Genomic DNA, 144,179 nt, shown 5'->3' on the forward strand with positions numbered 1-144,179 from the left:
TTGGGCATTCCTGTTTCCTTGTCCAGGTGATGTGGATCATGGGTTGCCCAGTTCCCTTGTTCATCTTAACAACCCCACATTGCTTAAAGAAGTCTGCCAGATCATCAAGAGTCACGTTGTCATTTAAACCTTGCACATAAACTGCACTGTTGTCAGAGTCTTCATCAGGATCTACTGGGGGGGCCTTGATCAAGATCTGGTCCTTCATTCATGGGTCCACCAGTGTTATTGAAGCCGCCTCATTCTTCAGTACTGCCCATTCCACCCCATCCACCTCCCTGCCCACCTCTGCTCATGCCTCCATGATCAAATCCTCCTCTTCTCCTGCCCCGGTTACCAGGGCCATTGAGTATGCCTTTGAAGTGTGATTCATACCTCTGTTTTCACATGAAACATGGAACAGGAAAAAATGGAATGTCTGCTTCATAAGCACTCAGTAAATGTTTGCTGATAATGGAATTAAATGCATAAAGAGCCCTTTGCAAATTTTAATGTCTGATATAAGCAAGAGGCTGTACACTCTGATTTGCCCAGGAAAGCTTTGGTGTGGACCCGTTTTACTGGAACAATTATTTTACAGGTTCTTTTCCACTCTTAAATGTGTCCAGATTTCAAAGCACCTAATATGATGTAGTGTCATCATATGTGTGAGTGCTGGCAGATAATCAAGCAGGTGGCTTGGAGTAGCTTTGAACCCCTGGGAAGCAATTCCTAACAGTGTCCAGGATTTTATAATAAAATGAATGAGGATGAAGACCCAGTGGAGTAGGGGATCTGAGAACACTGGCAAAGATTGGAACTGTGACTATATTCATTATAACCTTGGTGATTTTGAATCTATTACTTAACTATCCTGAGATTTAGTTTCTTGGTACCTAAATTTAACAGTTTAAAGTTATTAATACCTTTCTCCTCATAAGAGCTTGTCAATTATTATCAATGCTAGGTAAATATTAGGAATTGGTCAGAATTAGATAACTATAAATTTTAGGTAAACAGATATCCCAATGCCAGAACATCGGGGAATTTTTAGGTCTCTGAAATTGGATGGGGCAAATTTTCACGTGTCTCTCTGTGCGTCCTCATATTGCAGAGAGAGACAGAGGAAGAGAGAGAAAAGAGAGGACAAGAGAGAAGAGTTGGGTGAGGAACAAACAATGTTTCTAATGTTACTGAATTAAGGAATTGATCCCCAGGGTTCAGGATCTGGGCCCCTGCAGATTCTCAGGGTGTGAAATTTCCTAGATGTAAACCTTTGTTCCCCTAGGCCTGTAACTGCCTGATCAAATGCCAACATCACTTTTCTCTTCTATTGAGTTCCTGCAGCTTGATATCAGAATTATCTGTTGGACTCATACTGCCAGGGCAGCTGGCTGGCACTGGTGCATGTTTCGGTGTGTGGGGTCTGATCTAAGCTTACTACATGTATCAACTTGTTTATTTCCTCCAGGACCCCATGACCAGGTAATAATAATATTATCATGTCATAGAAGAGGGGCGTAGGTCCACACTGAGACAGCTGCCAAGGCCACTCAGGTGAGGAACTGCTGAGTTAGAGATCCACCTCGAGTCTCCTGGCCTGCTCAGCTATCTGTAAAATGCTTATAATGTGTGGGCTACAAGAGGGAAGAGACTTAGGGAATCTAATTTTCTGTGAGATTCCCAGTTCTAAAAATAGTGTGTGGGATGCGGTTGAGTAAGTGAATAAATTTACACTGTCTCCCTTGAAGGAAACCTTGTTTGCATTGAAAATCTGATGACCTGTTTCCAGAATGAGGCAGACTGGAGAGTCAGACAGCAAAGTGTGAAGTTTTCCTGAATTTTAATACAGTCCCCGGAGAAAATAGCATGTGGCTATGATGTACATCTGGTGAGGAAAACCACCACATCTCATCTCTCACACAGCCTACTCACTTTTCTCCTTCTGTCCCCAAGAAAGAGAAAAACACCATGAACCAAAGCAGTTGTGTCCGAGTTCCTCCTCCTGGGGCTCCCCATCTGGCCAGAGCAGTGGGGCATCTTCTTCACCCTGTTCCTGGGCATGTACCTGACCACGGTGCTGGGGAACCTGCTCATCATCCTGCTCATCAGGCTGGACTCTTGCCTCCACACCCCCATGTACTTCTTCCTCAGTCACTTGGCCTTTTCTGATGTCTCTTTATCATCTGTCACTGTCCCTAAGATGCTCAGGAATATGAAGACTCAGCACTTATCCATCCTCTATGAGGGATGCATTTCTCAGATGTATTTTTTCTTACTTTTTGTATGTGTTGACAATTTTCTTCTTACAGTGATGGCCTATGACAGGTATGTGGCCATTTGCCACCCAATCCACTACTCTATCATCAAGAGGAAGGAGCCGTGTGTCTTACTGGCGGCTGGGTCCTGGTTCTTCTCTTGTGTACATGCCCTCTTGCATACCCTCCTCCTGTCCCACCTGTCCTTCTGTGCTGACAACACCATCCCCCACTACTTCTGTGAACTCACTGAACTCCTGAAGCTGACCTGCTCAGATACCTCCCTCAATGAGCTAGTTATCCTCGCTGAGGGGGAAGTGTTAACTCTCCTGCCTTTGAGTGCTATTTTGGGCTCTTATGTCTGCATTGGGGCCACTGTTCTAAGGGTCCCCTCCACTAAGAAGATCCGCAAAGTTCTGTCCACCTGTGGCTCTCACCTCTTCTTGGTGTTTTTGTACTATGGGACCCTTGCAATTATTTATTTCTTTCCTTCCTCAAACAATTCCCAAGTCAAGGATGTCATTGCTTCAGTTATGTATACAGTGGTGACACCTATGTTGAATCCCTTGTCTATAGCCTGAGGAATAAAGATATGCAATTGGCTCTGAGGATACTCTATAGAAAAGGGGTTACAGTTACCAAGTGATGTTTACGTACTCATGTTCTTAATTCTCCTAGAGATGCTTCTTGAGATAATTCCTTGAAAATTTGTGCAGGTGGCTGTAGTAGACTGCAAAAGTGGTCACAGTACTTTGCATCCCTTCCTTTTCTTTGTGGAATTTATTTCCCTACCTTTTGAATCTGAGCAGATCTTGTGACTTAATGTGACTGTAGCTTTGTAGTAATGATGCTATAATATTTCCAAGGTGAGGCAGAGTTTATTCCTGCTGCTCTTGGAACCAGAGACCACCAGCTAAGCCATCCTATGCTAGGCTGCACAGAGATGAGAGGGCACTTGGAGAACAAAGGTGCCCCTGCTAACAGCCAGCTTCCAGGTGACCTGGTCAGTGTCTGTGGGGGCATGAATGAGTCCCTGCTGAGATCAGCTGAACCTAGCCAAGACCAGATGCACTTTCTGGCTGAGCCCAGCCCAGGCTAAATTTCCATCTCATAGAATCATCATACCAACAAATGGTTAAAGTACTGAATCTTAGGATTATTAAGCACAAAGGCCAACTGATACAATTATTGCTCTTACCACTGGTTTGATCCAAATTTCCCTGATATCAATGGTCCCTCCCCTTTTTGTCACCTACCGGGATTGTGCTCTTTTTCCCATCATCTAGAACTCTCTGTCTTCAAAACACACAGGCTCATAGACACTCCATGATGGTCCTCAAATTCTTAGCTTTAGGCAGATCTCTTGTTCATACCATTCTCTTATAACCCTCACTTCTGTCAAGTGTAAGAGTCATACTTGTAAATATGCTGCCTCATCAATATGAAGAGAGATGAATGACTTATGATGTAAAAATACATGAGCTTCCTATTTTTTATGAAAGATTACATTAGCAATATGTCTCTTCTTAAATACTAATGATCAATAAATATATGAAAAATGTTCAACATCACTAGCAATTATAGAAATGCAAATTAAAACTACACTGAGATTTTTATCTCACTTTAGTCAGAATGGCAATTATGAAGAATACAAGTAACAATAAATGCTGATGAGGATTGCAAATTAGTGCAACCATTCTGGAAAGCAATATGGAGATTCCTCAGAAAACTTGGAATGGAACCACCATTTGACCCAGTTATCCCACTCCTCAGCATATACCCGAAGCACTTAAAATCAGCATACTATAGCAACACTGTTATATCAATGTTTATAATAGCTCAATTCACAATAGTTAAGATATGGAACCAATCTAGGTACCCTTCAACAAATGAGTGGAGCAAGAAAATGTGGTACATAAACACATGCAATATTACTTCACCATAAAGAATAATGAAGATATGGCATTTGAAGGTAAATGGGTGGAGCTGGAGAATATTATGCTCAGTGAAATAAGCCAATCCCCAAAAAACGAAAGCCGAATGTTCTCTCTGACATGTGAATGCTGACTCATAATAGTTGGAGGCAGGGAGGAAGGAAAGTGGGAGGGGCATAAGAAAGACAGTAGAAAGAATTGGACATAACATTCCTGTGTTCATATATGAATACATGACCAGTGTAACTCTACATTGTGTACAACCACAAGAATGGAAAGTTATACTCCAAGTATGTATGATATGTCAAAATACATTCTATTGCTTTGTATAACTAAAAAAACAAATTAAAAAAAAGGCTTTTCTTTTTGAAGAGAAGTGATTTTACATAGATTAGATTAATAGTGTGTTATTTTCTTACTCAAGGTACTGATACCAAGTTTAAAAGAATTCTCAATGTGATGTGGTACTTTTCTTTATTTAGAATAAAATTTCACAATTTAAAACTTAAATGAAGAGACTGGGAGGGGGCACTACTGAGGTTTATTTCTTTATCTGTTGGACAGCTTCATAGGTGTGTTTCTTTTGAGATTATTCACCAAATCGTGCATTTAGTGTATTGTTGATACTCTCTATTTAGTGTTGTTAATGAAAGTATGTTGTACTTCCATCAACAAGTATTTATTACTAATAAGACATCATTTGAATCCATCTTTGAGTTACCCATGTTACTCTCCTGTCTCCTCTCAGGAGGACATGACTATTTTGTATTTGGTGTTAAAGATTCTGGTGGTTTGTTTATTGCCCAGGGCCCCATCCTTGTGATTCATTTAATATTAATGTATTAGAGATCTCATTTCTGAATACAGACAACAGTGAGTTAGGACTTCAATGTATATGTTTTCTTGAGGAAGTGCCAGACACAGATGTTCAGTTAAGAAATGCATAGGCATATAATTCTTTATTTCTGTGTTTTGCTATATTATTGGAGTCTTGTTTTTTCTTTTGATATTATATTTTTTTATTTATCTATTTTGTGGCATAAAATTTCTACAATATTCTTTATGTAAAAATATCACGACTTCTTAGAACTTTCAGCAACTTACTGAGACCCTTTCTCAAAATAAAATATAAAAAGGACTGGGGATGATGCTCAGCAATAAAGCGCCCTTGGGTTCAATCCCTGATACGAAAGCAAATAAAACCAAACAAAAACCCCAACCAACCAAACAAACCCAAAACACCATAACTTGCTGAAATAATTTTCCATTTTTCTGCTATCACAATGTTGTTATGAAACTTCTTATTTATGTCTCCAGTAGAACATATAAAAGTCATCTTTTGGCCTTAAATCTTACACTGGAATTGTGGTTCAATTTCAACTAAACATAATGTCACAATATTTCTATATTGCAAGTGACTAAGATTTCAGACACAGCATCATCAGCAAAGAACACTCTCAAATTATTTTTTTCAATCTCTTGATATAAATTGATGTTTTGAGGTTTTAGTTACTCTCTGCTTGTTCCTGAGGTTGACCATCTTACCATCTTCTGATGTGATTATTAGCTCATTTGAGGTTCTTTTGTCTGAAAGCCTTGTTAATCTTATTTGCCTGCTTTTCAGCCTCTCTGTATGGATACATGGATCTAATTTACTATTAAATGATAAAGGGGCAAGATATGAATGGGAATGAGAAAGATGGGATAAACGTTGTGTGGAAGATGATAGAGATGAAGGTCCTCTAGGTATCCAGATCTGGGGAAGTAGTAATGTCAGTTGTTAATTGAAAGAGATATGTTTTCTTATATTGTTTCATCAGTTGAGGAATCTTGGGGGCGGTCATTGACATTTTTTAACTCCATGAATGCAGGGATGGGGGAAGTGACAATGAAGTTCTGGCTTGAGAAGGTAGGATCTGTCAATCCTTGATTTGTAGGAAACAGGCAGGTCCTCTGCAGCACTATCATCAAGGAAACAGATGGTTAACCATGACCCATCGGACCCAGAATCATTCGGGAGGTCTAAACTTATTGTAGGATTTCTTCACTCAATAGCAGCTTCATGTACAGGTTGATTTTTAATTGAACCAATTAATAACATTGATAAATATTCACAGATCTTCACCTTGAATAATTGAGCACATGATATTCATTGACTACCAGGTATTGAAGAAAGGGAGATGAAGATGTATGCAATGGATTTGGCATCATTTTTTTAAAGGGGTTGAGTGGAAATCATACTTTGAATGGTTATTTCATGATTTTGTGAATAACTTGCATCAGCAGATGCTGACAGCTCAGCTTTTAGGCAAAAGACTAAGATTTATAGAAGCTGTGTCGCATTCTCTGGGTCCAGGAATGACGACCAGTTATAAACTCCTGACTCTCTTGTGATGGGATTAGAATGTTTCTAGTGTTCTTGATTTAGCCTGGGGTCAGAAGCAAAAAAATGTTGTTATCAAACTCAAGTTCAAGCTTGGTTTATTATGGATTCTGAGTCACATTATTGCAATGTAAACAGAAGGCAAGAAGCTTTGTAGATCATCAAGTTCCTAATAGTTATTATCATTATTCCTTCAAGGGTGAATTCTCCTATGCCTGCTTCAACAAATAGCTCTTCTCCCAAGGGAGCCAAAGGCAACGAAGCAATTATATCCTGTTTGTCTTTAGTTGACCTGGGGATAGTGTGATTGACCCCCAGGGCATCTCCCTGGTTTGTCAACTTAGAACTCACTGTGACTTCTTGGGAGCTGTGAATAAACATATATTGGTATATCTATCTTGGATGGTTCTTAACTGCTGAGTCTTCTGCCTGTCACAAGGAACTTTGAGACCTACAGAGTTACCATCTGTTTCACGTATTTTGCACCTTCTAGAGAGAAATAGAAGGACCTTCCCAAGGCTTGTAGCTGAAGGTACTTGAGCTTATCATCTAAGGGGCCTTGTTAGATCAGGAGCATAAATTACATTAAATATAAGTTTATGTTTGTGTATGTGGTGTGTGCAGTGTGGTACTTCATGCCACACAATATGACAAATAGCTCCATGTAAAATAATTTATCTTGAACTGAGTATCTATCCAATTTTGAGAGAGTTGGATAAACCCAAATTTCCATGTTGAATTATTTTCTCAAACTGATCTAATTTTGAGATGTTAGAAAAATATGCCTCATTTTGTTTATCTTTAATCCATACTAAGTCTTGTTAGTATTTCTTTCAAATTTTAAACCAAATGTTTCTAATTTTATTCATCTCCACTGCCTTAATCCAGTTGTAAAATGATATTATTTTGTGTCTAAATTGTTGCCATGACTTCCTAGTCAGATTCTTGCTGACACTCTTACCTTTCTAGTCTGATTCTCTACCCGGAAAACTCAAGGTATTTAAACTTTCAGTCACATGTTTACTGAAGCATTTTCTAGGTTATACTTTGGCTTTGAGAATAGAATTGAAACTTTCCATGTGTCAGAGGCCTGACGTACTCGGGCTCCTCAAAAATTCTTCCACTCCATGCCCTTTGCAGGATGATATGCTCTTCAATTTCTCTGATCCTCCAATGCCCTAGCCCCGACCTCTCCAGCAACTTAAGGGGAGTGCTTGTATTTTAATCTTCAGGACAGACTTTTATGTTCAGAACACATAAGAAGCTGAACCTCACAGTGGATTAGACAAAGGGGGATGAAGAAAAGGGAGGGGGATGGGAATAGGAAAGAAAGTAGAATGAACTGGACATCACTTTCCTATGTTCATACGTGAGTACATCACAGTGAAACTCCACATCATGTACAACCACAAGAATGGGATTCTAATTAGAATAAGTTATACTCCCACATATATGTTTATGTATGAATACACTCTGCTGTCATATATATCTAAAAAGAACAAATAAAACATAAAAAATAAACTGGACCTCAGTACTCTAGTCTCTTGTATTGGGACAGTCTGTTAAAATTTATGATCTCAAGTTCGTATCATAAATCCTAGACTTCTCAAGTTGGTGCCTGGTCTCATCTGATGATTCTTCATGTTTCATGGTTTCTTCAAAAGATACTGTGTTGGTTCCTAGGTGAGCAAATAATAAACTTTGTCCAGACCATCCCTAGTGCATTTATATGGCAAAAAGGCTGAGATATTCAGGTTAAAATGCACGTACATGGTTTGAAACCTTGATTTTATTTTGTAATAGACCCAGTAATTTCTCATTCTTTTCCATTTCCATCTCTTTTTTGTCTCCAGCAAAAGAGAACTTGAAGAGCATGAGGAGGGATAATCAGAGCAGTGTGTCCGAGTTCTTCCTCCTGGGGCTCCCCATCCAGCCAGAGCAGCAAGGCATGTACTACGCCCTGTTCCTGGGCATGTACCTGACCACGGTGCTGGGGAACCTGCTCATCATCCTGCTCATCAGGCTGGACTCTCGCCTGCACACCCCCATGTACTTCTTCCTCAGCCACTTGGCCCTCACCGACATCTCTTTCTCCTCAGTCACGGCTCCAAAGATGCTCATGAACATGCTGACGCAGACTCAATCCATCTCCTATGCTGGATGCCTCTCCCAGTCATTTTTTTTCTTATTGTTTGGGGGTCTTGACAGCTTCCTTCTGACCTCAATGGCCTATGACAGGTATGTGGCCATCTGTCACCCCCTGCACTACACCACCATCATAAGCCAGAGCCTCTGTTTCCTGCTAGTGGTTGTGTCCTGGGTCTTGTCTTCTGCTGGTGCCCTTGTGCACACCCTCCTCCTAGCCCGTCTCTCTTTCCTTAGAGGCAACACCCTTCACCACTTCTTCTGTGACCTCTCTGCCTTAGTGAAGCTGTCCAGCTCAGACACCACCATCAATCAGCTGGTCATCCTCACTGTAGGATTAGCGATTGTTACCCTGCCATTCATATGCATTCTGGTCTCCTATGGCCACATTGGGGCCAGTGTCCTGAGAAGACCCTCCCTCAAGGGCATCTGCAAAGCCTTGTCCACATGTGGCTCCCACCTGTCTGTGGTTTCTCTGTACTATGGAGCCATTATTGCACTCTACTTTGTCCCCTCATCCAATAACTCTAGTGACGAGGATGTCATTGTGTCTGTGTTTTACACTCTGGTCACCCCCATGCTGAATCCCTTCATCTACACTCTGAGGAATCGAGATATCAAAGGGGCTCTGAGAATTATTCTCAGCAGAGGCGCGTTGTCAGCGTGATGGGCATTGTTTCTTGTTAACTGTAAATGAGACCTCAGTCCTGCACAGGAATCCTTTCCTCTCTGAACTGGTGCTTTTAGTGAATCTTGATATGGCACTCATTGTCTTCTGCCTGTGTTTCACCTTGGATATAGTTTTCCTCTGTGTTTGATTGTCTTGGTCCTGAGAATTTTGGGATTTTTATTAGTGTATTATAGTTATACATAATATTGGGGTTTAATTTGACATAATTCTGGAAGCATGGAATATAATTTGCTCCATTTTAGGTCTCAGCACTTCCTCTTCTCTCCCCTCCCCCTCCCGCTCTTGCCCTCCTTTTATTCTACTGTTTTTTTCTTCCATTTATTCATTGTTTCTTTTCCTTTCTTCCTTTTTTTTGGGTACCAGGCATTAAACTTAGGAGCACTCGACCACTGAGCCACATCCCCAGCCCTACTTTTGTATTATATTTAGAGACAGGGTCTACACTGAGTTGTTTACTGCCTCGGTTCTTGCTGAGGCTGCCTTTGAACTCGTGATCCTCCTGTCTCAGCCTCCCTAGCCGCTGGGATTACAGGCGTGTGCCACCATGCCCGGGTCTTCCTTTTAAAATTAATTAATTATTTTTTTTTGTTTTTGGATATACATGACTGTAGGGTGTATTTTGACATATTATACATACATGGGGTGCAACCCATTACAATTCTGATCCCGTTCTCGTGGATGAACATGATGTGGAGTTACACAGGTCGTGCATTCATCATGAGTATATAAAAGTTACGTCGGATTCGTTCTACTGTCTTTCCTATTTCCATCCCCACTCCCTTCCCTTCATTCCCCTTTGTCTAATACACTGAACTTCTGTTTTTCTCCTCCTTACGGTCCCTTGTTAGGGGTTAGCAACCACATACCAGAGAGGACATTTGACCTTTGGTTTCTTGGGACTGACTTCTTTGACTTTGTTTCCATAATTGTTGCTTTAGAGATATACATAAAGGTGAAATCGACTTTGCTATATTCACGTAGGTACATAGTGTACATAATTTGGTCAATTGCATTTCACTGTTCCTCCATTTTCCCGTCCCTCATCTCTCCTGCTCTGTCCCTGTCTATTCCCCATTGATGTCCATTCTATTGTCATGATATTCCCCCATTTTTCCTGTTTATTCTACCTTCTGCAAATGAGAGAAAACATTTGGCTGTTGACTTTCTGAGTCTGGCTTATTTCACTTACTGATGTTCTCTAATTTCATCCATTTACCAACAAATGCCATAGTTTTATTCTTTTTGGCTGAGTAACACTCTGTTCTCTCTATATGCCACATTTTTTTTTTTTTTACCATTTGTCTGTTTTGTTTTGGGGCACCTGGACTTTTTCTATAGCTTGGCTATTGTAAATTGTGCTGCTCTAAACATTGATGTGCCTGTGTCACTATAATATTATGATTTTAATTCATTTGGACAAACACCAAGGAGTGGAATCACTGGTTTATACAGTGGTTTCATCTATAGTCTTTTGAGAAATGTCCATACTGCTTTCCAGAGTGGTTACATTAATTTACCATCCCATCAACAGTGCATGAGTGTACATTTTCCCTGCACATCCTTTCTAACTTATTATTTGTATTTGATAATTGACATTTTGACTGGAGTGAGATAAAATCTCAGTGTAGTTTTGGTTTGCATTTTCCTGATAACTTGAGATGTTAAACATTTTTTTCATATATTTGGTGACCAACCATTTGCATTTTTTTCTTTTGAGAAATATCTTTTTAGTTATTTTCCCCCATTTGTTAATTAGACTATTTGTTTCTTTTGGGTGTTACATTTTTTTTTGCATTCTGTATATAGTCTAGGTATTAATTTTCTGTTAGAGGAGTAAGCTGGCCAAGATTTTCTCCCATTTTGTAGGCTCTCTCTTAATGCTCTAAATTATTTCCTTTGCTGTGCAGAAGCCTTTGAATTCTTTTCCACTTATTTGTTCTTTTTTTTTTTTTTTTAAGTTTCTTCAGCCTTAGGGGTCATGTTAAAGGAGTCAGTCCCTGCACCACTATGTTGGAATGTTGAGCCTCTTCACCTCTCCCCACCGCCTCCCGCCCCCCCCCCCCCCCCGCAGTAATTGTGAAGTTTCTTGTCTCATGTTTAAATACTTGATTCACTATGAGTTGATATTTTGTGAGTTAAATGTAAGGGATCTAATTTCATTTTCTACATATGTATATCCATTTTCCTGGGAAGTTTTTGAAAACATATCTGTGCTACTGTATTTTCCTATTTTTTTTTTGTATTGATAAGGGTATTCCTGTTCATCAGAAAGTTAAAAAGTTTTAAAAATATTTAGGATTGAATCCGAGCTTACACATGCAAGTGTTGGACCATCGAGCTATCCCTGAAGCTCATTTTATTTTTTATTTTGAGACTGTGTCTTATTAAATTACCCAGACTGGCTTCCAGCTTGGAATCTCTTGCCTCAGCATCCCAGAGATTGGGAGTTCAGTGTGCCCCACTCTGTCTGGCTCAAACAGTTTAAAGTTTAATGTAGTTGCAGATTTTACTCTTTTTTTTTTTTTTTTTGATACTGCAAGCTGCCAAAGTAAAGCTTATTCCTCTCTCAGAATAAAAAGAAATTTTCTTTTGATAGATTCACGATTTTTATTTTTGTTTTAACTGTATGATAAATTTTGAATTTACTTGCTGGTAAGCTTAATTAGGAAACCTGTTTTCCTTTGTAACTTTAAAAATACATTTATTTAATTGGCTCATAATATTTTGTGTATTTATGGGGTTTCATGTGGTGTTTTGATACATTGAGTAATGTAAAAATTAAGGTAAGCATAATTGCTTTCTCAATTGTATATTTTTTTGTGGTGAGAACATTCAAAATCTCTTTCTGTAATTTTTTTGTGTATATAGGACATTACCATTATCTTTAATTACCCCACTGACCAGACTTATTTCTTCCATCTAACTTTGTGCTTATTGATCAACTGTTCTGCATCCCTCCTTTCCTCATATTCTCCCTAGTTGTTTATAATTTTTTATTAATTGTCCACATTTTATTTTTGTTTTATTAATTATAACTAGGAATACAACTTTTTCCCCTCAAAATCGGTAGGCCTGGTCACAAGTAAAAATAAAATGGCTTTCCATAAAGAACCAGGACAATGGCCAACACAGAATGGACACGGGTCTTAAGTAACAAACAGAAGCTGAACTGTAAGTCCTATGAACATATTTCTCAAACCTCAGTGATATTTTTCCCATTTTACTGGAAATTATATTTTCATCTTTATAAAAATATTGAAATATACACACAAACAGCATAAATGTATGCAGTTGAAATATATATGTGGATACATAATGTTGTACTGTGCATATAATGTATATGTGTTCAAATGTATGTGATATATGAACATTAAAATTTAAGATAATAATATTAAAAATTTATTTAATTATCTCTAAGCTTAAATGATAGAAAGCTAACAATATCATTGAAAAATCTTATAAACCCTCCTCAATTGTATCTGCATTTCCTTTGAAGGTACCCAGTACCTTGACTATTTTAAATTATTTCTTTACACTTATTTGAATCTTAACACTTTGGTAGTAATCCCTCAATTGTGTCCATTGTAGAACTACACATGAAAGAAATTGGACTGTATTTATTCTACTACATTTTGCTTTTATTGTCTTCTATTGCCATATAAAATTCATCTATGTATTTTCAACTTCCACTCTGACAATATAATGTACTTATCTGCTTGATATTCAGTGACCACTCCTCTACCCTCAGCATTTTACTACTATGAACAACAGAGCTATAAAGTATTCTTTGCATTTTTTTCTTTTGAGAAATATCTTTTTAGTTATTTTCCCCCGTTTGTTAATTAGACTATTTGTTTCTTTTGGGTGTTACATTTTTTTTTTTGCATTCTGTATATAGTCTAGGTATTAATTTTCTGTTAGAGGATTGCATATGCAATACATTTTATAAGCTGTATGTTGATATAGTATGGTTTACATATGTGGAATCCCTCAAAAGTTCATGTGAGACAATGCAAGATGTTCAGAGGTGAAATGATTAGATTATGAGAACTATAACCTAACTGGTGGATTAACACACTTGAATGGATAGTTGGGTGGTAACTGGAGGCAGGTAGGATGTGGCTGGAGGAACATTCCTTGGGGGTATATATTTTTCCGTGGTGAGCAGAGCTCTCTCTCTGCTGTTTGATTGCCATGTCTGGAGTGGATCTGCTGTTCTGCCTTACTTTGGGCCCAGAGCTATGCATCATTGACCATTGACTGAACCTCTGAAATCATGAGTCAAATTAAACTTTTCCTTCACATAGTTCTTCCTGTCAGGTCTTTTGGTCAAAAGCTGACTAAAACATAAGAATCTCTGGATTATTGGGCATGTTTATATCCAATATAACTATCACTGCCAAACTCTTCTAAAAAATAGTTACACTAAGAAGCCAATCTGAAAAGGCTACTATATACTATTTGATTCCAACTATACGACATCCTCAAAAATGCAATAGTATAGAGATAGGAAAATAATCAGTGGTTGCTAAGGGTTTGTGGTAAGCTAGAGGGATGAGTAGGTACAGCAAAAGGGATTTTGGGGACAGAAAAATCATTTGTATAATGCTGTAATTTTTAAAATATGTCTCCATGTTTTGTTAAAACCAAAAATAAAAACCAAAGAAACCACAACTATACAAGAAACATTAACCCTAGTGTAAATTATGGACTTTCATTAATTATAATATATCAATATTGTGAAAACTATATTATAACAATGCAAGACTCTTAAGAACTGAAAAATACTATTAAGCTAGTGGACCTGACAGATATCTATAGAGTATTTCATCCTTTGACAATGGAATTCACTTTCTTCTCAGTGGCACATGAAACCTTCTTTAAAATGGATCATATTTTAGGGTGCAGGACAAATCTTAGCATATAAAAATACAATTAAAATGGAGCTATTGCTACAGGTACTTCTGAAATACAGAGAATCATTTCAAATATTTTGAAAATTTATACTTCAAAAGCTAGAAACTCTTGAAGATATTGACCTGTTCCTAGAGACATATGACTTCCACAAATTGAACCATGAGGATATAGAAAATATAAACATATCAATATCAAATAATGAAATTGAAGCAGCCATTAAAAGTCTTCCATCAGAGGAAAAAACCCAGGACCAGATAGATTCTCAGTTGAATTATACCAGACCTTTAAAGAATAACTAGTGCCAATCCTCCTCAAATTATTTCATGAAATAGAAAAAAGGAAAAAAAATTGCCAAGAACATTCTATGAAGCCAATGTTCTCCCAATACCAAAATCAGACAAAGACACATCAAGGAAAATAAACTTCAGACTGATATCCCTGATGAACATAGATACAAAAAATCTTTAGTTAAAATATTGGCAAACAACATTCAAAAGCACATAAAGAAGACAGTATATATGATAAAATTGGTCTCATCCCAGGCATGCAAGGTTGGTTCAACATGCATAAATCAATAAACGTAATTCACCACATAAACAGAGTTAAGAGCAAGAATCACATGATCATCTAAATAGAAGCAGAAAAAACATATGACAAAGTACATTAATGTTTTAAACATTAGAGAAAGTAGGAATAGAAGAAACTTATCTCAAAATTGTAAAAGCTATATATTACAAACTCAAGAAACATCATACTGAGCAGAGAAAAATGGGAAGCATTTCATCTAAAAATCAGGCACAAGGCAAGAATGCCCATTCTCACTACTCCAACTTAGTATGGTCCTTGTAACTCTAGTCAAAGCAATGAGGGAAGAAAAGGAAATTAAAGGGACATAAATAGGAAAAGAAGAAGCCAAATTTTCTCTTTGCTGATGTGATATTTAACCAGAAGACTTCCAGAGCTGATACATTAATTTGGTGAAATAGCAGGATACAAGATCAACATACATAAGTCAATCACTTTGCTATATTTTCATAGTGAATCAGCTGAAAAAGAAACTAAGAACACTATCCCATTTACAATAATCTCCAAAAACACTTGGGAAAAAATCTAGCCAAGGAGGTAAAAGACCTCTACCATGAAAACTTTAGAACACTGAACAAAGAAATTGAATAAGACCTTAGAAAATGGAAAGAATTTCCATGTTCTTGGATAGGTGGAATCAATGTTATCAAAGTTGCCAAACTATTAGAAGTGTTACCAAAAGATTCAATGAAATCCCCATCAAAATCAATGACATCATTCACAGAACCAGAAAAAACAGTTTTAAAATTCAGTTGGAAAAATAATAGGCCCAGAATAGCCAAATTAATCCTGAGCAAGAAGAGCAATGTGGGCGGCATCATAACACCAGATCTCAAATAATACTACAGAGGTATAGTAACAAAACCAGCATGGTAGTGGCATCAAAACAGATATGAAGACCAATGGAATAGAACAGAAGCCACAGAGGCAAATCCAAATAGATATAGTCATCAGATATTAAATAAAGGTGCCAAATCATACATACATACAAATCATACATTGTTAAAAGGTAGCCTTTTAAACAAATGGAGAACTAGATACCAATATGTAGAAGATTAAAACTTCACCCCCATGTCTCACCTTGCACAAAAGTCAACCCAAAGTGAATCAATGACTTAGGAATTAGACCCAAAACTGAAACTGCTGGAAGAAAATATGTGTTCAACACTCTAACATATTGGCATAGGCATTAGCTTCCTTAACAAGACTTCTAAAATATAAGACAAACAATCAATAAGTGGGGCATCTTCAAATAAAAGGTGCTGAATGTTTTCTCTGATTTAAGGATGATGATTCATAATATGGTTGGGGGGGGGCATGGGAGGATTAGATGAACTCTAGTTAGGACAAAGGGGAGGGAGGGGAAGGGAGGGGGGATGGGGGTAGGAAAGATGGTGGAATGAGATGGACATCATTACCCTAAGTACATGTATGAAGACATGAATGGTGCGACTCTACTGTGTCTACAACCAGAGATATGAAAAATTGTGCTCTATATGTGTAATATTCTTCTGTCATATATAACAAATTAAAATTAAAAATGCAAAAAAATTACACTATTAACCAGGTACAGTGGCACACACATGTAGTTCCAGATATTTGGGAAGTGGAGATAAGACTGCTTGAACTCACAAGTTCAAGAACAGCTTGGGCAACATAGTAAGACACCATCTCAAAAAACAAAAAAATTACCACACTCACACACACACACACACACACACACAAAGATTCTGCATAACAAGGGAAACAATTAAGAACATGAAGAGAGAGCCTGCAGAAAGGGAGGAAGATCTTTGCCACCTATTCCTCAGGAGATTAATTAATATGCAGAATATATAAAGAACACAAAAAGCATCCAAAATACCACATTAAAATTAAAAAATGGGCAAAGGAGCTGGACAGAAATTTCTCAAAAGAAGGATTACAAATGGCCAAAAAATAGATGAAAAGATGTTCAACATCTCTAGAAACTCGGTAAATGCAAACTAAAACTAAGATTTCAGCTCATTACAATGAATGGCAATAATCAAGAACACAAACGATAATAAATATTGGTAAGGATGAGGGGAAAAATGTACACTCAGACGTTGCTGGTACTGCAAACTAGTACAGCCACTCTGGAAAGCAGTATGAGATTCCTCAAAAAACTAGGGATGGAACCACCATATGACCCAGCTATTCCAAGCCTTAGTATATATCCCAAATATCTAAAATTGGCAAACTATAATAATAATACATTCGCATCAATGTTTATAGGAGCACAATTCACTATAGCCAAGTTATGGAACCAGAACAGTTGCCTATCAACAGATGAATGATTAAAATATTGTGGTACCTATACACAAGGGTGTTTTACTTAGCCATAAAGAAGAATGAAATTATTGCTTTTGCTGGTCAATGATGGAACTGAAGAATATCACACAAGGTGAAATAAGCCAGATCCAGAATATCAAATGTCTTGAATTTTTTTCATATGTGAAGAGTATACCAAAATAAGGGGAAAAGGGAGGGGGAAATCCCAAGAAAACATTAGTGAGATCAGTGGAATATATGAAAGAATTTAGGGGGAGGGTAGAGGGATTGGAAAAGGATGGAATAGTGAAATGATTCTGACCAAATATTATAGTGTGTGTGTATGGATATATACCACAGTGAATTTCACCTTTTATATCTATAATTTTCTAATAAAAAATAAAACTATAATTAAATAGAAGAAAGACCAGGTGAGTAGAGGAAGGGGAATAGTGGGCAGAGGAAGGGAGGGAAAGAGGAAGAATTTGGCAGTGAAGTGGAGCAAGTTAAATTTCATGCATGTGTGATTATATCAAAACAAACCCCAAATTATATCTAACTATAATACATTAATTAAAAATAGTTCTATAGAATTGGACTACTCTGGATCTTATCTAGCAAAACCTAAAACTAAGCCTTGAAGATCAAGCTGAACCTCTAGTAAGTTAACTACACTCCATAATAAAATTCAACATTCTTAAGGAAAACAATAAAGTCCAGTCTTTTGCCATTGTATCATCTATGATATCAATGAAAAGAAACAGACACAAAAAGCCATGGGAAAATGTGACTTCAATGAAGAATCAAATTATTCAGAAAAAGATGCAGAGATTACACAGGTGTTACAATTAGTATCTGAAAATCGGAAAACAGCCATTACCAATATGTTTAATGCTTTAAAGGAAAAAATGAGCATTATAAGTGCTCAGATGGAGAAACTAAAAAGAGAATGGAAACTGCAAAAGAGAAAGAAATTCTAGAAGTCAATAATAGAACACATGAAAAGTGACTCAGAGGAAAATGTAACGAAAATAATTGTACAAGAATGAACATTGACCTGTGGTAAATAGCAATCATCTAACTTATGTCTAACTGGAGTTCAAGGATTAGAATAGAGAATTTGGGATTAGAACAAGATATCTGAAGAAATAAGACTGAAAATTACATATTTACCAGTAAAGTGAAACTCACAGGTTCAAGAAACTCAAGTACACATAATACCAAAGATGCTAAGATCCAAAGATAAAATCTCAAGTGCACAGAAAAAAAATTCATTATATACACAGAAAAGAATGTCAATCATGCTTGCTAACTCCCAGTCAGAATCATTACAGGTATGAAGGCAGCGGAATGACATTTTTATTGTTTAATTAGAAAATTTTTATATTTTACATTGACAGATAAAATTGTACTACAACCTGGCAAGAGATCTAGGTATCTCTAAAAACTTGTCTATTCTATGTCCGCTCCACTGCTCCGTTCCCTTGTGGACTGTCTTAGGATTGGATGCTTTTCTCTGAATCCCAGGAAAACAGATCAGGTGTGGAAGTCCCCCTTATTTTCCCTAGGGCACTGCCCTGAAGTGTGAAAGTTGTGTCTTTTCTCTATTCATCAGAGTCAACCTGTCTGCTGTCTGCGCGGGAGGGTGTTTGCCATCTGTGGAGGACCCTGAGGCACCACTTAGGTTGGGGGAGCAGCACTTAGTGCTGGGGTTGCTTGCCATCTAGTTGGCTTGGGGGTCTGCAAGTGAGGTGTCCTGCAGGGCTTGTGGGTGGGGCTCTTGGTGGAGTTCAGGAGCCAGTAATCAGGATCTGTGGGCAGGTGTTCTTCAGTTGTTCTGGTTGCCGTGGGCCTTTCCGCTTTTCCCTGATCCTAGCCGTCCCAAGCCTACTCATCGTACTGATCCCCTTGGTGTTCTGGGTGGAGCAATCTGGACAGGACCCCACACGGCTGGCAAAGCCAGACACTCACTCTGCTCTCACTTGAGAGAAACCACGAGCCAAAAGATTTCTCTAGGCTCTGAATTGTGCCACCGTGGGGGAGGGATGCCCTGGGTAAGTGGAAACGTCTTCTTATCCTCTTCAGTGCCTCTATATTTTGATTTTTTTTTCTCTAGTGGAGAGCTGGAATCCTTTAGCTGGACTCCGGGGTTTCCATAAAAGTATTCTTGTCCAAGGGTAGTTGATAAAATCAGTGTTTCTTTCTTTTTTCTTTCTTCTTTTTGGTGCTGGGGAGTGAACCCAGGGCCTTATGCACGTGAGGCAAGCACTCTACCAACTGAGCTATATCCCTAGCCCCAACTCAGTGTTTCTGTGGGGCTTTGAGGGCTAGAACCTTGTATTCTACTGCCTTGCTGATGTCATTCTCTTGAACTGTTATGAAAGTTCTGATTTACAAAATTACTTCCTTTAAAAAGTGAATTAGCTTATAGAGGTGTTGAATATTCTAGTTTTATTCTTTTTGAAAATCTTAAAAACATTTTTAAAAAATACATCTGTTGAGTCTATATGGCAGTCTTGTAAACAATGCTTGAAATTTTGAAAGCCAGGAGTAATGGAATGCTTTAGATTTCTTATGCTTGCATTTATATTTTTATGAAAATTATATTTCATGATCAATTAGAAGTGTTTTGGTGTTTGGAATGGCAACTTTTCAGCTTTACAATGGATTTCATCTGCATTCTTACTCAAGTCTTTTTAAAAACATTTTAATGATATATTAAGATGCTTTTGTCAACTTCTCAAGTAAGATATTCACTCAATATTTAAATTTAGCAATGAATAGAAAATCATATTATTATTAATTCCTAGTTAATTTATCACTTTATTTACCTCATGGCATTTTAAGATGACCAGTTGTAGGATTGGTTATTTGATTAATTTATCCTTAATGAATTAGTCTGGTTCTATGTAAATAAAGCAGTACAGAATCTCCTCTAGGAGAATCTTTAACTCATATTAGTTCATTTTTTTTTTCTGAATCAGAAGTTAAAGACAGTAAAATAAAACCCCTGAGAGCTAAGCACTGGCCTTTGGAGAGTCTTCTGGGGGCTTTCTGCCTGGCTGCGAGGGGGTGGGTTCCTGATGCCCTGCCTGTGTTTGGACCCATGACAGGCTGCCAGGGGAGGGTAGAAGGACAGACAAGCTACAGAACCTCTGACTGAGAGGTGCTTATAGGGTTTGGGGGAAGTAAATATGCCTTGGATTGTAGGCAATGTTGTATGTGGCAAAATCTGCAAGTGAGGGCTGGGAACTGGGCAAAATGTGGAGGAGAACATTGAAAAAGATTCTATGAAAATGGCCATTTCCTGAAAATTCTGAGAGAAGTCCAGGCAGTCACTCAGCCGATGGAGGTGTTGATTAGCGTTTATGAAAGAAAGGAGGAGTAAAGGGGGGTTGACTGATCTCCTGAAATTTGAATGACAAAATTTTGTTCAGTGAGGAGAGGTTAGGTCTTTCTTAAAAAAGAGAGATCCTTATTAAGCTCTGAAGAATTCATTATCAATTCAGTAACTCATTCATATCAAACCTGTATTAAAATAAATGATTTTAGAAATATTTTCCCACTCCTTTGTTTATACCCAAAGGACTTAAAATCAGCATACTACAGTAATGCATCCACGTCAATGTTCATAGAAGCTCAATTCACAATAGCTAAACTATGGAACCCACCTAGGTGTCCTTCAATAGATGAATGGATAAAGAAAATGTAGAATATGGACTACTCAATGGAATATTACTCAGCTTTAAGGTGTGATATCATGGCATTTGCCAGGAAATGGATAGACTTGGAGAATATCATGCTAAGTGAAACAAGCCAATCCCCAAATGACAAAGGCCAGATGTTTTCTCTAATACACAGATGCTAATTCTCAATAAGAATAGCATTACCTTAGATTAGGTAGAGGGAAGTGAAGGGAGGGGAGGAGAAGGGATGTGGGATAGGAAAGATAGTAGAATGAAACAGACATTTTACTGTATGTATATATGTGACTGCATGACCAATATGATTCTACAACATGTACACTCAGAAAATGAGAAATTATATCCCATCTGTGTATTATATAACAAAGTGTATAAATGCATTCTACTGTCATGTATAACTAATTAAAACAAAATAAAAAATTAAAGAGATAATGAGAAGGATAAATGGTATTTATTGTAAATTTCTTATGTGCTTTAGCATGAACTATTTCATTTAATCTTAATAACTTTATGTTGACAGTGTGATTATTATCTGCATTTTACAATTTATGAAGAAGGAAAGGTTACCTTGCAAGTCAGGGTTAAAAAAAGAAAAACAGTGACTAACACAGCTCAGATCCAGTTCTCTTTGAGGATTGAGTTCAAAGGCTCAGTGTTTTCCCTCTATAATCTCTTGGAAAAGACACATCTCTATATCCCATAGTCTCTCCTAAAAAAAAGAAGAGACCTACAGGGTGTACGTTAAAGCTGGATTTGTGCTCTCATAGTAGCAAGGAGTTTGCAGAAATCAGAATTTCTATACCTGGAACATAATGTGCTGCTTAGAGAAGCTGACTCCGGGCATTGGTTATATCAGTGTTGGGGGATATCTTAGACACTCTTTCTTTCTTTCTTTTTTAAATATTTATCTTTTGTAGTTGTAGATAGACACAATAACTTTATTTTATTTATTTATTTATGTGGTGCTGAGGATCGAACCCAGGGCCTTGCATGTTCGAGGCAAGCGCTCTACTGCTGAGTCACAACCCCAGCCCCTAGACACTCTTTCTTTCTGGCTAGAACTATGAACAGACAAAGAGGAGCTCAGGTGTCCCCCAAAGGCCCATGTGTTAAATGCTTGGTCCCAGGGTGGTGGCATTGGGAGGCAATGGAACCCTTAAGATGTAGGGCTTTTGGGGAAATTGCTAGGTCACTGGGGATGTGCTCTTGAAGGGGATAGTGAGACTCCAGGTCCTCTCTTTTCCTGACAAAGGGGTGAGCAGGTTTTGCTCTACCATGCATGCCTGCAATGAGGTACATGATGTACTGCCTTGACACAGGTCCAAAACAATGGGGACAGGGGATCATGGACCAAACTGGGAGAGAAAATAAACTCTTTGTCTTAATAAGGTGATTTTTCCCAGGCATTTTGATAAAGGAGTGGAAAGCTGACTAACACGGTGTCTCTGATATCTAGGACACGCTCTTAGGTGACTCTCAGGTGAGCAGCTCAATCCCTCCTGCACAGGCACCTCCCCAAGGCCTTGTAGCAATTGGAGGCAATTAATCTACTTTGATTCTCTCCTTAACCAGGAGCTTAGGGATTTTTCTGAGTCTTCTATGTGGTTGATAAAATGGTGTGTCCTGCCTATTGTCCTGAAGCCAAGGACAGCCATAGAAAGGTCAAATGCCCTGGGCTTACAGAGGTCTGCTCTTAACTTTTTTTGTTCTTGATGTCCTCAACAGAAGCTGAGGACTCAGAAAACTGGATTAGCAGGTGCCAGAGCTCACCAAGAGGTGGCAGAGGTCAGAGGGAGCTGGGAATCCTAATTGGGCAAAGTGTGCCTCTGGGTCTAGGGGTCTGCATATGTGTTCCACGTCATTCCATATGTATTTTTTGTATGGTATCTCTTTGCTTATCCAGTACAGGCATATCGACCTTGTCTTGGCAAACTTTGTGTGTATGTGTCTGTTGTGTTTTGTGTGTGTGTTGGCGTGATATAGAATTGATTTCCAGCCTTTTCTTCTAAGACCCAGAACATAACAATTTTAAGCAGGTTCACATTAAGCAAGGTAAATAATCTGTGTATGTGTTTTGGGATCTCTCAAGCAGGCTCTTTGATCTCAAATATTTGCCACACTCTCTTCCTGTAAGTCCCACATTTTCATATATAGACAAGAATCATAGGTAAGCAGATGAGATTGCAGAGTCTGAAGAAGTTAGATGTATTCTGCCATCGGGAGCAGAAGTCTTCTCTATTTGCTCATAACCAGCAATCTCTACTCAGTGATACAGGTGTGTGTGATCTTGCATTTTTGTCTATGAGTTATATGTATATGATTACATGTGTTTGAGATTACATGTATTTGTGTGTGTGTGTTTGCTGTTTTTTTTTTTTTTATTTGTAGGTAGTGTTTATGTGCTGGTGTCTGTGAGTGAAAAGGGCTCAAGTGCCTCACTGACTGACCACCTCCTTCTATTTGGGTATAGTAGTGGGGCTGGGAACTTCATTCTGCAAGCAGAGAGTGTAGGTGTGTGACTGTGTGTGTTTATGCCTAACAGGGAAGAGGCACATGTATGTCATTGTTTGCTCTTGTATGATTTTTATGTGATGTGTTTGATCTAGTGTTTTTTTTTTTTGTCTAGCATGTGTCCAACTGTGTGAGCCTGTACTCAGAGTGTGGTTTATACCCCCAATTTGTGATTTTTTTTATGTCTTGCTCATTGTATTATGTTTGTGTTAAGACCATGCAAGTGTTTGTGTGCAGTTTTGTTAGTTTATTTGTGTGATGTGTATCAAAACTTATGTGTTATTTGTGAGTTTGTTTTTATGTTTCAGTTACACACAGCTACTGCCCTTTCTTCAGGATCACTGTAGGTTACAGATAGTAAGAAATCACAAGTCAGCAATTAAAGTGTGTGCATGTTTGCGTGATGTGTAGGGGTGTGTGTGTGTGTGTGTGTGTGTGTGTGTGTGTTTCACATTTGTATTTTAGGGGCTTCTGTTTGATTCCTATGGACTCAAATATTTCCTTAATTGTCTTTCGACAGTCATGTCTCTGCATTGGGCAGGAGGCTCCTGTGAGTTTCCCCCACTGGGCATACATAACGGGTAAGAGCAACAATTACAGGAAGCCATACTTGGCCCTCTCCTCAGCCTGGTTCCTGAACATTTTTGTGATCTTGGGAAGTAACTTCAGGTGTCTGTAATTCAGATTCCTCACTAGTATGAGTGTTATGGTTTAGATATGAAGTATCCCCCCTCCAAAGCTCCTATGTGAGGCATTGCAAGAATGTTCAGAGGTGAGCTCATTACTTATAAGAGCTGTAACCTCATCAATGGACTCATCTACTGATACGGATAAACTGGGTGGTATTTGTAGGCAGGTGGGGTGTGACTGGAGGGAGTGGGTCCCTGAGGAGTGACTTGGGGCTTTACACTTTTGTCTGTGGTGAGTGGAGCTCTCTCTGTCTGCTTCTTGCCTGTCACATCCTGAGCTACTTTCTTCATCCTTCTTCCACGATGTTCTGCCTCACCTGGGTCCAGAGCTATGGGGTCCACCAACCATGGACCGAACTTCTGAAACCATGAGCCCCAATACACTGTTCCTTCTCTAAGTTCTTGTTGTTTTTGGTCACAGTGATGAAAAACCCGACTAATACAGTGAGGGTTTGATGTACCATTGGAGCTAGAATGGACAGACTTTTGATCCATGAATCAGTAAGTACGAGAAACAAACAGAAGTACAGCTAGATTTAAGAATTTTCCTACTAACTAGGCATTACTGTAATGTGATGGTCACGTTCACAGGCATTCCCCACATTGTCCACCTCCCAACAGAGACAAGAAGAGCATGAGGACCGAGAACCAGAGTAGCATGGCCGAGTTCCTCCTCCTGGGGCTCCCTATTCGACCAGAGCAGCGGGGCATGGTCTTCACCCTGTTCCTGGGCATGTACCTGACCACGGTGCTGGGGAACCTGCTCATCATCCTGCTCATCAGGCTGGACTCTCGCCTGCACACCCCCATGTACTTCTTCCTCAGCCACCTGGCCCTCTCTGACATTTCCCTTTCCTCTGTCACGGTTCCCCAAATGCTGGGGAATGTGCAGACCCAGCAACAATCTCTCCCCTATGAGGGGTGCATTTCTCAGATGTACTTTTTTGTTCTTTTTGGCTGTCTGGACAATCTCCTTCTTGCAGTGATGGCCTATGACAGGTATGTGGCCATCTGTCACCCACTGCACTACGCTGCTGTCATGAGGGAGGAGCTGTGCGTCTCATTAGTGGCCAGGTCCTGGTTCTTCTCCTGCGTCCATGCCCTGTTGCACACCCTCCTCTTGGTCCAGCTGTCCTTCTGTGCTAACCAGACCATCCCCCACTTCTTCTGTGACCTTACCGCCCTCCTGAAGCTGAGCTGCTCAGACATCTCCCTCAATGAGCTGGTCATCTTCACTGAGGGAGGAATGCTTTTCATCCTGCCTTTGAGTAGCATCCTGGGCTCTTACGTCCGAATAGGGATGACTGTCCTGAGGGTCCCCTCCACCAAGAGATTCTTGAAAACTTTTTCCACCTGTGGCTCCCATCTCTTTGTGGTGTCTTTATACTATGGGACACTTGCAGGTGTTTATTTTTTCTCTTCGTCACAGAACTCCAGTGACAAGGACATTATCTCTTCTATCATTTATACAGTAGTGACACCCATGTTGAACCCCTTCATCTACAGCCTGAGGAACAGAGACATAAAACAGGCCCTGGACATATTTGTTAGTAGGGCTAACTTCTTTAAGTGACAGTCACTAAATCCACTCACTTCAGTCATGAGCACAGAGAGATATTTCTTAGAATTCTGCTATCATTGACAATTCCATATATTTTTAGGGGGAGGGCGGTGTACTGGGGTTACATTCGTAGTTCTTTTTATTTTTTATTTTGAGACAGGGTCTCACTAAGTTACTCAGCCAGTCCTTTCTCTTGCTATTCTCCTGCCTCAGTCTCCCAAGTAGCAGGGATTACATGCAGGTGCCGCAGTGCCCAGCTTTCAACTCCATGTAGATTTAAAATAGTTCATATTATTTTATTATATACAATGCTTTTTTTTTTTTTTCAGTGCTGGTAATCAAACCTAGGGCTTGACTGATGCTAGGAAAGCCCTCTACCGTGAAGCTCTAGCCCCAGCCTGCAGTGTTCTTAATATATCAGCCAGATCCAGTTTGGTACTTGGGTTGTTAGGTCCCCTCTACCCTTAATTACTCTTTGCTTATTCATCATCTCATAAGATGTATGCAAAATCTTACACAAAACATCTTGCACCATTTTGATTGTGAATTTGTCCGTTTTGACTTTTGGAATTTTCTCGTTTGGCTTCTATAGATTTAAAACTATGTTACCGAGGACACATAGTTTTAGCATTATGATCTACTTCTGGTGCACTGGCTGTTTCAAGCAGTGTTGTGCTCAAGCAGGTTTGGATCTGGTTAAAGCTGATTGTGCATGTTTCTTCCCAGCTCCACACTCACATTATTTTGGTAGCTTAAAAGCGGCCATCATGGCAATAATTACCCCATGGAAGTTGGCAGATGCTGTAGACATTCATTATTCACTCAGCGGCACACCAGAGCATTTGTAATTAGAAGATGTTTCACTTCGTCTTTATAGATGACCCCTATGTAACATCTCATCTGCTTCTCATTTTAGTTTACCTGTACCAGCTCTTTCAAGGTTAATGATTGCCTGGTGTTTCTTTTCCATCTTTTTACTTTAAACTTTTCTACATCTTTTTCTTTGTGATATATTCATCGTAAACAGTGTAAAGCTGAGCTTTGCTCTTTTTGTGTACATGGACAGTTACTTTTTGGGGAATTCAATTCATAGTATTTATATTTAATGTAACCATGGTAACAGCTGGATTTGCTTTTCTATAGTACGCTCTTCTATTTGGGACATTTGTTTCTTATTTTCTCTCTTTCCCTCTTAGGTTAATCACACATTATTATTATTTTACTAATTTGGAGCATTTCTAAAAATTGCTACTTGCTTTCTATTTAAAACGTTTCCATTGAGGAATACTATACATGACATAAAATTTACCATTTTCACCATTTGAAATGCATAATTGGGTGACATTTAGTATGTTCATAATGTTCAGTCATCACCAGTCTCTCGTTCTCACATTCCCAAAGAACTGCATGTCCATTAGGCAATCATCTCAGTCCTTAGGAAATTCTAAACTCCAATGGCTTCATGGATTTGCTTATTCAGGATATTTCACATAAATTGAATTTTAAAATATGTGACCCTTGTGTCTGACTTCTTTTCACATAATGTTTGCAAGGTCCATCCATGCTGCAGCATGTGTCAGTACTTCATTCCTATTTTGGGGTGAATACTATTCCATTGTATGGATATACCACAGTTTATTTATCCATACATCCATTCATGGACATTTCATTATTTATACCCCTTGGCTATTGTTAATAAAGCTTCTATAAACATCAGGGTGCAAGTTTTCTTTTAAAAACTTTTTCAATTCTGTTCGATATATATCTAGGGGCAGAATTGCTTTTATTTAATTATTGACAAATAAGCTATTCAACAGCGAATGGAGCAATTTGTGTTCCAACCCACAATGTTTAAGTGCTCCAGTGTTTCTGTATCTTTGCCAATCTTGTGTTTTTAAAAAAAATTTTTGGTTTATTTTTATTTCCATTTTAGGAGATATGAAGTGGTATTTCTCTGTAATTTTGACTTGCTTTTTCCTAATGACTAATGATGCTGAGTATCTTCTATGTCCTTGTTGAACGTTTTTATGTTTTCATTGGAATAATGCCTGTTCATTTTCTTTACCAATTAAAATAATTTTTCTTTGTCTTTTGTTGTTGGACTATAAGTGTTCTTTATATATTCTGGATACTAGATTCTCATAAGACACATTATTTGCAAATATTTTCTCCCATCTGTGAATTGTTTCCACTTTCATGATACTGTCCTTTTATATTAAAATGTTTATGGGGGGCTGGGGCTGTAGCTCAGTGGCAGAGCGCTTGCCTAGCATGTGTGAGGCACAGAGTTTGATCCTCAGCACCACATAAATATAAATAAACAAAATAAAGGCATTCTGCCCGTCTACAATTACAAATTTTTTTTAAAAAAAGTTTAAAATTTTTATAAAGTCCAATTTTTAATTTTTGCGATTTATACTTTGTGTGTCATGTCATGTTCTAAACCATAAACAAATCCAAGGAAAGAAGATTCATTCCATGTTTTCTAAAAGTCTTATAGTTTAATTTCTTATATTTACATCTTTGGATCATTTTTGAGTTAAATTGGCATGTGGTGTGAAATAAGATTCAATTTTATTTTTTTTTTCCTTTGTGGATATGCAGTTATACCAGCACCATGTGTTGAAGAGACTATTCTTTCTCCATTGAATGGTCTTGGCACCCTATTGAAAATCAGTTGTGCACATGTATGGGTTTATTTCTGGACTCTCAAGTCCGGCAGCTCAATCTACATATCTGTCCTTGGGCCAGTGGCACACCATTTTTATGACCACAGTTTTGTAGCATGTTTAGAAATCAGGAAGTATGAGGCCTTTAAATTTGTTCTTATTTTTCAAGATTGTTTTGCCACAGAGGAAGAGTCTGGGGATGGAAGTATATGGGGGGTAAGAGCTGTGAAAATCTCCTGCACATTTCAGGGGTCTGGAAGTTCATGTGTATGCTCAGGGATAAACACATGCTTAGAATGATCGGAGGAGACCCTGTGCTTTCAGCTCTGGCCAATCTCTAGTATGCTTGCAAGCAGCAAGAATAAGGTAGAGTCATAGCTACCTAGATAAGCATGGAAAGAGTACACCCCAAGACAGAGAATCTGCAAGAAACAGGAAAGCTGTTTTCTTCTTTTTGGATCCAGGAAGCTAGGACATTTCTATTAAATCACTAGTTGATGACTAAGCTCACAGAACGTTTAGTGACCAGACACACACGAGAATACAGTCTTTATAAGAATAGTTTGTAAAAGTCACTAGTCAGGATTAGAAGATGGCGGAACAGTGAAGGAACAGCTGATCTGAGAGGTGGGTGACAGAATAAATGCTCTAAGACCCAGTATTATAAAGTCTAAGATCTGGAGAGACTGGAAGGTCAGTTACTGCAGTAGAAAACAAGCGCAGAGTTGGCTAACCCTGAACCTGCACCAGGGAGAGGAAAGGTGGGAGGGATCAGAAAACCACATGAGCTCACTCCTGTAGCAACATTTGGAAAAAATAAGACCAAATTAAAACATGACAGGACCAGTGGTGTCCTCAAAGCAAGTCAAACAGTTTAAAACCAAAGTGCGACTGGAAAGCCGGGCTGAGGTCCACAACCATTTTGGGGTGACCAGTCACCCTTTGGATCCACACTGCATCTTCCCACCTCCAGATAACAGACTAAACCAGACGGAGCACTCCTGCAGTGAGACCTCTTAAGCGTCCCTCTAGAAAGATCTTGTAGAGGAATCACTACTAGCCTAAAAAGGGGAGTGGGAGAAGCAGACCTGCCCCAGGAAGTGTGAGCCTAACCCAGCTCCACACAGCCTCCAGGGGAGCCAGGCAGAGATGGAGCAGATGCCTGCAATTCACTGTGGCAGGAAGCGAGAGCTCAGATCCAAGTGGGAGGGTAGCTTTGACCCCCATCAAGACCTCTGCTGCCAGTGAGGCTGGTGGAAGGCATAGCTGGGAATTTACCTTTTTCCTAAGAAGCCTCGCAGGACTCTCCCCATGATTGCAGATGCAGTTTTGTTGGGTATGTCCCAGAGGGAAGCTGCCTGGGACTCCAGCAGCACGTGGGGATGGTTCCCCAATTGTGGCAGTAGTTGGCGGAAGGCCAGGATAAGAAGTTGCCTGATTCCCAGAAAGCTTAAAGGGAAGGTCCCCCATTGTGACCATTGAGAGGTTGGTCAAGATGGAAAGTTGCTTGGGTCAGAGGCATCACAGGGAGCGACAGCATCCAGCCTGACCTGTGGCCACAGCTGGTGAGTGTTTGGGCACTGTTTGGACACTGGCTGGATGCTGCCTCAGTCACAGTTATTCCTCTGTCCCTGGGAGCTATGTGCCTGGGGTCAAGTTCAAAGCTGATAAGACTCTTGCACTGAGCCTCCTCAGCTGGCGCATTAACATAGCAGCTAGGCGTCCTGTGTCCTTGCACAGAAACATTACCAGGCAGCAGGTGCACCCCAGCCATGAAGTCATCAGAGATCCCCAAACTCAGTCACTGCTCTCCCATTCTTTGTCACTGCTCTTCACCACCCCATCTTAGGCTCAAGAGTGTAAAAGAGTGTGAAATTCCTTTGAGGAGAGACCACTGGGGTACCATGCTGTACGATGGAGCCCAGGATGTTGTTTCATCGTGCTCAGTCACCCGGGCATTCAGAGGGCTGCTTTAGCTGTGGTCCCTGGAGGCTTGGCTACTGATGGAGATGGTGGCAGACCTTGGTGACGATCACTTGGTGCTGGCTCTGTAGGTGCAGGTTTCTGGAGACAGGGGCTCATGGAGGTTTCCACTGAGATCTGAAAGGAAGGTCTGGAAGGCCAGGCAGCATGCAGCAGGGCTGGATTTCCTGAGGGTTGTCCCTGATAGGGTGATGCATGGCAATGTGAGAAGGGAGCCAGAGCAGCACTAGAGACCGCTGGGATTAAGAAATGCCAGTGATGTGGGACATCTGCTGAGAAAAGCTGAAGGAATTGAGCACAGAAAGCCAAGAGAGAGGCATGTGAGCTGCACCAGTAAAGTCATAGGGGCAGAGCTGCCCAGGCTCTTTGGAGAGAACCATGTCAGATGTTGAACATGGAGCTACAGAACTTATTTTCTCAGCTGTCTTTTGATCTTTCTTTGGTCCCATTCCTTCTTTCTATGCCCTTCAATAATCCTTTTGAAATGGAAATGTTTACGCCTTTCCTTTATATATTGGATTGCTTTTGGTTATTACAGGGGCTCACATTGAGAGTTTGCCTTGAGGCTCAGAGGAGACTTTGGAGTTAGAGTTTTGGGAAACGATAAAACTGTTAAGACTATTAGGACTCTTGGAAATAGACTAAATGAATTTTGCATTGTGAGATGTGCATGAACTTTTGGGAATCAGTGGCAGAGTTATGATTTAAATATGAGATTTACACAAAAGGCTCATGTGAGAGATAATGAAAGAAAGTTTAGAGGTGAAATTATTGGGTTATGAGAGTCTTATATATAATCAGTGCATTAGTACATTTGAATGAATTAACTGGATAACAACCTTAGGCAGGCTGGAGGCATGCCTTTGGGGTATATTTTGTCCCTGGTGAACTGAGCTTAGTCTCTCTCTGCTTCCTGAGTGCCTTGTCCTGAGCTGCTCTCATCCACCACATTCTTCTGACATGATGTTCTACCTTACCTTGGGCCCAGAGCAATGGGCATGGCTGTCTATGACTGAGGCCTCTGAAATCACGAGTGCCAAATTGACCTTTCCTCCTCCGAATTGTTCTTGTCAGGTCTTTTGGACACAGTGGTCAAACAGCTGACTAAAAACTAAAAAAGAAAAACTTAAATAAACAACCTGGTAATAGAACTCAAAGAACAAGAAAAGCAAGAACGAACCAAATTCCAAATTGGAAGAAGGAAATATCTAATAAAGATCAGTGCTGAAATAAAGAAAATAGAGAATAAAAAATACAAAATATTACCATAAATGAAGAGTTCATATTTTGAAAAGATAGACAAAATTGACAAAACCTCAGCTAGACTAATCAAGAAACAAATAGAGGACCCCAAATAAATAAAACCAGAGATGATAAAGAAAATACTACAGCAGATACCACAGAAACACAAAGGATCACTAGGGACTATTATGGAACAATTGTGAAATTTAGAAGAAATGGAGAAAATTCTGGCTATGTACAACCTACCAAAAATTGAACCTGAGGACATAGAAAACCTCAACAGATTAAAAAAATGCATAATAAGGTCAGATTGGTAATAAGAAAATCTTTCAACAAAGAAAAGCCCAAGACTGAATGTCTACACTGCTGAGTTTTACACAATTTGAAGAAATAGCATCATTTTTTCTCAAGTGATTCCAATTATTAAAAGAGAGGGAACCCTTCCAAACTTTTTTTTTACGAGTCCAGCATTTTCATCATCAGAATGAAGAATAAAAATCATGATCATCTCAACAGATGCATAAAAATTTTATAAAATCACATCACTTTATGATAAAAACTCAAAAAATCATATGCAGAACAACACAATAAAAATTATTTATGACAAACCAACAGTATATACCATTTTGAATAAGGAAAAGTTGAAATTTTTTCTACTATTATGAGAAAGATAAGGATGTTTACTATTCCTCTCCAATACAGTGTTGGAAGCCTTAGCCAAAGCAATAAGACAAGAGAAAGAAATAAAGAACATTCAAATAGGAAAGGAAGAGGTCAAATTATCCTTGTTTGAAGATGACATGATTTATGTAAAAAAAACCTTACAGATTCCATAAATAAAACTGTTAGAACTGATAAATAATTCAGTAAGCTTATAGGACACCAAATCAACAAACACAAATCAGCTGTTTTTCTGTATACCACAAACAAAATTATTGAGAATGAAATCAAGAAAGCAATCCCATTCACAATAGCTATGAAAAACGTGGAACAGAATTCCTAGGAATCAATTTGACCATGGCAGTGAATAATATCTACAACAAAAATTACAAAACACTGATGAAAATATTTGAAGCGAACACCACAAAATGTTGACATTCAATGATGATGGACTAGAAGAATTAATATTACTAAAACATTTATTTATCAAAAGCAGTCCACAGATTCAATGTAATCCCAGTCAATATACCAGTGGTAGTCTTCATATAAATAGAAAAACACTCCTAAATTTGTATGGAACTACAAAACACTCATAATGGTCAATGTAAAGCTGAGCTGAAAGAACAAAGCTGGAGGTATCCCGATACTTGATTTAAAAACTTATTACAAAGCTATAGTGATGACAACAGTAGGTTACTTGAATAAAAAAGTGAACACATAGACCAATGATGCAGATTTCAGGGCCCCAAAATAAACCAAATGGAAATATCTTTCCCAACGTCCAAACTAATGGACCCCAGTGGTTTGGCATTTTCTTACCTACCCAGATTAAATATGCACATACATATACATCTTTATTTCTCTGTTCTATTATAGTGTTGGTATCATTTTTCATCTTATTATTAACTTTCTTTAATTCATATATTATGTGGGGTAAAATTTCCACAATATTCCTTATGTAAAAATACCTCAACTCTTTTTGTAATTATTTTTCCTGCTATCATGAACAATATTGCTATGAACCTGCTTATTTACATCTTCAGTAGGACATATGCAGATCATATTTTGGTTATAAAACTGGTAGTGAAATTGGATGGTCAATGGCAATGCACATTTTAAACTTTAAATCATGTTACAAAAATTCTCTATTACATGTGACTAATATTTCCAGTTATACACCATTGTCATCAGAGTATCCTCCAACTTAACTTTTTCAAACTCTTGATATAAATTGAATTTATTGAGGATTTAATTTAACTTTCTGATTATTATTATTATTATTATTATTATTATTATTATTATTATTTTGATCATACTGGTAATTGAACACAGGGGTGCATTACCACTGAGCTAAGTCCCTGGACTTTTTAAATTTTTATTTTGAGACAGTATCTGGCTGAGTTGCCCAGGCTGGCCTTGTACATTTAAATATCCTTCTATAGCCTCCAGAATTTCTGGGATTACGGTTGTGAGCCACTGCACCCAGCAAGGCTGATCATCTACTTAAGTGCTTATCATCCCATTTGATCTTTTGCCAGAAATCCTTTTCAATTTTATGTGCCTGCTTTTCAATTTTTTTTTCTGCACACATATGGTAGTGTAGTTTACTATTAAATAATAAGCTGTTAAAGGGGGCAAGATAGAAATTGGAATGAGAAAGATGGGATAAAGTTGGTGTGAAAGATGATACAGATGAAGGTCCTCTAGGTATCTAGAATCAGGGGAAGCAGTAATGTCAGTTGTTAGTTGAAAAAGCTCTTTTTCCTCACATTGTTTAATCAGATGAAAAATTATGCAGAGTCATTGCTTTTCTGTTGTATATCTTTATGAATGCAAGGAAGGGGAGGGGACAATGACATTCTGGAGTGAGAAGGAAGGAAGTATTATCAACCCTTGACTTTTAGGAAACGATAGGTCCAAAGGATCATTATCATTCAGGCAATAAATGGTCAACTATGACCCATAAGACCCAGTACCATTCCAGAGGTCTAAATCTCTTATAGGATTTCTTTATTCAAATAGCAGTTCCATGTAAGGGTTTATTTCTAACATAAGCCGAACTAACTTACTTTTTAATTTGTTCTTTGTTTTAATATTTAATTTTTAGTTATAATAATATCTTTATTTTATTTTTAGGTGGTGCTGAGGATTGAACCCAGAGCCTCATGCATGGTAGATGAGTGCTCTACCTCTGAGCCACAACCCTAGCCCCTTATTTGTCCTTTTAAAGCTAAACTAATTAATAACAAATACTCATACATCTTCACCTTGGATAATGAGCATAAGATGTTCAATGTTTGTGAAGCAATGAAGATGCATGCAATGGATTTGGAATCATTTTTGTGGGGGGTTGAGTGAAATCATACATTGAGTGGCTATTTTATGGTTTTGCAAGTAACTTGCATCAGCAGAATGTTGACAACTCAGCTTTTGGGTAAGAGACCAAGATTTGTAGGAACTGTATTGCATTCCCTGGGTCCAGGAATGATGATGAATTATAAGCTCCTGACTCTTGTTCAGAGAGTAATGGGATTAGAGTGTTTCTAGTGTTCTTGATTTAGCATGGGGTCAGAAGCAAAAAACTTTGTTATCAAATTCAAGTTCAAGCTTGGTTTGTTATGGATTCTGAACCACATTTTCCCAATTAAACAGAAGGTAAGAAGCGTTGTGAGTCACATTATCATTATTCCTCCAAGAGTGAGCTCTCTTATGCTGATTCAACAAGTAATTCTTCTCCCAAGGGGGCCAAAGGCAAAAAAGCAATTATATCCTCTCTGTGTTTAGTTGACCTGGGGATAATGTGATTGACCCCCAGGGCATCTCCATGGTTTTGTTTGACAGCTTAGAATTCACTCTGATTTCTCTGGATCTGTGAAAAAAATGTTTTCAGATATGCATCTTGAATGTTTTTAAACTTGTAAGTCTCTTTCCTGTCACAGTGGAACTCTGAGATTTGTAGAGTTTAACCACCTGTTTCATTGCATTTTGTGCCTGCTAGAGAAAAATGGAAGAACCTTCTCCTGGCTCATAGCTGAAGGAACTCTGCTTACCATCTAAGGAACTTTGTCAGAGCTGAAGTAGAATTTATATTAAAATTTTGATTATGGGTGTTTGTGTGTGTATGTTTGTTTCTCTCATGTGCTATTGATCCCTAGATCCTACCACACTCACCCCATACTGTGACAAATAGCTCCATGTACAGAAACTCATATTGAACTGCTAAGAGCCAAGTATATGATGCATGGCATTTTTGGTTGAAAGGTGACGCCAGCTAGCCATTGAGATGATATGATTATGTTAAGATTTGCATTCATATGGATATTGGACTCCTGCTGTTCACCTAGGCTGGCTACGGGACTCCTGGAGAGTTCCCATTGGTTGGGGAAGTACAGTAGGAGGGAGTTCCGGGGGAGGAGCTCGCTCGGCGGTCCGAGAGGAGGCCGCGTGGGTGGAAAAAATCTTCCCGGGCGGTACCGGACATTGGCGGCAGTTTCAAAAAATAAACTTTGTTCCTGCTTGAGTGGCTCGTGATTTTGTGCCCAGCCAGACTGCGGCAACTGGTGGCCCGCACGGGGAACGCCTGAAGTTTGGAGGTGAGTAAAATTGCTCGCCCCTGAGGGAAGGCAACAAAATGGGTGACCATTTCAAAAAACAATGTGTTCTCGTTTTGATTTATCTTGTTTTTGTTTCAAGCTGCCTATCCCTAGAATTTTCTCAGGCAAACTGGGAAAATTGGTTGGCTCAAGGTTTGAAGTTGTTCGGCCCTGAGAAAGAGAAAATTGATACAACTATTCTTTGTTCGGTTTTTGTTTCATTCTGTTTCGGTTTTGTTTTATGCTATCTTATTGGGTTGCGTTACCTTTATAGTAGATTAGAAACTAGTAAAAAACAAACCGAAAGACTGTTAAGTAAATTGTTAGAGGTCCAGACTATGGTAGAAAACATGTTAGGTCAAGCGAAAGAGAAGGTCTCTCAAGCTAGTCAGACAGAGGAAGATTTGAAGAAAGAAAGCTTAGAGGAAAAACAACCATCAGGCGGGGAATTACAACAGGAGGCTGCTACTAACCCCGTTCTATCACCAGAGGGCGTAATTCAACCAACAGCTCCATCTACAGCTGAGCGGCCCTCAACTCCCGTAGTTGATGGACGGAATCCTGAGGCAGGACCCCAAAGATTAGCATGCCCTGTACTTGAGCAGGCAGGAGGGCAACGAATTCACCGTGCTTTAGATTTCAAAACAGTGAAGCAATTAAAGGAGGCTGTAACAACCTACGGGCCGCAAGCACCCTTCACTGTGAGCATGGTCGAATCCATTACCAACTTAGACATGACGCCAGCAGATTGGGCTAACATGTGTCGATCTGTGCTAAATGGAGGACAATATTTGTTATGGAAGGTTGCCAATGAGGAATTTTGCATGGAGACAGCTAGGCGAAATGCAACAGCCGGTTACCCTCAAAGAAATCTAGAGATGTTATTAGGAAAAGGACCTTATGAGGGTCAACGGCAACAAATTGAATATGATCCTGGCGTATACGCACAAATTGCTGCAGACGCAGTTAGGGCATGGAAAACTTTACAGGGGCATGGAGATTTACAAGGACAATTATCTAAGGTAATACAAGGAGCTAATGAACCTTACGCTGAATTTGTAGATAGGCTTATTCAGACAGCATCTAGAGTATTTGGAGATACATAACAGGCAATGCCATTTATAAAACAACTGGCTTATGACCAAGCAAATCGTTGCTGCAGAGAGGTCATCAGACCATGGAAACATGAAGATTTAAACACATATATTAAATTATGTAGAGACATTAATGAACAAGGGCAAGTCTTAGCAGCAGTACAACAGGCTTTAGATGCCAGGCCAAAAACATGCTATAATTGTGATCAAACAGGACATTTTAAAAGGAGTTGCCCCATAGGAGGAGGGTTTAACAAGGCTAGGTATCAAAGGAATAGAATACCGGGTATTTGCCCACGATGCCGTAGAGGGAAACATTGGGCTAATGAATGCCGTTCTCAAACCACCATAGAAGGTATTCCGTTATCAAAAAATAGACAAGGACCAAGTGTTTACCCACGATATCGTGGAGAAAGACATCAGGCTCCATTGCCAAAAAACGGACTGGAGGGCCCAATGCTCCGGGGCCCAAAACCACAAATATACGGGGCAGTGGAGGAACCCAGCAACACCATCAAGGTAGTGCCCAGGACGCATTATCCATTAAATCCCTCATCAGACAAACTAGAGGGAGCGCAGGGTTGGACATCTGCGCCTCTGCCAGAGCAGTACTAACTCCAGAGATGGGAGTTCAAATCATTCCCACAGGAGTAAAAGGACCTCTTCCCCAAGGAACAGTAGGCTTATTATTGGGACGCAGTTCTTCAACACTAAAAGGACTTATGATAAGTCCTGGGGTAATTGATCCCGATTATGAAGGTGAAATAAAAATTATAGCTAGTTCTCCAAGAGGTATATCAGTAATTTCACCAGGAGATAGAATAGCACAGTTATTAATAATACCCAGCCTACATGATAAATTTTCCAGTAGTACTGTAGAAAGAGGTTCCAGGGGATTAGGCTCCACAGGTGTAGATTGGGCTATGCTGTCTTTAAATCTAGATTCTCGCCCAATGCTAAAACTAAATATTCAAGGACATGACTTTAATGGGCTACTTGATACAGGTGCAGACCTTAGCATAATATCTCGTCAAGAATGGCCAAAACACTGGCCATTACAACAAGCCACTCAAACGCTTCGAGGCCTAGGAGTGGCAACTAATCCCCATAGAAGTGCAATGGTATTAGATTGGAAGGATCCTGAAGGATGTGAAGGAACTATACAGCCCTATGTATTGGATCATCTTCCTATAAATTTATGGGGACGAGATGTCCTAGATCAATTAGGTTTGACATTAACAAATAACATCAATCCTAATGCGCCCACTACTAGAGCTAGACAAGGCTTTAGGAAAGAAGAAAGATTAAGAGAACAAGAACAAGGTATGACAGCACCAATTCAAATAGATCAAAAAACAAATAGACATGGATTGGGTTTTCAGAAAGGGCCACTGAGACAATCAAAATTACTTGGAAATCAAAAAGACCAGTGTGGGTTCCTCAGTGGCCCCTGACTAAAGAAAAGATACAAATAGCCCATGACCTGGTCAAACAACAATTAGCGGAGGGACATATACAACCTTCCGTATCTCCCCATAATACTCCCATTTTTGTCATTAAAAAGAAATCTGGTAAATGGAGATTGTTACAAGATTTAAGAGCCATTAATAATGAGATGGTTATTATGGGACCTGCTCAATCAGGGATTCCCCAATTGTCTGCTTTACCAAAAACCTGGTATGTTTTAGCTATAGATATTAAAGATTGTTTTTTTTCAATTCCAATTCATCCCGAGGATAGTCCACATTTTGCATTTACTATCCCTGCACTAAATCATGAAGGTCCTGATCAGAGATATGAATGGAAAGTACTCCCTCAAGGGATGGCTAATAGTCCAACTATGTGTCAAATTTATGTTAACAAAGCAATCCAGCCACTTAGAAATCAAAATCCTGAACTACAAATATTTCACTATATGGATGATGTGTTATTGGCACATAAAGATAAAAACACATTGCTAGAATGTTATGCCACACTTACAAATTTATTAAAAAATTATAATCTAGAGATAGCAATAGATAAAGTACAATTAAATCTTCCAATTAATTATTTAGGGGTTTTATTATCCTCAACCATGGTCTGTCCACCCAAAATTCAAATACGAGTAGATCAACTCAAATCACTTAACGACTTTCAAAAGTTATTAGGAGACATAAATTGTATAAGGCCTTATCTAGGCATACCAACAGGAGAGTTGGGACCTTTATTTGATATTCTAAAAGGTCCATCAGATCCAAATTCACCCCGCATGTTGACGCCTGAAGCAAGAAAGGCATTAAAAATCATTGAAACATATATGGAAAATATGCATTTGGATAGAATTGATATAAGTTTGCCTTTATTATTTATTGTACTGCCAACAAAAAATATTCCTACAGGAGTATTCTGGCAAGAAGGTCCATTATTGTGGATACATTTATCTTATTCTCCTAACACTATTCTTACTAGGTATCCTGAGGCTGTAGGACAATTAATACTCAAAGGAATAAAAGCAGCCAAGGGAGTGTTTGGGATTTCTCCCAATAAAATTATTACTCCATATACTATAGATCAAATTGATGAGTTAGCTAATGAGTTAAATACTTGGGCAATAATCATGTGTAAATCTAATGTTTCATTTGATAATCACTTACCGTCTAATCCTTTGTTGTCTTTTTGGTCTAAACATCCTGTAGTTTTTCCAAAGATGACAAAAAAACCCCCTATCATGAATGCTCCAAATATATTCACTGATGGGTCAAATAATGGTACAGCAGCAGTAGTTACCCCTGATCAAACTTTTACATTTTTAGTACCCAAACAATCAGCTCAAAAGGTAGAGCTTAATGCAGTATTACAAGCTTTTATGATGTGTAAAAATTCTGTATTTAATTTATTTTCTGATAGTCAGTATGTAGTTAATGCTATAGTATCCCTTGAAGATGCTGGTAGGATTTCCCCTTCTTCTACTGTTTTCTCTTTGTTTTCTACTATACAAAGTCTAATCTGGGACAGAAAAGATCCATTCTTTATAGGACATATCAGGGCACATACAGGATTGCCTGGAGCCCTTAGTTTGGGCAATGAGTTAGCAGATAAAACTACACATGACATACATATTTTCTCCACAATAGAAGAAGCTATAAATTTTCATAAAAGGTTCCATGTCAATGCTAATACTTTACAAAAGCGTTTTAAAATAACTAAAGAACAAGCCCGACATATAATAAAACAATGTCAAAATTGTGTGACATTTTTACCACAAGTTAATCTTGGAGTCAATCCTAGAGGACTGATACCTAACCATATTTGGCAGATGGACGTCACACACTTGCCAGAATTTGGAAAATTAAAATATTTACATGTTACAGTTGATACTTCTTCCGGATTTCTGATGGGCTCCCTTCATGCTGGAGAAAAAACTAAAGATGTTATAGCTCATTGCTTACAAAATTTTGCCACTGTGGGCGTTCCAAAACAGTTAAAAACCGATAATGGTCCTGGTTATACGTCCACCTCTTTTAAACAATTTTGCTCATCATTTGGCATTACTCACATAACAGGAATTCCATACAATCCACAAGGACAAGGCATAGTTGAAAGAGCTCATCAAACTATTAAAATGTACTTATTGAAACAAAAGGAGGGAATTGGAAAGGGGTATATATCCCCCAAAGATAAACTTAAAATAACCCTTTTTACTCTAAACTTTTTAAATTTGGATTCATCAGGGCTTAGTGCTGCGGAAAGACATTTGTATCCAAAAAATGTACATAAGCCTAAGGTACTTTGGAAAGATATTCTAACAGGACAATGGAAAGGTCCTGACCCAGTGATAGTCTGGAGTCGGGGCTCTGTTTGTGTTTTTCCACAGGAAGAACAGCAGCCGATTTGGATTCCAGAAAGACTAACTAAAACATCTCCTACAGATCAAAAGGAAGATGATTCCACTCAAATCCATAACAGCTGATATCCAGATCTCCAGCTTGGCTATTCTTACATCTGTGACAGTGATTAACCAGGATGTTTTTTTCAATATCTATTTTATTATTGCTTTTTCCCACATCATAAAGTTCTATTTTATTTTTGAGCTCATACAGACCTAGGTTAATGTTTTTTCTGATCAGTTTTATATTTTGACTGTGGAGTTTTTGAACATTGCAATGGAGATTCACCTAGGTAAAGCTACAAGGCCTTTACTATTGTCTTATGTGTTATATGTTATGTGTGCACACTTCTGTTTTGTGTTGTATGTCTGTATGTGCGTATGTCCATATTTCACATATGAGGGGCGCTCATGCACATGGATCCAAAAAAAAAAAAATTTTTTTTATTATTCACGTGATTTTAATAGTTTAATTTAATTTGGGTAAACAGCTGTTGAGGATTGTTCTAATATATGAACAAATAGAAGGTTAACAAATCTGTTTGTTTACTTTCACCTTTCCTTTTCATTATATTTAATAATTCTGTTCAGGATAATGTAAATTGTTCTAAATATTGTTTTCTTAGTACCTGTTGAAATGTTACATATTTTTTTTTTTAGCATCATTGTCAAAATTCCTATTTTCATCCCAGTGCCGGTGAAGACAAAGATAAAACCAAACTACAACTTCTTTGAGAGTTATCACAACAAACCGTGTAAGCTGATACATCAATGATTTATAACTCAACAAGTAATGCTCAATCAATGAGTCGATTTATTTTGGAAGGATATGGACATATTGATAGATTCCTCTGCTTTGAACTGCTTACAGAACTTGCCTGGACTATGTATCACTTGTATGCTTTATTTTGGGAGGATATGGACATATTGATAGATTCCTCTACTTTGAACTGTTTACAGAACTTGCCTGGACTATGTATCACTTGTATGCTTTGTGATCTATTTGTTGATGCAGAGAATTATGGTAGTGCTAGCGTATCTTTGCTGATGTGTCACCAGTGATGTAATTTTTCCTAGGAGCCGTTAATTGACTTGGTGTCATGACATTTCTGTATCCTCCTCCCTTCTACTAGTGATGGTCTAATTTTGGGGGCCAACAGAGGTGAGGTAAAGAACCTCATCCCCCCACCAGCACCAAGGCCAATTTTGGGGGCCAACAGAGGTGAGGCAAAGAACCTCACCCCCCCACTGGTACATAGGCCTATCCACAAGTATGGCTATATGCTGGACCGGTAGTCAGTGACGGGTATGATCCAATTGCAGTGGTATCAACCTAAGACAGGAGGCTGACGCCTAAAAGTCAGTTTTCCGATGACGGGTAAGAACCATATGTTGAATTGGACAAACCTAACAGGCACGGTCCCTAGCCAGATTGCTTGTTACTTAAACAGAAGGGGGGAGATGCTAAGAGCCAAGTATATGATGCATGGCATTTTTGGTTGAAAGGTGACGCCAGCTAGCCATTGAGATGATATGATTATGTTAAGATTTGCATTCATATGGATATTGGACTCCTGCTGTTCACCTAGGCTGGCTACGGGACTCCTGGAGAGTTCCCATTGGTTGGGGAAGTACAGTAGGAGGGAGTTCCGGGGGAGGAGCTCGCTCGGCGGTCCGAGAGGAGGCCGCGTGGGTGGAAAAAATCTTCCCGGGCGGTACCGGACATTGGCGGCAGTTTCAAAAAATAAACTTTGTTCCTGCTTGAGTGGCTCGTGATTTTGTGCCCAGCCAGACTGCGGCATTGAACTGAATATCTCTCTGAATTTTGAGAGGATAGGGAAAAACCTTATTTCCATGTTGAATTATTTTCTCAAATGGATTCTGTGTCGAATTTTGAGAAGATATGAGACAAAAATGCCTCCTTTTGTTTAATCTCCATTATGTATTTTTGGGATTTATTCCAAATTTTATACCAAATATCTGTAATTTTATTCATCTCCTCTGCCACAATCCAAGTGTGACAAGTACTATTTGTATCTAATCTGCTGTCATAACCTCCTATTTGTATCCTGCCGACTCTCTTGCCTTGCTGAAATCTGTTCCTGTAGTTAGACAGGAAGTTACTTAAAACTTTCAGTCATATGTTGGCTCAGTCTTCTCTTGGTTATACCTTTATTTTGAGAATAGAGTTGAAACTTTCGATTCTATTGTGTCAGAAAAGGTCTTACATACTCAGGCTCCTCAATAATTCTCCAACTCCATGTCCTTCCCAGGATGATCATGCTATTCGATTTCTCTGTCCCTCAGGTACCCTGGTCCTGTCCTCTCCTAACATCTAACTAGACTTCACACATTTCAATCTTCATTTCACAGATTTTTATATCCAGGACTCCTTTTGAAGAACACATAAGAAACTGCTTCCTCAGAATCCTAGTCTCATGTAATATGACATTCTACCAAAATTGTGAATATAGAAGCCTTAATACCCTAATCTCAGATTTGTATTATAACTTCTGGGTTTCTCAAGTTGGCACCTGGTCTCATCTGATGATCATTCATGTTTCATGGTTTCTCCAAAATATACTGTGTTGGTTCCTAGGTAGACAAATAACTAGCTTTGTCCAGACCTTCCCTAGCATATTACTGTGGCAAAAAGCTTGAGATGTTCCAGTTAAAAAACACCTACTGACTAGTACAAAACCCTGATTTTTATTTTGTAATAGTCTCAAGGACTTCTCCTTCTTTATCATTTCTGTGTCTTTTTTTTCATCTCCAGCAAAAGAGAAATTGAAGAACACGAGGAGGGACAATCAGAGCAGTGTGTCCGAGTTCCTCCTCCTGGGGCTCCCCATCCAGCCAGAGCAGCAAGGCATGTACTACGCCCTGTTCCTGGGCATGTACCTGACCACGGTGCTGGGGAACCTGCTCATCATCCTGCTCATCAGGCTGGACTCTCGCCTGCACACCCCCATGTACTTCTTCCTCAGCCACTTGGCCCTCACCGACATCTCTTTCTCCTCAGTCACGGCTCCAAAGATGCTCATGAACATGCTGACGCAGACTCAATCCATCTCCTATGCTGGGTGCATTCCCCGGGCATATTTTTTCTTAATTTTTGTGGATCTTGACAGCTTCCTTCCTGACCTCAATGGCCTATGACAGGTATGTGGCCTGTCATCTTCACTACACCAGAATGATGAGACAGAACCTCTATTTCCTGTTAGTGGTTGTGTCCTGGGTCTTGTCCTTTGCCATTGCCCTTCTGCACACCCTCCTCCTAGCCCGTCTCTCTTTTCTTGGAGGCAACACTCTGCCCCACTTCTTCTGTGATCTCTCTGCCTTACTCAAGCTGTCCAGCTCTGACACCACCATCAATCAGCTGGTCATCCTCATTGTAGGATTAGCAATTGTTACCCTGCCACTCCTGTGCATTCTGGTCTCTTATGGCCACATTGAGGCCAGTGTCCTGAGAAGACCCTCCATCAAGGGCATCTGCAAAGCCTTGTCCACATGTGGCTCCCACCTCTCTGTGGTTTCTCTGTACTATGGAGCCATTATTGCACTCTACTTTGTCCCCTCATCCAATAACTCTAATGACGACGATGTCATTGTGTCTCTGTTGTACACTATGGACACCCTCATGCTGAATTCCTTTATCTACAGTTTGAGGAATTGGGATATGAAAGGAGCTCTGAGAAATGTCCTGAGGAGAGGAACATTTTCAGCATGATGTGCTTTGCATTTCCTATAACTGGAAATGAGACCTCAGTCCTGCACATACATCTTTTCCTCTCTGACTTGATGTTTTTGGTCAATCTCAATATGGCAACATTTTTCAGATTATGTTTCACCTTGGATATAGGTTTTCTTTGTCTTGATCTTGAGAGACTTTGAAAAGGCTTTTGCAACATGCTTGTACTCCTGTCTTCTCCTTATTCTTTATTATTTAAATTATTTATTTATTTTATAAGGTATCCCTTATAAAAATAAGGGTTCAACATTATTTCATCAGCCAGTCAACATTTTCTTTTGCTGTACTCTGATTGAACCCAGGAGTTTGCACGTGTGAGACAAGTCTTCTACCAGTGAGCTATACCTGAAGATCATTTTATTATTTTTATTTTGAAACTATGCCTTCCCATTTTACCCAGGCTGGAATCTCTTACCTCAGCCTCCTGAGGTGTTGGTATATTATAGGTGTGCACCACTGTGTCTGAATCAAACAATTTCAAGTTTAATGTAATTGCAGATTTTAATCCCCATTTTTTTGATAGTGCAAAGTTTTCAAAGCAAAGCTTTTCCCCCCAAGATGACAAGACTTTTTCTTTTGATAGATTCATGATGGTTTAAATTTTGTATTTAAATTTGAATTTACTTGTTGGTAAGCTTAATCAGAAAACTTGTTTTCCTTCACTTGTCACTTCTTTTTTTCTTTTTCTTTTTTAATTTATTGGTTCTTGGTTATACATGATGGCAAAATTCATTTTGATATCATTTTACAAGCATGGGATATATTGAATATATCTTAAATTCCATTCTTATAAAGAGACATGGTGGGGATTCACCGTGTTGTTTTCATATATGAGCATGGGAAAATTATGTCAGTATATGTTTGTTTTTATTGGCCCAGAATATTGATGTATTTACAGAGTTCCATGTGATGTTTTGATAAATGTGTACATTGTGTAATGTACAAATTAAGATAAGTATATTTATTTTTCTCGATTGTCTTCTTTTTGTGTTAAAAACATTTAAAACTCCTCTGGTAACTGTTTTCAAATGTACAGTATATCATCTTTACCTTTAATCACCTACAACCAGATAACACCAGACTTTTTTCTTCTTTAATGCCCACTGGCCAACCTTTTTCTGTCTCTCTCCCCCACTTCCCTCATAGTCTCCCCAGTTTTTTATAATTTCTTATTCATTGTCCTCTTTTTTTTTTTTAAATTCATTGTTTGTAGTGGTGGCAGCTAGGGATACAACATTTTTCTCCTGAATGAGAAGGTTTTCCATACAGGATCAGGACAAAGACCCAGACAGAATGGATCAGGCCTCAAAAGGCCAACAGAAAAATAGCAGGAGCCCTTTAAGTCCTAGGACTATTTTTCAAATATTTGTAATGTTTTTCCCCAATCTACAGAAAACTGTATTTTCATCTTCATAAAAGCATTGAGATGTAGAAACAAAATAACATAAACATATACAGTTGAAATACATGTGTGGATACACAATGTGATACTGTGCAGCACAGCACAATGTGACGAGAGAAGTGACCCTAACCTCCTGGGACCTGGGCAGCCCATCAAGGAGCTCTGCTGTCTTCTCTCCAAACCTCAAACTGCCAGCCTCAGGTAACTGCTGCAGTGTGGCTCCAGTCCATTTCCCCTTACCAGGGGAAGATGAATCTTGGGCACCTTCTTCCACTGCACATGACTCCACACCACATATGACAGGATCAGCTAAGAATAGTATTCTTAAAGAAAATAAGGATAACATTTTCTTAAGAGTGACACCTCCTTTCCTGGGCATCATTTCTCATTATCACATCTCTTTTCATCTGCCACACCTCCCCACCCCCACCTCTTTTCTATTCATTACCTTTTAATCCGACTGGGCTTCTCTGGGTAGGTATCATTGGTTCACCTCCACCTCCCTCGACAGGCATGCAGCAGGATTAGGCTTTCTAGAATTTCCTTTCCTGTTTTCCAGAAAGAAGGCATAGGTTGAGAAAGGCAAAGGTAATGAGATTGCTTTCTGTATGGGAGCAAAGTGTCACCTATGATGGTTAAAATTTAACCTCCTGAGGGAAAGTGACTCTCCAACCTACCATCCTGTAAAGAACCCACACTGCAAATTCAGAGGAATTTAAATGGAATTTTGAGCAGCAATTTCTTCTTCTGTGAGGACACACAAGTTTTATATGAATGCAAGTTAATTGGATTCATAAAACAAATTTTTGAGATGGAGACAGTTTAAAAATGTTTTCATTAGTACATTATAGTCACACATCATTGTGGGGTTCATTTTTGACAATCACAAATGCATGGAATATCCATTTCAGGACCCAGTACGTCCTCTTTCTCTCCTCTCCTTCCTCCCCTGTTCTCCTTCTTGGTTTTGTAATTGGTGTTTTATAGATATCAAGCTGAATTCACCGAGGTGTGTTCATACATGAGCATAACATACTGTGGTCAAGATCATTTCCTAGTTCCTCCTTTTCCCCATCCCTCCTCTGTCCCCTTCAACCTCTTCACTTGACTCCACTGAACTCCCTTCTATTTTCATGCAACCCCCCTTTCCCATTATTTTGCTTTAGCTTCTACATATGAGAGGAAACCTATGGCCCCCGATGATAGAAGGCTAGCTTCTTTCACTCAGCAAGGTGTCCTCTAGTTTTACCATTTACCAGCAAATGCCATAATTTTATTCTCCTTTATGGCTGAAGAGACTCCATTGTGTGCATCTACCACATTTCCTTTGTCTATTCATCTGTTGACGGGAACCTGGGCTGAGTTTTCAATTTCCTCCCTAATTTATTTCTTCAGCTATCCACTTGTCATTCAATAAGGTATTATTTAGTCTCCAGATGTTACAGAAACTTCTATTTTCTATTTTATCACTGATTTCTAATTTCATTCCATTATGATCTGATACAATACAAGGTGTTATCTCTATTTTTTTTGTATTTGCTAAGAGTTGCTTTGTGGCTTAAGATGTGGTCTATTTTAGAGAAGGATCCATGTGCTGCTGTGATGAAAGTGTATTTAGTCATTGATGGATGAAATATTCTACATGTCTGTTAATGATAAACTAGTAGTTGTATTTTTTAGTTCTATAGCTTTTTATTCTTTATTTATATATTTATCATAGTGTATACCATATGTATATATATGTATATATATATATACAAATACATATGTATGTATGTATATATATACTATTTTTATATCTTCATTAAAAATAAACAAAAGAGATAAGTATGGGAGATGATGAATGTGTTGATTGGACTTACTATGGCACTCATTTCATTATGTACATGCATATCAAGATGTTCTGTTGTGCACCTTAAATTTATGCACAATAAAACATGAGGTGTTTCTAAGACTGCTCTTCTCACATCCCTTTGAGGGATGTGTCATTTCAGACAGTGGGTGTGGTGACACCTTGTACTGCATTTAGTGAAGAATTTAGAGACACACATACACCAATGGTTCAGAATAGAGGACACAAAGACTAACCCACAAAATTATAATTATCTATATTAGACAAAGCTGCCAAAAACATGCATTGGAGAAAAGATAGCCTCTTCAACAAATGGTGCTGGGAAAACTGGAAATCCATATGCAACAAAATGAAATTAAATCCCTATCTCTCACCATGCACAAAACTCAACTCAAAGTGGATCAAGGACCTAGGAATTAAACCATAGACTCTGTGTCTAATAGAAGAAAAAGTAGGCCCTAATCTTCATCATGTGGGATTAGGCCCCAACTTCCTTAATAAGACTCCTATAGCGCAAGAATTAAAACCAAGAATCAATAAATGGGATGGACTCATCTTCTCAGCAAAAGAAACAATCTGTGAGGTGAACAGAGAGCCTACATCTTGGGAGCAAATTTTTACCCCTCACACATCAGATAGAGCACTAATCTCTAGAGTATATAAAGAACTCAAAAAGCTAAACATAAAAAAACCTCCAATCAATAAATGGGCCAAGGACATGAACAGATATATGAAAAAATGTTCAACATCTTTAGCAATTAGAGAAATGCAAATCAAAACTACTCTAAAATATCACCTCACTCCAGCCAGAATGGCAGCTATTATGAAGACAAACAACAATACATGTTGGCCAGGATGTGGGAAAAAGGTACACTCATGCATTGCTGGTGGGACTGCAAATTGGTGCAGCCAATATGGAAAGCAGTATGGAGATTCCTTGGAAATCTGGAAATGGAACCACCATTTGACCCAGCTATCCCTTTCCTCAGTCTATACCTGAAGGACTTGAAAACAGCATACTACAGGGACACAGCCACATCAATGTTTATAGCAGCACAATTCACAATAGCTAAACTGTGGATCTCACCTAGATGCCCTTCAGTAGATGAATGGATAAAAAAATGTGGCATATATACACAATGGAATTTTACTCAGCAATAAAAGAGAATAAAACCATGGCATTTGCAGGTAAATGGATGGCGTTGGAGAAGATAATGCTAAGTGAAGTTAGCCAATCCCAAAAAACCAAATGCCAAATGTTTTCTCTGATATAAAGAGTCTGACTCCTAGTGGGGTAGGGAGGGGGAGCATGGGAGGAATAGATGAATTCTAGATAGGGAAGAGGGGAGGGAGGGAAAGGGAGGAGGCAGGGGATTAGCAAGGATGGTGGAATATGATGGACATCATTATCATCCAAAGTACATGTATGAAGACATGAATTGATGTGAAACATACTTTATATACAAGCAAAGATATAAAAATTGTGCTCTTTATGTGTAATAAGAATTGTAATGCATTCCTCTGTCATATATTTAAAAAATAAAATCAATTAAAAAATGTATTTCCAAGAGTGCTACTTATATACAAAAGAAAAGGCCACTCTGTTTCTGCCTAGTTCTCTTGGGTCATTCAGCTTTGAATCTATGAACCAGCATTTAAGGGCTCCCACTGTGGAGGCCTACATGATGTGGGTGCCCAGACAATGTGGAAAGGCCACACCCAGGTGTTTTTACTGACAGCCCAGCTCAGGTCCCAGCCAATAACCCCAATCAACTGTTAGATACTTGCTTGATTGTGCCTCCAGATGACTCCAGCCTGAGCCATTTTGAAATGGAGTAGTTTTGATTTGCATTTCAGCCTCTCCAACATGAAGCCCCTCTTCAGTTTTTCCCAGCCGAGGATCAGAGACTGCCTGTGTCTTTTCTGAATTCCTGACCCACAGAACGTGTGAGCTTTATAAAATGGTTGTTCAGTGATATGAAGTCTTGGGTCAGTGTGTTACACAGCTATAGTAACTGGAACAGTCATTAAGGGGACTGTCACATTTGGCACACTGATTAGGGTGTTAGTCCCTTAGGCTGGGTTCAGTGCTTTAATGTATAGTGTTCCATTTAACTCTCATGATAACCTCCTGAGCAAGGTGCTATCACTCTCCATCATGGGTCCAAGGAAACAGGTCCTCAGGGAACTTCAGCCCTTGCTAGAGCACCCAGTGTGCCAGGGGAGAGCTGGTAGCAAAGTCAGGTCAGTCTACGCTTGATGACCTTGGGTCTAGTCCCACCTTCTACTAAACAAGCCCAGTGCATGCCCCATGGAGTACCTCACAGGAGAGGGGAGACCTGCACAATCCCAGATGGCAGTGAGTGTGTTCTCTAAAGGGTCGGAATCTGTGGCCTTTCTCTCCACCAGCATGTGATTGCGAGAGGCCAATTCCATGCTGTGCTACCTCAGAAGCCAAGATAACTAGGGCCACTGAGGCTTTCCAGGCACCCCTTTTCCAGGGACTTCTGTGGCTCCCCCTCTGGTGCCTTCACAGGTTCCCTCCCATGGGCAAGGCAGGAAATTGGGCAATTAGTCCATGTTGGCTCCCTCCCTAAGCAGAGCATGTGGCTATTTTCCCCAGGGTATTAATCCTGTTGGTAAATGAGGATCTTCTTGCCATTTTCCTGCAAGTTGAAAGTAGTTGTGCAACATTTGAAAGATTCTTAGGTCAGGAGAATTTCTTCATTGAATATTGGTCCTTCTGAACAGAAAGTGAGGGCTCAGGAAGTCACCTTGAACAGAAGGTTTCTGAGCTCAAGACTGTTGCAGGTCAGAGGAAGAAGGAGAATCATCTCTTGGCACTGGGTATATGTGTTTATGTGAGCATATGCATGCACATGTATTTTTTATTTTGTTTTATATAATACAATGTATTTAGTAAGTAAGTGACTTACACACCTACTCTTTTTTATATAGAAAAAATATATATAGACTATGGAGAGCTGTAAATCATCCTTCCACACACAAATGTGCACACATGTCGTCTCTGATATATTTGTTTACATGGATGCATGTGTGTATGTAGTATGTGCTCTCTATGTGGATGATTAGATATGATGTTAACATTCTGTGTTGTATGTATCAATGTTTTATTTATCTATTGTGTATAAATTTGTGTGAAAATTGTACCACTCTTGACTGTTTTTCCTAGAATTAAAATAGGTCAGAGAGATCTGTGATTGTGAGTATGTATGTATGTCACTACTTACATGTGTCTATATATAACACACACTTTACATATAACACAATTACATTCTATTTTAATGTAGAATAGAGGAAGATGGAACTAAAATTATGATATGACAGTGTGTGTGTGTGTGTGTGTGTGCATGTATTTTATATTGGGAAAACAGCACATTATTCTCTCACATTACAGGCAACATTGGCCAATTTATGTTTGGTACATGTATGAATATACCACAGTGAATTTCACCTTTGTGTATATCTATAAGACACTAATGGAAAAAAAAACTTTAGCTTAATAGAAGGAGGATCATCAGGGTAGGGGAAGGGGAATGGGGCAGGGGAGGGGAATAGGAAGGACTGTGAACTAAAATGGAGCAAATTATGTTCCAGGCTTGTATGACTATGTCAAAATGAGCCCTCTGGGCACTTTGGCCTTCAACATGCCATATTTCCACTCTGGGAAATGAGATAGTGATTAAGTGCTTAGGCCCTGGTGTCACACACATCTTGGTTCAAACCTCAACTCTTGACTCTTTGTAGCTTTATGAAGCTTTTTGACTCTTTATAGTTGTACTTGAACCTCTGTGAAGCTCAGCAGCCTGAACTGCACAAAGTGATGGGACTAAAGATTTAACTCAGCGTGTGGCATATTATAAACATGAAATAAATGGGAACACAATCATTGCTCAAATGCTGGAGATTCTCAACCCATTAGTTATTTCCTGGCTATCCAAGGAGGAGTATTTTACATAAGGATAGAGGAAACATGCTTATTCAAGGCTTTTTGTCAGGGCTGGGGATGTCACAGAGTGGAAGAGCACTTGCCTAGGGCTGGTTCAAGCCCCACTACTACAAAAATAGAACTCTCACACTCCACGTCCCTGCTCCCTTCTTCAACCATGAGGCTGTGTCTTTCACACTTTCACACAGTGTGACTTGAATCAAGGTTATCTTTTTAAATATCAAGGTGATTTAGTTGACATTTAACTTCTGAATTTTCTTCCAGAGATGCCTGAGTTCCAGAAGAAGTCTGGTCCAGTGAACAGCAGTGGGTAGTCAGGTCCCCGTCAGAGGTCTGTCACTTCTTCCTTCTGGTCCTTCCCACTGATTGAGGGGCCTGAGCTCCTCTCTGCTCTTTGAAGAAGCTTTTCTCTGTCGGGTGCCTGTGCCTTGGTGTGATAGTCTCCCACCGGATTCCCTTTCCAGGACTTCTGTATGTAACTTCTAACTCGGATTTAACTCTCAGTGGAGGAGTCCCTAAGTCTTTTGCAAACACTGTCAGAAGTTCTATGCTCAAGATTGGATCCACAAATGGCTCTTGAGTATGCCTTTGAAGAATGTCTTACATCTCTGTTTCCTCATAGGAACATGAAAACATGGAATGTCTGCTTCATAAGCACTCAGGTTTGCTGATTAATGGAGGTAAACGCACATAAGAGCCCTTTGCAAATTTCAGTGTCTGACATAAGCAAGTGGCTGTACTGTCTGGTTAGCCCAGGAAAGCTCTGGAGTAGACCTGTTGTATTGGTACAATTATTGCACACCTTCTTTTTTCACTCCTAAATGTGGCCACACTTCCAAGTTCCTAACACAACATAGTGACATCATATATGTGAGTGTTGGCAGAAAATCAAGCAGGTGACTTGGGGTAAATTTGAAACCTTGAAGCAATTCATAACAGGGTCCAGGATTTTATAACAAAATAAATGAGGTGAAGACCCAGTAGAATCGTTGAGAAGGGAATCTGATAACACTGGCAAAACTTGGAATTGTGACTGTATCCACTCTTACCTAGTGGTTTTAAACTAATTATTAAACCACCCTGAGCTTTAGTTTCCTGATGCCTAAATTTGATTTTTTAACATTCATAATGATTTTTCCTACTAGGAGTTCAGCAACTATTATCAATGGTAAGGTACATTTTAGAAATGGTCAAAATCAAATAATTATGAATTATATGTAATAGACATCCCCATATGGACAACATCAGGAAATTCTTAGGTTTCTGGAATGGGAAGTTTCCTGGGAGCATATTCTCTGTGTAAGGATTCTTACATTGAAGAGAGAGAACGAGGGAAGAAGGGAGGGAGAACGAGAGAATGAGAGAGAGGGAAAGAGAGATGAATTGACGTTAGGTGAAATGAAGAAAACATATTCTTAATGTCATTGTAATCAAGCAATGGATCCCAGGGTTCAGGATCTAGGCCTCTGCAGATTCTCAGGGTGTGAAATTTCCTAGATTTAAACCTTTGTTCCCCTAGGCCTGTAACTGCCTGATCAGATGCCAACATCACTTTTCTATTGAGTCCTGCAGCTTGATATCAGAATTATCTGTTGGACTCATACTGCCAGGGCAGCTGGCTGGCACTGGTGCATGTTTCGGTGTGTGGGCTCTGATCTAAGCTTACTACATGTATCAACTTGTTTATTTCCTCCAGGACCCCATGACCAGGTAATAATAGTATTATCATGTCATAGAAGAGGGGCATAGGTCCACACTGAGACAGCTGCCAAGGCCACTCAGGTGAGGAACTGCTGAGTTAGAGATCCACCTCGAGTCTCCTGGCCATGAAGCCATCGGTCTTGCTCAGTTGTCTATAAAATGCTTATAATGTGTGGGCTACAAGAGGGAAGAGACTTAGGGAATCTAATTTTCTGTGAGATTCCCAGTTCTAAAAATAGTGTGTGGGATGTGGTTGAGTAAGTGAATAAATTTACACTGTCTCCCTTGAAGGAAACCTTGTTTGCATTGAAAATCTGATGACCTGTTTCCAGAATGAGGCAGACTGCAGAGTCAGACAGTAAAGTGTGAAGTTTTCCTGAATTTTAATAAGTCCCCAGAGAAAACAGCATGTGGCTATGATGCACATCTGGTGAGGAAAACACCATATCTCATCTCTCACACTTCCTACTCATTTGTCCTCAAGAAGGAGAAGAGCGCCATGAACCAAAGCAGTGTGTCCGAGTTCCTCCTCCTGGGGCTCCCCATCCAGCCAGAGCAGCAAGGCATGTACTACACCCTGTTCCTGGGCATGTACCTGACCACGGTGCTGGGGAACCTGCTCATCATCCTGCTCATCAGGCTGGACTCTCGCCTGCACACTCCCATGTACTTCTTCCTCAGTCACTTGGCCTTTTCTGATGTCTCTTTATCATCTGTCACTGTCCCTAAGATGCTCAGGAACATGCAGACTCAGCACTTATCCATCCTCTATGAGGGATGCATTTCTCAGATGTATTTTTTCTTACTTTTTGTATGTGTTGACAATTTTCTTCTTGCAGTGATGGCCTATGACAGGTATGTGGCCATTTGCCACCCCCTCCACTACGCCATCATCATGAGGAAGGAGCCGTGTGTCTTACTGGCGGCTGGGTCCTGGTTCTTCTCTTGTGTACATGCCCTCTTGCATACCCTCCTCCTGTCCCACCTGTCCTTCTGTGCTGACAACACCATCCCCCACTACTTCTGTGAACTCACTGAACTCCTGAAGCTGACCTGCTCAGATGACTCCCTCAATGAGCTAGTTATCCTCGCTGAGGGGGGAGTGTTAACTCTCCTGCCTTTGAGTGCTATTTTGGGCTCTTATGTCTGCATTGGGGCCACTGTTCTATGGGTCCCCTCCACTAAGAAGATCTGCAAAGTTCTGTCCACCTGTGGCTCTCACCTCTTCTTGGTGTTTTTGTACTATGGGACCCTTGCAATTATTTATTTCTTTCCTTCCTCAAACAATTCCCAAGTCAAGGATGTCATTGCTTCAGTTATGTATACAGTGGTGACACCTATGTTGAATCCCTTTGTCTACAGCCTGAGGAATAAAGACATGAAATTGGCTCTGAGGATGCTTTACAGAAAAGTGGTTACAGTTTCCAAGTGATGTTTACCCACTCATGTTCTTAATTCTCCTAGAGATGCTTCTTGAGATAATTCTCTAAAAATTTGTGCAGGTGGCTGTAGTAGACTGCAAAAGTGGTCACAGTACTTTGCATCCCTTCCTTTCTATTGTGGAATTTATTTCCCTACCTCTTGAATCTGAGCAGATCTTGTGACTTAATTTGACTATAGCTTTGTAGTAATGATATAAATATATATCATTACTATATATTATATATATTAAATATATATAAATATAGTAATGGTGTTATTATATTTCCAAGCTGAGGCAGAGTGTGTTTCCGCTGCTCTTGGAACCAGAGACCACCAGGTAAGCCAGCCTCGCTAGGCTGCACAGAGATGAGAGGGCACTTGGAGAACAAAGGTGTCCCTGCTAACAGCCAGCTTCCAGGTGATCTGGTCAGTGACTGTGGGGGCATGAATGAGTCCCTGTTGAGATCAGCTGAACCTAGCCAAGACCAGATGCACCTTCCAGCTGAGCCCAGCCCAAGCCAAATCTCCAGCCTGTAGGATCATCTCACCAACAACTGGTTAAAGCACCAAGTCTGGGGATTATGAAGCAGCAAAAGCTCTAACTGATACAACTACTGGTCTTTCCACTGGTTTGATCCAAACTTCTCTTTATTTCAATGGTCCATTTCCCCTCTTGGTCCCCTGCTTGGATTTGACAATTCCATGTTTCTTTCCCATCTTCTAGGACTTCCTGTCTGTCAAACATACAGGTTCACAGACACACCATGATGCTCCTCAAAATCTTAGCTTTAGGAAATCTCTCTTCCATGTCATTCTCCTGTAACCCTCAGTTTTTTCATGTGACATAACTATTAGTATAGAAATTATTTACAAATAAAGAATGGGCATTAGCTCAGCCTCTCCCAGACAGATGCTCAAAGTCAAACAGCCACTGCAAGAGGAACAAGTGCGACTTTGAGTGACCTGAGTTCATGGAACTCCTGTTTCCATCTTTAGATGTCACAGTTTATGACACTATGAATGTCTGATTGTATAGCTGGGAGACTAGGAGAAAACCGGGAGATGGTAAAGAAATTTAACTTTTAATCACGATCTTCAATTTTATTACCTGATCCTAAATTACAGGAAACATTATTCTTTTGTATTATATTGGTTTTAAATTAGAAATTATGTTCAATATCAAGACTAAACACAAAGAAAGCAATGGAGAAAAGCCCTGCTGTTTCCACATTGCTACTTATGCCCCCCCGACCCCTTTGCAGAGACTCTGATAAATCACCTGCTTTGAGAATTACTGATTTAGAGGATGGAGTGTGAGAACATTCCATGCCATGCTGAATGGAGTATTGTTGGCAGTCACTCCATTATTATCATAACCTCCTTGTAGGTTTGCAGATTTCCCCTAAGTAGAAAGGGGGCTGAAAGTAAATTGTGCAGTGATATTTGGTAAGGAAATGGACCTTATAGCACACACACAAACAAATGTCTTTCCTGGAAGTCTTGCTGTTCAGTGTTTGCAGACATGGGATTACTCACATTTTCCAAGAACACTGATACCAATGCACATATTTTAAGGTCGGTATAAAACTCGAGTGAGAGAAAAATTCAGATTAACCCTCACTTTTGTCAAGTGTAAGAGTTATATTTGTAAACATGCTGTCTCATCAATCTGAAGAGTTACGATGACTTGTTAAAATGTAAACATATGTGAACCTCCTACTTCCAAAGAAAGATATTACATCAGAAATGTAAGTTTATTCTATAGGAAGAGAAATAATTTTAGTTCTAATATTAGAGAGCATTCAGTAATATTGCATTTTATCTCAGTTTTATGTTCTTTCTTAGGGTACTTATACCAAGATGAAAAGTTAAGAATTCTCCAAAGTGATACTTGGTTTAATTGTAATAAAATTTCCAAAAGAATAACACTTAAGTGAAGGAATGGAAAGGGGCAATATGAAGGATTATTTCTTTATCTGAATGATGGCTACATAGGTGTGTTTCCTTTGGGATTATTCATCAGATTGTGCCTTTACTATATGCTTAGTTCTATGTATGTTGTATTTCCATTAACAAATATTTATTCTTAATAAAACATCATTTTAATCTACTTTTGCATTACCCACAAGCTACTGTTATGTTTCCTCTCAGAAGGAAATGGGTATCCTGAATTTTTGTGTTAATATTTCAATATTTTCTGTTTTTAAGTCCTTTGGGTATAGTCTGAGGAGAGGGATAGCTGGGTCAAATGGTGGTTCCATTCCCAGTTTTCCAAGGAATCTCCATACTGCTTTCCATATTGGCTGCACCAATTTTCAGTTCTTTTTTTTTATTGCTTGTTTTTTTTTTTTAATTTTTTATTGTTGGCTGTTCAAAACATTACATAGTTCTTGATATATCATATTTCACACTTTGATTCAAGTGGGTTATGAGCTCCCATTTTTACCCCATATACAGATTGCAGAATTACATCAGTTACACATCCATTGATTTACATATTGCCATACTAGTGTCTGTTGTGTTCTGCTGCCTTTCCTATCCTCTACTATCCCCCCTCCCCTCCCCTCCCCTCCCCTCTTCTCTCTCTGCCCCCTCTACTGACATTCATTTGTCCCCCTTGTATTATTTTTCCCTTTCCCCTCACTTCCTCTTGTATGTACTTTTGTATAACTCTGAGGGACCTTCCATTTCCATGCAATTTCCCTTCTCTCTCCCTTTCCCTCCCACCTCTCATCCCTGTTTAATGTTAATCTTCTTCTCGTGCTCTTTGATCCTACTCTGTTCTTAGTTACTCTCCTTATATCAAAGAAGACATTTGGCATTTGTTTTTTAGGGATTGGCTAGCTTCACTTAGCATAATCTGCTCTAGTGCCATCCATTTCCCTGCAAATTCCATGATTTTGTCATTTTTTAATGCAGAGTAATACTCCATTGTGTATAAATGCCACATTTTTTTATCCATTTGTCTATTTAAGGGCATCTAGGTTGGTTCCACAGTCTTGCTATTGTGAATTGTGCTGCTATGAACATCGATGTAGCAGTGTCCCTGTAACATGCTCTTTTTAGGTCTTTAGGGAATAGACCGAGAAGGGGAATAGCTGGGTCAAATGGTGGCTCCATTCCCAGCTTTCCAAGAAATCTCCATACTGCTTTCCAAATTGGTTGCACCAATTTGCAGTCCCACCAGCAGTGTACAAGTGTACCCTTTTCCCCACATCCTCGCCAGCACTTGTTGTTGTTTGACTTCATAATGCCTGCCAATCTAACTGGAGTGAAATGGTATCTTAGGGTGGTTTTGCTTTGCATTTCTCTGACTGCTAGAGATGGTGAGCATTTTTTCATGTACTTGTTGATTGATTGTATGTCCTCCTCTGAGAAGTGTCTGTTCAGGTCCTTGGCCCATTTGTTGATTGGGTTGTTTGTTCTCTTATTGTCTAATTTTTTGAGTTCTTTGTATACTCTGGATATTAGGGCTCTATCTGAAGTGTGAGGAGTAAAGATTTGTTCCCAGGATGTAGGCTCTCTATTTACCTCTCTTATTGTTTCTTTTGCTGAGAAAAAACTTTTTAGTTTGAGTAAGTCCCATTTTTTGATTCTAGTTATTAACTTTTGTGCTATGGGTGTCCTATTGAGGAATTTGGAGCCCGACCCCACCGAATGTAGATGGTAGCCAACTTTTTCTTCTATCAGACGGCGTGTCTCTGATTTGATATCAAGCTCCTTGATCCATTTTGAATTAACTTTTGTGCATGGCGAGAGAAAGGGATTCAGTTTCATTTTGTTGCATATGGATTTCCAGTTTTCCCAGCACCATTTGTTGAAGATGCTATCCTTCCTCCATTGCATGCTTTTAGCCCCTTTATCAAATATAAGGTAGTTGTAGTTTTGTGGATTGGTTTCTGTGTCCTCTATTCTGTACCATTGGTCCACCCGCCTGTTTTGGTACCAGTACCATGCTGTTTTTGTTACTATTGCTCTGTAGTATAGTTTGAAGTCTGGTATCGCTATACCGCCTGATTCACACTTCCTGCTTAGAGTTGTTTTTGCTATTCTGGGTCGTTTATTTTTCCATATGAATTTCATGATTGCTTTCTCTATTTCTACAAGAAATGCCGTTGGGATTTTGATTGGCATTGCATTAAACCTATAGAGAACTTTTGGTAATATCGCCATTTTGATGATGTTAGTTCTGCCTATCCGTGAACAGGGTATATTTTTCCATCTTCTAAGATCTTCTTCTATTTCTCTCTTTAGGGTTCTGTAGTTTTCATTGTATAGGTCTTTCACCTCTTTTGTTAGGTTGATTCCCAAGTATTTTATTTTTTTTGAAGATATTGTGAATGGAGTGGTTGTCCTCATTTCCATTTCAGAGGATTTGTCGCTGATATACAGGAATGCCTTTGATTTATGCGTGTTGATTTTATAACCTGCCACTTTGCTGAATTCATTTATTAGCTCTAATAGTTTCTTTGTAGAGCCTTTTGGGTCTGCTAGGTATAGAATCATGTTATCTGCAAATAGTGATAATTTAAGTTCTTCTTTTCCTATTTTGATGCCTTTAATTTCTTTCGTCTGTCTAATTGCTCTGGCCAGTGTTTCGAGAACTATGTTGAACAGAAGTGGTGAGAGAGGGCATCCCTGTCTTGTTCCAGATTTTAGAGGGGATGCCTTCAATTTTTCTCCATTCAGAATGATGCTAGCCTGAGGCTTAGCATAGATTGCTTTTACAATCTTGAGGTATGTTCCTGTTATCCCTAGTTTTTCTAGAGTTTTGAACATAAAGGGATGCTGTACTTTGTCGAATGCTTTTTCCGCATCTATCGAGATGATCATATGGTTCTTATTTTTAAGTCTATTGATGTGGTGAATAACATTTATTGATTTCCGTATATTGAACCAGCCTTGCATCCCAGGGATGAATCCTACTTGATCATGGTGCACAATTTTTTTGATATGTTTTTGTATCCGATTCGCCAGAATTTTATTGAGGATTTTTGCATCTAGGTTCATTAGAGATATTGGTCTGAAGTTTTCTTTCTTTGAAGTGTCTTTGTCTGGTTTAAGTATCAGGGTGATGTTGGCCTCGTAGAATGAATTTGGAAGTTCTCCCTCTTTTTCTATTTCCTGAAGTAGCTTGAAAAGTATTGGTATTAGTTCCTCTTGAAAGGTTTTGTAAAACTCTGCTGTATACCCATCCGGTCCTGGGCTTTTCTTAGTTGGTAGTCTTTTTATGGTTTCTTCTATTTCCTCAATTGATATTGGTCTGTTTAGGTTGTCTATATCCTCCTGACTCAATCTGGGCAGATCATATGACTTAAGAAATTTATCGATGCCTTCACTATCTTCTAATTTATTGGAGTATAAGGATTCAAAATAATTTTTGATTATCTTCTGTATATCTGAAGTGTCTGTTGTGATATTGCCTTTTTCATCCCGTATGCTAGTAATTTGAGTTCTCTGTCTTCTTCTCTTCGCTAGCATCGCTAAGGGTCTGTCGATTTTGTTTATTTTTTCAAAGAACCAACTTTTAGTTTTGTCAATTTTTTCAATTGTTTCTTTTGTTTTGATTTCATTAATTTCAGCTCTGATTTTAATTATTTCTTGTCTTCTACTTCTTTTGCTGTTGTTTTGCTCTTCTTTTTCTAGGATTTTGAGATGAAGTATGAGATCATTTATTTGTTGGTTTTTTCTTTTTTTAAGGAATGAACTCCAAGCAATGAATTTTCCTCTTAGAACTGCTTTCAATGTGTCCCATAGATTCCGATATGTTGTGTCAGTGTTTTCATTAATCTCTAAGAATTTTTTAATTTCCTCCTTGATGTCTTCTATAACCCATTGATCATTCAGTAACCTATTGTTCATTCTCCAAGTGATGTATTCTTTTTCCTTCCTTCTTTTATCGTTGATTTTCAGTTTCATTCCATTATGATCAGATAGGATGCATGGTATTATCTCTACTCCTTTGTATTGTCTAAGAGTTTCCCTGTGACATAATATATGATCTATTTTTGAGAAGGATCCATGTGCTGCTGAGAAAAAAGTGTAACTGCTTGATGTTGGGTGGTATATTCTATATATGTCAATTAAGTCTAGGTTATTAATTGTGTTATTGAGTTCTATAGTTTCCTTATTCAACTTTTGTTTGGAAGATCTGTCCAGTGGCGAGAGAGGTGTGTTGAAGTCTCCCATGATTATTGTATGGTGGTCTATTAGACTCTTGAACTTGAGAAGAGTTTGTTTGATGAACATAGCTGCACCATTGTTTGGGGCATATATATTGATGATTGTTATGTCTTGTTGGTGTATGGTTCCCTTAAGCAGTATGTAGTGTCCCTCTTTATCCCTTTTGATTAACTTTGGCTTGAAATCTATTTTATTTGATATGAGTATGGACACTCCTGCTTGTTTCCGAAGTCCATATGAGTGATATGATTTTTCCCAACCTTTCACCTTCAGCCTATGTATGTCTTTTCCTATCAAATGCGTCTCCTGTAGGCAGCATATTGTTGGGTCTTGTTTTGTGATCCATTCTACTAGCCTGTGTCTCTTGATTGGTGAGTTTAAGCCATTAACATTTAGGGTTATTATTGAGCTATGGGTTGTTCTTCCAGCCATATTTGTTTATTTCTGTTACTAAACATGGTTTGTTTTCCTCTTTGATTATTTTTCCCCCCTTTACTATCCTACCTCCCACTGTTGGTTTTCATTGTTATTTTCCATTTCCTCTTCCTGTAATGTTTTGCCAAGGATGTTTAGAAGAGATGGTTTTCTAGCTGCAAATTCTTTTAACTTTTGTTTATCGTGGAAGGTTTTAATTTCATCTTCCATCCTGAAGCTTAATTTCGCTGGAAACACAATTCTTGGTTGGAACCCATTTTCTTTCAGTGTTTGAAATATGTTATTCCAGGATCTTCTAGCTTTCAGAGTCTGTGTTGAAAGATCAGCTGTTATCCTGATTGGCTTACCCCTAAATGTGATCTGCTTCCTTTCTCTTGTAGCTTTTAAAATTCTCTCCTTATTCTGTATGTTGGGCATCTTCATTATAATGTGTCTAGGTGTGGGTCTCTTATGATTTTGTACATTCGGCATCCTGTAGGCTTCTAGGATTTGGGATTCTGTCTCATTCTTCAAGTCTGGGAAGTTTTCTCGTATTATTTCATTGAATAGATTGCTCATTCCTTTGGTTTGAAACTCTGTCCCTTCCTGTATCCCAATGACTCTTAAATTTGGTCTCTTGATGTTATCCCATATTTCTTGGATGTTCTGCTCATGGTTTCTTAACAGTCTTGCTGAGCTGTCTATGTTCTTTTCAAGTTGAGATACTTTATCTTCATTGTCTGATGTTCTATCTTCTAAGTGTTCTACTCTGCTGGTAGTATTCTCAATTGAGTTTTTAAGATGGTTTATTGCTTCCTGCATTTCTAGGATTTCTGTTTGTTTGTTTTTTATAACCTCTATCTCCCTGTGTAGTTGATCTTTTGCTTCTTGGATTTGTTTATGTAATTCATTGTTGAAGTGATCTTTCATTGTCTGATTTTGCTGTCTGATGTCTTCCTTGAGACTCCAGATCATCTGAAGCATGTATATCCTGAATTCTTTATCTGACATTCCATCTGCTGCAGCTATTACCTCTTCTAAAGTTGAGTTGACCTGCAATGCTTGTGGTCCTTTCTTTCCTTGTCTCTTCATACTGTTCGCGTTCCTTTCTACTTGGTGAAACTGTTGTGCTATTGAATTTTCCCCCTATATATTTATATTGGTCTTGTATAGTTGCAAAGTCTCCCTCGCAGGCGCGGGCGGCGGCTCTGCCCCTCCTCCAATTGGGGCAATGTGCCTACCACGCCGGCAGGCCACTGGGCCTGCTCTGCCGGTCGGTAGCAGGTCCGCCTACCTTGCAGGCGCGGGTGGCGGCTCTGTCCCTCTGCGGGCCACTAGGCTTGTTCTGTCGGTGGTCGCAGTTCTGCCTAATTTGCAGGCGCAGGCAGCGGCACTGCCCCTCTGCAGGCCTCTGGGGCTGTTCTGCCAGTGGGTCGCAGGTCCGCCTATCTTGCAGGCGCGGGGGGCGGGGCGGCTCTACCCTTCCTCAGGCCACTGGGCCTGTTCTATCTGTCAGTTGCAGGTCTGGCCTGTTCTGATGGTGGTCACAGTTCCGTCTACCTTGAAGGCGCGGGGGGAGGGGGTGGCTCTGCCTCTCAGCAGGCCCTGCTCCTCTTCTGCTGGTGGGTTGCAGGCCCGCCTACCTTGCAGGAGTGATTGGAAGCTCTGCCCCTCCGCGGGCCACTGGGCCTTTTCTGTCGGTGGTCACAGTTCCGCCTACCTGGCAGGCGCGGGGGGTGGGGGGCGGCTCTGCCTCTCAGCAGGCCAGTGCTCCACTTCTTCTGGTGGGTTGCAGGCTCGCCTACCTTGCAGGAGTGATTGGAAGCTCTGTCCCGCTGTGGGCCACTGGGCCTTTTCTGTCAGTGGTCACAGTTCCTCCTACCTGGCAGGCGCGGGGGTGGGGGGCGGCTCTGCCCCTCAGCAGGCCGCTGGGCCTGCTCTGTGGGTGGTCCCAGTTCCCTCTACCTTGCCAGCGCAGGGGGAGGGGGCGGCTCTGCCTCTCAGCAAGCCGCTGCTCCTCTTCTGACAATTTGCAGTTCTATCAGCAATGTATGAGTGAACCTTTTCCCCACATCCTCACCAACACTTGTTGTTGTTTGTCTTCATATTAGCTACCATGGAGTGAGTTGATATCTTAGAGTGGTTTTGATTTGCATTTCTCTAATTGCTAGAGATGATGAACATTTTTTTTCATATATTTGTTGATTGATTGTCTATCCTCTTCTGAGAAGTGTCTGTCCAGGTCCTTGGCCCATTTATTGATTGGATTATTTGTTATTTTGGTGCTTAGCTTTTTGAGTTCTTTGTATACCCTAGAGATTAGTGCTCTATCTGATGTGTGAGGAGTAAAAGTTTGCTCCTAAGATGTAGGCTCTCTATTCACCCCACAGATTGTTTATTTTTTAAATTTATTTTTATTTTTTGAATTTATATATGATAGCAGAATGCATTACAATTCTTATTACACATACAGAGCACAATTTTTCATATCTCTAGTTGTATACACAGTATATTCACACCAATTCGTGTCTTTTACCTGCACTTTGGGTAATAATGATCATCACATTCCACCATCATTAATAACCCCATTCCCCTTTCCTTCCCCTCCAACCCCTCTGCCCTATCTAGAGTTCGTCTATTTCTCCCATGCTCCCGTTCCCTATCCCATTATGAATCAACCTGCTTATATCAAAGAAAACATTTAGCATTTGGTTTCTTGGGATTGGCTAACTTCACTAAACATTATCTTCTCCAACGCCATCCATTTACCTGCAAATGCCATAATTTTATTCTCCTTTATTGCTGAGTAATATTTTATTGTGTATATATGCCACAAAATTTTTTTTTTATCCATTCATCTACTGAAGGGCAAGATTTTTCCCAACCTTTCACCTTCAGTCTGTGTATATCTTTTCCTATCAGATGAGTCTAATGGAGGCAGCATATTGTTGGGTCTTGTTTTTTAAACTCAATCTGCTAGTGTATGTCTTTTGATTGGTGAGTTTAATCCATTAACATTCAGGGTTATTATTGAGACATGGTTTGTATTCCCAGCCTTATTTGGTTATTTTTGTTATTTAACTTGACTTGATTTTCTTCTTTGATTAGGTTTTCCTTCTGGGTACCACCTCTCTCTGCTGATTTTCATCATTGTTTTTTGTTTCCTCTTCATGGAATATTTTTCCAAGGATGTTTTGTAGTGCTGGTTTTCTAGCTATAAATTCTTTAACTTTTGTTTATCATGGAAGGTTTTAATTTCATCTTCAAATCTAAAGCTTAATTTTTCTGGATACAAGATTCTTGGTTGGTACTTATTTTCTTTCAGAGCTTGACATACGTTGTTCCAGGATCTTCTAGCTTTCAGGGTCTGTGTTGAAAAATCTGCCATTATCCTAATTGGTTTTCCCCTATATGTAATCTGATTCCTTTCTCTTGTGCTTTTAAAATTATTTTCTTAATCTGCATGTTGGGCATTTTTATTATAATGTGCCTTGGTGTGGATCTGTTGTGATTTTGTACATTTGGAGTCCTGTAGGCTTCTTGAATTTGGATTTCCAATTTATTTTTCATGTTTGGAAAGTTTTCTGATATTATTTCATTGAATACATTGTTCATTCCTTTGGTTTGGACCTTTATGCTTTCCTCTATCTCAATAACTCTTAAATTTGGTCTTTTTATGTTATCCATATTTCTTGAATGTTCTGCCCATGGTTTCTTACCATTATCACTGTGTGATCTATGTTCTTTTCAAGTTCATATATTTTGTCTTCATTGTCTGAGGTCCTATCTTCCAAGTAGTCTACTCTGTTGGTGATGCTTTCATTTGAGCTTTTAATTTGGTTTATTGTTTCTTTCATTTCAAAGATTTCTGTTTGTTTTTTTCAGTACCTCTATCTCCCTGTTGGGGTGATCTTTTGCTTCCTGTATTTGTTTATGTAGCTCCTTGTTAAAGTGATCTTTCATTGCCTGGAATTGCTCTCTTATATCTTCCTTGAGTTCACAGAGAATTTTAACCAGGTACATCCTGAACTCCTTCTCTGTCATTTCTTCTGCTGTGGCTGCCAATGATTCTAATGATGTGGTGTCTTGATTTGTTGGGGGCATTTCCTTCCCTTGTCTTTTCATGTTGCTCGAGTGTCTTCCTTTCCAGCTCTGTGGGTCTGGATTGTCATTGTTTTTACCCTATAGGTTTGTACAGCTCTTGTAGGGTTCCAAGACCTCTCCTTTGTGGAGAAGGGCAATGTTAACAGATCCCAATACCAATAATATACCACCTATGAACAATTTGTTGGTATTAAGACGTTTACACTTTAGTCTCAATGTACAGAAATATTGGATTCAATTATTATCTAAAATATAATCAGTAGTTTTGTAAAAAGGTTTATATTTTCTGACAGTGGACAGTGAACTGGTGGTGAGGTGTAGGACGATATGCTGAGGAGGTAGGATGTGAGGATACAGAGTTAATGTATCTTAGGAAGTGTGAAAGAGAAATCTAGTGAAGAGGGTTAGTAGCAAGAGAATAGACAGGAAGTAATTTAGGGTAGGCAAGTACGTGGGATGACAGTAGAGGACATAAAACAAACACACATGTGTATTTAGAAAAACACAGATGTTAAAACAGTAAAACTTGGAGGGGGAAAGAAAAATGAAAGAAGAAAAAGGAAAAGAAAAGAAAAAAAGGGCATATACAACAACTCTATATTATATTATTCAGATGACTCAGTCCTCAAATCCAATTTCATGCAAAGTTCTTGGGTTCACATATGTTGGGGTGTGAGGGCCGGAGGATGAAGGGGTAGAAGAGGAAAAAAAAACCTGGGTGGAAGAAGCCAAGGTTGTAGCTAGCTTTAGAGATCCGTATCTTTCCTGCTTCTCTTCTCATCCAATAGGTGGGATTGTCTGTTGTAAGCTGGGGTCTCTGCCCTCAGGATGGTGGAGGTAACCAGGGTGGGAAGACTGGTCCTGGTGTAGGGCATCTGGAAGCAGGAATGGCACCTGCCAATCCCTGTAGGAAGACTGCACGTCACAGGTCTCTTTTTGGGACAGCTCGTATGACTTGAGCGCCCGATACTATCTCCCTCTCTTGCCTGGAGATTTCCCAGTTTCTGGTTTCTCTGTTAGGCTCCAAACATTAGCCCGCCTCCCTCTCCCTTAGCAATTCCTAATTGAGGAACCTCTCACACGGGAGCTCCCTTGGGCGGTGCCCTGGTCGCACTGGGCACCTGTTCTGGGCAGCTCCTCTGTTGGGTTACTGCCGCTGGGGAGAGGCAGAGGTTGCAAACCTGGTACCTGGCTGCTGGGGATATGATCTGAGAGCTGCCTCGCCTAATATGGTGAGAATATTGAGCCAAGATGGTGGCAATCTGCTTTCAGCGTGGGGTGTCTGGTGGGGTGGGGGGACCTGGGTGATGGCATTGTGCTGTGGGTAGGTAGCAGATGAGTGACCTGCATGGGGTGGAGTGAAGTCTTGGAGATCTGCAGATGTGTTGATAGGTGATTCTGCTATAGGGCTCGTGAACCCTGGGTGGCTAGACCTTCAGACTTTCAGTATTGAGAGCCAGGAATCCTACTGGAACTGCTGAAGCCCGGAGCCCTGCACAGGGTCATGGCCTGGGTACAGTATTCTTGATTGGCACTCATTTTATTTTAGTGACCTCTCTATTCTGCCATCTTCTCTGAGGTCTCATATTGCTTAGTTAGTTGAGAAATCATGAGGAGTAATTTTTTATTTAATCTCCATGAAAGCAGGGAAAGGAGGAGGTGACCAAGAAGTTCTGGTTTGAGAAGGAAGGATTGCTAACCCTTGACTTCTAGGAAACAGGCAGGTCCATGGAGCATTATCATCAAGGCAACAGGTAGTCAACCATGACCCATAGGACCCAGAACCACTCCAGAGGCTTAAATATCTTACATGATTACTTCACTCAAATAGCAGTTCCATGTGCAGGTTGATTTCTAACTTGAACTGAACCAATGAATAGCATAAGTCTTCATATATCTTCACCTTTAATAATGAGCACAAAAATCATTATCTCCCAATCATGGAAGACATGGTAGTGTAGACCTATTTTTAATGGTATGGATATGAGGTGTCCCTCAAAAGCTCATATGTGAGACAACGAAAGACGGTTTTGAGGAGAAATGATTGGGTTATGAGAGCCTTAACCCAACCAGTGAATTAATCCCCTGATGGGATTAACAGAGTGGTAAGTAAAGGCAGGCAGGGTATCGATTGAGGAGGTTGGTATTGGGGGTTTACCTTTGAGGGTATATATTTTGTGTCCAGCAAGTGAAATCTCTCTGTCTCTCTGCTTTCTGATCATCATGTGAGCTGCTCCCTCTACCACACTCTTCTGCCATGGTGTTCAGCCCCACCTGGTGCCCCAAGGAGCAGAACCAGCTGTTCATGGTCTGAGACTTCTGAAACTGTGAGCCCACAAATAAACTTTCCTCCTCCACAACTGTTCTTGTCAGGACTAAAAGACCTGACTGTGAAAAAGCTGACTAAAAGGTATATTCAATGGATTTGAAATCATTTTTGTAAGGGGTTGAGTGAAATCATACATTAAGGAGCTATTTTATGGTTTTGTGAGTAATTTACATAGCAAAATGCTGACAGCTCAGCCTTTGGGCTGGGATTTATAGAAACTGCATTGCATTTCCTGGGTCCAGGAATGATGATCAGTTATAAGTTTCTGATTCTTTTATTCAGAGAGTGATAGGATTAGAGTGTTTCTAGTGTTCTTGATTTAGCGTGGGGTCAGAAGCAGAAACTTTGATATTAGACTCAGCTCCAGCTTGGTTTATTATGGATTATCAGTCACATTTTTCTAATGTAAAGAGAAGGCAAGAAGCTTTGTGGATCACCAGGTTCTTAATGGTTATTATTATTATTATTCCTCCAAGGGTGAACTCTTTCATGTTGCTTCAACAAGTAGTTCTTCCCCCAAGGGAGCCAAAGACAATGAGGTAATTATATCCTATTCATGTTTAGTTGACCTGGGGATAGTGTAATTGACCCCTAGAGCATCTCCGTGGTTTGTCAACTTAGAACTCACTCTGATTTCATATTTCATATATGCATCTTGAATACTTCTGAACTGGTAGGTCTTCTGCATGTCCCAGTGGAACTCTGAGACCCGTGTAGTTTAACCACCTGTTTTACTGTATTTTGAGCCTGCTGGAGAGAAATGCAAGAAACTTCTCCTGGCTCATAGCTGAAGGTAACTCTACTCATCATCTAGGGAAACTTGTCAGAGAAGAAGTAGAATTTATATTAAATAATTTGATTGTAGGTGTTTGTGTGTGTGTGTGTATGTTTGTGTCTAGTGTATGCTACTGATCCCTAGCTCCTACTACACTCATCCTACACTATGACAAATAGCACCCTGTAAAGACATTCATATTAAATGGAGTAACTATCTGAATTTTGAGAGGATAGGAAAAAACCATATCTCCATGTTGAATTATTTTCTCAAAAGGGTTCTATGACTAATTTTGAGAAGATATGAGAAAAACATGCCTCCTTAATGGAATAAATGTCTTTATTCCATTAAGTCTTTTTGGGATTTGTACCAAATTTTATACCAAATCTCTGAAATTTTATTCATCCCTTCTGCCACAATCCAGGTGTAACAGGTGTTATTTTGTGTCTAAACTGCTGCCGTAACCTCCTATTCAGTTTCTTGTGAATCTCTTGTCTTGTTGAAATCTGCTTCTCTACCCAGTAGAGAGCAAGTTACTTAAAACTTTCACTTATGTGTTTATTCAAACATTTTCTTGGGTACACTTTTGCTTTGAGAATAGCACTGAAACTTTCTATCATGTCAGAAATGTCTCCATCTCCTTCCCAGGGTGATCATGCTCTTCAATTTCTCTGTCCTGCGCCCAGGTCCTGTCCTCCCCAAACACCTAACTACAGTACCCATACTTTGATATTCATATGACAAACTTTTATATCAATGACTCCATGAAGTACATGAGAGAAACAGCATTCTCAACACCATAGTCCCATGAAATAGGACAGTCCATCAAAATTGTGAACATACAAACTTACTTCCCTAATCTCAGATTTGCATTATAACTCCCGGGTTTCTTAAGTTGGCACCTGGATTCATCTGATGATCATTCATTGATTTCATGGTTTCTTTTCTTTCTCTCTCTCTCTCTTTCTTTCTTTTCTTTTCTTTTTAGGTGGACACAATGTCTTTATTTTCGTTTTATGTGGTGCTGAGGATCGAACCCAGTGCCTCATGCATGCTAGGCGAGTGCTTTACCTCTGAGCCACAACCCCAGCCCCTATTTCATGGTTTCTCCAAAAGATACTGTGTTAGTTCCTAGGTGGTCAAATAACACAACTTGCTAGACAATCACTAGAGCATTAGTGTGGCAACAGTTGGAGATACTTCAGTTAACATGAACATACATATTAATTAGCTGAAAATCTATGTTGTTGTGTAATACTCCCAGTGACTTCTCATTCTTTCACGTATCCATCTCCTGTTTTCTCTACAGAAAAAGGTAACAAGAAGAGCATGAGGAGGGATAATCAGAGCAGTGTGTCCGAGTTCCTCCTCCTGGGGCTCCCCATCCAGCCAGAGCAGCAAGGCATGTACTACGCCCTGTTCCTGGGCATGTACCTGACCACGGTGCTGGGGAACCTGCTCATCATCCTGCTCATCAGGCTGGACTCTCGCCTCCACACCCCCATGTACTTCTTCCTCAGCCACTTGGCCCTCACTGACATCTCTTTCTCCTCAGTCACGGCTCCAAAGATGCTCATGAACATGCTGACACAGACTCAATCCATCTCCTACGCTGGGTGCATTTCTCAGGCATATTTTTTCCTATCTTTTGTGGATCTTGACAGCTTCCTTCTGACCTCAATGGCCTATGACAGGTATGTGGCCATCTGCCACCCTCTTCACTACACCAGAATGATGAGACAGAGCCTTTGTTTCCTGCTAGTGGTTGTGTCCTGGGTCTTGTCCTTTGCCATTGCCCTTGTGCACACCCTCCTCCTAGCCCGTCTCTCTTTCCTTAGAGGCAACACTCTGCCCCACTTCTTCTGTGACCTCTCTGCCTTACTCAAGCTGTCCAGCTCTGACACCACCATCAATCAGCTGGTCATCCTCACTGTAGGAGTGGTGGTCATTACCCTGCCACTCCTGTGCATTCTGGTCTCTTATGGCCACATTGGGGCCAGTGTCCTGAGAAGACCCTCCATCAAGGGCATCTGCAAAGCCTTGTCCACATGTGGCTCCCACCTCTCTGTGGTTTCTCTGTACTATGGAGCCATTATTGGACTTTACTTTGTCCCCTCATCCAATAGCACTAATGACAAGGATGTCATTGTGTCTGTGTTGTACACTCTGGTCACCCCCATGCTGAATCCCTTCATCTACAGTCTGAGGAATCGGGATATGAAAGGAGCTCTGAGGAACATCCTCAGGAGAGGAACATTTTCAGCATAGTGGGACATTTTACTGTATGTATATGAGATCTTCTTGATCCCACGTTTCTTCCATTTCCTCTCTTAAATGCTGTTGTTTCATGAATCTTGATGTGGCACTCTAGTTATCTATCTGCAATTCATCCCAGATAGTTTTTCTGTCTGATTACTTTGATCTTAAGATTTAGGAATGGTTTTTACAAGCATACTTGCATTACTCTCTCTCTTATATTTTTCATTTTTTAAGGTATCCCTGTCCATCACACATATTCCCCCCTTTTAATGAGTTGACCTAATAACAAAATAAATGGCTTTCATAAAAGAGCAGGCAATGATCCATACAGAATTGTTATAGGTCTCAAATGGTACACAGATACTTACTTTGAATCCTGTAATTTATGAGGATACTTTTCAACCCTTGGCTAAATTGCCCCCATTTTGCTGGAAATTGTATTTTCATCTTTACAAAAATATTGAAATAGCATGACAACAAAATATCATATAAATATATACATGCATATATAACATTACATTATATACATGTACATATCTATTTGTACATATATATGTGACATGAATGCATTTTAAATAGCAATATTAAAAGAAATATTCATTTAACAATATCTAGGCTTAAAAAAATAGAAAATTAGCAATATTTTTGGAGTTTCTCTTGTCCTTCTCAATTGTTTTTCTTTCCCCTGGAGATACCCAGCATCTTTACTATTTTAAATAATCCTTGAATGCATTAGAGTTATACATAATAGTGGAGTCATTTGACATGTTGATAAATGCATGTATCACTTCTGTTTTGATATTTCAATTTTGACTGCTGAATATTTCATATAAATGAAATGACTTTATTTATTTATTTTAATGAAATGTCTGACTTTATTAGAATGGTATTAGGCTTTAAATATAACAATTTTGGTAATCAATTTATTGTTTTTTTCCCTTTAATAACAAATGACACTAGAGAAGTGCAACACTGGCCCAACAGCCTTGTCTTTTCTGCTATAGCAAGAAACAGAATGTGAGTCATCAGAAAGCACTAGCAGGCATCAGTTAGTCCAAGATACTAGGTTCTTAGTTCCAAAAGCACTTGCAAAGAAAACCATTGGTTTTCTGGAATCCCTGCATACACCAAGTCTTATGAGGCTTTTTGAATTTGTCCTTTACTTGGTCACTTTTTCTTCCTCAAATACTACAGTTTTTCTTTGACTTTTTTCATCAAACTACAAAAAGCATGAAATGTAAACAAATGCTTGCATTGCACACTTGGAAGTGTTCAATTCAAGCATTATAGAGCTATGTATATACAGATAAATTCCATCAAATCTTGGATAATTTAATAATATACAAAGTATCAGGGCACAGAATGAACTAAAACCCGCTTGTTTTTGCTATACAGAAGATTTGAATATTCAATCTAAAGAAAAATGATCATTTGGCTCTCTTCTACATTTGCATGTTGATACACTTATTAAAATATTCCTGTATAATCATGTTTGGTCTTACTATTTCAAGTCATGAAACCACAAAACCAGCCATCCAGGCAAAACAGGTAATGAAAAAGATTCTCTCTTCTCCACTTCCATAACCCCAATAACTCTGAAGCCAATTGCAACATGACTCCAAACACTGGATTGTGACGACAATGGCTAGGTCCAATTTAATCATAATCCTTTTTGGTGTGGCATACTTGATAGAACTCAGGCATGGAAGCCAGCACTGAACCTCCAAACCAAACTGTGTATGGCTGCATGTGGTGTGTAATAACTTGTACATCCATAGGTTTTGGCTTTAATCTACCACCACTCAATTCCTCACTTTATTTCAGCCTGGCATTTACATCTACAGTTCTTTTCAAATCTCTTTGTATGCAATGTCCAAAGTCCCTGAACATGGTTGAACCTCCAGAGGACAATATTCTTGTAGAGAGGACATCTGACATCCATAGGACAATTTTGAATTACCTCATCTACAACTTAGATTGTGTAAAGTCTGGATCAGCAAATTCTGGATGAAAAAAAGATTTCAGGTCCCAAAGATCTCTTATAACCATCAATAGAAAATTCTTTCTTTGAAATAGCATTGATTCCAGTATACTGCTTAATCCACTTTGATCCATCTGTGCCATATTTGATAAACTTTTTTACCAAATCTGGGCAGACATAACTATAGTGTTCCTTTACTGCCTTTGCGCTTTCCATAGATTGCTCTGGAAGGACTAACATGAGTGACACCATCTCCACTGTCTATTACCGTACAGTATCTTCCCTGTTTCCTGGAGTATTTAGTGGAGGTTCAGTCAAAAGAAAATAATGGTCTTCAGGTTCTGCCCTTAAATATTTAAAGATCACTTGCTCCATAAACCTTTCCAACAAGTCCCAATCTTCAACTCTGCCAAGGTGGATTGGCCACTTTGTTGCATATGTAAGCTTTTCTATTGCTTCATCACCAATGAAGAAGTCTAGGTCATCAACACCTTTCATGACCCTCCTTTGGGCTCGATCACCTACTTTTGCTGACTCCTGAATAGCAATACAGGAGGGATGATAAAGTGTGGTTCTGTATTTCCAGCAGATACTAGTTTTGTATGTAAGAAGTGCTTCTCTTTTCTCTGTCTTCTGCCAAGCCAGTCTCCCGCGCTGGGTCACTGAGTCCCCACGCCCACAGGCAGGAAGGGGCTTGGAGGGAAAGGAAAGCCAGGTGGGCTGGGCTGTGCGACCACCTCCAGGGTGAAGAACACTTGGAGGCAGTGGGCCCCATCTCTGCTCACCATGGTGGGGGAAGGGCAGGGAGGGGTATTGTGGAGGAAGCTGTTCCCTGGGGGTCCTAGAATATAAGAATAAGCCCTAGAATATAAGCAGAACAAAATGGACAATTCTGGTGTGAGCTTATAAGAACAAAATGATGATGAGAATGTGGACACATAGGGACTATACTCATTAGGTTTTAGATGGAAATGAAGACTCTATTGGAAACTGGACTAGAAGTCATCCACATTACCTATGGTAAAAAATTCATTTACATCCTGTCCTTTACGTGAGAATTAGTGTGAGACAGAGCTTAAAGGCAATGGGCTAATTAATCTGGCAGAGGAAACTTCAAGGCAGTAGAGCCATCAGCAGCAGCATAGTATTGTTGGCAGCATTTAGAAAGGTTTACAACAAGAAACAGAGGAGAAAGATTTTAAAAATGTACAGTTGGGCCAGGAAAAATCCCATGTAAAGTTGGGGCCATGATGCTGAAAAGACTAGCATCATTATCAAGAAGCCAAATACTTTGTACCTGGACAAGAGAAAAGATGACTTGAAAGCATCTTAGCAATTGTCAAGACACCCCCCATTCCAGACTCAATGGTTTGAAAGTGAAAACTCATTGGAAAGACTTTGCTTTGATGAGAGTCAGCATGCCCTTCTCCCACAAGGTCACATAGGAAGCCCAGGTTTCATTTCTCTGTGATCATATGTCCATACTAAGAAGTCCCTGTAGCCATGTTTCAAGTGGCTTCTGCTCAATCTGCTGGCAGGCTTTGGTGCCGCAGTCTGGCTGGGCACAATCAGGAGCCACTTGTCAAAAGAAACTAACTTTATTTTTAGAACCACACACGCCAAACAAAACAGCCTCTCAGGAAAAACCCTCAGAGCCTCAACTGCCACCACCGGCTTTCCACAAGCCTCTCTCTCCCACACAAGCTTCTCTCCACCTCCCACAATCCTCCTGCTCTTGAGGCCGATTGGCTGGGTCATGTGGGCGGAGCCAAAAAAGTCCCCCAATGAGCAGCTCCGTGGTCTGAAAGGGCAGGGAAACAGCCCAATGAGCATCACCGCAGAGGAGCCAATCAGCTAGATGTTGCTGGGGCCGCTGTGAGCCAATCATCAGCCAGCAGCTGGAAGTTTGCTGGGGCCCCTTCGGCTGTGGCTCTCAACATCTCCCCCTCTCTGTTTAAACAAAAAGCATGTGGCTTAGGGACCGTGCCTGCCTTAGGTTGTCCAATAGTACATATGGTCCTTACCCGTTAGGTTGGTACCATTGCAATTGGATCTTACCCGTCATTGACTACCGGTCCAATATACAGCCACACCTGTGGAGAGGTCTTTGTACCAGCGGGGGGGTGAGGTTCTTTGCCTCACCTCTGTTGGCCCCCAAATTTTAGCTGGACAATCATGACAAGCAGAAGGGAGGAAGATACACCAAGCCAATTGACGGCTCCTTTTGGAAAAATTGTACCACCGATGACATCATCAGCAAAAATACCCCAACACTACCACAAGTCGCTGCACCAACAGATAGTTCACAATGCATACAGGTGAGTTCACAATGTGTTCAGGCAAGTTCTGCAAGCAGTTCAGTGATGGATATTGCAGAAGCTGTAGATTGGTTTTATCTTTGACTTCACTAGCACTGGGATGAAGATAGGAATTCTGGCAATAATGGCTAAAGAAAAAATTATGTAACATTACAGAAGGCACTAAAAGAAAACAATTTTCTTAACAATTTACATTGTCTTCACCGGCACTGGGATGAAGATAGGAATTCTGGCAATAATGGCTAAAGAAAAAATTATGTAACATTACAGAAGGCACTAAAAGAAAACAATTTTCTTAACATATACATTATCTTTAAGAGAATTATTAAATATAATGAAAAGGAAAGGTGAAAGTAAACAAACAGATCTGTTAACCTTCTTTTTTGTTTACATATTAAAACAATCCTCAACAGTTGTTTACCCAATTTAAATTAAACCATATAAATCATGTGAAAAAAAATATTTGGATCCATTTTATCATGAGCGCTCATCATATATGATATATGGACATACATACATTCAAACATATAACACAAAACACAAGTGTGCACACATAATATAATACATACAACACATAACATTATAGTAAAGGCCTTATAACTTTTTACAGGTGAAATCTCCATTGCAATGTTTAAAAACTCTATAGTCAAAAAAAAAAAATAGAACTGATCAGCAAAACATTAACCTAGATCTGTAAGAGCTCAAAAAACAAAATAGAACTTCATGATATGGCAAAGGGCAATAATAAAATAGATATTGAAAAAAGCATCCTGGTTCTGTTGCAGATGTAAGAATAGCCAAACTGGAGTTTTGGATATCAGTTGTTATGGATTTGAGCCAAATCATCTTCTTTTTGGTCTGTAGAAATCGCTTTAGTTAATCTTTCTGGAATCCAAATCAGCTGCTGTTCTCCCTGTGGAAACACACAAACAGACCCCCGACTCCAGACAATCACTGGGTCAGGACCTTGGTTAATCTCTCTGGAATCCAAATCAGCTGCTGTTCTCCCTGTGGAAACACACAAACAGACCCCCGACTCCAGACAATTACTGGGTCAGGACCTTTCCATTGTCCTGTTAGAATATCCTTCCAAAGTACCTTGGGCTTATGCACATTTTTTGGACACATATGCCTTTCCGCAGCACTAAGTCCTGATGAATCCAAATTTAAAAAGTTTAGAGTAAAAAGGGTTATTTTAAGTTTATCTTTGGGGAATATATACCCCTTCCCAATTCCTTCTTTTTGCTTTAATAAGTACATTTTAATAGTTTGATGAGCTCTTTCAACTATGCCTTGTCCCTGTGGATTGTATGGGATTCCTGTTATATGAGTAATGCCAAATGTTGAGCAAAATTGTTTAAAAGAGGTAGAAGTATAACCAGGGGCATTATCTGTTTTTGACTGTTTTGGAACACCCACAGTGGCAAAATTTTGTAAGCAATGAGCTATAACATCTTTAGTTTTTTCTCCGGCATGAAGGGAGCCCATCAAAAATCCAGAAGAAGTATCAACTGTAACATGTAAATATTTTAATTTTCCAAATTCTGGCAAGTGTGTGACGTCCATCTGCCAAATATGGTTAGGTATCAATCCTCTAGGATTGACTCCAAGATTAACTTGTGGTAAAAAGGTCACACAATTTTGACATTGTTTTATTATTTGTCTAGCTTGTTCCTTAGTTATTTTAAAACGCTTTTGTAAAGTATTAGCATTGACATGGAACTTTTTATGAAAATTTATAGCTTCTTCTAGTGTAGAGAAAATATGTATGTCATGTGTAGTTTTATCTGCTAAATCATTGCCCAAACTAAGGGCTCCAGGCAATCCTGTATGTGCCCTGATATGTCCTATAAAGAATGGATCTTTTCTGTCCCAGATTAGACTTTGTATAGTGGAAAACAAAGAGAAAACAGTAGAAGAAGGGGAAATCCTACCAGCATCTTCAAGAGATACTATAGCATTAACTACATACTGACTATCAGAAAATAAATTAAATACAGAATCTTTAAACATCACAAAAGCTTGTAAAACTGCATTAAGCTCTACCTTTGGAGCTGATTGTTTGGGTACTAAAAATGTAAAAGTTTGATCAGGGGTAACTACTGCTGCTGTACCATTATTTGACCCATCAGTGAATATATTTGGAGCATTCATGATAGGTGTTTTTCTTGTCATTTTTGGAAAAATTACAGGATGCAATGACCAAAAAGACAATAAAGGATTAGATGGTAAGTGGTTATCAAATGAAACATTAGATTTGCACATGATTATTGCCCAAGTATTTAACTCATTAGCTAACTCATCAATTTGATTCATAGTATATGGAGTAATAATTTTATTGGGAGAAATTCCAAACACTCCCTTTGCTGCTTTTATTCCTTTGAGTATTAATTGTCCTACAGCCTCAGGATACCTAGTAAGAATAGTGTTAGGAGAATAAGATAAATGTATCCATAATAATGGACCTTCTTGCCAAAATACTCCTGTAGGAATATTTTTTGTTGGTAGTACAATAAATAATAAAGGCAAACTTATATCAATTCTATCCAAATGCATATTTTCCATATATGTTTCAATGATTTTTAATGGCTTTCTTGCTTCAGGCGTTAACATTTGGGGTGAATTTGGATCTGATGGACCTTTTAGGATATCAAATAAAGGTCCCAACTCTCCTGTTGGTATACCTAAATAAGGCCTTATCCAATTTATGTCTCCTAATAACTTTTGAAAGTCATTAAGTGATTTGAGTTGATCTACTCGTATTTGAATTTTTGGTGGACGGACCATGGTTGAGGATAATAGAACTCCTAAATAATTAATTGGAAAATTTAATTGTACTTTATCTATTGCTATCTATAGATTATAATTTTTTAATAAGTTTGTAAGTGTGGCATAACATTCTAGCAATGTGTTTTTATCTTTGTGTGCTAATAATACATCATCCATATAGTGAAATATTTGTAGTTCAGGATTTTGATTTCTAAGTGGCTGGATTACTTTGTTAACATAAATTTGACACATAGTTGGGCTGTTAGCCATCCCTTGAGGGAGTACTTTCCATTCATATCTCTGATCAGGACCTTCATGATTCAGTGCAGGGATAGTAAATGCAAAACGTGGACTATCTTCAGGATGAATTGGAATTGAAAAAAAAAACAATCTTTAATATCTATAACTAAAACATACCAGGTTTTTGGCAAAGCAGACAACTGAGGAATCCCTGATTGAGCAGGTCCCATAATAACCATCTCATTATTAATGGCTCTTAAATCTTGCAATAATCTCCATTTACCAGATTTCTTCTTGATGACAAAAATGGGAGTATTATGGGGAGATACAGAAGGTTGTATATGTCCTTCTGCTAATTGTTGTTTGACCAGGTCATGGGCTGCTTGTATCTTTTCTTTAGTCAGGGGCCACTGAGGAACCCATACTGGTCTTTCTGATTTCCAAGTAATTTTTATTGTCTCAGTGGCCCTTTCTGAAAATCCAACCCATGTCTGTCTGTTCCTTGATCTATTTGTATTGGTGCTGCTATACCTTGTTCTTGTTTTTCTAATCTTTTTCCTTTCCTAAAACCTTGTCTAGTCATAATAGTGGGTGCATTTTGGTTGATGTTATTTGTTAATGTCAAACCTAATTGATCTAGGACATCTCGTCCCCATAAATTTACGGGAAGATGATCCAATACATATGGCTGTATAGTTCCTTCACATCCTTCAGGATCCTTCCAATCTAATACCATTGCACTTCTATGGGGATTAGTTGCCACTCCTAGGCATCGAAGCGTTTGAGTGGCTTGTTGTAATGGCCAATGTTTTGGCCATTCTTGACGAGAGATGATGCTAAGGTCTGCACCTGTATCCAGTAGCCCATTAAATTCATGTCCTTGAATATTTAGTTTTAGCATGGGGCGAGAATCTAAATTTAAAGAAAGCATAGCCCAATCTACACCTGTGGAGCCTAATCCCTTGGAACCTCTTTCTACAGTACGACTGGAAAATTTATCATGTAGGCTGGGTATTATTAGTAACTGCTATTCTATCTCCTGGTGAAATTACTGATATACCCTTTGGAGAACTGGCTATAATTTTTATTTCACCTTCATAATCGGGATCAATTACCCCAGGACTTATCATAAGTCCTTTTAGAGTAGAAGAGCTGCGTCCCAATAATAAGCCTACTGTTCCTTTGGGAAGAGGTCCTTTCACCCCTGTGGGAATGATTTGAACTCCCATCTCTGGAATTAGTACTGCTCTGGCGGAGGCGCAGATGTCCAACCCTGCGCTCCCTCTGGTTTGTCTGATGAGGGATCTGATGGACAATGTGTCCTGGGCACTACCCTGATGGGGTTGCTGGGTTCCTCCAGTGCTCCGTATATTTGTGGTTTTGGGCCCCGGAGCATTGGGCCCCCCTGTCCATTTTTTGGCAATGGAGCTCGATGCCTTTCTCCACGATATCGTGGATAAACACCTGGTCCTTGTTCGTTTTTTGATAATGGAGTACCCTCTATGGTGGTTTGAGAACGGCATTCATTAGCCCAATGTCTCCCTCTACGGCATCGTGGGCAAATACCTGGTATTCTACTCCTTTGATACCTAGTTTTGTTAAACCCTCCTCCAATGGGGCAATTCCTTTTAAAATGTCCTGTTTGTTCACAATTGTAGCATGTTCTTGGCCTGGCATCTAAAGCCTGTTTTACTGCAGCTGCCACAATTTGCCCTTGTTCATTAATGTCTCTGGCATCTAAAGCCTGTTTTACTGCAGCTACCACGACTTGCTCTTGTTCATTAATGTCTCTACATAATTTAATATATGTGTTTAAATCTTCATGTTTCCATGGTCTAATGATATCTCTGCACCAACGATTCGCTTGCTCATAAGCCAGGTGTTTTAGTAATGGCATTGCTTGTTCTGTATTCCCAAAAACTCTGGTAGCTGTTTGAATAAGCCTATCTACAAATTCAGCATAAGGTTCATTAGCTCCTTGTATTACCTTAGATAATTGACCTTGTAAACCTCCATGTCCTTGTAAAGTCTTCCATGCCTTAATTGCATCTACAGCAATTTGTGCATATACACCAGGATCATATGCAATTTGTTGCTGCTGATCCTCATAAGGTCCCTTTCCTAACAACATATCTAGATTTCTCTGAGGATAACCAGCTGCTGCATTTTGCCTAGCCATCTCCTTGCAAAATTCCTCATTGGCAACCTTACATAACAGGTATTGTTCTCCATTTAGCACAGCTTTACACATATTAGCCCAATCTGCTGGCGTCATGTTCAAGTTGTTAATGGATTCGGCCATGCTTACAGTGAAGGGTGCTTGAGGACCATAGGTTGTTACAGCCTCTTTTAGCTGCTTCACTGTTTTGAAATTTAAAACTTGGTAAAATCGCTGCCCTCCTGCCTCAAATACAGGGCATGTTAATATTTGAGATCTTGTCTCAGGATCCCAACTATCAACTGCGGGGGTTGGGGACCTCCGAGCATATGGAGGTGGCCTTGTTAGTTGGACACTTACGTCCTCTGGTGATAGAAAGGTGTTAGTAGCAGTCTCCTGTAGAGGTGGTGCTGTTGGTTGGACACTTACACCCTCTGGTGATAGAAAGGTGTTAGTAGCAGTCTCCTGTTGTAACTTTCCCCCTGATGGCTTTTTCTGTTTTACACTTTCTTTCTCTGTCTGACTAGCTTGAGAGGCCTTCTCTTTTACTTGAATCTTTTCCTCTGTCTGACTAACTTGAGAGACCTTCTCTTTTACTTGAATCATTATGTCTTCTCCTTCCTCTACCATTGTCTGAACTGAAGGCTTTCGACTAAGCAAACAAGATACGAACGTCCACAATGGCAATGTGCCAACTGGCAGAGTCCCTGGGCTTTTCTTTTCTATTCTTTTTAAATCTTCACCATGATGGTTCCATTGTGATATATTTAACAACTCCTCCTTAAAAAGCCATGGGCTACATTTTTGTATTGTATCAACGTATGCCCTGACTGTTCTTGATTTTACTGAGATGCCTCCTTCCTCTAACAATTTACTTAACACTCTTTCAGTTTGTTTTTTGCTAATTTCTGATCCCGTATTTCTACTATAATGCAACCCAACAAGATGACGCCAAACAAAACCGAGACAGAATGAAATAAAAAGGGAACAACAAAAAGTCATTATAGCCTTTCTATCCTCCTGACATGTGCATCCGTCCTTTCTCCCTATCTGTTCCTCAGACGTAAATAGTTTTTCCTCAGATGTGAGCGGTTTTTCTTCCGTCTCACTCATCTCCAGGGACAGGCAACTTAAAACAAAAGTGAAGCAAAATAAAAGAGGAATCTTAAAATGGCTACCCATCCTCTCGCCCTGCCCTCAGGGGCGAGCAGTTTCACTTACCCTCAGTCGCTCCCCGTGCGAGCCACCAAATGCCGCAGTCTGGCTGGGCACAATCAGGAGCCACTTGTCAAAAGAAACTAACTTTATTTTTAGAACCACACACGCCAAACAAAACAGCCTCTCAGGAAAAACCCTCAGAGCCTCAACTGCCACCACCGGCTTTCCACAAGCCTCTCTCTCCCACACAAGCTTCTCTCCACCTCCCACAATCCTCCTGCTCTTGAGGCCGATTGGCTGGGTCATGTGGGCGGAGCCAAAAAAGTCCCCCAATGAGCAGCTCCGTGGTCTGAAAGGGCAGGGAAACAGCCCAATGAGCATCACCGCAGAGGAGCCAATCAGCTAGATGTTGCTGGGGCCGCTGTGAGCCAATCATCAGCCGGCAGCTGGAAGTTTGCTGGGGCCCCTTCGGCTGTGGCTCTCAACACTTTGGTATGATCAACGTAGCTCTGGTTTTGCAGGCATGAGGAATGCAAAAATTACAGGGTCTGGAGGCTTCCACTGAGGTTTCAAAGAAAGGCCTGGGATGCCAGGCAATGAGTGGTAGGTTTGAAATTCCCCATGGGCAACGTTGAGGGGGTGGTGCATGAAGTTGTGATAGTGAAACTGAAGCTGCAATGGATACCCAGGAAGTAAGAGATGACAGGAATGTGGAATATCTATCCATGAAAGCTTCAGACAGGCACCATATCCATCATCTCCTGAATCAGCTGTAGCACCTGGAGCCCACTAAGGCAGAGCCAGAGGGTTAGGAGGACTAGGGGTATAGGCATGTGAGTATGTAAGGAGAAGAGAGGCCAGGCTACACTATGGGGAAATTGCCTAAGACGATTCATTTGGGTGCGCAGTTTTCTTAGAAGACTTCTGGAGGTGGAATTCTTGACTGGTGTTTCTCTATAATGCAGTGCAATCTGAAGTGCTTGCTATACCACCAGTTCAAGTGCAAGAGTCAGATCCAGTTCTAGCTCCAGCATCAGTACCAGAATTGGTGCCAGCTGCAGTATCAGCTCTACCACCAGCCCTCCAGCTAGATCTAGGTAGTGCCAGTTTCAAACTAGAACCATTCCAGTCCCAGGTCTAGCCTTAGCTAAGGTGGCAGAGAGAGCTCCAGTGCAAATTCTAGCTTCAGTGACAGCAATACAGTCTACTACAGAACCGCATTATCACATTGTTAAAATAAAAGATTAATGATCGCTTCTGGATGATCTTCACTAGGTGTGCTAGGGAACTCTCTGGAATGATGCTTTATGCATTGATACAAATTTACCAAATTAATTCACTAGTTCATTAGTGTCTGAACCTTTAGTTGTCTGTAACTATATTGCATAATTAAAAAACAATTTCCATATGTACCCTTTTGTTCAGAGATTGAGGGTGTTAGAGTGTTTCTGGCATTCTTTTCTGTGGAGGGGAGTGCTGGGGATTGAACCCAGAGCCTCATGCATGCCAGGCAAATGCTTTATCACTGAGCTACATCCTCTGCCTAGCTAATATTCTTGATATAACATGGCGCCAAAAGCAAGAGCCTTTGGTTATCACATCCAACCTCCTGCTTGGCTTATTATGGAATCTGAATTGTACTTTTCCCAAGGTCAACTGAGAAGACAAAAACTCTGGTGAACCATCGAGTCTCTAATTGCAGTCTTTTGATTTTTGTCATTATTCCTCCAAGGGCATACTCTCTTATGCCTGCTTCAGCAAGTGGCTCTTCACCCAAGGGAGCCAAAGGTGATGAAGTAATTATATCTGGTTTCTCTTTAATTTAGAGCTGAGATGGGGGATTGCCCCCAGGTTACTCCATGGTTTGTAACATTGGTTTGCAACATTGGTACTCACACCAATTTCTCAGGAACTGTGAACCAACTCTTTCTATATCTACCTTCTTTGATTCTGTGTGGACAAGCTCTCCTCTCTGTTGCTATGGAACTTTGAGTGCCTTAGAGACTTTACCTGCTTCACTGTATTTTGTACATTCTAGAAGAACAGAGAAGAACCTTCTCATGACTTGTAGATGAAGGTATCTATGCTTATTATATAATGGCCATGTCAGAGCAGGAGTAGAATTTACATTAAATAGTATGATTGTATGGTTTTTTTGTGTGTGTGTGTCCAGCATGTGCTACCAATCCCTAGATTCTATCTCTTATCACATCATATTATGATAGACAGCTCCGTGTGGAGTAATTTATCTTGAATAAGTATTTATCCAAATTGTGAGGGCAGGGAAAAAAATCTCCCGATAGCATAATTTGTCTCACACTGATCGTACATCTAATTTTTGATAAAAAGGTAGAAAAATCATACCTTCTCTTCTTATTCTTAGCCCCATTTTGAGTTGTTGAATTTTCTTACAAATTCTATAATTTTGTTCATCTCTGCTGCCCCATCCAGGTGTAATAAGTAGTATTTTGTAACTAAATTACTGTAATAAATTATTCAAATTCCTGCTATTGCTCTCATCTTGCTATAATTTGATCTCTACCTAGTAGCAAGCAAGCTTTCTGAAATTCTTGGTTACTTCCTTACTTAATTTTTTTTAGCTTACTATTGTTTTATAATAGCAGAAAAGGTCTTACATACTCTGGCTTCTTGATAATTTTCCAAATCATATATTTCCCAGGCTTACCATGATGTGAATTTTCTATGTTCCTCAAATACCCTATCCCTGTCCTCTCCAGACACTTAATAAGAATGTTCATTATCATAATCTTTCTATAATAGGTTCTTCTATTAAGAACTGCTTTTGAAGAACACATAAAGAATTGGTTTTCTCATCACCTATGTCTCTTGTAATTTGACAGACTATCAAAACCATGTATATACATTCCCTCCAATTCCATTTCTGAGCCTTTATCCTACAGATATATATGATAGTAAGCAAAAAGGCAAAGGAACAATTTGGTTTATTGTAATATTGCTGGAATAGCAAAATGTTAGAAACAACCTTTATGTCCAATGGGTAGCTAATTATCATTTTTACTGTGATAAACTGTTACCAACATGATAATCAGTAACATAGCTGAATGTATAATCCATCCTAGGTTACAATATCACATCAACATGATTTTAAACATAGGAGTTTTAAAGATGATTTCAATCAAGTTGGGAGAATTAGTACATTGATATAAAATTTAGTTAATTCCACAAATGAGGGGTGAGAGAAATAGTAAGACATCTTTCAGCTTTCAAAGAACAATTTCCTTTAGTTCTAACAATCTTTACATAGAATATAGTAGACGAGTTATCATATTCTGCTTTCCTATTCTTGTGATTGCTTTCATGGATAGTTCTAAGATGAACTGATCTGAAGGAGAAGAAGAAGAATGATAGTATAAGCAACATAGAAGAAATGTCAGAAACATGACCAAAAAATTACAGGCTAAGGATCTTTGGCATAAAACCTAGGTTAGGAAATGTGAAAAAGGAGAAAATATTATTTGCTTTTGTTAGACAGATGCAAGTAATTGTTTGGCAGGAGAAGATATGACTAGGAAAGTTTAGTATTTCCCAGTATTCTGATGACTTCCATAAAAATGACCTGCTTTGCATTATGGGAATATAGGAAGTAGGATTTAGAAGAAAACCTACTATTGCTGCACAGTCAACAAAAATTCCTACAGAAAGGATGATATAGTATTGAAAATGTTTAGTGGGAAAGACTTTTCTTAAAGGAATGACCAATGAATGTATTGCAAAGCTTGTCACTAGATATTTTGTTATTGGCTGAGATTCATGCTCTTAAATTCCTTGTTTGGATCACTGCAGATATTTCCACCAGTTCTCCAGCTCCTGCTATCTTGAAAATCCAAAGCAGCCCACCCTGCTCTCTTATCTTGATTAAATCCATAAAAACAAAAGCCAAAGTGTGTTCCAGAGGTGTGGGGAAGGCTAAGAAAGGCCAACAAGCCATAGAGATAATTTATTTTCTATTAGCTTGTTACAAACATGGTCTTGTACATAGTTTTCAAATTTTCATCATGAGCTCCTGGACTTCTTAAGCTTGAACCTGGTGGGATCTGATAACCATTCAGATGTCTCATGGTTTTTCCAAAAAATGTTCAGTTGTTTTATAGGTGGACAAATATCATCCTTTTTCCTGACCCTCATTAGCCCATCAGTGTGGCAAAAAGCCTGAGAGATTCAGGTTAAAATGCACTTACTGACTAATTCAAAGTCATGATTTTGTTGTATAGTATTCCCAATGGCTTCTCATTGTTTCACATTTCCATCTCTTGTTTTGTCTCCAGAAAAAGGTAACAAGAAGAGCATGAGGAGGGATAATCAGAGCAGCGTGTCCGAGTTCCTCCTCCTGGGGCTCCCCATCCAGCCAGAGCAGCAAGGCATGTACTACGCCCTGTTCCTGGGCATGTACCTGACCACGGTGCTGGGGAACCTGCTCATCATCCTGCTCATCAGGCTGGACTCTCGCCTCCACACCCCCATGTACTTCTTCCTCAGCCACTTGGCCCTCACTGACATCTCTTTCTCCTCAGTCACGGCTCCAAAGATGCTCATGAACATGCTGACGCAGACTCAATCCATCTCCTATGCTGGGTGCATTTCCCAGGAATTTTGTTTTGTTTTGTTTGCAGATCTTGACAACTTCCTTCTGACCTCAATGGCCTATGACAGGTATGTGGCCATCTGTCACCCATTGCATTATCCCAGAATCATGAGTCAGAACCTCTGCTTTCTGTTAGTAATTGTGTCTTGGGTCTTATCCTTTGCCAATGCTCTTTTGCAAACTCTACTTCTAGCCCGTCTTTCTTTCCATAAAGACAGCACTCTCCACCACTTCTTCTGTGACCTTTCTGCCTTAGTGAAGCTGTCCAGCTCAGACACCACCATCAACCAGCTGGTTATCCTCTCTGTAGGATCATTGGTTATTGCTGTGCCATTTATCTGCATTCTGGTCTCTTATGGACACATTGGGGCCACCATCCTGAGAAGACCCTCCATTAAGGGCATCTGCAAAGCCTTGTCCACATGTGGCTCCCACCTCTCTGTGGTTTCTCTGTACTATGGAGCCATTATTGGACTCTACCTTTTCCCTTCATCCAATAGCACTAAAGACAAAGATGTCATTGTGTCTGTATTGTACACTCTGGTCATACCCATGTTGAATCCCTTCATCTACAGTCTGAGGAATCGGGATATGAAAGGAGCTCTGAGAAACATCCTCAGAAGAGGACCATTTTCAGCATAGTGGGAATTGTCTTTTTTTTATTAATAGGACATGAGACTTCAATACCATGCATGCTTTCTTTTCTCTCTGAATTGCTGTTTGTGAGTCTTGATGTGGCACTCTCTCTTTTCAGCATTTATTTCATCTTGGATACAGTTTCTCTCCCTGTTTAATTGTCTTATTGATCATGAAAATCATCGGAAAGTTTACAACAAACAACTTGCACATTTTTCCTTTTCTCGTAATACCCTTTTCCTATAGACATTTAAATTTTTATGCATCCATCATTTTTAAAAAATTGGATAGTCTGTAGCCATAGATATTCAAAGCAATTTCTTTACTTTCTCAAGATAACAAAAATATATCTTTTGGTGGGTTCATGATTTTATTTTTGTGTGTAATTGTGTAATAAATGTCAAATTTATTTTTCTGAGTAACCTTAGTTAGAAACCTGGTTTTACCTTTTTTATTCATTTTTATTTATTTATATTTATTTTTAGGGCAAACATAAAATGTTACATATATACGTATGTGTGGACACCATGTGACATTTCCTTTTATGTGTAGAAGTGCATAATGTTGAAATAAAGTATATAAATTTCTTCAAGTACACATGCCTCCTTTCTGTCCAATTGTTCTAAATAGTTTCTTCTAGTTTTTTGGAAACATATGTCATTTTATAACCTGTAGTTACATTTAGTAATCTGTAGTTACTCTGTTGTGAAATAAAGCTCAAGAATTTATTTCTTCTATATAACTATAACTTGTCACCCATCAACCAACATTTTCACCCCTACATGCCTTATTCTCCCAAGTGGTTTCTACTATCTTATTCATTGTCTTATTCTGGGTTTCGTTGTGCTAGATGACGATAACTAGCCATACAACTTTTTCTTTCTAACTGAGAGGGCCTGGACACAAATTGAAATGAGTCGGCTTCCTATAAAAGGCCAGGGCAATCAATGATCTGGACGGAATAGACCCATGTCCCCAGCAATGAACAAAAACTTGATTGGAGCTGTCCAGATTAATTGAAGGTGAACTGGATATACAATAGAGCAATCAGAGGTTTTTAAAGGTCCACCTGGTGGTGATGCGATTTGTGTCCATTCTTATGGTTCAGTCTCTCTGGTTGTGGACTAGAGAATGGCTAGGCAGGATGCAGGAACTCTAGGAAACCTGAAATGAGCTCAAGCAGGTCTTCATCTCAGTTTAATCCGACTATATTTTACTTCAAAATGTAAAAAGATACCTCCCTGGCCAAGTACATAAATGTAGTATCCTATGTTTCCATATGAAATGGTAAGGTTTTGTCATTAGTTCTTGAGAAACTGTCTCTGCTCAAGGTAAAGGAGATCAACTTCTTTCTATAAATTGATTATGGTGATAGATGCTTTTTGATTTATTATTTCCCTAATTCTAATGTTTAAATGAAGGAGGAAATTCAAATTTAAGAGGGATGTTGTCACTAGCCAAGTGCTGCTATGCTAACAAATATTTCGTGGGAGTGGAATTTAAACCACTGTGTGTGTGCAAGGTCAAATCCTGAAACCTATAAGTCACTTGAATGTTTTTCAAACATAAGCAATTTTTAACCCATGTTACTAGAAATATTTTTTAAAAATATGGAAATTATATGTAAAACAAAATAATGTATACGGTACATAGTTTAAGTAAATGTGTACATGTACGATGTTGTCTTACCCCTGTATATGTGAGTGTGTTCACATGTGTATCCAGGTTTCCTAGCCCTTCTTATTGCAAAGGCTCTCTTTTCTCCAATGTTATGTTTTGGCACCTTTGTTGAAACTCAGTTGACTGTAGGCACATTGGTTTATATCTGAGTTCTGTTTCATTGGTGTATGTGTCTGTTTTTATGCCAATACTACATTGGTTTACGTTACTATTGCTTTCTATATAGTATGTCTTGAAATGAGCTATTGTGATGCCTTCAGATTTGTTTTTTTCAAGATTATATATTTTATCTTCATTGTCTGAGGTCCTATCTTCCAAGTGGTCTACTCTGTTGGTGATGCTTTCGTTTGAGCTTTTTATTTAGTTTATTATTTCTTTCATTTAAAGGATTTCTGTTGTTTTTATTTTAGCACCTCTATTTCCCTGTTGAGGTGATCTTTTGCTTTCTGTATTTGTTTATGTAGCTCCTTGTCGAAGTGATCTTTCATTGCCTATAATTGCTCTCTTATATCTTCCTTGAGTTCACAGAACATTTTAACCATGTACATTCTGAACTCCTTGTCATTTCTTCTGCTGTGGCTGCCAATGATTCTAATGATGTGGTGTCTTCATTTGTTGGGAGCATTTCCTTCCCTTGTCTTTTCATGTTGCTCGAGTGTCTTCCTTTCCAGCTCTGTGGGTCTGGATTGTTATTGTTTTTACCCTATAGGTTTATAGTGCTCTTGTAGGGTTCCAAGACCTCTCCTTTGTGGGGAAAGGCAATGTTAACAGATCCCAATACCAATAATATATAACCTATGAACAATTTGTTGGTATTAAGATGTTTACAGTTTAGTCTCAATGTACAGAAATGTTGAATTCAATTATTATCTAAAATATAATCAGTAGTTTTGTAAAAAGGTTTACAGTTTCTGGCGGTGGACAATGAACTGGGGGGTGGGGCATAGGATGATATGCTGAGGAGGTAGGATGTGAGGGTATAGAGTTAATATATCTTAGGAAGTGTGAAGGAGAAATCTAGTGAAGAGGGTTAGTAGCAAGAGAATAGACAGGAAGTAATTTAGGGTAGGCAAGTACGTGGGATGACAGTAGAGGACATAAAACAAACACACATGTGTATTTAGAAAAATACAGATGTTAAAACAGTAAAACTTGGAGGGAGGAAGAAAAATGACAGAAGAAAAAGGAAAAGAAATAAAAGGGCATTATAACACCTCTATATTATATTATTCAGATGACTCAGTCCTCAAAGTCCTATTTCATGCAAAGTTCCCGGTTTCACATATGTTGGGGGTGTGAGGGCCGGAGGATGGAAGGGTAGAAGAGAAAATCAACCAACCAACAAACCAACCAACAAACAAGAAACTTGAAGGAAGAAGCCAGGGTTGTCCTGCTTCTCTTCTCATCCAATAGTTGGGGTCCTCTGTTGTAAGCTGGTGTCTCTGTCCTCAGGATGGCAGAGGTAATCAGGGTGGGAAGACGGGTCCCGGTGCAGGGTGCCTGAATGTGGGGAGTGGCACCTGCCAGTCCCTGCAGGGAGACTGCACCTCACGGGTCTCTTTTTGGGACCGCCCATATGGCTGGAGCGCCCGGTACTATCTCCTCTCTTGCCTGGAGGTTTCCCACTTCCGGGTCTCTCCCTCTCCCCCAGCAGTTCCCAACTGAGGAAACTCTCACCCCGGGGCTCCTGTAGCCAGCTCCTTGGTCGCACTGCACACCTGTGTTGGGTTACCGCTGCGGCTACCTGGCCGCTGGAGATGGGATCTGGGAACTGACCCCACCTAATGTGGCCAGAATGCTGAGCCAAGATGGCGGAGGTCTGCTTTCCGCGCCAGGTGTCTGGTGAGGTGGGGGGAGCGATGGCGTTGTGCTGTGGGTAGGTAGCAGCTGAGTGACCTGCGTGGGAGCGGGGCGAAGTCTTGGCGACCTGCAGATGTGTTGATGGGTGATTCCGCTGAGGCGCTCGTGCACTGGAACTTCGGGCTTTGGGGCCTGCTCCAATGGCGGGCGTCCTACTGGAACGCTGAGGCCCAGAACCCTGCTGGGGGTCACAGCGCTGGTGATTTCTGCCGAGAGCAGCTGGACAGGGGTCCTCTAACACTCTCGGAGATGGAGGATTCCCACTAGGTGAGGTCTGCCGGCGGGTGGCGCAGGGCACGGGGCTGCTCACTGCCTTCCCACCGCCATGTTCTCTCCCAGCCCAGATTTGTTTTTTTTTTTTTTGCTTTTATCCTTAAGGGTGCTTGGGCTATTCAGGCTCTTTTGTACTTCCACGTAAGTTTTAGGATTCTTTTTTCTATTCTGTGAGGAATGCCAGTGGTATTTTGCTGGAGACTGCACTGAATCTTTAGATTGCTACGTAAAGTATGGACATTGTTTGTATCCACTCTTCCTATCCATAAACGTGGGAGATCTTTCTACCTTTTAGTGTCTTCTTAACTTTCTTTCTTCAGTGTTTTAAAATCATCATCGTGGCGCTCTTTTACTTCCTTAGTTAAGTTTATTCCTTGGCGTTTTATAGTATTGTTTTGTGACTATTGTGAATGGGATCACTTTCGTAATATTTTTATCACTACATCTATTATTGGTACACAGAATAGCTGGTGATTTTCATATGTTAATTTTTTATCCTGCTACTTTACTGAATTTATCAGTTTTAATAGTCTTTTGGAAGAGTCTTCCGACTTTCTATGTATAGAATCACATCATCTTCAAATAGAATTTGCATGCCTTTTAGTCATTTCTCTTTCTTAATTGCTTTGACAGTTAGTAGTGAGTGTGGCAAAAAAGTGAGTGTGGACACTTTCGTCCTGTTCCTGATCTTAGAGGAAATGTTTTCAGCATTTCTTCATTCACTATGTTGCTAGCTAAGCTGTGTCATACGTAGGCTTTATTATGTTGAGATATGATCCTTCTATACCCGTCATAACAAGGTCTCATCATGAATTGGTCTTGAATTTTATCACATGGTTACTCTGCATCTTTTGAGATGATCGTATGATTTTTATCTTTCTTTCTATTTATGTGTTACTGTTTTTGTTTTGTATTTGTTGAATCATTCTTCAGTCCTACAATAAAACCAGTTTGATCATGTTGTATGATATTTTTGATGTGAACATAACAATATTCAATTTCCTTGTAATTTGTTGAGGAGTTTTGCATGTAAGTTCATCAGGTATATTCATTTATAGTTTTTAAAAATTTTGTTGTACCTTTTTTCAGGATTTGGTAACAGAGTAATGCTTGCCTCAGTATAAACTTAGAAGGGTTATTTTAATTCTATGGACTGTTTTGAGAAACACTGGTATTAGTTCTTCAAAAGTTTGGTAAAATTCTGCAGTGAAGCCTCTTCTCCTTGGATTTTCACTTTGGAAGGTACTAGGAAATGAGATTGATCAAATTGTGTGATGTGTGATGTGCATGTGCAAATATGGCAAAATAAACCTGACTATTATGTATAATTGTGATGTATCAAAAAAAATTTAAACTTATTGATTTGATCTCATTAAGTATTATTGATCTATTTAAGTTGTTATATCCTCTTGATTCAATTTTGGTAGGTCACATATATCCAGAAATCTGTCAAGTTCTTCTAGATTTTTGTTTTTTAGCATACATGTTTTCAAAATCCCTAGTCATCCTTTGAGTTTCTTTGTTATTAGTTTCAATGTCTCCTTTTTCACCTCTATTTTTGTTTATTTGGGTCTTCTTTCACTTTTTTTGTGGGTCTAGTTAAGGTTTGTCAATTTTTTTTTCTTTTTTTGGTACAGGGATTGAACCCAAGGATGCTTAACCACTGAGCCCTTTTAATTTTTTATTTTGAAACAGGATCTCGCTAAGTTGTGTAGGGCCTTGCTAAGTTGCTAAGGCAGGCTTTGAACTTGTGATCCTCCTGTCTCAGCCTCCTGAGCACTGGGATTACAGGTGTGGTCACAGCACCTGGCAAGTTTTGCAATTTTATCTTTTCAAAGACCCAAGTCTTTGTTTCATTGACCCATTGTGTGTATGTATGTATGTGTATATATATATATATATATATATATATATATATATATATATATATTTTTTTTTTTTTTTTTTTTTGCTCTGATCTTTATTATTTATTTCCTATCAATAATTCTGGATTTGATTTCTTTTTCTAAGTTTCCTGAGATACATCATTGTATCACTTATTCAAAATCCTTCTTTTTTCTTGATGTAGGCACTCATTGCTTTAAACTTTTTTCTTAGTACTGCTTTGCTTGTGTCTTACATGTTTTGGTATATTCTGTTTCCATTTTCATTTGCTTAGGAATTTTAAATTTTCATCTGAATTCCTCAGTGACCCACTGTTTATTCAGAATCCGTGTATTTTCCCAAATCTAAATTTTCTGTTGTGGTTGCTTTCTAGTGGGACATGGTTGGGGATTTTATTCTTGATTATTTCAGTGGTCATGCCTGACAGGGATCAAGCAGAGACAGATCGTGACTGTAGCCAGGCAGAATTCCTCCCAGCTGAGGTAGCTGCGGGAGCAGGGAAGAAAAGAACACATTAGTACCGGGCAGTTTCTCTCTAGACCTTTTTAGCTCAGAGCCCTGTTGACAGGTTGACAGCCACAGGTGGGATGTGCTCAAGACTGACCCAGGAGGCCCCTGGGGACTGGAGATCAGTGAAACCACACAGTTCTTTCTCTGCCTTGTCAGTGGTACCGTGTGAATTCCTGAGAGCAGGGTGTCGAGAACTATGTGTGCCATTGCCTTCACTGCTGGCACCCACATGAAATCCCATGTCATGAACTATGCTCCTCGTCTCAGAGCATAGGCTCCTGATCCTCTGGTTCTTATGGGTTTCACCCTCTGTCCAAACCTGTGACCCAACAACTGCTCTCTAGAATGCAGTACTCTCAGTGGGTTTGTGTCATTACTCTACAGAGTTAAATTTTCTTCATCTCATAGCTACCCAGTGAGCCAGGGCAGTGGATATCTGTGGGGTCTCAGAAATGGGAACATGCAGGGGTTTCTGACCACTGGAGCAGTCCAAATTTAGACAGTAAGTTTCTTTCCGAGATGGTTCCTGGCTATAGCACCCTGGTAGTTTTCTGGGCACCCCAGGTTTTTTTTTAAGCTACTAAAAGTATTTTTTTAAATTTTCCTTACAATGCTACTGTCATAAGTATCTGGATTTTCAAGGTTTCCACTTTTTTCCAGTTGATTGTGGGTATTCTAGCAAGACGATGTACCTCAATAAGCAGCTGTATATTTATTGCTTTGGCTCTTATTTGTGGAAGAGCAGGTACGGGTTGGGTACCTCTATTCGGTCATCCTCCCAAATTTATTATTTTTTGATACTAGAGATTTAGCCTAGGGGCACTTTACAACTGAATTACTTGCCCATCCCTTTTTATTTTATTTTATCTTTATTTTGAGCAGGGTCTCACTTAAGTTACTGATGTTGGCCTCGAAATTGCAACAATCTTTCTATTAACCTCTAAATTGCTGAGATGATAAGTGTGCATCACCATACCCAGCCTAACTTTATTTTTGATAAACAAAACCTAGTTTTGTTTCTAGTTTTAGAAACAATCTAACTATGTATCAACTGGGGAAGGATAATGGATTATCGTACGTTCCTTCTGTGGAATAATATAGAATAACACAGAAAAAAAAATGAATCTCTGATATTTAAAATGTAGACTTACTTTCACAACGTTGAGTGAAAACCATTATGTATACAGATTAACAAATGAATGATTCTATTAGATGAAGTTGAAAAATGTGCAAAGTTAATCAGCGATGATAGAAATTAGGAGACCATTTACCCTTGGGAAGGCACAGACTGTGAGAAAAAGAAAGCTTTCTGTGATGTTGGAAATTATCTATACTTGTCCTGAGTGATCATTTCATTAGTGTAATATATCAGTCAGGTTCTTCCTAGGCGAAAGAACCAATAGGATATGTATACTATGGTTATGAAAGGGGATGTATTAGAATGATCTGTATTATCAAAAATCCAGATAATGCCACAATGGCCGTTTGCATGCTGCAGAACTGGAGGAACCAGTAGTTGCTTAGTTCAAGTAGCTGGAGCCTTGAGGAACTAATGTTGAAGCCCCAGTTTGAGACTGAAAGCCTGGGAACTCCCTAGAGAATTGCTGCTCAGGGCCCATGTCTGAAGAGTGAAGGAGCCAGATCATGATGTCAGGTGATGCTGACAGCAGCAATCAAAGCACCCACTCAAGAAGAATCAAGCTTGCATACACCTCAGCTTCCTCCTTCCTCCACTTTTTGTTCCATCTGGGCCCCAAGCCTATTGGACAATGCCACCCATGTTCAGGGAAGGTCCCTCCTCAGTTGCTGTTCTACATGCCAATCATCTCTAGAAACACCTTCATAGACACTCCCAGAAGTCTTATTTCTGGGTGTTTTACTCATTTTTTTTTTTTTACCACAGTGATCAAAAGATCTGACAAAAACAATTTTAGAGGGCTAGGGATGTGGCTCAAGCGGTAGCGCGCTCGCCTGGCATGCGTGCGGCCCGGGTTCGATCCTCAGCACCACATACAAACAAAGATGTTGTGTCTGCTGAAAACTAAAAAATAAATATTAAAAAAATTATCTCTCTCTCTCTCTCTCTTTAAAAAAAACAATTTTAGAGAAGGAAAAGTTTATTTAGGGCTCATAGTTTCAGAAGTCTCAGTTAATGGAGACTCCACTGATCTGGGCCGGAGGTGAGGCAGATCATCAAGGCAGGAACAGCTTAGAACACAAAATTATATATTACTTTGGTATATCCCCAAAGGTTTGTCTCCAGTGACCCACCTTCTTCAGCCACACCCTACTTACCTACAGTTACCACCCAGTTAATCCATATTGGTGGAGTAAGCCTTTGATTAGGTTACGCTTCCCATGACCTAATTATTTCACCTCTGAACATTTTTGCATTGTCTCATACGTGAACTTTGGGGCATGCTTCATATTGAAACCATAATACTAGGCATCTTCAATCAAGTTGACAATCCAGATTAATCATCACAAGTATACAAATGAAAAAAGTTAAGAATTGGAAAATTAAATGGGGCTGGGGATGTGGCTCAAGCAGTAGCGCGCTCACCTGGCATAGGCGCAGCGCTGGATTCGATCCTCAGCACCACATACAAACAAAGATGTTGTGACTGCCAAAAAATAAAAATAAATATTAAAAAATTCTCTCTCTCTCTCTCTCTCTCTTTAAAAAAAAGAATTGGAAAGTTAAAATTTATGTGTTAAAAAGTATGTTATACCTCAATGAATATTGTCAAGAAATGAAAGTCTTGTTCCTTACTTTAGAGGAGATGCTTTCATTTTGTTTTCTCCATTCAGTATGATGTTGGCTTTGAGGTTGTTAAATATAGCCTTTATAATGTTGATGTCAGTTCCTTCTATTGTTAGTTTCTCTAGCATTTTTAACATGAATGGATGCTGGTTTTTATCAAAGCCTTTTTCTACATTTATTAAGACAATCATATGATTCTTGTCCAGATTCTCAGGCTATCCAAAGATCTTGAATATGTTAGAGGTTAAATTTCACCTCCATTAAAATATCATATCACTAATTATGATGACAAATTCTATTTTATGTTGTGACTTCTTTTTGGCAAATGTATTACATAGAGGATTATTAATTAATTGCACATTTCTTGACGATCATATGATTCTTGTCCATCTTTAATTCTATTTATGTGAATTAAAGATGAATTACATTTGGTGATGAATTACATTTGGTGATTCACATATGAACCAACCTTGCATTCCTTAGATGAAACCCACATGATTGTGGGGTACTATGTAATAAAAAATTTTCAGGATTCAGAAGAATGAGAGAAGCTTGATGTAGAAGAGGATACAGATGAAGTTCTTCCAGAAAATGATATCTAGTACCTGAGAAAGTAGTAATGATATTTGTTAATACAATGAGATCCTTTTTTCTATACTGTTAATCAAATAAGAAATATAGCAGTCATAGATTTACTTTTTACCCTTACACATGTAAGGAAAGAGGGAGGTGCAGTGATGTCTTTGGTTTGAGAAGGAAATGTTGTCAATCCTTTGCTTCTAGGAAAACAGGTAGGTTGGCTGGATCTTTATCACCATGGAGCCAGATGGTCAACCGTGATCTTTGGGAGCCACCCCCGAGCTACTTTAGCATCTGTACTGGACTTGAGCCAAGAAGATTTTCGACTTGCATTGCAGCTGCACAATGGCCATGATCTCTGTCTTTGCTCAGCTAGGAAGTTTGCTCTCCTGTAGCTCAGGAGTTGGGTTGGACAGCCCACCTCCTGTCTTATTTGGTGAAGAACATTCTATGGACAACCTTTGTTTCAAGTTTCCCCATATGTAATAAAGCAAACGTGGCCTCTCACTCCCTCTTTTTTCCAGTGGGGAAGCTTGACCCCTAAAGTGGTAGGGACATCCACCCCCACTTTCCAAAATTACATCCGTGTGTGTCCTGTGGTCTTTTCCTCACCTTCTTTTTTCTTAGCTTTATTTCTCCGCCAGCCTACTCCTCGCAGAGGAACTGCGTTTCCACCACCCATGCGGGATGTGGGTGGGAATGATCTAAAGGCTTGAGAAGCCATTCCTGAGGTCTAAATATCTTATGGGAATCCTTCACTCAAATGCCAGTTTCAATTAGAGATTTGATATACTATAAGCAGAACCATATAATATTTATAAAATTTATAAAACCATAATATTTATAAAACTCACATATCTTCCCACCTTGAATAATGACCATATGATATTAATTTTTCACCAGACATTGAAGAAATGCAGTTGTTGATGTATGGAATGAATTTGGAATCAATTCTGTAAGGGGCTTAGTGGAAAGCTGATATTGAATGGTTATTTTGTGGTATCATGAGAATCTTGTACCAATGGAATACTGACACTATAGCTTTTTGACACGAGAGATTTGTAGAGACTGTATTCCATTTCCCAGATCTAGTGGTGACTATATTTTCCCCTCTTTTCATCAGAGAATTAAGGTGATAGTTTTAAAATAACATGGGATTCAGAAACAACACACTTGGATTGTCACACTCAACCTCCACCCTGTTTTTTGATGACCTCTGATTCACATTTACCCCAAAGCAAACTGAGAAGGCTTTTTGATTCATCAGGTTCCTAACAGCTGCTCTGTGGTTATTGTCATTGTTTTTAAGGGAAGAGGGTGAATTCTCTTAGGCCAACTTTAATAGGGAGTTCTTCTCCCAAGGGAAGCAAAGGAAATGTCTCTAATTTGGAGCTAGGGATGGAGGGATTGCCTCTAGGATCTTTCCATGGTTTGTAAAATTATTACACTAATTGTGAACAAGTGTTTATCTATATATCTATGTTGTTTCACTCTGAAGGGATGACTCTTCTGACCATTGCTATGGAACTTTGAGCCCTTTGGAGACTCTATTTACTTCACTGCATTTCATGTCTTTTAAAGGGAAATGGAAGAATGTTCCCATAGCTAGTACCTGAAGGTAACTGTGCTCATGATCTAATGACCAGTCAGAGTAGGGGTAGAATTGGCAGTCAGTGGTATGATGTGTGTGTGTGTGTGTGTGTGTGTGTGTGTGTGTGTGTTTGTCATAAAGCACTCAGGGCCTATAGTCTTTATGAGAAAAGTTTGGTTATATTAATGGCTAGAGAACTTATTTGACCTCTGTTTCTTTTTTTTTTCTTTTTAGTTGTATATAACCCCAGAATATACTCTGACGTTGTCACTAAGTTATGGAACTCAACCCACTCCAATTCAATCCCCGGAACTCTCCCTGACTCCCTGCTCCTCTCCTTCCACTCCACCAATCTCTGTTCAATCCTTTTACTCTTTCCTTTTTTTTGAAATGTTGTCCTGTGGATATACCTATGCAGGAGCCCATGGTGCCACGTTCATGCATGCACCCACGAAAATTCAGTTAGATGGATTACACTGTCTTCCCTTTTCCTGTCCCCTTTCCCTCCCCCTCAATCCTCTTCATCTACTGTACTAACCTTTCTTCTATTTTGATGACATGGATGTGTCTGTAGGTGTGTGTATGCATCCACGTTCATGGAGTGCAGCTGGTTCCTAGACTCCACCACTCCTCACACAGCTCCTTGTGGAGTAATTTACCTTCAACTAAGTGTCTATCCAAATTTTGAGAAGATAAGGCAGAATCAAGTTTCCATGTAGAACAGTGAATCTCTAAATGATCTTATATTTCATTTTTGAGAGTATATTTGTAAAAACATTTCTCTTTTGGTGTACCTTCAACCCCACTAGGTCTTTTGGGAAGTTCCTTGAAATTTTATACCAAATCCCTGTAATTTTACTCATATCCTCTGCCACAATCCAGGTTTTATTTTGTATCTAAACTGCTACCATAACCTCCTATTCAGATTCCTGCTGACTCTATGGCCATGTTGTAATCTGATCTCTAACCAGCAGACAGACGACTACTTAAAATTTTCTTTGCTTTTTTTCAATCTGAGTTTAAGTGAGCTATTTCTCTGAGAATAGAATTGAAACAATCTATTTTAGCAGAAAAGTCCTTATAACTGGTTCTGAATAGTTCCTCACGCCATAACTTTTTCAGGATGACCATAATCTTGACCACAATCCTTTTTTGGTTCATCAAGGGCTCTAGCCCTGTCATTTACAAATACATACTTGGAAATGCCTATTTTTATGTCTGTCATGTGACTTTTCTTCTATTAAGAACTCCTTTTAAAGAACACATAGGAATCAACTTCCTCATCTGCTTGGCCTCTTGTAATTCAATGTCTTTCAATGTCATGACTCTACATTTCCTCCACTTTTATTTCTAGGAAATTATCCTATGGATATATAGGCTAATTGTCAAAATCTCATATGAGCAATGTAATTCATATCAGTATTGTTAGAAATAGCAAAAATATAAGGAACAACCTACATGCCAAACCGACAGCTAATGGTGATTTTTCATTGTGATAAACTTAATAGTTACTAACCTGTTAATCAGTCACATAACTCAATGTATTATTAATCTCAGGTAACAATAGCATATCAACAAAAATTTTAACTTACTTTGCTGAAAAATGTAGAAACTTTATAGAGTTTCAATCAAGTTGAGAGAATTGGTACATTAATGCAAACTTTACTTAACCCAAATGGGTGATGAGTCCAATCTTGAAACATCTCTCTAGCTCTCAAAGACAAAAGATGCTCAGAGCGAGTGAGTCTTTATATGATACAGATTCTAATTTCAATAGCACATCCTGCTGTCTTTTCCTATCATGTTATGATTGTTCCAATGGAAGGTGTAAAACAAACTGACTTGAAGGAGAAAGAGAAATGAATGATTAGCAAAGTAGAAGAAATGTTAAAGTTATGACAAGAAAAGTAAAATTAAGAATCTTTGATACAAGAAGTTAGGAATGAAATAAAGGAAGAGGTTTTATTTTATTATTCTAGACAGACACTTAAAAAGAACTTCTTCATTGAGAGATCCTAGATGTGACTGTAAAAGTTAAATATTTTCTGAGTACTTAAATAGCAATGATCTGCTTTGAGCTCAGGGAACAAATGTGACTGGGAAGTGGGAATTTGGATCAAAATTGTTGAGTGTGAAAGAATTTTCTTAAAGGCAGACCTGATGGACTGGTTACAAGGAAAGTCAACAGACATTTAATGTTATTGGCATAGATTCTTGCCCTGGATGACCTTCATGGACTTGATACAGATGATATGTCCACCAACTCCACAGTTCCTGATATCTTGATCCAAAGCAGCCACTGGATTCTCTTCAATTGATAGGAAGGATCCCTGGAATTAAAGCATTAGCTAACTTGTGTTTAAGAGGAATGGAGAACGTTAAGAAAGGCCAACAAACCATTAGTGTTTATCTACAAATTTTTTATTAACTAGTTACTGACCTAGCCTTGCAACTAACTCTAATCTCACATTTCCATCATGGACTCCTCAAGTGGGTATGATCTGATGATATTCAGATACTTCATGCTTTCTTCAAAATATATTGTGTTGCTTTCTAGGTATACAAATAATATCCTTTTTTTTCTGAGCCATTACTAGTTTACTAGTGTGGCAAAAGCTCACCATATACAATTAAAACACACATACTAAGTAGTTGAAAACTCTGCTTTAATTTTGTAATAGTCAAAATCACTTCTCATTCTTTCCCATTTCCATCTCTTCTTCTCCAACAAAAGAGAGGAAGAACATGAGGAGGGATAATCAGAGCAGCGGGTCCGAGTTCCTCCTCCTGGGGCTCCCCATCCAGCCAGAGCAGCAAGGCATGTACTACACCCTGTTCCTGGGCATGTACCTGACCACGGTGCTGGGGAACCTGCTCATCATCCTGCTCATCAGGCTGGACTCTCGCCTGCACACCCCCATGTACTTCTTCCTCAGCCACTTGGCCCTCACTGACATCTCTTTCTCCTCAGTCACGGCTCCAAAGATGCTCATGAACATGCTGATGCAGACTCAGTCCATCTCCTACGCTGGGTGCATTTCCCAGGACTTTTTTTTCTTATTGTTTGGGGGTCTCGATAGCTTCCTTCTGACCTCCATGGCCTATGACAGATATGTGGCCATCTGCCACCCCCTGCACTACACCACCATCATGAATGACAGCCTCATTTTCCTGCTAGTCATTGTGTCCTGGGTTTTATCCTTTGCCAGTGCCTTTGTGCACACCCTCCTCCTAGCCCGTCTCTCGTTCTGTGGAGACAACACTCTTCACCACTTCTTCTGTGACCTTTCTGCCTTACTTAAGCTGTCCAGCTCAGACACCACTGTCAATGAGCTGGTCATCCCCACTCTAGGAACAGTGGTCATTACCCTGCCATTCATATGCATTCTGGTCTCCTATGGCCACATTGGGGCCAGTGTCCTGAGAAGACCCTCCATTAAGGGACTTTGCAAAGCCTTGTCCACATGTGGCTCTCACCTCTCTGTGGTTTCTTTGTACTATGGAGCCATTATTGCACTCTACTTTGTCCCCTCATCCAATAGCACTAATGACAAGGATGTCATTGTGTCTGTGTTGTACACTCTGGTCACCCCCATGCTGAACCCCTTTATCTACAGTCTGAGGAATCGAGATATGAAAGGGGCTCTGGGAAACATCCTGAGGAGAGGATCATTTGCAGCATGATGGAAATTGCCTTTCTTATTAACTAAATATGACATGTTTCAAATCCAAATTCCTCACATACATTCTTTCCACTCGGAATTGCTGTTTCTTTTTAATCTTGATGTGGCAATCTTTATTCCACCATGTTTCACTTTGGATGTAGTTTTTGTCTTGTTTTAATTGTCTGTTGAACTTCAAAATCTTGGGAAAGGTTTTTTGCAAACATACATGCACAACTACTTTTCTCTAATTTTTTTTCCAGTTCATAATGTATTCTTTCCCTAGGAACATTTAAAATTTTTATGTGGTCAGAGCTTTTGTCTCTGTTCTCCCTTTTGGCAGTTTATAGGCTTTGATAGACATTTGTAGCAAAGCTTTTCCTTTTCCTTTCTTATGATAAATTTGTTTTCTGGTGAGTTTGTGTCTAATTTTGTGTTACATTTGGAATTTACTTTTGCTAGTAAGTTTAATGAGAAATGTAGTTAAATCTTTGTTTATAATTTCTTATTCACTTATTTAATTTCCACATAAAATTTTGGTATGTATTCATGGTATGCCATAGGTGCTTTGATACATGTGTACATTGTGTATTATTCAAATGATGGTAAGCACATTTCTTTCCTTGAACACTTTTTATATTCTTTGTGGTCAAACATTTAAAAGTCTTTTTCTAGCTTTCTTGAAGTATATACAATATTATCATTAACTCTAGTCAACCTGTGCAATCCAACAGCCCAGATTATTCTTCCTATGTATCAATGAAGTAGCTATTGACCAAACTTTCCACATTTCTCCTTTCCTCTGTTCTCTCCAACTGCTTGTATTTCCTTAACCATTGCCCAAATTATTTTTAATTTTGTTATTAGAGTGACTATATCTAGGCCCATAATATTTTTTTTTCTCAAAGAGTGTGGCCCTTGTTACAGATTGAAATGAGACAGTTTTCTGTAAAAGGTCAGCACAATGGTCCAGATTGAATGGGTACAAGACCCAAGTGGTGAACAGTGGTGAACTTGGTCATCCCTCTGCCTAGGTTCTAGCAAGGTCACATGGGGGTAAGGCAAGGATTGAGAGTAGAGATTATTACAAGGCCTTCCAGGAAATGCTGTGATTATGGGAAATTTGTCTTTTCCATTAAGGGTGTTCAACCTCTTTGGGATGGGTTGGAGACAATGGCTAAGCAGGGTGTCAGGAAGTCAGGCCAACTGAATTGAGTTCAAATAGAAATTCAGCACAGTTTAATCCAATCACATTTGATTTTAAAATGAAGAAAGATTTTTTTGCCCAACTCATAAATCTAGTGTTTTGTGTTTCCATCCGAAATAGTTAAGTTTTGTCTTTAGCCCTTAAGAAACCGCTTCTGCTTACTTAGCTTCATTGCTGTAAGTTGGTAACTGTGAGAGATGTTTCCATATTCCTTTAACTTTAGTATTTGATATAAAGGAGGGAATTCATATTTCAGGGACGTTTAGTAACTATCCATGTGTTATTAAGCTACCTATATTTAGATGAATTGTATTCATACTATATGTGTGAATCGAATCCTGAGACATAAGACACTTGAATATTTTTAACTTGAGTTTTTATTTTACTGGAAATTTTACTTTAATATTTATAAAACATTGAGATAATAGATGAAAATATTCATTTTAAATATATAAATATATACATAATATATTTTACATATATATGTGCATGGGTCTTGATATGTGACATAATAACATTATAAATAATTTATAAAAATATTCATTTAAAAAGCTGTAGGTTTAAACAAAAAACTAAATACTGCTGAAGCTCCTTCAGTAGTCCTTCATCAATGATATTTTCTTTCTTCTTGAGGGTAGCGGTATTTCACTCTTTTCAATATGTGCTTGGGTTTCTTTAGGGTTTTAATATTTCTGCAGTGATCCATAAATTTTGCCTGATTTAGAACTGCATATAAAATTAAATTGACTATATTTATTCTCTGACATTTTGCCTATGTTGTTTTCTGTTGTCCGTGTGAAATTCATCTATATGTTTTAATCTTCCAATCTGTACTGCTTTATTTTTTACATTTTTTCTTTTTAGGTATATGACAGCAGCGTGTATTTTGACATATTCTACATACATGGAGTATAACTTAGTCTAATTAGGTCACCTGTACTGTTTTTAATACTGTTTTTTTCATTTACAACATTTTGCTATTTTGAAAAATGCTATTACATACATTCTTATGTGTGCATCCAGTGTGTGTATCAAAGTGATTCTGTAAATTGTACACACTGAAGAATTACTGGATTTTAGGGCAACGATCACTGCTAAACTCTTCTACAGAATAGTTGCACTGAGAAGCCATTCTGAAAAGAAACATAAAGCATATGATTTCAAATAATTTCTAATATCCTAGAAAATGCTGGGCTGGGGTTTTAGCTTATTGGTAAAGCACTTGCCTAGAAGGCATGAGGCACTGGGTTTGAATCCTGTGAGTGTAACACACCCACCTGACCTAATTAACACTGTGTTTGGAATCCAAGATAGGTGTCATCAGGAGTCACAACAGGAGAACACCCGATGGTACCTGATGTGATAATAATCAACAAGACCCAGTTATTACAGCATGTGAAAACTCCCCCTCCCTAACAGAATTTTCTTCTAGAATTCACTAGTGAATCTTATACTTTACACTATGTTTTAACAAAATATATCTAAATTTTGAAAAATAAAGTATTCCCTTGCTCTATGTACATAATGATATTATACCATAGGTTTTTAAAAAATTTTACCTGTTATTTTTAGTTATATGTGACAGTAGAATCTATTTTGACATATTTATACAAACATGGATTATATTTTATTTAAAATAGGATTTTAGTTTTGTGGATATACATAATATTGAGATTCACTGTGGTGTATTCATATATGTGTGTAGGAAAGTTATGTTAGATTCATTCCATTGTCTTTCCTACTCCTATCTCCCTCCCTTCCATTTATTCCCCTTTGTATAATCCACTGAACTTCTATTCCACCCCACCTTGCTGTGTGTAAGCATCCACATATCAGAGAGAACATTCAGGCTTTGATTTCTTGGTACTGGCTTACTTCACTTAGCATGATAGTCTCCAGATCCATCCACGTACTGGCAAAAGTTATAAAGTCATTCTTCTTTATGCCTGAGTAATATTCCCTTGTGAATATAAACCACAGTTTCTTTATCCATTCATCTGTTTGGTTGTAAGGGCACTTAGTTTGGTTCCATAGCTTAGCTATTATGAATTGTGCTGCTATAAACATTGATGTGACTGCATCATTGTAGTATGCTGATTTTAACTCCTTTGAGTGGGATTTCTGGGTAAAATGGTGGTTGCATTACAAGTTTTTGAGGAATCTTCATACTGTTTTCCAGAGTAGTTGCACCAATTTGCAGTTCCACCAACAATGTGTGAGTGTATGCTTTTACCTACATCCTTGCCAATATTTATTTTTTGTTTGTTTGTTATAATTAGTTATACATGATGGTAAAATGCATTTTGACTAATCATACATAAATGGAATATAACTTCTCATTCTTCTGGTTGAATATAGATTTACCAACATTTATTGTTACTTATATTCTTGATACTTGCCATTCTGACTAGAGTGAGATAAAACTCTCATTGTGGTTTTATGTGGAGTTGTTAATTTTTAATGTAGTATGAGGTAGAAATTCATTTAAATATTTTCTCCTTTTAATAATAAAGTATTTCAATTTAATTTTTAATAATGTATCTTTCTCCACTTCTCCGCAATACCAACTATAACATTATATTTTTCTAGATGTATAAACTGCTTTACATGTGGGTATACATCTATATGACTCATATGCCATACTTATTTTTTTAACTGGTTTATTCATAATTCTGTTTTTGATATGCATTATTATTCTATTTGCTGAAACTACATTTTATGAAAAGTTTTAATATGTGGGATGACAATTAGTGTTAAATAATGTATACCTTATGTTTCAGCTTGTCTATTTCTGAGTATACAAACCATGAAAACTAAGTGTTTGTGCTTGATGAATTTCCTATCTGAGAATGTTTTTAAAAGCACTGGTTATGGATAAATATAACTGCATAAATATGTATGATTATATGTGATAAATACACATATGCAATAAAAACCCCTTAATAGTCTAATTAACTGACAGTTCAGCTTGTTTGCTACCACAGCATAGTCCCATCTGCTCTTTTTTTTTAGAAATATTTTAAATGTGTAACATACAACATTATTAATTAGAAACTTCATTACTCATAGACAAAAATATAGACATAGCAACATTGTTTTAACTGTAAGCTTGGGACTGCTAATCAGATTTTTGTCTCTATAATCAAGGAATAATATCAAATAATGAGAGTGAACTCTTTTTCTCCTCCTCCTCCTTCTCTTCCTCCTCCTGGGAATTGAATTCATGGGTGCTTAATCTCAGAGCCACATCTCCAGCACTTTTTATTTTGAGACAGGGTCTCACTAAGTTGCTGGGGTGTTGCTAAATTGCTAAGGCTGATTTTGAATTTGCCATCCTCCTGCCTCATCTTCTCAAGTGGCTGGGATTGCAGGTGTGAGACTGTGCCAGGTCGGATTGAACTCTTGAAAAGTACAATGACATAGATTAATTTATCATTCTAAGTGAAAACCATTATATCTAAAAGATTATATACTGCATGATTGTAATTAAATGAACTTAAAAAGCATTCAGAAAACTCAGGGCTGGTTGAGATCCGAAGACCATTTACTCTGGGATTTTCACACCGTGAGGGGAAGAGGAGAGCTTCTGTCAGGATGGAAGTTGTCTATCTCTTGACCCAAGTGATCATTCCGGTAGAGCGTACCATGAAAAAATCATAAGAGGTGGACATTTAAAATTCATTTTTACGAAAGTGTAAATTACAACATCTCAATAAAAATTATTAGGAAATCACAAATAATAAGCTTCTATGGAATGTGTTTGCAAAAGAAATTATGACATAAATTGAATAAAGATATAATATTGTAGAAAAGGGAAAACTTTACCTACACCAGGCTGGACTGAGAATTAATCTGAAATAAAAAGAATTATACTATTGGGAAAATGAACCTAACATTGCATAACATTTCATCCACCAGAGGCAGAGTACCACATTTGTCTTCAAACCAGTGGAATATTCTCCAGGAAAGACCAATCCCAAACAAGTCTTAAGAAGTAAAAATAAATTAATAAATAACTAAAAAATAAGAGAAAGAAAGCAAAAAAGAGTAGCATGTATCTTCCTTGAGCATAGTGGAATAAAGCTAGAAATCAGGAACAAGAGGAACTTTGGGAATGATACAAAGACCTGGAAATTATACATCAATCTTTTGAATGATCAAGAGATAGTCATGAAGAAATCAAGAGAAGTGAAAAAATGTATTGTCATATGAAAATGAAAACTGGACCCATCAACATCTGTGAGATGTAGCAAAAGTGGAAAGATTATATCAATAAGTGCTTAAATAAAAATAGAAAAATTTCAAATAAATAACCTAGTAATGAAATTCAAGAAACTAGAGGAGCAAGAACAACCAAACCCCAAATTAGAAGAAAGGGAGTTACAAAGATCAGAGATGTAATAAACAACACAGAGACCAAAAATACAAAAGGCCAACAAAATCAGAAATTTTGTTTCTGAGGAATTTAACAAAATTGACAGAACATTGACAAGACTAAGCAGGACAAATAGAAAAAATAACCCAAATAAATAAAATCAGATGAACAAGGACACAGTACAACTGATACCACAGAAACACAAAGGATCACTAGTGACTACTGAAAATAATTGTAGTGAGCACAGTGGAAAACCTAGAAGAAATAGACCAATTTATGGATATTTATAACCTACCCAAATAAACTGTAAGTGTATAAAAATTAACAGATCGAGAATAAGTAATAAAGTTGAATCAATAACTTAAAATGTCTTAACAAAGAAAAGCCCTGGATGAGATGGCTTCACTGATGAATTTTACCAACCTTTCATAACCCACTTGAATCAAATGTATGAAATATGATATGTCAAGAGCTTTGTAATGTTTTGAAAAACTAATAATAATAATTTAAAAAATTCAAAGAAGAACTAACAACAGTTTCTCAAATCCTCCAGTGAATTGAATGGTAGGGAATCCTTCCAAACTCCTTCCAGTATCAGCCTGGCACCAAAATCAGCAAATGACAAAACAAAAAATGAAAACACAAACCAATATCTATATGAACAATAGGTTGTACATAACTGCAAAATTTCTCAAAAAGTGCTAGCAGATCAAATAAAATACACAGAAAGTCTCACACAAAGGACTGTGGACATAGTTCAGTGGTGGAGCACGTGTTTATCACGCATGAGTCTGTGGGGTGAGTCTCCAGCACCTCCAAAGAAACAAACACCATCATGATCAAGTACAACTTGTATCAGGAATCCAAGGATGATTTTTTTTTAATGGATTAACATTCACAATTTGTAAAAATAATACAACACATCTACAGAGTGAGGATTAAAAACCATATGCTCATGCCAATAGATACAGAAAAATCATTCAATAAAACTAGCATCCCTTCATGATAAAAACTAAAAAAATTAGATATAGAAGAAATGTACATCAGCACAATAGGGGTACGGTATGACAAACGCAGCCTTAATAAGTGAGAATGGGGAAATGCTTTTTCTCTAAGATCAGGAGGAAGACAAGGCTGTCCACTTTCATTACTATTAAATATAATATTGGGGGATCTTAGAGCTTTTAGGCAAGAAAAAGAAATAGAGGCTACCAAAATCAGAGAAGAGGAGATCAAATTATTCCTGTTTGCAGACAACATGAATTTATATATATCTTCTAAAGATTCAGAAAAAAACCCAACCAAACTTTTAGACCTGATAAACACATTCAAGAAGATTGTAGGATTATAAAAATCAGTAGCTATATTAGATGTCCATAACGAAATTACTGAAAGAAAAATCAGGAGAGACATTTCATTCACAATATCCCCATCAAGATACCAATGAGATGCTTCACAGAACTGGAAAAAAATTGTCCTAAAATTCATTTTGAAGGTTAAAATACCCAGAAAAGCCAAAGAAATACTGAGAAACAAGAGCAAAGCTGGAGGCATCACAATTATACTATACAGATATAATAAAAAATTAGGCATGATATTGGTATCAAAACAGACATGAAGATCAATGGAAAAGAATAGAAGACACAAAGAAATTCACATGGATATAGAAATGTGATCTTTCAAAATGGTGCCAAAAACATACACTAGAGAAAAGATGGCCTTTTAAACAAATGCAATACTAGATACATAGGCTTGTGGTTTCAGAGATTCAGTCCGTGGTGGCCAACTCCATAGCTCTTGGCTGGAGGTAAGGCAGAACACATGGCAGAAGGGCACACTGGAGGAAGAGTGCCCAGTTCATGGCATCTAGGAAGCAGAGAGGGAGAGGGGGAGATAGAGGAAGTCCAGCCACACCTTAGCTGCCTAGATTTACCACTCATTAATCCATTCAAATTATTAATTTATCAAATGGATTAATCCACTGATTTGACAATAGCTCTCATATTTTAATCAGTTCTTTTGGGGAACAGCTCATATCCAGACCATAACAACAGCTGATAGTATGTAGGTATGTTTTTGTGATAATTCATCCATTTTTGCACTTCAGGCATACTCATTTCTGTCTGTGAGTATTACACAGCCATTAAAATACTTATTTTTAAGAAAGCAAGTTTGATTTATAACATTTAAAAAAAAAACAATCACAATAAATAGTCACACATCTTGACCTTGAATAATGAGCACATGATATTCATTTTCTACCAGGCATTGGGGAAATTGAGTTGGAAATATATGGGATAAATTTTGTAATGGTTTAGTGGAAGGCACGCATTTTTAAATGGTTATTTTATGGTATTGTGTGAATCCTACACTGATAGAATGTCGACTCCACAGCTTTGGGCAAGAGGCAGATTTATAGAAATTATGTTCTCTTCTCTAGGACTGATGGTGATGATGAAATATAGTTTATCTCACTCTTTGGTCATAGAGTAAAGATATTAGAGTGTTTCTGGTGGTTTTGAAATAATGGGATTGAGAAATGAGATATTGGTTAACAAGCTTAACCCCATTATTCCAAACTCAGAATGAACTTTTCTAAAGGTGAATTGGTAAGGCAGTAACCTTTGTGAACCACCAAGTTCCTAATTGCAACCTCTGTTTATTATCATTATTCCTCCAAGGGTGAATTCTTTTATTCCTGATTCAACAAGTAATTCTATCCCCAAAGGGAGAAAGGAAATGAAGCAATTATATCCTGTTTGTTCCTAATTTGGAGATGAAGTGGAGGTTGTCTCCTAGGACTTCTGTATGGTTTTCAAAATTAACTCAGACCACTGTTCAGATGCTGTGAAAAAATATATAGCCATATACCTGTCTTTTTTGTTTTGAACTGATAGCTCTTATGCCTATTAGGGTGGATCTCTGAGCCCCTTAGAGTCCCTCACCTGTTTTCACTGTATTCTATGTCTTCTAGAGAGAAACTGAAGAACCTTCACATGGTATGTAGCTTAAGGTATCCATGCTTATAATCTAAGGGGCCATATTACTGCATGAATTGAATCTATGTTAAAATGTATAATTGCATATGTTTGGGGTGTGTGTTTATATGTGCCCAGCATGTGCTACTGATCTTTAGACTCTACCCCTCCTCACATGAGAGGATGACAGACAGCTCCATGTAGAGTAATTCATCTTGAATATCTATCTAAATTTTGAGAAAATAGGGCAAAACCAAATCTCCATGCAGAATACTTTCTATCTGATCCGGTATCTAATTTTTTTAAAACCAGTGAAGAAATATACTTCCTTTGTCTTATCATTAGCTACTTTTAGGTCTTGCTGGGTTTTCTTCCAAATTGTATTCCAAGTCTCTGTAATTTTATTTATCTCTGCTGCCATGATATAAGTGTTATTTTGTACCTAAAGTGCTGCAATATATTCCTGCCCTCATTTTTGCCATACTACAATATGATCTCCACTCAGTGGACTACATGCTATTTAAATTTCTTAGTCAATTTTTTGCTGAAACTTTTTCTTTGGTATATTATTGTCCTGAAAATAAAATTGAAACTTTCCATTATGTCAGAAGATGCCTTCTATCGTCTGCCTCCTCAACAATTCACCAACCCATATCTGTCTCAGACTGCCCATGGTCTTGAATTTTCTCCATTCCTCAAATGCCTCAGCCATGACTTCTCCAAACACTTCACTAAAGTGCCCATTTTTAAGATCTTGTGTCAGTTTCTTCTCTTAAGAGCATCTTTTAAAGAATATGTAAAAATAGACATCCTCATCACTGTACATTCCTATAATTTGACCATTCATCAAAATCATGACTATTCTGATTCTATTTCTATGAATTCATCCTGAAGATACATATGTCATCATATAAAATGACTTATAAATAACATTATTGATTGCAACGTTGTTGGAAATAGGATTATAAACAACCTAAATGTTCTGCAGACAGATAATTTCATTTTCATTGTGATGAACTGATTATTAGTCACATGGCAATAAGGAACATAACTGATTGTATAATTCACCTCAAGCAATAGATCCTATTGAGACTATTTTAATATAGTAAGTTTACAAGTATTGGTATTTTAAAGATAATTTGAATCACATTGGGGAAATGGGTACCTTAATGTATACTTCAGTTCACCCCTAAATGAGTGATGAGTCACTGAGTAAGACACCTCTGCTGCTCTCAAATACAAAGACCTTAGGATTAAGTCAGTCTATGTAAAGAATATGGGTTGTAACTTTTGGTAGATACATCATCATGTTCTCTTTGCCTAATATTCTGTGATTGTTCACGTGGATAAATCTGTGACCCACTGACTCAAAATAGAAAAATGGAGGAATGATCAGCACAGCATAAAAATGTTAGAAATATGACAAAAATATCAGAGAAGATTCAGTTGTGTACAAACTGGGTTAGTAACAAAAAAGTGGTGAAAAGGTTTTATTTGTTGATGCTAGATAGACATTTACAGAGATTTTCTTTGCTGTTCCTAGTATTCTGATGACTTGAATAAGAATGATCTGGTTCACTCATACATTGTTGGTGGGACTGCAAATTGGTGCAACCACTCTGGAAAGCACTGTGGAGATTCCTCAGAAAACTTGTAATGGAACTACCATTTGACCCAGCTATCCTGCTCTTCTGTTTATACTCAAAGGACTTAAAATCAACAGAGTACGGTGACACAGCCACATCATTGTTTATAGCAGCACAATTCACAATAGCTAAACTGTGGAACCAACCTAGATGCCCTTCAATAGATGAATGGATAAAAAATTGTGGTATATATACACAATGGAATATTACTCAGCATTAAAGCCGAATGAAATTATGGCATTTGCAGGTAAATGGATGGAGCTGGAAAATATCATGCTACGTGAAAAAAAGCCAATCCCCAAAAAGGCCAAATGTTCTCTGGGATAGGTAGATGTTGACCCATAATGGGGATGGGGCAAGGGAAGAATGGAGGAACTTTGGATTGGGCAGAGGAGAGTGAGGGGAAGGAAGAGGACATGGGGGTGGGAAGGATGGTAGAATGAGATGGACATTATCACTCTGTGTACATGTATGATTGTATGACTGGTGTGACTACATTGCGTACAACCAGAAAAAATGAAAATTTGTGCTCCATTTGTGTACAATGAGTCAAAATGCATTGTGCTATCAGGTGTAACTAATTAGAACAAATAATAATAACAAAAAAACGATCTGCTTTGAGCTGAAGAAATACAGGATATAGGATTTGGAAGAGACTCTACATTTTTTCCACATTCAAGAAAATTTACTATAAAAAGACTGATGAGAGATTGAAAATGTTGAGTGAATTGTTGAATGAAAGAATTTTTTAATGGAAAAACTTATGGATGTATTAAGGGTCCATAAATATGGATGTATTTAAGGTCACTAAATATTTTATGACCTTGACATAGATTGATTCCCTTAATGCTCAAAACCAGCCCATGTGGTTCTCTTATCTTGAACTAACTCATGGAAATATAACATTAGTCTAGTGTTTCATAGGCCTGGGGAAGGCAAGAGAGGCCATCAGATTAGACATCTCCCAGTGGTCTCCATTGACTGGTCACTGACCTGGCCTAGAACATAATTTCATAAACTCATATTTCCATGATGAACTCATGGTCTACTCATGTTTGAAGTATATGTGATCTGATAATCATTGAAATATATCAAGTTTTCTCCAAATGATGTTGTGTTGGTTCCTGGGGGACAAAAATGTCCTTTGTCCCGACCATCGATAGCTGACTAATGTGGAAGAAAAATTGAGGTATTTGAATTAAAATGCATTTACTGACTACTCCAAAGCCATATTTTTATTGTGTAGTAGTCACAATGACTTCTCCTTCTTTCACATTTCCATGTCTTTTTTCATCTCCAGCAAAAGAGAACTTGAAGAACATGAGGAGGGACAATCAGAGCAGTGTGTCCGAGTTCCTCCTCCTGGGGCTCCCCATCCAGCCAGAACAGCAAGGCATGTACTACGCCCTGTTCCTGGGCATGTACCTGACCACGGTGCTGGGGAACCTGCTCATCATCCTGCTCATCAGGTTGGACTCTCGCCTGCACACCCCCATGTACTTCTTCCTCAGCCACTTGGCCCTCACCGACATCTCTTTCTCCTCAGTCACGGCTCCAAAGATGCTCATGAACATGCTGACACAGACTCAATCCATCTCCTATGCTGGGTGCATTTCCCAGGTATATTTTTTCTTGTCATTTGGGGGTCTTGACAGCTTCCTTCTGACCTCAATGGCCTATGACAGATACGTGGCCATCTGCCACCCACTCCACTACACCACCATGATGAATCAGAATCTCTGTTTGCAGCTAGTTATTGTGTCTTGGGTTTTATCCTCCACCAATTCCCTTGTACACACCCTCCTCCTAGCCCGTCTCTCTTTCCTGAAAGAAAACATCCTGCACCACTTCTTCTGTGACCTTTCTACTTTACTTAAGCTGTCCAGCTCTGACACCTCTATCAATGAGCTGGTTATTCTCATTATAGGATCGATGGTCATTACTGTGCCATTCATATGCATTCTGGTCTCTTACGGCCACATTGGGGCCACCATCCTGAGAAGACCCTCCATCAAGGGGATCTACAAAGCCTTGTCCACATGTGGCTCCCACCTCTCTGTGGTTTCTCTGTACTACGGAACAATTATTGGGCTATATTTTCTGCCCTCATCCAATAATGCTGATGACCTGGATGTCATTGTGTCTGTGTTATATGTTCTGGTCACCCCCATGCTGAATCCCTTTATCTATAGTCTAAGGAATAAAGATATGAAAGGAGCTTTGAGAAACATCCTCAGTAGAGGAACATTTTCAGTATGATAGACATTTTTTTTTTACTATCATGGATATTAGACCTTCTCAATCCCTCATATGTATCCCTTTCTCTCTGAATTGCTGTTTCTTGGTGAATCCTGATAGGGGAGTCTTTATTCAGTCTTGCTTCAATTTGAATTTTGTTTTTGGCTCTGTTTAATTTTCAAAAAGATCTTAGTGCCTCAGGAAAGGTTTTCACAGACATGTCTGCACATTTTTACTTTTCACTTAGTATCCTTGTCTTACCAACATTGGAATTTTTATGTGGTCATAGCCATTACTCTTTTTAAAAAAATTAGATGGTTTTCTTTTTGTAGCAAAGCTTTTTTACTCACACATGATAACATATTTAATTTCAAATTAATTTTTTGTGTAAATTGTATGTATTTATTTTATATTTAAAATTGACACATAAAGTTGTACATATTTATAGGTACTCTCCTGTTTCTTTCCTTGTACACATATTATTTTCTTATATATATTGCCTCAAATGAAGGTAGGCATATCTATGACTTATCATTTCTACTGCTTTGAAAAAGCTTTGAATAGATAAAACAAAGAGGATTTCAGGGTGGAAAAATTATTCTGTATGATGTTGTAACAGTGGGTACATGTCACTACACACTAGTCTGAAACAAACAAAAGGGCAAAGTAATCACAACTGTACAATACAAAGCATGAACCCTAATGTAAACTATAGATTTCAGTTAATAATATAACAATTTCATTCAGTTGTAACAAATGTATTATACCAACGCAAGATGTCAATAGAGCAGGAGAAAAAAATGATGCCAATAGAGGAACTATGGCCAGTGGTAGGGAAAAGAACTGTATGAGCACTTTCTGTTCATTTTTTCTGTAAACCTAAGGCAGATCTTAAATATCTGTTTTTGAAAATTATGTTAACTTATATCTTTACTGCTAAAGTACAAGAGTTCCAGTTACTTTACCTCTTAAACAACTTGTGTGTTGACAAGGAGATTTTAAAAAGTGTTCTGCAAGTGTTGACGAATTAAATGTCATTGTGCTTTGACTTTCTACTTCACTGATCATCAGGGCAGTAACGCATATGACTCTACCTGCTACTTTGAACAGAGACGGCTGGTATCTACCCAAATTTCACCTTTGTGAAGTTTCACTAGGAGAGAGCTGCTACATATTCAAGTAATCTATGTGGGTCTCAGTGTCATTGTTCCTAGTGAAAGAAAATGTGTGTTATTTCCTGGTCAAGGTTAAAAAAAAAACATGGTTCTACTCATCTTTTGGATGAAAACAGATTATCCTCTGTCCATGGAGATAATGAAACCTGGTTCCTGAATTACCAGATAGTGAAAAGCCATCTACTCACAAGGTGACCTACCCTGGTACATTACAACAACCATCATTACTCTTACTACTAAAAAATTTCTTCATGTGACATAAATGATTATGTCTTTCTTTTGCCTGTCTATTAGGTGGTTTGTTTTTTTACATATTGGATTGTACAGAGTCTTTATGTAATGTGGATTTTAATTCTTTGTCCTTTGTATGCAGTGCAAATGTCTTCCATGATTTTTATATTGTTAAGTTAAAAATATGTACCAGTGGGGCTGGGGATGTGGCTCAAGCGGTAGCGCGCTTGTCTGGCATGCACCACATAAAAATAAAGATGTTGTGTCCACCAAAAACTAAAAAATAAATATTAAATTTTTTTTCTCTCTCTGTCTCTTAAAAAAATATGTACCAATGTCTCAATTTTACTGTGTTTAAAGTAATTAATTCATCTATTTAGTTGGTGTTCTTGATTTTAATGGGATTCTTTGAGGAAATCACCTTGCAATGGCCACCATTGTGTTTTCTAGATACTAAGGAAGAGACATGGCATCTGGAAAAGGACAGTCTGATAAAGATGGACTTATATTTCTTTTCAAGAAAATGCCTTTTGTTTGCATATAGTAGAGATATCCCAGTGAAATCCTTTCTAGCACAACTCCATATTAACCCAAATTCAACACATACAATTCTTTATGAACAATGTAGTTGTGCAAAATATTGTCAGAGTGTAGGGGATATTTATGTCTGTGGAAAATAGGAGTCAATTGAGTCCCCTGAATGAAACATATGCACCTAACCTAATTAATACTGTGTGAAAGAAACTGAGCTAGATTTCATCAGTTAGCATACCACTACATATATTTTGGTAATTATTCAATGTTACCCAGTTATAACAGCACATGAACAGTCCCATCCCTGGATAGAAATTTGGAGTAGCTTTGCCCAGTGAATCATGTCATTGTTCAATCAAATATCTCTCAACTATGAAAAATAAAAACATAGGCCTTCTTATCTTATGTATCTAATGAGAGTAAGTTGTATTTTCATGTGAAATTTTAAATCCTTCCTTCTAGGCCTTGAAAATCCTTAAAACACAAGCAGTTGATCATTTTTAGTATATTGTGAAGTATAAAGTCATTTAATCATTTTTAAATGTTAATAATGTAGTATTTAAAATTAACTTTTATAGTTTTCCTTTCCTCACTGCTCTTGAATGCCAACTGCAACATATCTGATTTTTGTAGATGTATCAGTTGTTTCTAATGTAGCTGTTATGTCTACATGGTTCTTATACCATATTTTAATTTGTTAATGTACATTTTACCCTCTTAAAAACTTTTAATTTATGATAAATTCTCTTATGAGGCAAGATGACTGAAAAGTAATGTAGACTCTACGATTCATCCTTTCTACTGCTGGCTATAAAGGCAGGAAAACTGAGTGCTTGTGCTGAATAAGTTGAATACATGAAATGGTGTTTAGAAGCATTGCATAAATATTGATAAACACACTATGCAAGAAATAAAATTTTCATTTCATTTATATTTCATGGAATAATTTGAGAAGGATTGGCATTAGTTCTTCTTAAAAAGATCTGTTAGAACTTCATGAGAATCCTGGGCTTTTCTTTTTTAGAAGACTTTTTGTTACTGCTTTAGTGTTGTTGCTTATTACTGGTTTGTTTAGGTTTTCACCCCAAGTTCAGGCATGGGGTGCCTTGGCACCTGGGGTGAAGAGGAGCTGCCGGGCACAAGAGGACAGAGCTCAGGGATGTGTTCAGGACTGAGGTCTGCTGTAGAGGGCAAGCTGGGACATGGTGGTAGCTATGTTCTCTGTTCCCCACACTCGTCCCTCCCTGTGCCAGATGCTGAGTGTGGCGGAAGCCCTCAGCAGATGCATGCAGAGCCCCAGGGGTAGCTCTCTCTGAACAAGGTTGTGGCGGTGGCTTCAGGGATTAGATGAGTCATCTCTTGGCCCTGCCCTCTCTGGCAGCTGTGCTCTATCAATGCACCTACAAAGGTGCAGAGTTGCGTGTTGCTTTCTAGTCTTTGCCCCCCCCCCCCAGTGGAGACTCACAGAGGGAGGGAGGCAATGGTGGTGCATGCTGATTCCCAGGCGTGGCTCTCCCTGTCAGTGACTGCCAGCATCCGAGGTGTACTTCTCTGTAACCTCAGCCCTCCATAGAAGAGGTTCTGGGGTTGGAGGAGGCCCTCAGTAGATGTGTGAAGCTTCCAAAGCTTGACCCTCCCTACCAGAGGCTCTCACTGTGGCTGCCAGTGTTGGAGATGCATGCCACAATCCTTTCTTTTTCTTTTTTTTATATGATGCTAAATAACTTTTATTTATTTTTTTTCTTTCCACATTTTTATTGGTGCATTATAGTTGTACATAATGATGGAATTTGTTGTTATATATTCATACATGCACACAATGTAACAATGTAATTTGGCAAATATCACTTGGATGCCACTTTCTTGGCACAACCTCTTTGGCAGATGTGCTTGATGGAGGTGCAGAGGTGCATGATGTGTCTCAGGCTTCACCTTTCTTGGCTTAGGCCACAGGCAGCCAACTTTTATCTTGCTAAGTCAGCCTGCTTCAGAGGCATCCTCTATGATATGAACTTACGTTCAACCCAGGACTTTAAGCACTCTAGTATACTGTCTTCTGACTCCAAAGGAAGAATTTGTAAGACTCAACAGAGAGGTTTTGGACATGTTATTATCCACTTCTAGGGATACCCTCCTGTCTCCTCTCAGGAGGAAACAGCTAGTCCAAATTTCAAATTTTGTGTTTATGATTTTTGGTTTTGTAATTTATTCCCATATGTATTTGTTTATCTCTGAAACATATATTTTATGTATCTATGACCATGATTTTACTTGCTTGGGCTATCATAATATTAGACAATGGTCTAGTTAGCTTAGACAAAGACAATAGAGAATTATTTTTCCACTGTTCATGAGACTAGAAACACATGATCAATATTTCAATTGGTTTGGTTTCTTGTTGAGGACCCTCTGCCTGCCATACCATACCACAGCTGCCTTTCATAATGTCTTTCTATAAGAGTATATCCCTTAACATTATTTAATTAATTAGCAACACTGATGGGTAGGGCTTCAATTTATAAATCTATGGGAGAGGAACACAAACATTCAGTATTTAATAATATATTTACATGAAAATTTTTGTTTTTATGTTTTGTCATATTATTGTGGCTGTGTCTTTGAGTGTGTTCCATTACTCAATTATAAGCTGAAGACTTGCATTTTTCTTACATTATTATTTTTCTTAATTTATCTAGTATATTACACAGAATTGCTCTACAATATTTCCTCTGTAAAATTATCACAACTTATTGGTTGTTGAACCTCCCCCCACCCCTGTTTTTCTAATAGGATTATCAGTGTTGCTATGAACCTGCTTATTTGTCTACACTGTATGTGTGCAGGACATCTTTGGGGTTTAAACTGATTTTAGAATGCATGATCCATGGCAATTGCATGATCCAATGCAAGTTTCCAATTGTTAATCATAGTGCTCCATTGTTTCTATATTAAAATGATTAAGACATCAATAATACACACCATTGTCTTCAAAGACAATCTTCAAAAACATTTTTTTCCAAACCCTTGATATAAAGTGGACTGCTACTGAGGTTTCACTATGGCTTTTTGGATTAATTTTGAGATTGATCATTTTTGTAGGTAGGGGTTAGCCTCAATTGAAATTCATTATTCTGAAATCCCTGTTCATCTTATTTGCCAGCTTTTGCTGTGGCTGCATCTTTGAGTGTGTTTCATTACTCAATGATAAGCTGAAGCCTGGGTCTTGTTTGAATAAAACTCAGAAAGATGAGAGAAGGTTGCTTTGGAAGAAGACATAGATGAAGGTCATCTAGGTAATGGTATCAGGTACCTGGGGAAGTAATAATGTCATTTGTCAATACAAAGAGACACTTTTCCTCATGCTGTTAAATGAGAAACCATGGAGAGTTCTGAACTTGCTGTTTTTGTTTTCTTTTCTAAGGTTGTTATAATTGTATATACCATTTGGGTTCATTTTGACATAATTGTGAAATTTGAAATAATCATGATATGCATGAAATTTAGCTTACTCCACCTCTCTTCCCATTTCCCGCAGGTTTCCTTTTCCCTCCACCCTGCTCCCTTGCTCTACTCTACTTGTCTACCTTCCACTCAATTATTTATTTACTTTTGGAACTGGGGATTGAACCCAGGGGTGCTCACCCACTGAACCACATTCGCAGCCTTTTTTGTATTATGTTTGAGACAGGGTTTCCCTGATTTGCTTAGGGCCTCACTGAGTTGCTGAGACTGGCTTTGAACTTTCAGTTCTCTGGTCTTAGCCTCCTGAGCCACTGGGATTATAGGTGTGCGTCACTGCACCCGGCTTCATTCATTTATTTTTAATTGGTACTTTTTGCACATATATAAAGGTGAAATTCACTGGCAAATTTATAGGTACATGTAGCATAATTTTTTCAACTTAATTCCATATTTCCTTCTATTTCCAAGACCTTCTCCCTCCCCCTCAATCTCCTTCTACCCCACTCACCTATCCTCTATCTTTATGATGTCAGACACCCACCTCCCTTTATGTCACTCTTGCTTCCACATATGAAAGAAAATATTCAATTCCCGATTTTCCAAGTCTGGTTTATTTTAGTTAGCATGGTATTCTCTAGTTCTACCCATTTACCAGCAAATGCCATAGTCTTGTTCTTCTTGATGGCTAAATAAAACTGTGTTGTGTGTATATATATATATATATATATATATATATATATATATATATATATATATATATATATACCATATCTTATTAATTTATTCCTCTATCAGTGGGCATCTAGGCTAGATCTATATCTTGGCTCTTGTGAGTTGCACTGCTATAAACATTGATTTGGCTGTATCTCCATAGAATGCTGATTTTATTTCTTTTGGATAAATTCCAAGGATAGTTGGGTCATATGGTGGTTCCATTGCTCAATTTTTGAGGATTCTTCAAAATGCCTTCTAGGGTGGTTGTACTAATTTGCAGTACCATCAACAATATATGAGTGTACTTTTTCCCCACACCCTCACCAGCATTTCTTATTATTTGTATTCTGCTAGTTGTCATTGTGACTGTATTGAAATGAAATCTCAGTGTAGTTTTTATTTGTATTTCCCTGATTGCTAGAAATGTTGAATATTGTTCCTATATTTGGTGGCTGCTTGTGTTCCATCTTTTGAGAAATGTCTGTTTAGTCCATTTGTCCATTTCTTGATGGGTTGTTTTATATTTTGGTGTCAATTTTTTTGAAAATTTTTTAGGTATTCTGGATATTCATCCTCTGTCAGAGGATTTTTTTCAACACTTTAAGCTCTATCTTCATGCTCTTCATCATTTCCTTTTTACACAGAAGGTTTTAAATTTTATGCTAACCCCATTTATTGATTCTTGTTTTTGTTTTCATGAGCTTTCAGGGTCTTGTGAAGGAAGTTGGTACCAGCATCAAAATGTAGGAGTGTTGACCATAAACTTTCTTCTAGTAGTTGCAGAGTTTCTGGTGTAAATTTTGAGTTTTCTAAGTCATTGATCAACTTTGATTTGACTTTTGTGCAGGATTAGGAATAGGGATCTAGCTTCATTCTTCCACATGTGAAAATCCCATTGTCCAGCAATATTTGTTGAAAGGCTGTCTTTCCTGCAACATATATTTTTGGCATTATTGTCAAGTATCAGATGACTTTCACTATGTGAGTTGTCTCTGTCTTCTGTTCTATTGGTCATCATGTGCATTTTAATGCCAATACAATGCTGTTTTTATAACTATAGTCTGTAATATAATTTGAAATCAGATATTGTGATGCTTCCAGGATCCTTCTTCTTACTCAAGATTTATTTTGCTATTCTGGGTCTTTTATTCCTCCAAATTAATTTTAGGACTTTTTTCTATTTCTATGAAGAAAGTCATTGATATTTTTATGGAGATTACATTAACTCTAAATAGCATTTTGACAATATTGATTCTGCTAACCCAAGAACTTGGAAGGTTTTTCCAACTTCTAAGGTCTTCCTCAATTTATTTCTCCAGCTTTCTGTAGTTTTCATTGTCTTTGACCTTCTTGGTTAAGTTGATACCCAAGTATTTTATTTTTGATGTTATTGTGAATGGGATAGTTTTCCTGATCCTTTTCTCAGCAGAATTGCTGTTGGAGTAGAGGAAAGCTATTGATTTATGAATGTTGATCTTGTATTCTTCTACTTTGCTGAATTTATTTATCAGCTCTAGAAGTCTTCTGGTGGAGTTACTTTGAATCTTCTAGATAATTTGACTTCTTTTCATATTTCTATCATTTTAATTTCCTTCTCTTATCTGATTGTTCTGATGAGAGTTGCAAGAACTACATTGAAGAGGAGTGGTGAGTTGGACATCAGACCTAGTTGTCAGACTGGTTACCAGAATCTTTGTAGAGCTCATATGAGTGAGCTCTGCAAGATAAGCTCTCTGCTTACTATGGCCACCGGGTACAATTCTAGCACAGTCCTCTCTGTGCTGCTTCAGTCACGTTGGCCCAGGCACACTCTGGACCCCACAATCAGCAACTGCTGGGTCAGGCTGGTGTCTTCCTGTAGTTTCCTAATCTCACAAATCTGCTCACTGTCACATGGTTATTCAAAACTGGTTCCTGCACAGGAACTCTGACTGCTGTGGACAATCTGCCCTTCAGGAAATGAATTGAAATACTCTTCACCCAACTTCTCCCACCATCTCTGTATCAGCTAAGATCAAACCCTCTCTCTATTCCACAGGTTCTCCCAAGTCAATTTTATTCACCAAAGTTTTCTCTCTCTTTGTGCTTCCCATCCTCTCAGTGGTGGGAAGTGCATCTGTAACGTACCGTTCCTATGTTATGATCAAAGTTTCTAACTTTCTGTGTCTCTGAGATTATTTTGCTGTCCAACATTAGATTTTAGTTCATTCTCTTGTTTGCCCACCTTGCTGAGAAGCAGTTTTCCCACTTTTAAATTCTTGAGCTACAGAACTGCTGTGGAACTGTTCCTCTAATCTGCCATCTCATGAACTTTTTTTTTTAATTACTCTTTCATGTCAGAAAAAGAGGGAGGTGACAATGACACTGTTGTGTTTGAGATGGAAGTTTTGTCAACCCTTGACTTCTACAAAACAGACAAATCAATTGGAGTCTTATCATTAGGGAAACCATGACTGACAGACCCAGAAACCATTCTGGAAGTTCAGATGTCTTACTGGACTTCTTCACGTGAACAGCAGTTCCTAGTACAACTAGAAATTAACATAAATAGAAAAAAATAACAATATTCACAAATATTCAAACATCTTCACCTGAACAATGAGCATATGAAATTCATTGTCTACCAGCATTGAATAAATGCTGGGAAGTATGAAATGGAGATTTGGGATCAGTTTTGTAAGGGTGAGTGTAAAGCAAGCATTCAAAGATTATTTTATGGTATCATGGGAAATGTGTACCAATAGAATGCTTTTAAGCAAGAGACTGAAAGTTATTGAAATGATATTTCATTCCCTAGGTCCATTAATAATGATGAGATTTAACATTCCAAGGTCCTTCATTCAGAATGATAGCATTTGACATTTTTTGGTGTTCTTGAAGTAATGTAGGGTCAAAGGCAAGAAATGTTGGTTATCACTCTTAACCTCCAGCCTGGCTAGTTATGGACTCTTCATCACACTTTCCCCAAGGTCAGTTGAGATGACAAAAAGCATTATGAATCACCAGGTTCCTAATGGCTGGCTTATTGTCATTATTCTTGGGGCTATTGTCATTATTCTTCCAGGGGTGAAATCTCTTATGTCTGCTTCCACAAGTACCTCTTACCCCAAGGGAGCCAAAAGCAATGAAGCAATTAGATCTTGTTGGTCTCTAATTTGGATCTGGAATAGGGGATTTTCACCCTTCCCCAGGTTTTATAAAGTCAGAGTTCACACTGATTTCTCAGGAACTGTGAACAAATGTATATCCACATGCCTATCCTGAATTGTTTTGAACCAACTCTTCTCCTTGTTTCAATGAAACTTTAAGCCCTTTAGAGATGCTACCTGCTTACTCTATTTTGTGCCTTTCAGAAGAAATGGAAGAATCTTCTTATGACTTGCTGCTGAAGGTATCTGTGTTCATCATGTAAGGGGCTTTGTCATAGCGGGTGTAGAATTTACATTCAGTAGTACAATCTTATGTGTTCTGTGTCTACGTGTGTTTGTCCAGTTGTACAACGGATCCCTAAACACTATCCCTCTCATATCACACTCTGACAGACAGCTACATGTAGAGTAATTTATCTTGAATTGAGTATTGATCCAAAATTTGAGATAAAGGAAAAAATTTCACATAGCATAGTTTAATCTCAGATTGATAAAATATCTAAGCTTTGAGAAGTGGAAAAATGTACCTCTTTTTCTTAACTTTAACCCCATTAGGTTTGTTGGGGTTTCTTCCAAATTGAATCATAAATCTCTATTATTTTCTTCATCTCTGCTGCCATAATAAAAGTGCAGGTAGGTATTATTTTGTACCTGAGCTGCTGTAATCACCTCCTATTCCTGCTGACACTCTTTCCTTGGTATAATCTGATCTCTACCTAGACGCCAGCAAGATAAATCCCTCCTTTATTTAATTCTTTACTTGAGTGTGCTACTGTTGTAGATATATTAAAAATTTCTATGATAGGTGTAAAGTGTTTTATATACTGTGGCTTCTCAATAATTCTCCAACTTGTGTATTTCCCAGACTGACTATGATCTGGAATTTTTTGTTTCTTAAATGTCCTGGACCTGTTGTCTCCACATACACAACTGAAATTTTCATAATCTTCTGGTGACATGTTCTTCTATTAAGGACTCCTTTTTAAACAATAATAAGAATCAACTTCCTGATTACCTTAGCCTCTGGTAATTTGGCACTCTATCAAAACCATAAATATTTTCCCTCAAATTCCATTCCTAAAAATTCCAGATATTTTTTCCAGATATATATGCTGTTTGTGAAAAATGATATAAGAACAATGTTTACCATATGCTGGAAATAGAAAAATATTAGAAATAACCAATATGTCTAACTGAGAGCTAATTACTATTTTCATTGTGATAAACTGATTGTTACCATCATGGTGATAAGTAACAACCAAAAGTATAATCCATGTCAGCTCACAGGGTCACATTAATATAATTTAATAACATAGTGTGCTGAAGGATATAAGAATTTTAAAGATAATTTCAATTAAGTTGTGAGAGTTGTTACGTAAACTTTAGTTAAATTCCCCAGATGAGTTTATGATAAGTCAGATAGTGAGACACTTCCTTAGCTATCAAATGATAATTTCCTTCACTTTCCCCCCACATTTTCTATTGGTACATTATGATTGTATATATTAATAGGATTTATCATTACATATTTGTACATGCATACAATATAAGAATAGAATTCAGCCAATATCACTCCCCAACATTTTCCTTCAGTTTAAACAAACATTACAAAGAATATGTATTCTAATTTTTAGTATACAGATTATAATCTGTTTTCCTATTATTTTGTGTTAGCTTACATGGGTAGGTCCAAGACTAACTGACCTGAAGGAGAAAAAGAGAGGAATGATAATATATGCAATGTAGAAAAATATTGAAATATAACAATGGTTAAGATTCTTTGGTATACCATTAAAGGATGAATGGATAAAGGATAAATAGTATGTTTTAACATGTGTGAATATACCACAATGATACCTCTTATTATGTATAATTAAAATGTGCTAATTAAAAAGAATCTTTGGCATCAAATCTAGGCTAAGAATCATGAAGAAGAATGGTATCATTTGTTTTTGTTTTTGCTAGGCAGACACCAAGAAACTCTGGCAGATTCAAGAAGTGACTGGAAAAGTCAAGTATTTCCCAATGTTATAAAGACTTCATCAGGGTGATTTGGTTTGATTGAGGGAATTCCCAAGGTGGTTAGTTTTGGGTTTTCTAGGTGGACAAATAACATGAACAAAGTTTTATCCTCACCCCTTGAAAATTCCATTAGAACGAGAGATGGAAAGTTAAGAATCTTGAGTGGAAAAGGACTTTCTTAAAAGAAGAACAGATAAACCCACTGCAAGGTGTGTCATTAGATATTTTATGTTATAGACATTGATTCATAACTTAGCACCCATGCCTCAACCTGTGTCCATATGATACTTCCACCAAGTCTTCAGATCTTAATATCCTGTAGATCCAAAGCAGTCCACTGTGTGCTCTTGATTCAGACCTTGGAAATAAATCATTAGCCAAAGTGTATTTCAGAGGCGTGGGAGGGGGGAGGCTAAGAGAGGTCAAAAACCTTAGACATCACACCATCTAATAGTCTTTCCATTAGCTGATTACTGACCTGGTCATGCACACTAATTCCCTAATCTCAAATTTCCATACGAGCTCCTTAAGTGGAACTTGGTGTGATTCGATATTCATTCTGATGTTTCATGGTACCTCCAAAAGATGTTCAGTTGTTTTATAGGTGGACAAATATCATCCTTTCCCTGACCCTCACTAGCCAATCAGTATGGCAAAAAGCCTGAGAGATTCAGGTTAAAATGCACTTACTAATTCAAAACCATGATTTTCTTGTATAATATTCCCAAGGACTTCTCATTCTTTCACATTTCCATGTCTTTTTTGTCTCCAGAAAAAGATAACAAGAAGAGCATGAGGAGGGATAATCAGAGCAGTGTGTCCGAGTTCCTCCTCCTGGGGCTCCCCATCCAGCCAGAGCAGCAAGGCATGTACTACGCCCTGTTCCTGGGCATGTACCTGACCACGGTGCTGGGGAACCTGCTCATCATCCTGCTCATCAGGCTGGACTCTCGCCTGCACACCCCCATGTACTTCTTCCTCAGCCACTTGGCCCTCACTGACATCTTTTTCTCCTCAGTCACAGCCCCAAAGATGCTCATGAACATGCTGATGCACACTCAGTCCATCTCCTATGCTGGGTGCATTTCCCAGGAATTTTTTTTTGTATTTTTTGCAAATCTTGACAGCTTCCTTCTGACCTCAATGGCCTATGACAGGTATGTGGCCATCTGTCACCCACTGCATTATCCCAGAATCATGAGTCAGAACCTCTGTTTCCTGCTAGTGGTTGTGTCCTGGGTCTTATCCTCTGCCAATGCCCTTTTGCACACCCTCCTCCTAGCCCGTCTCTCTTTCCTTAGAGGCATCACTCTGCCCCACTTCTTCTGTGACCTCTCTGCCTTACTCAAGCTGTCCAGCTCTGACACCACCATCAATCAGCTGGCTATTCTCACGGCAGGATCAGCAGTTGTTACCCTGCCATTCATGTGCATTCTGGTCTCTTATGGCCACATTGGGGCCACCATCCTGAGAAGACCCTCCCTCAAGGGCATCTGCAAAGCCTTATCCACATGTGGCTCCCACCTCTCTGTGGTCTCTGTGTACTATGGAGCAGTTATTGCACTCTATATTGTCCCCTCATCTAATAGCACTAATGACAAGGATATTGCTGTGTCTGTGTTGTATACTCTGGTCATCCCCATGGTGAACCCCTTTATCTACAGTCTGAGGAATCGGGATATAAAAGGAGCTCTCAGAAACATCCTCAGTGGAGGAACCATTTCAACATGATGAGCTTCATCTTCCTTATCAGGTGTACCGGTCTTTTAAAAAATTTGTTAGTTTGTAGCCTTTTGTGATAGTTTGTTCACTTCTCAAATAATAATTAATTTTTCTCCTAGCTTTATAATTTTTTGGGGGGTTGAATTTTGTAATTCCCTTTGAATTTATCTTTGTGTGTAACCTTAATTAGGATTCTAGATTTACTTTTGGTTTAAATAACTTTTTATATATTTATTTTTAATGGACAAATAAAAAATGGTACATGCTTATAGGGCAATGTGATGTTTTTATACATGACATATATCATTTATACTATTCAAATCAAAGAAAGTGTATCTATCTCCTCAAATATTTATCACTTCCTTGTGTGAAATTATTCAGGACTGTTTCTTCTAGTATTTTGAAATACATAGTATTGTATTATTATCACAGTTACTATACTGTGCCATGAGACATAAATTATTTCTCCTACTATAACTTAAAATTCATTGAACAGTATTTCCCCATGTCTCTCCCTTTTAATCTTTGCAAGTGATTCTAATTTCATATTCATTTTTCAAAACATTTTCACAAACTACAGAGCATGGCTTTCTGTCTGTGGAATGCCAGGACAATGGTACCCATACAACAGGCGCATGCCCCAAATGTCAAACATAAACTTGAACGGAGCCCTCGAGGTCTCAGATGTGGGTGCGAGGCAAACTAGTGAGAGGAGAGAGTTTTAAAGTCCTTCCAGGTGGTGATGTAATCATGGGGGATGAAGCCCATCCAGATCAGGGGCTTCAGCAAATCTGGGTCAGGACTAAAGAAAGAATGGCTAGAAAGGATGTTAGGAAGTCTAGGCAACCTGAACCGAGTTCAAGTCAGGCATCAGTGTAATTTAATTCACTCTATTTTATTATGAAAAGAAAAAAAGGCATTTCTATCCCTCAACTATCTAAAAATGTTCTATTTCCATCTGAAATGGTAGTGTGTTGTTTTAGTCCTTGAGAAACTGCCTCTGCTCAAGGCAAAGTTACTTAACTTCATTGCTATAAACTGATTGCTGTGACAAACATGCTTGCATGTATTATTTAACTCTAGCATTTGGTATGAAAGGGGCAATTCAAAAAATTTTTTTAAACTAGGCATCTTTCACTAAGTTAACAATATAGTAAAACTGGAAATCAAACTTCTGTATGTGAAGTCACATCCTGAGACATACAAGCCACTTGAATAATTTTCAAACCTGAGCAATATTTTTAGGCAATTTTATAGAAAATTTTGTTTTAATCTTTAATAAATATTGAAATAACATTTAAACAAAATAACATACATAACATATGTAGAATTAAATATATGTGCCAGGTATATTTTTTTCTTATTGTTTGGGGATCTTGACAGCTGTAACATGCTTATATATGTGTATGTATTCATATATAGATGATATATGATCATATTTTAGAGAAAAATATTAAAATAAATATTCATTAAAAATATCTTGGCTAGAAATACCTAGAAAACTAACAATATATTGGAGTTCTTTCGGCCATTTCTGAATTGTATTTTCACTCTTCTTAAAGTTACTCAGTATTTTACTATTTTCTATGTTCCTTTACTTTTGGTAAGAATTTTAACATTTAAAAAAATCTTTCCTAATCCATAATTCATGTAAATAAGACTTTATTTATTTTATTTTTCTTTTGTTTTTACTATTATCCTTTTTAAATTTATTTAAATATTTTCATCTTCTGCTGTGAGACTATAACACATTTATTTTCTCTCTTTTCGGGGGTCATTTTTTTGGATTTACTGTATTGCTGTTATGAACAATGATGCTATCAATGCTATGCACATACATATAGTGTGTTTATGGTCATGTAAACTATATATACAGTAGAATTATTTGATTATATGGCAAGTGAATATACAATTTATCACTGATAAATTCTTCTAGAAAATAGTTACACCAAGAAGCCTTACTGAAAAGGCTACATGGGGGTTAATAAAACAATCCGTGATTGCCAAGGTTTGGTATGGGAAAGTGAGGAATGAATAAGTAGAACAGGAAATTTTTAGGGACAAAATTATTCTGTATGACCCTGTAACTTTAGATACATGTAACTATGCATTTTTCAAAACCAAACTAGAGAAAAACAATCCAAGCAAAAACCTGTAGAATAAAGAGAGTGAACCCTAATGTAAACTATGGACTTTCATCAATTTTAGCTTACCAATATTGATTCAATTGTAACAAAGTCACTATACCAATGTAAAATATCATGGAAATCATAGGACCATGGGGAAAATTTTCTGCTCAATTTTTCAATAACCCTGAAACTGCTGTAAAAGTGTTCCACTAAATTTTCAGGGCTTTACTACTGCATTATAGTTACGCATAGTAGTGGGGTTCATTTTGACATATTCATACATGCATAGAATATAATTTGTTCCATTTCAATCCCCAGTACTTCAACGTTCCCCTTTTTCTCCATTCCCCTCTCTTCCTTTCTTCCCCACGTTCACCTTCCTCTATTCCACTGGTCTTCCTTCTAATTATTGTTTTTTTTAAAATTGGTGCTTTATAGATATACATAAAGGTGGAATTCACTGTGGTGTGTGCACACGTGGAAACAGCATAATTTGGTCAACTCATTGCAAAGATGAGCAGCTCTAACAGTTAGAACCTCTCTATTTCCATCCTTCTTCTCTCTCCTCCAGTTTCCTTCCTCTGCTCTATTTATCAGCCTCCTATATTCATGTGACCTCCACTCCCTTTTTTCCCCCTTGTTTCACTCTCATTTCCACAGATGAGAGAAAACATTCAACTTTTGATTTTCTAAGTCTGCCTTATTTCACTTAGCATAATGCTCTCTGGTTCCATCCATTTACCAGCAAATGATATAATTTCATTCTTCTTTATGACTGAGTAAAAGTGTGTATATACCACACTTTCTTTATCCATTCATCTGTTGATGGGGACTTGGGTTGGTTTCATAACTTGGTTACTGAGACTTGTGCTTCTATAGATATTGGTGTAACTGAATCATTATCATATGCTGATTTTATTTCTTTTGGATAAATACTAAGAGCTGGTATAGGTGGGTCATCTTACTCCAATTAGAATGGCAATCATCAAGAATACAGATAATAATAAATGCTGGCAAGGATGTGGGGAAAAATTACACTCAAACCTTGTTGGTAGGACTGTAAATTAATATAACCACTTTGGGAAACAGGATGGAGATTCCTTAAAAGACTAGGACCATTCCTATTTGTTGAATTACACTAATTTAAACATGTATCCACAGAGCTCGAGTGTTCCTATTACTTTTTTTTTTAACACTTTAAAGACAAAGATTTCACTTTTTTTCTTGAAGATGTAGCAAATGGCAAATTACATCTCACTATGCTTTTATTTTCTATTCTCATGGTCATTAATGCAATAAAACATCTAACCTAATGTATACTATCTGTTTATGACAGAGATGACTGACTGCTCACCATACTCATGATCTAAATTTGTTACCGGGAAGGAGCGTCTACATTTTTTAAAAAAACTGATTTAGGGAGTCTAGGCAACACATTCTCAACAGTGGAAGAGAATGTGTGCTATTTCTGGACAGGGTTTTAAAGAAGCAGAAGGATCTTCTCTATTAAAGGAAATAGGTTACCTGCTGTTCTCAGAAAAATTGAGCCTGGCTCTTGAATTACCAGCTGGTGAAAAGCCTTCTACCCACTGGGAGACCCACACTGAATCATGAGAAAAAGCACCATTATCCTTATTGCTCTAGAAAAATACATGATCATTTTTTTTCTTGATTTTTTCTATTGGGTGGTTTGTCTTTTATTTATTGCATATAGACTTCATATAATTTGGAAATTAGTCCTTTGTCCATTTTTAAAATTTTAATTTTATTGTTTTATTTGTTATTTTTAGATATACCTGATGGTAGAGTAGATTTTGACATATTATACATACTATCACTTTTCTAATTAGGATCCCATTCTTGTGGTTGTACATGATGTGGAGTTTCACTGGTGGTGTAGTCATGCATGAACACAGGAAATTTGTGTCCAATTTATTCTAGTCTCTTTCCTATTCCTATCCCATCCCTTCTTTTCATTCCCCTTTGTCTAATCCACTTAACTTCTATTCTTCCCTGTGGAGAGTGGTGATTCGAACCATGGTCTCTGATTTCCTCATGGCTGCATTTGCAGTGGGAGCTGCCTATGTAATAGTGCAGCATGAGATGCCCCAGTTGCCATGGTAATGCCAGCCAGGGATAGCTATGTGCAAAGGTGAGCAGCTCTAACAGTTGGAACCTTGGATTCAGACACCAACTCCCAGGGGTAAGGAATTCTGGGCATAAAAGATGACCTCGATGTCTTACAAGTTTCCTGTGTCCTTTAGACTGCCTGCTTGGCCAAAACTTTCTCACAAATAACCTGATGACAAAACCTGTATAATAAATATGTCAGTCAAGCCTCATCAGGGCGTGGCTACCCACCTGGTCCCAGCTTTTTCTCTATGTGTGTCTGTCTTTTCTTCATCCCCTCATGGCCTTCTGGTTTCTCAATTAATGGCTATGCTGATGGGGGCACTTCTCTTCCCCCCCGGTTTTGTGTTAGCATCCACATATCAAAGAGAATATTCAACCCTTGGTTTGGGGGGTTTGGCTTAATCACTTAGCTTGACAGTCTCTAGATCCATCCATTTATTGGCAAAAGTCATAAAATCATTCTTTTTATATTGCAAGTGTGTTCATATAAAGATTTTGACTTTTTTTAATGTACCAGTAGTAAAAATAGTCCATTTTAATGTGTTTGAAGTTATTAATTCATCAATTTATGATGTATTGTGTATTTTAAGTGATTTTTTTAAAGAAAGTCACCCTGACAATGGCAATCGTCATCAAGACAACAAGTCAGGGATATGGCATCAGGATAAGTGCAGAAGATGAGGAAGGGTAGATTTATATTCCTGGTATTTATGCAAATACAGGGGTGCATTGTTTGCTTCAGTAGTAGGAATACCCCAGTGGAATCCCCTCTAGAACACTTCATATTAATACCAGTTCAACACACACACACACACACACACATACACAATGACTGATAGCTTATATGTGCAACAGATTCTTGAGAATCAAGGTGAAGTTTGTGACTTTAGAAAACAGAAGCCAATTGTGTCCCTAGACTAAAACACATGCACCTGATCTAAATACCATGTGATAAGAAATACGCTAGATTTCATCAGGAGTTAGTAAAAGTTAATATAAGTGGTATCTCCTTTGGTAACAATTCAACACGACTCAGTTATTATATCACTTGGAGATTTCCATCTCAACAGAATTTTGTTCTGGCATTAGCTAGTAAAATAATGTGATTTGTGCTATTGTTTAACCAAATATATTGGAGGTTTTTTGTTTTTTTTTTAACAAAAGTACTTCCTTGTCTTATGTATCTAATGAATAGTACTCCATGTTTTTATGTAAAAGTATTAAACCTTACCTTCAGTCCTGGAAGTCCTTGAAATAAAAGAGTTGATTATTTTTACTATAGTGTGAGGTAAAAATTCCTTTAAATATTTTTTATGAATAAAGAAATGTCTCAAATTAATTTTACTATTTCATCATTTCTCCACTCCTCTGCAATGTCAGCACCATCATTTAAAAATTTTTGTAGATAGATTGTTTCTTATATATGTATGCTTCTATATAGTCTGTGTATCATGCTTTTATTTTTTGGATATGTATCACTCCCCAATTTGCTTAAAAACTGGGAATTTGTGATAAGTCTTAAAATGTGAGAAGATGACTAATGCTAAACGATGTATACCATGACTCAACATTTCCACTCTGTATATAAAACATCAAAACTATAGGCTTTGTAATTAAGTTGCATAAACTTTTATGCACACACATCTAATAAACCTCTTATTAATCTTAGAAGCTGGAAGTTGTGTTTATTTATTACCACAGCATGAATCAATGTATACTTTTTCATAACAACGTATGTTTCAAATATTGAAAACGATATTAGCAACAAAATGTGATCTGTTTTCAAGTCTCCTATAATTTTTCAAAATATTAACACATTTTTTGTTGACCATTTGTATTTTTTTGAGAAGTGTCTTTAGTTCTTTTGTTCATTTTTTGATTAGCTAATTTGTGTTTTGGTGTTGAGTGTTTTGAGTTGTTTATATGCTCTGCATATTAATCCTCTGTTGGAAGAGTAGCTGGCAAAGATCTTCTCCTTCTGCAGGCTCTCTCTGTGTGTTTGTGTTTCCTTTGCTATGCAGAAGCTTTTAAATTTGATTCCATTCCCCTTATTGATCCTTGGTTTTTATTTCTTGCACTTTTAGAGTCTTGTTAAGGAATTTGGTGTCTGTTCCAGTATGTTGGGGTGTTGATTTTATGGTTTTTTTCCCCAATAGTTGCAGTTTATGGTCTAAGATACACTTTGAGTTGACTTTGTGCAGAGTGAGAGATAAGAATACAGTTTTATTTTTCTACATATGGATATCCAGTTTCCCCAGCACCATTTGTTTAAAAAAGGCTATTATTTCTCCAATGCATATTTTTGACAATTTTGTCATGTGTCAGAGACTTTATATATGTGAGTTTGTCTGCATCTTCTATGCCATTGATTGTCATATCTATTTTGATGACAATACCATGCTGTTTTATTACTAACCCTGTAGTATAATGTGAGATTCCATAAGTTTGGGCATATTCCTTTTTCATATTCATTTCTGCCAAGAAATTTTTCCAATTCCCCAATGTCTCACTGCTTGTTCTTCATGACAATATGTTGGTATAATTTCTAAAGTTAGTCCTGTTGGGACTTCCGGTTTTATATTGTGATCAGAAAAGACACAGGACATCATTTCATTTTTAAAAAAAATTTTAAGACTTATTTTGTGACCTATCATATGGTCTATCCTAGAAAGAGTTTCATGCGTTGATGAAAAGACTATATTCTGAAGCCATTGGATATGATATTTAAATACATCTTAAGATTATTTGATCTGTAGTACAGTTTAACTCTAATGTTTCTTTGTAGATTTTTTAAAAGTATCTCTCTCTCTCTCTCTCTCTCGCTCTCTTTCTCCCCCATGCTCCCTAATGCCTTCAGTGATGGCACATCTCTAATATACTATTTCTTATATTATGATCAAAGTTTGTAACTTTCTGTGACTCTATAATTATTTTGCTGTCCAATGTTGAATTTCAGTGAATTCCCTTAGTCATCCACCTTGCTGAGCAGCAGTCTTCTCACTTTTAAAATCAATAAGAGACTAAGAGAGAGTGCAGCCTTCCTCTAATCTACCTAATCTACTGTGTAATGAACTTTGTTTTTATCTTTATTCATGTAGGAAAAGAGGGAGGTGACAATGATGTTGTTGTGTTTAAGATGGAAGTTTTGTCAACCCTTGACTTCTATAAAACAGGCAGATCAATTGGAGTATTATCATTAGAGAAACAAATGGTCAACCATGATTGACAGGACCCAGAAACCATTCCGCAAGTTTAAATATGTTACTGAACGACTTCACTTGAAGAGCAGTTCTCAGTACAGCTTGTATTTAGCATAAATAGAAAAAAAATCAATAACATTTACAAATATTCAAACATCTTCATTTGAACAATGAGCACATGAAATTCATTTTCTACCAGTATTGAAGAAATGGAGCTGGGATGTAGGAAATGGATTGGGATCAATTTTGTAAGTTGAGTGCAAAGCAAGCATTCAAAGATTATTTTACGGTATTGTGGGAAATGTGCACCAAAAGAATGCTTTTAAGCAAGCAACTGACATTTATAGAAATGGTAATTTGTTCCCCATGTTCATTAGTAGTGATTTTTGACATTCCAAATTCTTTATTCAGAGTGATGGTATTTGAGTATTTCTGGTGTTCTTGAAATAGTATGGGGTCAAAAGCAAGAAACTTTGATTATCACTCAACCTCCAGCTTGGCTTATTATGGAATCTTAATCACACTTTCCCCAAGATCAATTAAGAAGACAAAGAGCATTGTGAATCACTGGTTCCTAATGACTGGCTCGTGGTTATTTAATTATTCCTCCAAGGTTGAACTCTCTTACATCTGTTTCAACAAGAACCTCTTACCCCAAGGGAGCCAAAGGCAATGAAGCAATTAGATCTGGTTTGTTTCTGATTTGGATCTGGGATGGGGAATTGCCCCCATGCCCCATAGGTCTTCTCCATGGTTTATAAAATCAGAGTTCACACTGATTTCTTGGGAGCTGTGAACAAATGTGTATCCATATGCTTATCCTGAATGGTTCCGAACCAATTCTTCTTCCTTTTGCAATGGAAATTTGAGCCCTTTAGAAATTACCTATTAATGTATTTTGTGCCTTCTAGAGAGAATTAGAAGAAACTTTTTACAACTTGTAGCTGAAGGTATCTGTGTTTATATCTGTGTTCATCATATAAGGGGCTATGTTATAGCAGGTGTAGATTTTACATTCAGTAGTACCATCTTATGTGTTCTGTTTCTATGTGTGTTTGTCCAGTGTGTACAACTGATCCCTAAACACTCCCCTCCTCATAGCACACTGTGACAGACAGCTCCATGTCAGGTAATTTATCTTATATTGAGTATGGATCCAATGATAATAGGGAAAAATGTCACATAGTTTATGTGATCCTATATCTAAACGTTGAGAGAGAGGTGGGAAAACATCCCACTTTTTCTTAACTTTAACCCTATTAGGTCACGTTGGGTTTTCCTACAAATTGTATCCTAATTCTCTATTATTTCCTTCATCTCTGCTGCCATAATCCAAGAGCAAGAGGGCATTATCTTGTACCTAAAGTGCTTCAGTCACCTCCTATTCAGATTGCTGCTGACACTCTCTCTTTGGTATAATCTGATCTCTACCTAGATGCCAGCAAGATAAAACACCTCTTAATTCTTTGCTTGAGTGTGCTACTGTTCTAGAATAGGTTGAAAATTTCTATGATAATGTACATGGTCTTATATACTATGGCTTCTCAATACTTCTCTGACTCCTTTATTTCCCAGCCTGATCATGGTCTGGAGTTTTCTGTCTCCCAAATGCCCTGGCCCTGTTGTCTCCATTTTCATTGTCTTCTGGTGACAGGTTCTTCTATTAAGGACTCCTTTTAAACAATAATAAGAATTGGCATCCTTATCACCTTATCCTCTGGTAATTTGACACTCTATCAAAATCAAGAATGCTTTCCCTCCAATTTAATTTCTTTGAATTTATGTTACAGATATATATGCTATTGGGAAAAATTATATCAAAATGATGTTGTTTGCAATATTGCTGGAAATTGCAAAACATTAGAAACAACTTACATGCCCTGATAGCTAATTTCTATTTTCATTGTGATAAACTGATTAACCAACATGGTGATAAGTAACAAACAAAAGTATAATTCATGTCAGCTCATAAGGTCCCATTAATATAATATATACCATAATGTGCTGAAGAATATAAGAATTTTAATGGTCATTTCAGTCAATTTGTGAGAGTTGGTAGATAAATTTTAGTTAAATCCCCAAATGAGTTTATTATAAATTAATGAATGAGATACTTTGTTAGTTCTCAAATTATAATTCTTTACTTTCTTCAACATTTTATTGGTGCATATAAATTTATTTAATTATTGTACACACTAATGAAATTTTTTATTACATATTTGTATATGCACATAATTTAAGAACATCACTCCCCAGCAATTTTCTTCACTTTTAACAAATCTTACAAAGAATATAGATTCAATTTTTTTAATATGAACATTTTAGGTTATAATCTGTTTTCCTATTATTTTGTGATAAGCCTAAGACTAAGAATAACTGACCTGAAGGAGAAGAGAGAAATGATAATATATTCAATGTAGAAAACTATGTAGAACTATGACAAAAATACTAGTTAATAAATCTTTAGTATAACATCAAAGGATGAATGGATAAAGACTAATATGTTATAAACATGTGTGAATATGCCACAATGAAACCCATTATTATGTAAATTAAAATGTGCTAATTAAAAAGAATCTTTGGTATCAAACCTAGGCTAAGAATCATGAAGAAGGATGCATCATTTGTTTTTGCTACACAGACACAAAGAAATTCTTCAGCAGATTCAAAAAGTGGCTCCTAGAAAAGTCAAGTATTTCACAGTGTTATAATGACTTCAATAGGACAATTTGGTTTGAATTGAGGGAATACCCAATGTACTAATCTTGGGTTTTCTAGGTGGACAAATAACATAAACAGAAGTTTCATTCATACTCCTTGAAAATTTCTTTAGAAATAGAGTTGGAATGTTAAGATCATTGAAAGGGAAAAAGTTCTTCCTTTCTTTATTTTTTTTTTAAAGAGAGAGTGAGAGAGTGAGAAATTTTTTAATATTTATTTTTTAGTTCTCGGCGGATACAACATCTTTGTTTTTATGTGGTGCTGAGGATCGAACCCAGGCCGCACGCATGCCAGGCGAGCGCGCTACCACTTGAGCCACATCCCCAGCCCAGTTCTTCCTTTCTTAAAGGAAGAACTGATAAACACATTCCAAGGTGTGTCATTAGATATTTTATGTCATAGACATTGATTCATCCCTAACACCTGTGACTAAACCTGCTACATATGATTTCCACCAAGTCTCCAAATCTTAATATCCTGTAGATACAAAGACTGTGTTCCACTGTGTCCATCTGATTCAAACCATGGAAATAAAGCATTAGGAAAAGTGTATTTCAGAGACATGGTGAAGGTTAAGAGAGGTCAAAAAACCATTAGACATCAAATCATCTAATAGTCTTTCCATTAGCTGATTACTAACCTGGTCATGCACACCAATTCCCTAATCTCAAATTTCCATCCTGAACTCAAGTTGAAAATTGGTCTGATTTGATAATCATTCTGATGTTTCAGGGTATCTCTGAAAGATGTTGTTTTATAGGTGGACAAATATCTTTTTTTTCCCAAACCCTAACTAGCCCATTAGTGTGGCTAAAAGCCTGAGATATTCAGGTTAAAATGTACATACTTACTAGTTAAAAAACCATGATATTATTACATAATATTCACAATGACTCTCATTCTTCCAGATTTCCATTTCTTTTTCGTCTCTAGCAAAAAGCACCAAGAAGAGCATGAGGAGGGATAATCAGAGCAGTGTGTCCGAGTTCCTCCTCCTGGGGCTCCCCATCCAGCCAGAGCAGCAAGGCATGTACTACGCCCTGTTCCTGGGCATGTACCTGATCACGGTGCTGGGGAACCTGCTCATCATCCTGCTCATCAGGCTGGACTCTCGCCTGCACACCCCCATGTACTTCTTCCTCAGCCACTTGGCCCTCACTGACATCTCTTTCTCCTCAGTCACAGCCCCAAAGATGCTCATGAACATGCTGACGCAGACTCAATCCATCTCCTATGCTGGGTGCATTTGCCAGGCATATTTTTTTCTAATGCTTGCAGATGTTGACAGCTTCCTTCTGACCTCAATGGCCTATGACAGGTATGTGGCCATCTGTCATCCCCTGCATTATACCAGAATCATGAGTCAGAACCTCTGTTTCCTGCTAGTGGTTGTGTCTTGGGTCTTATCCTTTGCCAATGCCCTTTTGCACACCCTCCTCCTAGCCCGTCTCTCTTTCCTTAGAGGTAACACTCTGCCCCACTTCTTCTGTGACCTCTCTGCCTTACTTAAACTGTCCAGTTCAGACACCACCATCAATCAGCTGGCTATTCTAATTGTAGGATCAGTGGTCATTACCCTGCCATTCATATGCATCCTGGTCTCTTATGGCCACATTGGGGCCACCATCTTGAGAAAACCCTCCATCAAGGGGATCTGCAAAGCCTTTTCCACATGTGGCTCTCACCTCTCTGTGGTTTCTCTGTACTATGGAGCCATTATTGCACTCTATTTTGTCCCCTCATCTAATAGCACTAATGACAAGGATGTCATTGTGTCTGTGTTATACTATCTGGTCACCCCCATGCTGAATCCCTTCATCTATAGTCTAAGGAATCGGGATATGAAAGGAGCTCTAAGAAACATCCTCAGTAGAACAAAAAATTCAATGTGATAGACATTGTCTTCCCTATCAAGTGTATGGCTCTCTTTTTATTTAATATTATTTAGCCTTTTTCTAGAAAAATTCAGCTTTTTCTTCTCAAATAAATAATTTCTTTTCCTAGTTTCATGATTTTTTGTGTATTTAATTTTGTAATTCCCTGCAAATTTATTTTTGTGTATAAACTTAATTAGAAATCTAGATTTATTTTTGATATTGATTTTTTACATATTTTTAGTTTTTTCAATTGACAAATAAAAATGGTATATATTTATAGAGTATTTGAAGTTTCCATATATGATATACACATTGTATAATGTTCAAATCAAGGAAAACATATCTTTGTCCTCAAATACTTATAACTTCCTTGTATGAAATATTCATAATTGTTTCTTCTAACTCTTTGAAATATGTAGCGTTGTATCAGTTTCCATAGTTAGCACATAGGACACAAATATTTCTCTTATCTAAATGTAACTCAGTATTCATTGACCAATAGTTCTCATCCTTTCTCTTTAAGAAATTGAACATGATTATAATTTCATATCTATTTTCCAAAAATATTTCTTTAGGGCTTTTATAATGAAGTGGTGTTAAATTTTGTCAAAGGTCCTTTCTTTTCTTTTTACTTTATTTTATTTGTTTACTTATTATTATTTTTTATGTGGTGCTGAGGACTGAACCTAGTGCTTCACATGTGCTAGTGAACTACAACCCCAGCCCAAATGTCTTTTCTTGATCATGTGATTTTTCATCTTAATTCTGTTTATGTGGTATATTATGGTTACTGATTTGTGTATCATTCTACATCCTGGAATGAACCATCCTATATCCTGGAATGAAATCAACTCAATCATGGTGCATGATATTTTTATTGTATTGTGGGATTCTGTTTGTTGGTATTTTTTAAGCCTTTTCAATCTGTTTCTCTTGGTCTGTAATTTTCTTTCTTTCATGTGTATTTATCCAGTTGTAAAATCTGGGTTATATTGTGTTGGTCAAATGAGTTTGGAATCATTTCTTCCCTTTCTATTTTGTGGATTATTTTAAGGAGGCTTGGCATTATTTTTACTTTAAAAAGTCATCTAAATTTCATCCATGAATCCATCTTGTCCTGGACTTTTTTGAGGGTGAGGGAGAATTTTTATTTTTACTTGCACCTCATTGCTTCTTGGTATTGGTCTTTTTAGGTTTTCTATATCCTCTTAGTTTAATTTTGGTAGGTCATATTCATGTAGAAATTGGTCTATTTTTTCCTAGATTTTTCAATTTATTGTAACATAACTTTTCAAAATTGTCCCTAGTGGTCCTGTAAATTTCAGTCATATCTGATCCAATATCCTATTTTTTATCTCCAATTTTGTTAATTGTGGTTTCTGTATCTTTTGATGGCTTAGCTAAGGGTTTTCTATCTTGTGGATTTTTTTTTCATAGAACCAATCCTTTTTTCATTGACCATTTGTGTTTTTATAAATTCTTTATTTAATTAATTTCAGTGGTGATATTTATTATTTCTTTCAGTCTACTGATATTGGGATTGGTTTGTTTTTGTTTTTCTTTTTCTAATATTTACTTTTAGTTGTAGTTGGACACAATACCTTTTATTTTATTTATTTATTTTCATGTGATGCTGAGGATCAAACCCAGGGCCTCGCACATGTTAGGCAAGTGCTCTACCGCGGAGACACGACCCCAGCCCTTATTTTTGTTTTTCTAAGATCTTGAGATGAATCATTAAGTTATTTATTTGAGATCTTTTTGATTTTAAATATTGGCTCTTATCACTATACATTTCCCTCTTAGAACTGCCTTAACTATGTTCCACTGTATTTCACATACTCTCATATTTTGTATTTCTATTATCATTAGATTCTAAGAATTTTAAAATTTATTCCTTCACCTCTTCATCAACCTACCTCATTATTCAAAAGTCATGTTAATTTTCCTAATTTTCTGTGAGGTTCTATAGTTTCTGTGCTTTTTTTTTCTCCTGTTGATTTCTAAACTCATTCCATTGTGACCCATTAAGGTACATAAAATCATTTTTTAAAATCTGTGAAGACTTGCTTTGTGGTCTAATATTTGATCTATTTTTGATAAAGTTCCATGAGGAACTGAAAAGAAAGTGTTGTTGGATGAAATATTCTTTAGATGTTTATTAAGTCCATTTGATCTAAAGTATAGTTAACGCTGTAGTACATTTGTTAATTTTTTTTTGGTCTAGATGATCTACTAGTGTGAATGTTGTTTTGGAGTGGTCACTATTATTGTGTTGGGGCTTATCTGTCCCTTTACTTTTAATAGTGTTTGTGTTTTTACACTTTTGTACATCAATGTTTGGGTAATTGATATTAACAGTATTTGTATCTTCTTATTGAATTGTTTTCTTACCAATATATAATTACCCTCTTTGCCTCTTCTAATTTTGTCTTAAAGTCTTCTTTGTCAGATATCTGTGTAGCTACTCCTGCTTGCTTTTGATTTCATTTGTATGGAACATAATTATCATCTTTTCACATAGTCTGTGAATGTCTTCGAAATACTGTGGAGAATTTCTTCAAGACCACATACAGTTGATCCGCCTGTCTTTTTAATCCAACCTGCTAGCCTTTGCCTATTAATTGGAGAATTAACAACAAGTAACAAATTCATTTATTTCTACAAAGGTACATATTACTTCCTGTCATTTTGCTTTATTTATAATGTTTGATTTAATTCTAATTCTCATTTGCTTATCTATTATTCCAATGAGATTTATTCTTTCCCATATTCTCTTAGTTGTTTATATTTTCTTCTGTAGGATTCCTTTAAGCATTTTCTGTAATGCTAGCTTACTATCATTATTTTCTTTAATTTATATTTATCTTTGAATTTTTTTCTCCTATAACTCTGAAGGATTGCTTTGCTGGATATAGTAAAGTAGGTTGGCAGTTACTTTCTTTCAAGGCTTGAAGTACATTTTTTCCATGCCATCCAGGTCTTTAGAGTTTCTATTCAGAAATATGCTACTATTCTGATGAGCTTATCTTTATAAGTTATTTGGCGTTTCTCTCTTGATAATTTTAAAATTTTTATTGCTCTGAAATGTTGAAATTTTAACTATAATATGTCATGGAGATGTCCTGTTCTGGTCTTATCTATTTGAAGTTCTAAATGCAACCAGTATCTGAATGTCCATCTCATTCTGGAGGATTGGAAATTTTTCACTGAGCAGGTTCTTAATATGTTAGCCTATGTTCCTTCTCAAGGTCTATTATCTTAAGTCATATCTCTTAAAATTGTCCAAGGCTTTTTAGATATTCTGCTTATACTCTTTTATTTTTGTGTTCATTAGTGTTTGAACATTCTCATTCACCTAGTCCTCAGGAACTGAAATTGTATATTTTACTTGATCTAGTCGGTTGGAAAGACTTCCAACTGGACTTTCATTTGAGTTATTGAGCTTTTCATTTGCAAGAGTTCTGTTTGGTTCTTTTTTTTTAAATTTTTTTTTTTAGAATCCTCATGTCTTAGTCAAATTTCTCATTTGTATTCTGTATTATCTTCCTTAATTCATTTGGATGTTTATTTGTATCTTCTTTGAATTCATCAACCTGTTTAATAATCAGTTGTTAAATTCTTTGGCATTTTATTCACTTCTATGTCTAAGGATTCAGTCATTAGGGAATTATGGATTTGGAGGGCATCTTGTTTTCTCATGTTTCCTATGACTCTATGTTGAGGTTTTCATATCTGTTGGGATGGATTTTTCTTCCACTATTTATGTGAGAGTCTCTTAAGTGAAAAACAATCTCTAAACAGGTGCCCTGGGCTAGGGGTATATCTGAACAACCAAACACCCTGATCAAAGTGCTTGTTTCAGCTACCTACACCACATTAATAAGAAAGAATAACCACCAATAATAGTAGTAACTTAGGAACAAACCATATATCAACATACAATGTGAAACTAAATATAATCCCCACAATTCCAGTAAAAAAAAAAGAAAGTGAGTGATAATATGGACTACTACTGTTAGGTAGGTTAGTTAGCCATGGATAGGTGGTAGAGAGAATAAACAATGAGGGACAGACTCAGGGTTATGCACCAAGAAAAATTCAGGAGTCATAAAACTAAAACCACAGGGAAAATTATCTAAACAAGCAAGCATTTACAAATAAGAGTTGGAATGCCCAATCTTTCCCAAAATGCAGATAATTACAATCCCTTAAGGGGCTATTACTTAAAATCATGGGACCCTTAATTGAAACAGACAAATTTCAAAAAAGTGGGGTTTGGGTATGTCAAGACCTTCCCCAGTTATGGTTAATTATAATGCTCAAAGGAATCCACTGTTTCCAGATCACAGCATCATTATCTCTTATAACCAAGTCACTAGTCCCTTCCTTTATGCTGAAACTATGTTGCAACTGCCCAATCACCCAGTCAGCCAGAACATCAAGACCCTCACAAAGAAAGCTTTCTGAGGGATATACAAAGGGTAATAAACCAATTAAGGGGCCAGAAAAACTGAGGCAAGAAGACTCAACTTTCTTTAAAACTCCAATTCTGTGAGCACCATACCATCCACTCTTCAAGGCAGACTGTACAGTTCTTATGCTCTATGTTAGCCTGTTTCTCACTCTATTAAACTTGTTGCTTACTACTCCAAGTTTTGCTTGGATTCTTTCTGGTGTATTCACAAGAACAAGCTCCCACTACAGTGGCTGCCCTGGCTATGCCTATAGGACGTAGCCCTGTAACACTTGAAAAGTTATTCAACTGTAGTATAATCAATTCTGAAACATATAGGAAGTAAGGGGCAAGGGGACAGGGGAAAGTGACCAAAGAAGAAAAGAGGAGAGAGAATGAACAAAGAGAAAAAAATGAGAAGAAAAAAGGTATTGAGAAAAATCCAATTGATTGAAAAATATGCAAATTAGAAAGAAATACAAAGAAACAAATAATGAGGGAAAGCACAGTGAAATGACTTAGCGGGGAAAAGTGAATGAAAGCTAGAAAACAATTAGGGTTTCTCCTGGCTGATGTAATTAAAAGGAGACACTTTTACTTCCAGGG

The 144,179-nt window shown here is 38.1% G+C and overlaps 9 protein-coding genes and 2 pseudogenes across 9 annotated transcripts; all 11 read left to right on the plus strand.

The window, feature by feature from the left end:
* Positions 1-2,041: 2,041 nt before the first annotated feature.
* LOC114100115 (olfactory receptor 1J4-like) lies at positions 2,042-2,818 on the plus strand. Its single transcript, XM_027944755.2, has one exon. The coding sequence runs from the start codon at positions 2,042-2,044 to the stop codon at positions 2,816-2,818; it is 777 nt and encodes a 258-aa protein (XP_027800556.2).
* A 5,609-nt stretch (positions 2,819-8,427) lies between these two features.
* On the plus strand, positions 8,428-9,366 carry LOC114093023 (olfactory receptor 1J21-like). The gene has a single exon (XM_027935721.2). The coding sequence runs from the start codon at positions 8,428-8,430 to the stop codon at positions 9,364-9,366; it is 939 nt and encodes a 312-aa protein (XP_027791522.2).
* Positions 9,367-24,722: 15,356 nt separating this feature from the next.
* Positions 24,723-25,661, plus strand: LOC114093900 (olfactory receptor 1J4-like). The gene has a single exon (XM_027936793.2). It carries the CDS (start codon positions 24,723-24,725, stop codon positions 25,659-25,661), a length of 939 nt encoding a protein of 312 aa, XP_027792594.2.
* A 3,491-nt stretch (positions 25,662-29,152) lies between these two features.
* Positions 29,153-44,485, plus strand: LOC114093017 (olfactory receptor 1J21-like; annotated as a pseudogene).
* Positions 44,486-53,432: 8,947 nt separating this feature from the next.
* On the plus strand, positions 53,433-54,863 carry LOC139701488 (olfactory receptor 1J4-like). Its single transcript, XM_071600408.1, has 2 exons — positions 53,433-53,440; positions 53,774-54,863. The coding sequence occupies exons 1-2, from the start codon at positions 53,433-53,435 to the stop codon at positions 54,861-54,863; spliced, it is 1,098 nt and encodes a 365-aa protein (XP_071456509.1).
* Positions 54,864-69,987: 15,124 nt separating this feature from the next.
* On the plus strand, positions 69,988-73,991 carry LOC114093010 (olfactory receptor 1J21-like). The gene is made up of 3 exons (XM_027935697.2): positions 69,988-70,903; positions 72,742-72,760; positions 73,955-73,991. The coding sequence occupies exons 1-3, from the start codon at positions 69,988-69,990 to the stop codon at positions 73,989-73,991; spliced, it is 972 nt and encodes a 323-aa protein (XP_027791498.2).
* Positions 73,992-85,868: 11,877 nt separating this feature from the next.
* Positions 85,869-89,268, plus strand: LOC139701489 (olfactory receptor 1J21-like; annotated as a pseudogene).
* Positions 89,269-100,687: 11,419 nt separating this feature from the next.
* LOC114092994 (olfactory receptor 1J21-like) lies at positions 100,688-101,626 on the plus strand. The gene has a single exon (XM_027935679.2). It carries the CDS (start codon positions 100,688-100,690, stop codon positions 101,624-101,626), a length of 939 nt encoding a protein of 312 aa, XP_027791480.2.
* An 11,504-nt stretch (positions 101,627-113,130) lies between these two features.
* On the plus strand, positions 113,131-114,069 carry LOC139701529 (olfactory receptor 1J21-like). The gene has a single exon (XM_071600464.1). The coding sequence runs from the start codon at positions 113,131-113,133 to the stop codon at positions 114,067-114,069; it is 939 nt and encodes a 312-aa protein (XP_071456565.1).
* A 12,058-nt stretch (positions 114,070-126,127) lies between these two features.
* On the plus strand, positions 126,128-127,066 carry LOC114093717 (olfactory receptor 1J21-like). The gene has a single exon (XM_027936611.2). It carries the CDS (start codon positions 126,128-126,130, stop codon positions 127,064-127,066), a length of 939 nt encoding a protein of 312 aa, XP_027792412.2.
* An 11,127-nt stretch (positions 127,067-138,193) lies between these two features.
* Positions 138,194-139,132, plus strand: LOC139701530 (olfactory receptor 1J21-like). Its single transcript, XM_071600465.1, has one exon. The coding sequence runs from the start codon at positions 138,194-138,196 to the stop codon at positions 139,130-139,132; it is 939 nt and encodes a 312-aa protein (XP_071456566.1).
* Positions 139,133-144,179: the final 5,047 nt, after the last annotated feature.

The sequence above is a fragment of the Marmota flaviventris genome, chromosome 13 (assembly GCF_047511675.1).
Source record: "Marmota flaviventris isolate mMarFla1 chromosome 13, mMarFla1.hap1, whole genome shotgun sequence".
In the NCBI taxonomy this organism is placed as follows: domain Eukaryota; kingdom Metazoa; phylum Chordata; class Mammalia; order Rodentia; family Sciuridae; genus Marmota; species Marmota flaviventris.

Coding starts and splice junctions, on each gene's coding strand:
- LOC114100115 (XM_027944755.2), top strand. CDS start 2,042: ATGTACCTGACCACGGTGCTGGGGAACCTGCTCATCATCCTGCTCATC.
- LOC114093023 (XM_027935721.2), top strand. CDS start 8,428: ATGAGGAGGGATAATCAGAGCAGTGTGTCCGAGTTCTTCCTCCTGGGG.
- LOC114093900 (XM_027936793.2), top strand. CDS start 24,723: ATGAGGACCGAGAACCAGAGTAGCATGGCCGAGTTCCTCCTCCTGGGG.
- LOC114093010 (XM_027935697.2), top strand. CDS start 69,988: ATGAGGAGGGATAATCAGAGCAGTGTGTCCGAGTTCCTCCTCCTGGGG.
- LOC114092994 (XM_027935679.2), top strand. CDS start 100,688: ATGAGGAGGGATAATCAGAGCAGCGGGTCCGAGTTCCTCCTCCTGGGG.
- LOC139701529 (XM_071600464.1), top strand. CDS start 113,131: ATGAGGAGGGACAATCAGAGCAGTGTGTCCGAGTTCCTCCTCCTGGGG.
- LOC114093717 (XM_027936611.2), top strand. CDS start 126,128: ATGAGGAGGGATAATCAGAGCAGTGTGTCCGAGTTCCTCCTCCTGGGG.
- LOC139701530 (XM_071600465.1), top strand. CDS start 138,194: ATGAGGAGGGATAATCAGAGCAGTGTGTCCGAGTTCCTCCTCCTGGGG.